Here is a 122,269-nt window from a genome sequence, read left to right as displayed (position 1 = left end):
TCTCTCTCTCTCTCTCTGAAGACATTCAACAGGTCTCAAACTGAGTGACCCCAGTGGTTGTCCTGAACTCTGTCCTCTGAGCTGCTGTAGTTGCGTCTCTGTGGCAGTAGGTGGCGTAGCAGCATCTGAATGCTCTCTGTTGTCATTGAGCGCATCCTCTACTGTTTCTATGACATCAGAACGCCATGACGACATCTGCACTTTTAGGCAAAAAAAAAAGTGCCAGATTGTTTATGCGACAATAGTTTCTAAATATTCCAGCCATCTGTTTACGCCAGTGACCTCAGTCATTTATATATTTGTGGACGAGCACAACAGACTTGTGAAGACAATAAATGAATAAAAACGAAACGTGCTCGTGTGCTTAAATAAAGAATCATATATTCTTTTTTATATCGTCTCATATATTTGATTATGCTGTTATGGGCATGTAATAAAAAACGATTAATTGTCCAAGTGTTTTCTTTATTGTTATGAGGATGTTTCTTATTGGTAATGCATTGTTTTCAGTTTCTCACAGTTTTTAAATTCTATTTTTGAATGATATAATAATAAAATGGTGTTATTAAAACATTTGAAATAGGCTATCTAAACATTTTAATATTTCTAGGTCACTAAACTAATGTAAGTTCATTTGGTTACACTTTATTTTAAGGTCATTGTTACAGTGTAATTGTATATTTAAGTACTGATTAATATTAAGTGCATGCACTTAATATAGGGTTAGGGTTTGGGGTTAGTTGTGTGTAATTATGCATAATTTACTGGTATTACTTTGGTAAGTACATGTAACATAAGTAAGAGTGACACTGTAAAATAAAGTGTTACCGCTAATTTTCTTTTGCTTCTGTTATTGTGTTATTAAAGACGTTATGCAAACCTTGTTATTAAATAATGTGCATTTGCCATGTATTTGTTCGTCACATATTTTATATTGTATATGTCATGACCTTGAGCACAATGCCCGAGTTAGAATATATAACTTTCAACCCTGTTATCAGATGGCTTATTATTTAATAATATAGGTTGAAATGGGTTGCTAATTGTTTAAAACTTATTGAAATGGAAAATGCACCCAACAAACAGTTAATAGGCTAAACTAAAAGCTGTTTCATTTTGTTGGCAAAGAAATCACGTAGGTCTCTCTCTCTCTTTCTCACTCTCTCTCTCTCTCTCTCTCTCTCTCCATCATCCTTGCTGATTGGTTTCCCGCAAAGATAATTACAGGCCAAATCTGATCCGGTGAATGACATGGACCGGAATGAGCTCTCGCCCGGTTCGGATGTTGCCATGAAGAAGAAAGCGGCCCATAAGAGCGCGCCCGCGTACCACTGCGCCGGGAACAGCACCGCCAAGAGTTGCCTGGAGTCCAACTCGGATGCCTCCGCCTCCGGGTCGAACCTAAAACCCAACCACGTCGCCACGGACGACGGGGAGGAGGAATCCAAGTTTCAGCATCCGCGGCTGAGGAGAGCAGGAGGAGGGAGCAGCGCCCAGATTAAGAGCTGCGCGCCGGGGGGAGGAGTTGGAGGAGGCGCGTCCAGGAGCTCCACTTCCACTGATGCGCGCCCGGGTGATGCTGCCGCCGCTGCTGCTGCTCCTGCGGGTCGCCACGACAGCGTTAAGGGCGGAGGAGGAGGAGGCAAAGCGTCTACCGTAGTGGCCACCGTGACGGTAGAGGCTTGTAATGCTGCCGAAGGTGACGGCAATCCCTCAGCACCGCTTTCCAGCATGAAATGCAACAAGAACGGGGAGTGCAGGCGGGACTCCGGCACCGGGAGCCTCCGGTCCATCATGTCCAAGACGGACGGGTTTAAGCGGACAGCCTGCAATTCAACGACCAGCGTGGACGGAACCAGCACGCAGGGGCAGGACGCCTCGAGCAACCCCGGGGTCCCGGAGAAGAAGGATTCCAAAGTGTCCTTTTCCAACACCCCCAGCAGGAAAGCCTCGTCCTCCATCCACGGCGCGCAGCAGCAGCCTCGGAACTCGGTGACGTTCCTCAAATCCGAGGATGGAGCTCAGGAGGACAGCGAGACCCGGGGCAGCGAGGCGAGCTTCATGCAGCGGCAGTTCAGCAGCATGTTGCAGCCCGGGGTCAATAAATTCTCCCTGCGCATGTACGGGAGCCAGAAGGCGGTGGAGAAGGAGCAGGAGCGCGTGAAATCGGCGGGGAACTGGATCATTCACCCCTACAGCGACTTCAGGTAAGAGCTGCTGCTGCTTGGGGAAACTTTGGACGTGTTGCGTTGAGTGCGCTGACGTTTTTCGTATGCATAAGAGATATAGCTACTTAATAAGGTCCCACTGGTTAATGCATGCACTAGCCATTTTTATTTACACTGTCGTTGTTACATGTAGTTGCTATGCATAATTACATGCAACTAACCCTAAACCAAACCCTATAGTAAGTGCATGTAGTTACTTAGCACTTAAATGCACAATAACAGTGTAACAAAAAGACAAAATATAGGGTGACAATAGAGTAATAACAATAATAGAGTACACTACTCGAGTAATAACAGTAAATGATGCATAATTACATGCAACTAACCCTAAACCAAACCCTATAGTAAGTGCATGTAGTTACTTAGCACTTAAATGCATAATAACAGTGTAACAAAAAGATAAAATAAAGGGTGACACTAGATTTTACAGTGTCATTGCTACACGTTACATGTAAATGATGCATAATTACATGCAACTAACCCTCAACCAAACCTTAACCCTATATATTGTTACTAAATATTACACTGTAACAATGACCTTAAAATTAAGTGTAACCCTTTATTTTAAGGTGTCCATGTTACTGTGTAATTATGCATTTAAGTACTGAGTAATATTAAGTAACTACTACATGTACTTACTCTAAGGTTAGGGTTTGGTTTGGGGTTTGTTGCATGTAATTATGCATCATTTACTGTTAATACTATGGTAAGTACATGTAATATATGTAACAAGGACACTAAAATAAAGTGTAACCAAATATTTTTTGATTAACCTTTATGTTAGTTAATATAAATGGTCATGTTTGTTTTAGTTCACATGAACTTCATTGTTAGTTCATGTTAACAAATGAAGCCTTATTGATCTTGTGTTATTAGTGACATGATCATAAGAGGTTTGTTTATGTCGGCTTCAGCACTGCTGGCATTAAAGCAACGGATGCATTCTCAAATCAATAATGATTATGTTTTTATCATAAATAGTAGTGGTCTCACTATTTCCGGAGCGCTAAACCAAACCCTCTCTTACGAACCTGTTGACCGGTAGATTTAAAGCGAAGCATGATTCGGCTGATTTATGAGCCTTTCAAATAGTGTGAAACTCTTTAACCCCAGGGGCCGGTTGCATAAACCGTTAAGACTAGTCTTACAAGTTAGACATACATTATTTTCTTTAAGACTGTTCATATTTTTTTTAAATCAGTTACATAAAAACATAGACTGGCCTAATTTGCCACTTGCCTAACTGCTAGTGGCTCATACTAGATCTTAAGACACTGTCTTAACATAATGGCTTAGTTTATGCAACTGGTTTCACAGACACGGCTTAAGATAGTCCCAGACTAAAATGCATGTTTGAGCTATTTTAACCGAAAGCAACTTGCACCGAGATATCTTAAAATATATCATTGCCAATTGTTTTGTCTCAAGATGCACACCAGTAATGCTTTTTTTCATCTTAAATGCCCCAATTGAACCCTAATCCTAGTCTGTGAAACCGGGCCTAGTCAGTTTTGAGCATATTTTGCAATGCTTGTGAACACAGTTTAGCCCTCAAAAGCAGCCCGATCCAAACACAATAATATTTTATCATCTCATAAAATTGAGTTATTACCTAACCGGGCTATTGTTATGGTTATAAAAGAAAAACAAAAAAGCAATAGCAGTGTTATGCACATTATGGCACATTTTGTCCTGTAGTTTTCATGCCGAGATCAAATTTGGTTGATGAGAAAACCATAACAACGTGAGACTAAATACATTGAAGCACATAAGCAATTTTGTCGATATCATGCTGAATTAGATTTTATGATGAGCACATTAATTCTGAGATAATCTGACATATATCTCAAGCGTTACGGATATGTTTGCAAATATCGAAGACCTCAATAAACCTCCAGTCTGCAGAGAGTTGCTCATTATTTCAGTCTCAGCGAGAGTGTGTTTTCAGCACCTCAGTAAGCGGACAGCGCCGCGTCTTTTGAGATCTACCGGAAGACTTTACATGATGTTTGCATTGCTCGGGATTACGTTTCACATTTTAGTGTTCTATCATATAAGTATTATTTATTGTATCTATTGGATGTAAATCGTTGAATGGAGATGTTGTTGCAGTGCATTTGTTTGGCATTTAGACTTTGTGTGGGTCATAATGTCTTTCGATAAATGCTGCTAATGATGCATATGATTTTGCGTGGTCTCCATAGAAAAAGCTGAAACTGGTGCATCCTTTTTTCCCGCACTCCCACTCCATTCAAATGTCATCTTGACACATCAAAGACCCTCAACAGTTCTTGGAGACGATCAGCTGTGCAAACCTGGCAAAAAGAGTCCGCCATTGTGCACGAGTTGCATCAGTCTCCGGTTATGAGTCAGCATGCACCTTAGCTCTGCTGTGACCTTGAGTCGCACACGTGTGTGAGCGAGCACCACGTGGAAACGGATCATATCCGCTCCATGAGTACTTCAGACCCTCAGGAATTGACTCACACCCGTCACAGCCGCTTGAGACGCTCAAATATCAAGGGTCGTGTGAGGTTTTTCGGCACTCTCTAGCCCAAGGTCATTACGAGCCCTCTCACACTGCTTCATCGCAATGCTAATGTTATTGATTTTTAGTGTCGTTTTCAAAACAAAACATGTTTAATGTTCCTGATGTGGGTGTCATGCAGACGAAATGTTACAGTAATGATCCTATTAATTATACCATGGATATATTAGAAATGTTCAATGTCATTAGACTCTAATTGGATTGACGGCTTCTCTATGCATTTAAATGACATAATCAGAATCCACGAAAACATTTGTGTGCTCTTCCTGCTGCTCTCATCTGGAGATGCCTGCGGAGTTTTGGACAGTAATTTCATCGACTTATTAATTCTCATGCACGTCGTCTTTCACAAAAGCTCTCAAGGCCAGCATGGACGGCGAAATGTAGGTCATGAGAATCTTACAAATGCATGTTTTTAAAAATGTTTCAGGAGCTTGGCTTTTCACAGCTGTCTGGAGCCAATATTATTACCTGTATAAATGAATGTTCGATTACTGTGGATATTGCAAACAAGTTGTTCATATGATTCAAAATTCAATGCTTTGCAATAAGGTTCCATTTGTCAACATTAGTGAACTTGAACTGACAATGAATAGACAATGAAAGTCAAAATTATCAGATGAATAGTGAAAATTATGACAGAAATTTGAAATTGAGAAGAAAAGTCAAAAAGGTTGAAATAATGACAGGAAGTTAATATTATAACAGTCATAACAAATAATTTTTTCATCAATTATGACTTATTGTTTCCTTTTTATTATTTACTGACTTATGTCACATGTCATTAATGGCATAATTATGACTTTTTCTTAGAATCTTTGTCTATTTATCTCATAATTATGACTTATTATATCATAATTTTGTCTTTTCATCTCATACATCATGAATTTCTCATACTTTTCATTTCACAATATTGACTTTTAATGCCATAATTATGATTTACCAAAGCATGACTTTTTGTGGGGACAATTGGCTTCCATAATTAAATATTACAACCTTGATATGATTTTAAATTAATTTGCAATAACGCGCATTTGTCAACATTAGTGAACTGCGTTATTTTACATGAACTACAATGAAAATACTTTTAATGAATTTATTCATCTTTGATGTTCGTTTTGACATTTGCTAATACATTATTAAAATCAAAAGTATGTTCATATAATAATCATGGATTGAGCTGACGATGAATAGTTGTATTAAAAAGTCGAAATTATGAGATAGAAAATGGAAAGTTATGACACAGAAAGTTGAAATTGAGTTCAAAATGGTGACATGAAGTCATAATTATGACAAAGTCAATATTATAACAGTCATAACAAATGATATTTTCATATATTATGACTGTTATTGTTTCACTTTTATTACTTATTGACTTATGTCACGTCATTAATGGCATAATTATCACTTTTTCTCAGAATCTTTGTCTATTTATCTCATAATTATGACTTTTTCTTAGAATCTTTGTCTATTTATCTCATAATTATGACTTAGTATATCATAATTTTGTCTTTTCATCTCATAGTTATGAATTTCTCATACTTTTTATTTCACAATATTGACTTTTAATGCCATAATTATGATTTACCAAAGCATGACTTTTTGTGGGGACAATTGGCTTCCATTATTAAATATTACAACCTTAATATGATTTTAAATTAATTTGCAGTAATGCTTTGCAATAAGCTTACATTTGTCAACATTAGTGAACTGCGTTAGTTTACATGAACTAACAATGAAATACTTTTAATGAATTTATTCATCTGTTGTTCATTTCAACAATTACTACATTATTAAAATCAAAAGTCGAATGTTAATGTAATAATCATGATTGAGCTAACATGAGCTGACGATGAATAGTTGCATTAAAGAGTCGAAATTATGGAAAGTTATGACACAGAAAGTTGAAATTGAGATCAAAATGGTGACAAACGGTCGAAATGATGACATGAAGTCATAATTATAACAGTCATAACAAATTATATTTTCATATATTATGACTGTCTGTTATTGTTTCCTTTTTATTACTTATTGACTTATGTCACATGTCATAAATGGCATATTTTTTCCTTAGAATCTTTGTCTATTTATTTCATTATTATAACTTGGTATATCATAATTTTATATCATAGTTATGAATTTCTCATACTTTTTATTTCACAATATTGACTTTTAATGCCATAATTATGATTTACCAAAGCATTACTTTTTGTGGGCACAATTGGCTCTAATCATCTAAATATGATTTTAAATTAATTTACAGTAATGCTTTGCAATAAGCTTACATTTGTCAACATTAGTGAACTGCGTTAGTTTACATGAACTAACAATGAAATATTTCTTAGGCGTTTATTAATCTTGTTAATGTTCATTTTGACACTTACTACATTATTAAAATCAAAGTCATATGTTAAAATAATAATCATGGATTGAGCTGACGATGAATAGTTGTATTAAAAATTCGAAATTATGAGATAAAAAATGGAAAGTTATGAGACCGAAAGTTGAAATTGAGATCAAAATGATGACAAACGGCCAAAATGATGACATGAAGTCATAATTATGACAAAGTAAATATTATAACAGTCATAACAAATTATATTTTCATCAATTATGACTGTTATTGTTTCCTTTTTATTATTTATTGACTTATGTCACATGTCATTAATGGCATAATTATGACTTTTTCTTAGAATCTTTGTCTATTTATCTCATAATTATGACTTTGTATATCATAATTTTGTCTTTTTATCTCATAGTTATCACTTTCATCTCATAGTTATGAATTTCTTGTGCTTTTTATTTTACAAAATAATGACTTTTAATGTCATAATTATGATTTACCAAAGCATGACTTTTTGTGGGCACAATTGGCTTCCATAATTAAATATACAATCTAAATATGATTTTAAATTAATTTACAGTAATGCTTTGCAATAAGCTTACATTTGTCAACATTAGTGAACTGCGTTAGTTTACATGAACTAACAATGAAATATTTCTTAGGCGTTTATTAATCTTGTTAATGTTAATTTCGACATTTACTACATTATTAAAATCAAAAGTAGTAGGTTAATATAATAATCATGATTGAGCTAACATGAGCTGACGATGAATAGTTGTATTAAAAAGTCAAAATTATGAGATAAATAGTGAAAATTATGACAAAGTTGAAACAGATGAAAAATCTAAATGGTGACGAAAGTTTGAAATTATGACAAAACAGTCAAAATAATGGCATAAAAGGTCGAAATAATGACATTAATTCAATATTATAACAGTCATAACAAATATTTTTTTTAATCAATTATGAGTTTATAACATTGAGTTTGTCATTAATGGCATAATTATGACTTTTTCTTAGAAATGTTGTCTATTTGTCTCATAATTAATTCTCTTATGATGTCATAATTTTGTCTTATCATCTCATAGCTATCACTTTGCCTAATAATCATGGACTTGAGCTGACAATGAATAGTTGTTTAAAAAGCTGAAATTATGAGTTGAAATTGAGTTAAAAATACATAAATTATAAGTCATAACACTTTTTTTGTGTCAATTATGACTTATTGTTTCCTTTTTATTACTTATTGACTTATGTCACATGTCATTAATGGCTTAATTATGACTTTTTCTCAGAATTTTTGTCTATTTATCTCAGAATTATGACTTGGCATGTGATAATTTTGTCTTTTTATCTCACAATTATCACTTTGCCTAAAGTGTGACCCAAATGTATCGCTCATTATTAACGTTAGTTAATGCATTACTTATTGTAAAGTCGTACCAAAAATTCAAATGTATACATTCATATGGCAGATTTCTGCAAGAGCGTCTTCCTCTCGTCATTGCAAACAGTTTATGCATTTACATGACGCATGCAATATGTGATTATGACTGATAATATATTGTACTAGTTTTGTGCAGGTAAATATACACACAAGAAACTCAAACCCAGAGTTTACAAATGTTCAGCAGTGAAATCTCAAGCTCTTCTCAGGATGAGTTGGTGCTACATAAAGCCGACGTGTTTCCTGTCCCTCTTGCAGGTTCTACTGGGACTTCACCATGCTTCTCTTCATGGTGGGCAACCTGATCATTATTCCTGTCGGCATCACCTTCTTCAAAGAAGAGACCACCACCCCGTGGATCATCTTCAACGTGATCTCCGACACCTTCTTCCTCATGGACCTGGTGCTCAACTTCCGCACGGGCATCATCATCGAGGACAACTCCGACATCATCCTGGACCCCAATACCATCAAGAAGAAGTACCTGAAGACCTGGTTCATGGTGGACTTTGTCTCTTCCATCCCGGTGGATTATATCTTCCTGATCGTGGAGAAGGGCATAGACTCAGAGGTGTACAAGACGGCGCGAGCCCTGAGGATTGTGCGTTTCACTAAAATCCTGAGCTTGCTGAGGCTGCTGCGTCTCTCCAGGCTGATCCGCTACATTCACCAGTGGGAAGAGGTACGGACACACACACACACCATCACTATCTCACATGTCCACCCATCAGATGCATGGACACAGAGCTCCATATATATCATACCTACTTCCACCACACAAGAAAATACATTCATGTTTTGGTGGATTATAATGACATAAAAAGTCATAATTATGAAATAAAAGGTTGGAATTATGACATAAATGGTTGAAATTGGGATAAAAAGGCATACTTATGTCATAAAGTCATAACTATAACAAAATTGAAGTCATAATTAGACAAAACCAAAATTATGACATCAAATGTAAAAAATTATGACATCAAAAGAAATAATGACGTATGTCTAAATTGACATAAATGTTGAAATTATGACATAAAAAGTCAAATTTATGACATTAAAAAAATAATGACATGCGTCTAAATTATGACCACAAAAAATTATGACTTAAGTCTAAATTATGACATCAGAAGAAATGATTACATAAATCAAAATTATGACATCAAAAGAAATGATGACATACGTCTAAATTATGACCTCAAAAAAATTGACATCAAAAGAAATATCATACGTCAAAATTATGACATAAATGTTGAAATTATGACATAAAAAGTCAAAGTTATGACATCAGAAGAAATGATGACATAAATCAAAATTATGACATAAATGTTGAAATTATGACATAAAAAGTCAAAATTATGACATCAAAAGAAATGATGACATAAATCAAAATTATGACATAGATGTTGAAATTATGACATCAAAAGAAATGATGACTTACGTCTAAATTATGACCTCAAAAAAATTGACATCAAAAGAAATATCATACGTCAAAATTATGACATAAATGTTGAAATTATGACATAAAAAGTCAAAGTTATGACATCAGAAGAAATGATGACATAAATCAAAATTATGACATAAATGTTGAAATTATGACATAAAAAGTCAAAATTATGACATCAAAAGAAATGATGACATAAATCAAAATTATGACATAGATGTTGAAATTATGACATCAAAAGAAATGATGACTTACGTCTAAATTATGACCTCAAAAAAATTTACATCAAAAGAAATATCATACGTCAAAATTAAGACATAAATGTTGAAATTATGACATAAAAAGTTAAAGTTATGACATCAAAAGAAATAATGACATGCGTCTTAATTATGACCTCAAAAGAAATGATAACATAAATCAAAATTATGACATAAGTATAAAATTATGACATCAAAAGAAATAATGACATAAGTCAAAATGACATAAATGTTGAAATGATGACATAAAAAGTCAAAATGATGAAAACAAAGAAATAATGACATACGTCTAAATTATGACCTCAAAAGAAATGATTACATAAATCAAAATTATATCATCAAAAGAAATTATGATATAAATGTTGAAATTATGACATCAAAAGAAATTATTACATAAATCAAAATTATAACATCAAAAGAAATTATTACATAAATCAAAATTATGACATAAATGTTGAAATTATGACATAAAAAGTGAAAATGATGACATCAAAAGAAATAATGACATACGTCTAAATTATGACTTCAAAAGAAATAATAAAGTCAAAATTATGACATCTAAAGTCTAAATTATAATATAAAAATACATTTTTTGACGAGTCAAAATTATTGTAAGTTGGTGACATAAAAGGTTGAAATGATGGCATAAAAAGCCAAAATTATGACAAAAGTCATTTTTTTGTCAATTATGACTTATTGTTTCCTTTTTATTTCACAATTTTGACGTATTTATGGCATAATTATGACTATCTTATAATTTTTATCTCTTATTTATCACTTAGTATATCATAATTTTGTCTTTTTATCTCAGTTATCAATTTCATCTCATGGTTAAGATTTTTTATTTCATAATATTGACTTGCAATGCCATAATTATGATTTACCAAAGCGTGACTTTTTTCTTATGTGGGGGAAATGAGCTTCCATAATTAAATATACAATCTTGATAAGCTTTTAAAGGGAAAGTGGAGGGTTATTGTCCTGGTCGACACAAATGGACTGCGGATGTTTAGATGTACTTAATAGAAATAGAGGAAATGAAGGGCGGATATGTGCCAATCCCAGTTGGCACAGTTGAACCACGAGTCTACCGAGCCAAAACACTCAGATGTCGCTCTTTTATAACTCAGGAGGGTTTAATTGACTTTTCAGTAAAAGGGACCTATTATGCAAAATTCATGTTTTTTGATCATAAACGTGTCGGCAGTGTATGTACACGACATCCTATAATGGTAAAAATCCACCCACTGCTTGTTTGATATCCCCCTTCTCCTGTTTTGTTGTTGCTGGCATATCTGAGGTACTGTAAAGGCTCCGCCCTCTTCTGGAAAGGGGGCGGGGAGCAGCAGCTCATTTGCATTTAAAGGTACACACACAAAAACAGCGTGTTTTTGCTTCCACCCAAAAAGAGGCATTTTTGGCATGGTATAATAACTGATCTGTGGACCTAAGACTTATATGACATAAAAAGGGGCTTAAATGGTCCCCTTTAACTTTTGTTTAAGTAGCATATTGTGACATACGTCCAAGTATAACAGATGATACATACATTTCCTTTCTGATTTGTCTGTGCTATGGGCGCAGACCCCTGCAGAGAGCAGATGGGGACTTTAACACTGATTCATTGATCTCAAACGTGTTGACTGTTGTCTTGTCAAGGTCTAGACAGACTGGAGAGCGGAGATTTAATGGCGAAGCCACACTTTTGTCTGTAATTAAAGCTCAGTGGCAAAAGCTCTGTCAGTCAGTGAGGCTCTGAAACACTGCTGATGAATTGGGCACATGACTGGACGTCACACTGTATGGAATATATGCCGATCTATGTCATTTCTGCATGATTTTGCTGACAGTATATAATTAATCAACATTTTGATCATTTGAATGCAGTACTGGAGATCACATATATGCTAATGTACTCCTAAATGTTAACAAAATAGCAGATATACAATTAATTATTCATTTTGCTCTCATAAAGTTTTGACGTATTTGAGAACAGCGGTCACTTCAGGAGTCTCATCAGTAGCAAACATTACCTTTGAGTTGGTAGGTTTGATTTATTTTAATATTTTTGGTTTGGTGAATTGATTTATGATTCAATGATTTGTTTGTGTCATCATCACTCGCAAAATAAATTAATACTTTAATTCATTAAGGATGCATTAATCAAAAGTGACAGGAAAGACATTTATCTTATATTTCACATAAAAAGCTGTTCTTTTGAGCTTTTCTATTCATCAAAGAATCCTGAAAAAACTGTATATCTACTGGTTCCCACAAAAATATTCATCAGAAAAACATTTTTCAACACCAGTAATAATCATAAATGTTTCTTGAGCAGCAAATCATCATATGATAATGATTTCTGAAGGATCATGTGACACTGAAGGCTGGAGTAAAGATGCTGAAAACTCAGCTTTGCATCACAGAAATAAATTATATTTAAAATATATTCAGATAGAAAACAGTTATTTTAAATTGTAATAATATTTCAATATTTAATATTGTAATAAAATTGTAATCAAATGAATGCAGCCTTGGTGAGCACTGGAGACTTCTTTCAAAAACATAAAAAAAATCTTACAACCCCAAATTTTGAATGGTAGTGTATGTAGAAAAATGCATTGTTATTGTGGCGTATATATAGGCCTATATATATACATACCCTAGAGTTGCTAGTTGGTATCCAGATTTCAAGCTTCCAAAGAACAAAGACATCACTTCCTTAAACAGACGAATAGCCGTTGAAATGGTCTATAATGCAGAAATAAATTATGCATAAAGTGATCAAAACATAAATAAGCATATATCCCACAATTGGTTCATGTACAATGACTTGAAAAAATATATATATATTTTTTTGTAGGTTTTTTTTAATAGTTTTTCCATTAACTTCTAAATCTAATTAATAAATAGTTTTTTCTCCAATTCGTTGTTGAAATAGAATCATTTATACACAGTGGCTATCATTTTCATGACAGATTTATCTAAACATACATTAAGTAAACAAGACATCACTAACAGGTTAAGTAGAATTAATATATATAGGCTAATATAGGTCATATATTCAGTGTAAGAGTTGATTTCTCTAGAGAACTAACAGCTGTGGACACTGAAGGACTTCTGAGGTAAATGTAGCTAATGCTATACCTGACATTGTTTACAAGCTGTTTACTTGGCGTCTTTCCGTCGTCGAAACACCGATTGAGCGATTACACCACATATGATATGTTTCAGTAAGTGTTAATGTATCCTCAACAACATACCTTCAGATATGAATTAATGTTTATTATGAAGAGATGATCGCGTTCACTCGTGCGCCGCGCCGCCGCTAGAACTGACGCGCCTATACAGATCTGTCATGTCACATTAAAGAGCGTCAAAACGACATTTATGGTGTGAATTTTGTGATAAAATGGACTGAATACTTAATATGTTCGTGTGGGAACTCGGATTGAAGTGTGTTCCGCACTTTTAAGATTGCATTCGGAAAATTATATATAATTAATTGGTTTAGCTATATCACCCAGCCATAAAAGCTGTCACTCTTACAAGGAGAGAAAATAAAAGATATCAACTCATAAATTAATTTGTCAAATAGTTAACACTGACTGCTCGGTGCCACTTAAATCCCTTAATAATTTACTTAATTAACACTTATTATGCGTTCAGTGTGATAATCAGCTACCCATTGAAAAACAAAAAGACAGTAAGGTTCTTTTTCTTTGGGGCATTTCAGATTACCACTGTGAGTTTAAACGCTCCCAGTGGTAAAGCATCTTATTTGACTTGGAAAATAGTTTGTTCATTAAACACACGCAAGGTTCTCTAATGCCTGTTGTTCATCAATAACTCTTGATCCCTCCAGATCTGACAGAATAACCTCCAGGTCTACAGCACTTAAGCAGGATAGTGATCTTTTATCAATTAAGATGCTGCGGGTGGATCAGGTGGGCCGGCGGTGCAGTCACGGGGGGCTACTTTGCATAATTATGAGGTTGTGATTGGTAATTTTGTCTGCAGTATGCAGTTAGACCAGATACCGCCTTGTTAACTTTCTGTTCAGCTCCTGTAGGAAACCGCAGTAAATGTGAGATGCAGTGTTCTCAGGACGAACGAGTGCGTTTGCATTCACGACACGCACCGAAAACTCAATCTACAAACATAAAGCGCTCTGTCCATTCCTGAAAATGACCTCCTCTGAGAAAACGAGTTATCTAGATAGTTTAGCTTTGTCTGAATGTACGAATGTTTCCCTAAATCAACACACACGGTGCTCATTACAGTAACCTTGAGTTTCATTATAGGTTCCTCGGGTCAATGTTTTGGTTTCTAGATGGTTTTCTAAAAGAATAGACGATAAAAAATAATTATTTGTATTAGAAATGAAAGGGGGTGCTATTATGCCCATTTTTACGAAATGTAATATAAGTCTCAGTCGTCTCCAGAATGTGTCTGTGAAGCTTCAGCTCAAAATACCCCACAGATCATTTATTACACCATGTTGTACATTTTTGAGTGGAATGAAAAAACACTGTTTTCATGCATGTGTCTTTAAATGCAAATGAGCTGCTGCTCCCCGCCCCCTTTCCAGAAGAGGGCGGAGCCTCTACAGCTTGTGACTTGGATACTCTGCCAAAGACTAAAACGTCTGTTTGTTTCTAATTATCCTCTCTATCGTGGCCACGCTTATCTACATGCGTTTTAAAGCCATATCAGTCTAAACTTCTGATGTATGGTTTTCTGAGCGCACACACACCCGAAGCACGCACACAGAAAGCTGATGCCAGGCGGACGTCCTGTGAGTGTTAAACTAAGTTCTCTGTCACTTCTTATTGCATTTTAACTGTCAAATTAAACACACAAACATACAAAGTTCATAAATACACAGTCGGTTATGTCTGTGAACGTAAATAGCAAGTAAAGAAATCGCATATATATATAATCCACTGCTATATCTAAGGTTAATATGAATCAAACAGCAAAAAGAAAAACAGAAAATCACTCACTGCTCTGGACTGAATAACTTTAGTAGCTTTAATAAGAGCACATTTTTCACTTGAATGCTGCTGTTTAATGCTCTGGCAAGGAGATGAACATGGCGGACTGTGTACAGCTCACTAAGGGGCGGAGTCTATGATAATAGGGCGGAGTCCATCAGGAGCCGTGGGCGGGGCCTAAGCATATGTGACATCAAAAAGCTAGAATCTGCAAACGGCTTGTTCTGAGACACTCCTTATGATTAATGGGGATTAATAAAAAAGGAGTGGGTGGATTTTACCATTATAGGGTGGTTGTTTACACACACTGCCAACACACATTTATGTTCAAACACCATGTAAAACTGGATTTTGCATAATAGGTCCCCTTTAAAAAGATTCTGCTATGGTATGAAGTTAAAGTATGTAGTGGAGTTGCAATTGGCATTTGTTTATTTTTTCTTAGTATAGTTTTTTGCCATCTCAGCTGCTTGCAAACAGACTCTTACGTGTTCATATTAGACGTCTGATTCATTGTCACGCTGCACAGCCTCTGCTGTTATTGTATTATCTTTATGATTATGTGTCCTGAACGCTGTTTTCATTCACCAGTTAATACATCGTGAATTTCGAGTCAGATAAGTTCAAACTGAAAAATTATGGCTGTTGCTTCCATAAGCATTTAGAATATATTTCTTGTTATGCCAAACCAACCAAAGACACACGGTGCTGGTGAAGAAGGGAAACAAAGACACTTAATGGCTTCATATAACAGTAGACGAATGATAAAATGAAAGAAAAGCAGCTTGATGTGTCCACTTAGACAGGAAGAGGCGACCAACCACAGTTTGTTTTGCCATTAGATGCAGGTAGATGTGAAATTGATGATACCACAATAATGGTCTGTGAAATGTTTTACAGAAACATGAGCACTTAAAAATGGCAGACAATGCGTGCAGACTCTCTGTCTGTCCCAAAGTAAATGTGCAGAACATTTCACAGACGAAAAAAAAAAAAATCTTACTGACGAAAATCAGTGAGACGAAAATCTTACTCATCTTTTTCCCGAAAGGTTTTGAGAGTCTCTTATGCTAAGCAAGGCTGCATTTATTTGGTCAAAAAAATACAGTAAAAACAGTAATATTGTAAAATATTATTACAATTTACAACAACTGTTTTATATTTTAATATATTTTATAATATAATTTATTCCTGTGATGCAAAGCTACATTTTCAACATTACTACTGACCTGGGCTTGCATGTTTTTTATAACAAAAAATGAAAAAAAAAAAATATGCATAAAATGACCAAAACATCAATAAAAAAATATATCCCACAATTTTATACAAATATATCCCACAATTGTACATGTATATAGACTGAAATAATACATAAATAAATTATATATATATAGTTAATCAGTTTTTTTTTCAGTCACAATTGTGGGATATATTTCTTTATATATATATATATATATATATATATATATATATATATATATATATATATATATATATATATATATATATATATATATATATATATATATATATATATATATATACACTCACCTAAAGGATTATTAGGAACACCTGTTCAATTTCTCATTAATGCAATTATCTAATCAACCAATCACATGGCAGTTGCTTCAATGCATTTAGGGGTGTGGTTCTGGTCAAGACAATCTCCTGAACTCCAAACTGAATGTCAGAATGGGAAAGAAAGGTGATTTAAGCAATTTTGAGCGTGGCATGGTTGTTGGTGCCAGACGGGCCGGTCTGAGTATTTCATAATCTGCTCAGTTACTGGGATTTTCACACACAACCATTTCTAGGGTTTACAAAGAATGGTGTGAAAAGGGAAAAACATCCAGTATGCGGCAGTCCTGTGGGCGAAAATGCCTTGTTGATGCTAGAGGTCAGAGGAGAATGGGCCGACTGATTCAAGCTGATAGAAGAGCAACTTTGACTGAAATAACCACTCGTTACAACCGAGGTATGCAGCAAAGCATTTGTGAAGCCACAACACACACAACCTTGAGGCGGATGGGCTACAACAGCAGAAGACCCCACCGGGTAGCACTCATCTCCACTACAAATAGGAAAAAGAGGCTACAATTTGCACGAGCTAACCAAATTTGGACAGTTGAAGACTGGAAAAATGTTGCCTGGTCTGATGAGTCTCGATTTCTGTTGAGACATTCAGATGGTAGAGTCAGAATTTGGCGAAAACAGAATGAGAACATGGATCCATCATGCCTTGTTACCACTGTGCAGGCTGGTGGTGGTGGTGTAATGGTGTGGGGGATGTTTTCTTGGCACACTTTAGGCCCCTTAGTGCTAATTGGGCATCGTTTAAATGCCACGGCCTACCTGAGCATTGTTTCTGACCATGTCCATCCCTTTATGACCACCATGTCCCCATCCTCTGATGGCTACTTCCAGCAGGATAATGCTCCATGTCACAAAGCTCGAATCATTTCAAATTGGTTTCTTGAACATGACAATGAGTTCACTGTACTAAAATGGCCCCCACAGTCACCAGATCTCAACCCAATAGAGCATCTTTGGGATGTGGTGGAACGGGAGCTTCGTGTCCTGGATGTGCATCCCACAAATCAACTGCAAGATGCTATCCTATCAATATGGGCCAACATTTCTAAAGAATGCTTTCAGCACCTTGTTGAATCAATGCCACGTAGAATTAAGGCAGTTCTAAAGGTGAAAGGGGGTCAAACACAGTATTAGTATGGTGTTCCTAATAATCCTTTAGGTGAGTGTATATATATATATACATACACAAACCGTTTTGACTTATAACAAAAAACAGAACCATGTATAAAAGCTGATTTGTGACAAGGTGTACAGCAAACAAGCTAAACAATCCAGAACGAAAAAAAACAGAAGTTTTTATAAGCTGTTGATCAAAAAACGAGCGTTTAAGGACAAAAAAGTGGATGCAGGCAATTGAGAAAGAGTACAACATGTTATATTACACCGAGAACTACGGCCACTAGAGGGGAATGTAATCAGCGACAGGAAATATAATATATAAAACTGACATTTGGATATTTTACTTGACAGTGTCAGGATCCCACAATTGACCCATTCTTCCTGCTGAAGCGTCACGTTTTACTGCCTTTATCCACTTTTGGCTCCTTAAATGCTCGTTTTTTTTGGTCGACAGCTTATAAAAACACATTTATTATAAAAACTGTGTTTTTTAGCTTGTTTGCTGTACACCTTGTCACATATCAGCTTTTAGACATTGTTCTGTTTTTTGTTATAAGTCCGAAATGACAAGGAGGCAGCCTCACGCAATGCAAAGTCAATGGAGAGCGTTGGATTGTTTCCCCCCCTGGTGTGGGCGTGGCCTAAATACGCTCTGTCTCTATGCTGTCCTCTGTAAAATGTGCAGCACAGAGAGCTATATTTGGATTATAATGTTCAGGAGGGTTCAGCATTTCGATGGCATGGAAACAACACTACTAACTCTTCCTCTTCTCAACATGGCCTTCTGTTGCATGTTCCCGGGGGCGGGGTTTATGACAATTTTAGGGTTAGTGACGTCACTAACCAACGAGACGCTCGTTGTAGTCCCTACATGCCGTTTGTTGTAGTCCTTAAAAAGCAATAGCTTTAAATGAAAATATCTAATTTTCTTTGAACTTTGAGCGTCGTAACTTTGCAGATGTTGTTTATGCTCAAACAGCAACATTACGCACTCACTAAAGTTAAAGGATTAGTTCACTTTTAAATAAACTTTTGCTGATAATTTACTCACCCCCATGTCATCCAAGATGTCCATGTCTTTCTTTCTGCAGTCGAAAAGAAATTAAGTTTTTTGATGAAAACATTCCAGGTTTTTTCTCCATATAATGGTCTTCAATGGGCTCCAAACGGTTCAAGGTCCAAATGACAGTTTCAGTGCAGCTTCAAAGGGCTTTAAACGATACCAGACGATAAATAAGGGTCTTATCTAGCCAAACCATCAGTTTCTGCGAGAAACTGAGCAGTATTTATGCTATTATTTTACCTCTTTTCAGACGAACGTGATCATCTCTGAGCTCCGCCATAACTTCCACTAAGTGAGGTGAAAATACTAGCGTGGTCATAGATGTATACGTAGATGCCTCATTAGCGCTTGCACAGATCAGTAAAATGAGGCATCTACGATCGATATATCTATGACCACGCTCGTATTGACCTCACTTAGCGGAAGTAATGGCTGAGCTCAGAGATGATCACGTTCGTCTGATAAGAGGTAAAATAATAGCATAAATACTGCTCGGTTTCTCACAGAAACTGATGGTTTGGCTAGATAAGACCCTTATTCATCATCTGATGTCGTTTAAAGCCCTCTGAAGCTGCACTGAAACTGTCATTTGGACCTTGACCTGTTTGGAGTCCATTGAAGTCCATTAAATGGAGAAAAATCCTGGAAAGTTTTCATCAAAAAACTTAATTTCTTTTCGACTGCAGAAAGATGGACATCTTGGATGACATGGGGATGAGTAAATTATCCGCAAAAGTTTATCTAAAAGTGAACTAATCCTTTAAAAAAAGTAAAATCATAATCAACCACCCATTTAAGGCACAAAGAAATAATTTTCACAGGAAAAAAACACTTAAATAAGTAATTTTGATCAAATATTAAAATGACTGACTACAGGAGGACTTCTGTAATCTGGCCCCAACATTTTGAATGGTGGTGTAACAAAGCAGAATATGGTTGTTGATGTCTAGTGTAGTCTCCAGAGGCGTTAAAGGAAGGTGGATTGCCAGGGCTGAGAACTGTATCCTGCTCTACAGGAAGTAAAGCTCCTCTGTGCTCCAGCAAATCCCAGCTGTCCTCATGGAAACCAGATACGGCATCCAAATGGGAGTGAACCTCTTAGTTAGCGCTTGCACTGGAAAACAACTCAGGAAATTTGGTTACACGGAGTGTATGAACAAATCACACTGATTAACCTGTTGTCCTTCATTTATGATATTGCTTCTTATTCAGATTCATTTCTTGTGATCATATATCTTAAAATAAGGAATCGTGTTTTGGGCAATGTGATTTATGGAGGCGTGTGTCGAGTTGAGCGGCCACATGACGCTCTCAGTGTCCGCGAGGCGTGTAGCAGTGTCCCGCTGTGCAGTTGTACACTGACTGATGGGCTGCTTCCAACAGGAACAAATGTCCACTGTCTGATGGTTATTTGATGTGGAAGTGGATGTTGGATGTGGCTCATTAATCAAGTTGGGATTTCAGGGCCTGAGTCAATGTTTCTTCAGGGAGCAGGTCAATAGAAAGGCCTTCTGAATGGATCCAGGAGCGCGTTTGTGTTGTCTGTCTGGTAGATTCTGTCAACATCAGTGTTAGGGAATGTTACTTTTGAGTAATGTGGTATATTATATTATTGTATATTATTCAATTGAAATATGTTGTGTCAGTGTGTCATGTTATGGGATGTGTGTGTTGTGTTATGTGTCATGCTATGTGCCATGTTATGTTTTATGTCATGTGTTATGTTAGGTTGTGTTGTGTATCATGTTATGGTGTGTGTGGTGTGTCATGTTATGTTTTATGTTGTGTTGTGCTGTGCTGTGTGTTGTGTTATGTGTCATGCTATGGTATGTGTGTGTTATGTTATGGTATGTTTTATGTTGTGTTGTGTTGTGTCATGCTATGGTATGTGTGTGTTATGTTATGGTATGTGTGTGTTTTGTTATGGTATGTGTGTGTCATGTTATGTTATGTTTTATGTTGTGTTTTGCTGTGTCATGTTATGGTATGTGTGTGTCATGTTATGTTTTATGTTGTGTTGTGCTGTGTGTTGTGTTATGTATGTGTGTGTGTGTGTGTTGTGTTGTGTTGTGTTGTGTTATGTGTCATGTTATGGTATGTGTGTGTTATGTTATGTGTCATGCTCTTTGCCATGTCATGTTTTATGTCATGTGTTTTGTTAGGTTGTGTCGGTATCATGTTGTGGTATGTGTGTGTCATTTTATGTTGTGTTGTGTCATGCTATGGTATGTGTGTGTTATGTTATGGTATGTGTGTGTCATGCTATGGTATGTGTGTGGTGTGTCATGTTATGTTTTATGTTGTGTTGTGCTGTGCTGTGTGTTGTGTTATGTGTCATGCTATGGTATGTGTGTGTTATGTTATGGTATGTTTTATGTTGTGTTGTGTTGTGTCATGCTATGGTATGTGTGTGTTATGTTATGGTTTGTGTGTGTTTTGTTATGGTATGTGTGTCATGTTTTGTTATGTTTTATGTTGTGTTTTTGTTGTGTCATGTTATGGTATGTGTGTGTCATGTTATGTTTTATGTTGTGTTGTGCTGTGTGTTGTGTTATGTATGTGTGTGTGTGTGTGTGTGTTGTGTTGTGTTGTGTTATGTGTCATGTTATGGTATGTGTGTGTTATGTTATGTGTCATGCTCTGTGCCATGTCATGTTTTATGTCATGTGTTTTGTTAGGTTGTGTCGGTATCATGTAATGGTATGTGTGTGTCATTTTATGTTGTGTTGTGTTGTGTCATGCTATGGTATGTGTGTGTCATGCTATGGTATGTGTGTTTTGTTTGGTGTTGTGTTATGTATGTATGTGTGTGTGTGTGTGTGTGTGTGTGTGTGTGTGTGTGTGTGTGTGTGTGTTGTGTTGTGTGTGTTATGTTATGTTATGTATCATGCTCTGTGCCATGTCATGTTTTATGTCATGTGTTTTGTTAGGTTGTGTTGTGTATCATGTTATGGTATGTGTGTGTCATGTTATGTTTTATGTTGTGTTGTGCTCTGTGCTGTGTGTTGTGTTATGTGTCATGCTATGGTATGTGTGTGTTATGTTATGGTATGTGTGTGTTTTGTTATGGTATGTGTGTGTCATGTTATGTTTTATGTTGTGTTGTGTTATGTCATGCTATGGTATGTGTGTGTTATGTTATGGTATGTGTGTGTCATGTTATTTTTTATGTCGTGTTATGGTATGTGTGTGTGTCATGTTATATGGTATGTGTGTGTGTCATGTTATGGTATGTGTGTTATTTTATGTTAAATGTTATGTTATGGTATGTTGTGTATCATGTTATAGTATGTGTGTGTCATGTTATGTTATGTTTTATGTTGTGTTGTGTTATGTGTCATGTTATGGTATGTGTGTCATGCTATGTGCCATTTTGTGTTGTGTTTTATGTTGTGTTATGTGTCATTTTATGTTATGTTTTGTTTTATGTTGTGTGTTATGTTTTGTGCCATGTAATGATTTATGTTATGTGTTACCTTATTTGTTGTGTTGTTTTGTTATGTTATGTCATGTTTTATGTTTTGTGCCATGTAATGATTTGTTATGTGTTACCTTGTGTTGTGTTGTGTCATGTTATGTTGTGTTATATGTTACCTTATGTGTTATTGTGTTGTGTTATGTTATCATGCTGTGTTGTTGTGTCATGTTTTTATGTTTTGTGTTGTTATGTGTCATGTTTTGTATTATGTTGTGTCATGTTATGTTTTATGTCAAGTAATGATTTATGTTATGTTTTACCTTATATGTTGTTGTGTTGTGTTATGTGTCATGTTATGGTGTGTGTTATGTTATGTTTATGGTGTGATTTGTTGTTATGTGTCATGTTATTTTTTATATTGTGTGTCATGTAATGGTTTATGTTGTGTTACCTTATGTGTTGTGGTTTGTGTCATGTTATGGTATCTGTCATGTTATGGTATGTTACAGAATGTTATGTTGTATGTGTGTTGTGTTGTGTTATGTCATGTACACATTGCGATCTTCTCCATCAGAACTTTCTCTAGTTTGTGGTGCTCTTACTTGTAATGGTGAACTAATTTCCAAAATAGTATTACTTGACAATTATGACCAAAGAGTACAGCAGATTTCTCTTGAAGGGACTCTGTGATGTTGAAACATGCTGTCTCTGTTTATTTGCTTTGAAATCTGTAGAGAGATGAAAGCTGAAAAATATAGATGAAAAATCTGTAATGGAAAACAGGAGGAGAGAGAGAAAGACGAGGATGAGACCGTTGGGTGCATTTGTTCACAGAGGTCTGATTAGCTCCTTGCAAAGTAGCTTACTCTTTCACTAAGTAAACTCAGGAGGATTCTGGCGTAGCTGCTGCTGGGCTTTAGACAAACCCTCAGGACAACAAAGTGCCAGAAAGAAAATCTACTGAACAAATATTATAATATATCATTTTGCACAAAGGAGAAAATGTGTACAGTAAAATTTAACCATCATTTGTGTCAAGTCAAGGCACTTTATTTACAAAGCACATTTAAAAATGTGTACCAAAGTTTTTTACATTAAAATATATAACATTTAAAGGTTATTTGTATTTAAACATTTATATTATATATCACATCACATTTATATATACAGGGCTTGACTTTAACTTTTGTGGCTAGTGGTTTTCCAAAGTTACTAGCCACTCAGCATTTTCACTGGCCACAGTTTTGACATCGATACATGGGGAAAAACTGCCATATAGATATTTATAATATTATCTGATAATTTGGCTGCAGGTTTATTAGGCTGCTGTCACTTTAAAGGGATAGTTCACCCAAAAATGAAAATTAGCCCACAACTTTAGTCGGCTGAAAGTTTACTTATAAAGTTTTAAATATGGATATTTGTCATACACAAACGCGTCGATTCGCTTCAGAAGGTCTTTATTAACACCCCAGAGCCGCGTGGAGCAGTTATTTGACGGACAGATGCACTTTTTATGGACTTCAAAAACAGAGCAACTATTAATCCAGTTCTAATGCTTGGATTAGCCTGGACTTTTGTAATATAACTCCGATTTTATTCGTCTGAAAGAAGAATGTCATATACACCTAGGACGACTTGAGGGTGAGTAAATTATGGGTTCATTTTCATTTTTTGGTGAACTATCCCTTTAAGACCTGACACACGGATCCATTGTACTGTTACACATGCGTTTTCTTTCTCAACTGTTTACGTTCGCTTAAAACAGAACTGACTGTGTTTTACGTGAATACTCACCAAGACCGACATTTGACATTATTTTGTGTGTGTTTGACTGTTTAAGCGCAATAAGCAGCGAAAGAGGTGGCTTTATGTGTGCGCACTTTGGGTGTTTGAGCACAAAATCTGCAGGAATGAGTAAAATTATGCACAATCCCACGCTGAAATTCAAGCCCTTTAACAGCAACAATATTCATCCGGAGCAAATGAAGCGAGTGAGTGAGTGGAGGCGGGTTTGTGTGTCACTCTCTGTCGGAGAGATGAGAGAGAGAAAGAGACGCTGGTATCATGTTCAGATATGTATCGAAAAATCTATATTTTTGACAACACTACATTGCGCTTAGTTTATTTATTTCAGATGCTTTTTTAAAAGTGTACAATTGAAAAATGGATGTATTATATATAAAATTCACAAATAAACATTGAAATCAGGAACATTTTACAATAAGGTTCAATTAGTTAAGGTTAGTTAATGCATCAGGTATCATGCATTAACAGCAAACTAATGTTAATAAATTGCACCTTATTGTAAAGTTCCCTATTTCTTAAAGGATCATGCCAACTTTTTGGGACTTTAGCTTATTTACCGTATCCCCCAGAGTTCGATAAGTCCAAACATACCGTTCTCATCTCTGTGCGTGCCATAACTGTGTCTGACGCACCCACCGCTAGCCTAGCTTAGCACAAAGACTGGAGGTAAACGGCTCCAGCTTGTAGAGTTATATAATGGCAAAATAAGGGACACCCATTCACCATAAAAACCCATTAAAAATAAAAGACAATTGCATAAAGGACAGAAATAAAGAAAACGTCATGAAATGATTATTCCAACATTAACAACTTGACAGCTCAACAATAAACCATAAGAAAACATGAGATCAAGTATGTGAATTTGCAACAGAACACATTTTATATTATTTTACATTTGATTATTTTATTTATTTCTAAAGAATTCTTTAGTAGCCTATTTGGTGCACTTTAAAGGGATAGTTCACCCAAAATGTAAATTCTGTCATCATTTACTCGCCCTCATGATGTTCCAAACCTGTGTGAATTTATTTGTTCTGCTGAACACAAAAGAAGATATTTTGAAGAAAGTTTGTAACCAGGCTGCTTTGGGGGCACCATTGACTTCCATAGTAATCTTCCTGTGTGTTCAACATAACAAAAAAATGTATACATGTTTGGACCAACTTGAGGGTGAGTAAATGATGATAGAATTTTCATTTTTGGGTGAACTATCCCTTTAAGCAGTCATTCTGAACCACTAATCACTTTTTTGAATTTCAAAAATGTTTTTTTATTTTAATTTATTTACTTAAATTATGACTATATTATCATGTAATATTTGTCCCATTTTTATCTAAATCTTTTTTTAAATGTCAAACTTTATATGACAGGATTATTTATTATGTATGATTAATATAGACTCGCTAAATTATAAATTAATAATAACATTTATTAGGCTATAATCTATTAATTAACCTGTCTAAAAAATAATAATTCTGTCTGCCAAGCTCTGATAATGTATGGAATATTATATTAATATATTATCCATTAAAAAAAACTATAGGCCTATACCTTTAGAAGCACGGATGTGTGTGTCAGCGCTGCTGCTTTAAAGGGTTAGTTCACCCAAAAATGAAAATTCTGTCATTAATTACTCACCCTCATGTCGTTGGACACCCGTAAGACCTCCGTTCATATTCGGAACACAAATGAAGATATTTTAGTTGAAAGCTGATGGCTGAGAAAGGCTTCACACAGGCCTCCATTGCCATTCAGTACATTGACACTTCCAAGATCCATGAAAGGCACTTAAAACGTCGTTACAAAGTCTATCTCACCACAGTGGCTCTACAATAATTATACAATGCGACGACAATAGTTTTTGTGCGCAAAAAAAAATCAAAATAACACCTTTATCCAACTTGTTCTCGACTTCCGTGTATGCCTCCACGACGCATGCGCGAGAATATGACGCAGATCCGGCGTTCGGACACATGACCCAGAAGCGATTTGTTTACGAGCAGAGGAAGACGCGCGTATCTAAGCTGTTGGATTCTACATTGATCGTGCTTTAGGTCTCGGCGTAGTGCTCAAGATGGAGCTTAAGTGTGTATTTCATCGATTCCCGAACACCGGCGCTACGTCATATTCTCGCGCATGCGTCGTGGAGGCGCACACGGAAGACAAGAACAAGTTGGATAAAGGTGTTATTTTGATTTTTTTTTGCGCACAAAAACTATTGTCGTCGCATTGTATGATTATTGTAGAGCCACTGTGGTGAGATGGACTTTGTAACGACGTTTTAAGTGCCTTTCATGGATCTTGGAAGTGTCAATGTACTGAATGCCAATGGAGGCCTGTGTGAAGCCTTTCTCAGCCATCAGCTTTCAACTAAAATATCTTCATTTGTGTTCCGAATATGAACGGAGGTCTTACGGGTGTCCAACGACATGAGGGTGAGTAATTAATGACAGAATTTTCATTTTTGGGTGAACTAACCCTTTAAGTCAGACAGTCTGAGCAACTGAAATGTTTCTCATAAAGTGTGCAGTTGGCCTGAGGTTCATCATGAGTTACTGGACAGACCCATTGATACCTTTTTGATTTTCAGCTCTATATCTGGAGATCCTCTTGCGTTCAAACGGTGCACTGACGTGCACTGTCAGGTGCTAGCCTGACGTCATCATACTCAATTCTAGTCAGAATTTGAGTCTGATACTGCTCCGTTGGGCTGTGATTATAATTTGTTACATTTATATAGCGCTTTTCTAGGCACTCAAAGCGCTTTACATAGAAGGGGGGAATCTCCTCATCCACCACCAATGTGCAGCACCACCTGGAGGATGCGACGGCAGCCATATTGTGCCAGTGCGCCCACCACACACCAGCTGATTGGTGGAGAGGAGACAGAGTGATGAAGCCAATCAGGATATATATATATTTGGGGATGATTAGGAGGCCATGATGGACAGGGGCCAATGGGCAAATTTGGCCAGGATGCCGGGGTTACACCCCTACTCTTTATCGATGGACATCCTGGGATTTTTAATGACCACAGTGAGTTAGGACCTCGGTTTAACGTCTCATCCGAAGGATGGTGCTTATTGACAGTATAGCGTCCCCATCACTATACTGGGGCATTAGGACCCACACAGACCACAGGGTGAGCGCCCCCTGCTGGCCTCACTAACACCTCTACCAGCAGAAGCCTAGTTTTCCCAGTTGGTCTCCCATCCAGGTACTGACCAGGCTCAGCCCTGCTTAGCTTCAGTGGGAAACCAGTCTTGGGCTACCGGGTGATATGGCTGCTGGTAATGGGGATTATGTGGCGTGTTTCAACCGAACCAGGAAAGACCTCAGTTGGATAGACCTACAACCAATCAGAGCAACGGAGCGACGCGTAACGTTAGTTGTCAAATGTCAACAGAACTCAACTGCACTGTGTTGTCAAGTCCGCGGGTTGAAGCGACCCCGATTATGTGATATACAGACCCAGGAATGCAAATTTTAGCAAGCAGCCCTGCAAAAATAGCATATATTTTACCCCCCAAATGCCATTTTTTTACCCCCCCCCCCCCCCCCCGTAAAGCTATTAGACTTGTTTTTGGCTTGTTTTGAGTAGCAATTGGGCGGGTTTTGTTGTAAAAACTTGGCAACCCTGTCCGCATGCTGAAATAAGTAACGTTAGAAGTAGGATTAGAAGAAATTCAACCCAAGTGCCTTTGATGATGTGGATGATTACGTTACTGTTTATCATCTGTCCATAAGTATAAGTATCTGTCCATAATCCAATAAGTGACAAAATAACGCCAACATTTTCTTAATTACATGTTGTGATGTGTATAGTTACATCGTGTACTAAGACCGAAAAAATAAAAGTTGCGATTTTCTAGTCCGATATGGCTAGGAACTATACTCTCATTCCTGCGTAATGATTAAGGAACTTTGAGCCGCACCATGAGTGCAGCGGCGCAATGATATTACACAGCGCCTGAAAATAGGCTAACTTCATAACATAACCAACGTGACAACTTGCTTACTCAGGGAGCGCTGGGGACTATTTTCAGGTGCTGTGTAATATCATTGCGCTGCTGCACTCATGGTACGGCTCAAATTTCCTTGATCATTACGCAGGAATGAGAGTATAGTTCCTAGCCATATCGGTCTAGAAAATCACAACTTTTCATTTTCCGCCAGTCTCAGTACACGATGTAACTATACACATCACAACATGTAAATAGGAAAATGTTGGCGTTATTTTGTCACTTATTGAGAAGTAGGCTAGCTGGAGCCATTTACCTCCAGTCTTTGTGCTAAGCTAGGCTAGCGGTGGGTGCGTCAGACAGAGTTATGGCACGCACAGAGATGAGAATGGTATGTATGAACTTATCTAACTCTGGGGGATACGGTAAATAAGCTAAAGTCCCAAAAAGTCACTGTGTTCCTTTAATAGTGAAGTGTGTAATTTCTGTCTCTCCAGTGGCTCCAATCGGAATTGCAAAAATACTGTTTTCAAACAGGTTTCCTGAATATGCCCACTTTTTTATTTTATAACTTTTATAGCACAACTTTAGCTAATGTTGTGTTGTGATTGTCCCCTCGCAGATCTTCCACATGACGTATGACCTGGCGAGCGCCGTGATGCGGATTATTAACCTGATAGCGATGATGCTGTTGCTGTGCCACTGGGACGGCTGCCTGCAGTTTCTGGTGCCCATGCTGCAAGACTTCCCCTCCGACTGCTGGGTCTCCCTCAACAAGATGGTGGTATGTTTTCTCAGTTATGAATTCACTTTCGCACACACATAACAAAAGACGTCTGGATGCAGGGAATGAGACTGTCTCAGCGTGTGCCACTGTCAGCACCCCGCAATGCTAATATTAAGAAAACTGGTTCACAATGCTCACAAAGCGAATATCCAAGTGGGGTAATTGAATTGAATGAAATTGACAACCAGAATCTATTTGCAGATATTACCTGATTCTCATCGAGCAGCTAAATTAAGGTTCCCAGTTGGTGTCTGTTGGATTCAGATGTTGTCTGCTACATCTAATGATGTTTATCTTTTCATGAGGAAATTCATCTACTAATGCGCAAGAAGAAAACTTGATTTCTCAGAGGTTGTTCTTTAATAGATCACTGTCAAAAGTCATGACAATACGTGTTTTCCCACTACTTTAACTCATCAAAATCATTTCAACTCAATTAAGTTATTCAAGATTCAACTAGGCGAGATTGTTTGTTTTGTTGAATTGACGTGTACAGCTAATTTGATCATATCTAAGCAGTATTTTCCCTGCACTAAGGGTAAATAGTAGTTAGATGATATTTATATTAAGGGCCAGATTTACTAACAGCTTGCACCAACGCAAACTCTCATTTGGCGTTAAAAAAACTACTGTCAGGATTTACTAAAGACGTGATTTCTCACGCAGTGAGATATTATCTCTGAAAAGGCGTGGACAGGGTTATTTGTGTGGCTGATCTTATTGCATATGCATTTGTAGGAGTTTCCCTTTCAGATGCAAAATTTATGTGAGGAGAGTATTTAAATGAATCACGCGAGGTGATTTACTAAGGTATGAGCTTGTCACTTTTACTGGTGTTTGCGCCATTATTTACCTCCCAAAAAAGCATGTCTTAAACCAGACGCTAGTTTGCGCTGCTCTTGGTAGATTGTGTTGGTCATTATGGAAATGATCCGGCTGCGTCTGTGTTCTTTAATGTGCACAGTAGATCACACACACAGACCTTTCCACTCACATCTGCACTTTTTAGGAATTGTGCTCTCATGCTAATTTGCCCTGTTTAGTAAATCTGGCCCTTAGTGCAAATAGTTGCACCTTAGTGTATTGTAGTATATTATAAGTATACTGTATGCAATAATAACAACATTTGTTTAAATCATAAATGGATGCTGCTTTATTGTGACATTACTTGTACTTGACATTACCTCCTCTACACCTACTCCCAACACTTTATTCCTACTATTAAAAACCCATTATAGACACTTTATTTAACTTTTTGAATATTTTGAGTTTGGCGGATTCAAACTTGGGTCGGTCACATCAAAAGCTAACGCCACCTGTCTTACTCTCCACGCCACTGGTTCTATTGTCAGCAGGATTTCTTTTCTAATTTTGTCTTGAGCAATCAGATAAAGGTGGGTGGAGTTAGTGTAAATGTCCTTAGTGTAAATGGCACTTGGTGTGAATAGACAGCTCAAGAGACTTAGGGTTCACACTTGTAGTTCGGTTCGTTTGGTTCGGACCAAAAAACAAAAACAAAACATATAGTCCTGGTCCGCTTAGCGTTCACACTGGCATTTTTAACAGCGAACCTAAAGTTACCGAACCAAAGGCATAGGGATACGGTCACAACCTGATTGGTCGGCTTTTATGACGTATATTTCGCAACGGAGCTGCTGAACATTAAAACAATGCTGTGTGCTGGATTAAACGCCATCATTTTATGCGTGTACATATGGTTTTCTCGCGCATGCGTCGTGGAGGCACAAGAAGACAAGAAGAGGTTGAATAAAGTCGTTATTTTGATTTGTTTTTGCGCACAAAAACTATTGTCGTCGCTTCGTAAAATTATTGTAGAGTCACTGTGGTGAGATGGACTTTGTAACGACGTTTTAAGTGCCTTTTATGGGTCTTGGGAGTGTAAATGTACTGAATGCCAATGGAGGCCTATCTGAAGCCTTTCTCAGCATCAGCTTTCAACTAAAATATCTTCATTTGTGTTCTGAAGATGAACAGAGGTCTTACGGGTGTCGAACGACATGAGGGTGAGTAATTAATGACATAATTTTCATTTTTGGGTGAACTAACCCTTTAAGTGAAGTCAAGAACTTTTTTTTTTTTTCAGGAAATATTTTTACATTTCAACTTAACATTTCAGGAGATACATTGTTGATGTTACTGTTAAAAATGCACTTCCAATAAAGTGAGTTTTGGCAAAAACGGTTGTCATTTTTATGTTGAGGCGGCAGGGGTGTTGTCGGCAGCTGCTGAATGTAACTAATAATGTAACTTGTAATCTAACTTAGTTACTTTTAAAATCAAGTGATCTGTAAAATAACTATTTTACTTTTTAAAGGAGTAATCAGTAATCAGATTACTTTTTCAAAGTAACTGTGGCAACACTGATCACAACACACTGGGCCACCTAACCAATCACAGCACATTTCATATTTCAGAAGAAGGGGCTTCATCGAAACGGCACGTTCGAGCTAGACTGGGTCGAGAGAGGTGCTGTAATAATGTAAAATATGTGAAAAATTATTATTTTGAACAATCAAGCATGAAAGCATATTCTAGTACACCCAAAACAAGTTTTCATTTTTTATTCTCAGATTTTTCTCCTAAAAGCAGAAATAAAAACAGACACAGATGTGTCAGTAGTTGTTATACAGTAAGAGTATAACTGTAAATAAACACATTTTGTAAATAAAACAAAGACGTAATGTCATATTTAATTCAATGTTACTTGCCGTTCCTTTCATATTATAAGTGAAATTTACTAGCAATTTCTGAGTGAAAATTGATCCAATTTTCCCCCAGTATAGAGCTATAAAATGAATGTGGAGCAACTTAGATCATTTGTTGAGACATGTTTGAGTTCACGTTGATGTTTGATTATAGACTTTTGTGTCTTGGCAGATCATTGTTAAGATCAGTTCTGAAACTGTAGAGGAGACGAGTGTGAGATTACTGCAGTTTTTCTGTCAGGACAGGAGAAACATCTCATTGCTGTGAGGAATTGAGTGATTTGTGTGTGTGTGTGTGTGTGTGTGTGTGTGTGTGTGTCTTTTTGTCTTCTGTCATTGAGTTTTCCCACACTACCTCTAGTTCATAAAGTGTCTGCCTATTGAAGTGTGTGATGAAACTGTGAGTAAGTGTGTGTGTTGTTGCTCGGATCTGGTCTGTTTTGTGTGGGTGAGATGAGACAGGGTGATGGCAGTGAGATAAAAGTGTGTGTGTGTAAACGTTCAGGTTTAGAGATGTGCCAAAGCAGCTGTGCCTCAAACAGACATGAAAGAACCTGTTTAGAGGGCCAGACACCACACACACACACACACACACACACACACACACACACCACTAATTAAAAAAACAAAACCAATAAAACCATTTTTATTTATTTACTCTCATGCACGTATGAGTCGATCTTAAAGGTTTCAGCTTCTTAAAGATCATGTAAGCGATGTTTGTCATCTTGTTAACTTCTGACAGACTTCCCAAAACTAGATCAACCCAATCTCTTCAACTAAAAGCCCGTTCTCCAAAATCCCATTATCCCACCCTGCAAAGGCATTGCAGCAAATATAATATCAGCAAACCTAAATGTGCAAAAATGATTGACAACATGTTCAGAAGTATTAAGTCATTTCTTAGGACACATTTCAGTTATCTGTCAAGAATGGGAGCTTGTTTCTGCAAGGGAATACATATAAAAAATACTTTTTATCTCACAATTCTGACTTTTTTCTCAGAATTGCAAGTTTATATCTCACAGTTATGACTTCATAATTTGCAATTGTGAATTTATATCTTTCAATTCTGACTTTTTTTCTCCCAATTGCGAGTTTATCTTTCAGTTCTAAGAAAATGTCAAAACTGTGAGATATAAATTCGCAATTCTGAATTTTTCTCGCAATTGCAGATTTATATTTTACTTCTAAGAAAAAGTCAGAATTGCGAAATCGCAAATCTGACTTTTTCTCGCAATTTTGAGTTTATATTTCACAGTTCTTACTTCATAACTTGCATTTGTGAATTTATCTTTCCATTGAAGCTTTCAAACATGTGAGACGTGCACTGTATCGCTGTATTCTACAGTTGCCATATGACATTTTGTCATCAGTTTTGCACTTTAGAAGGAAACTAACACTTTTAGATCTGTAATGTAGATTAAAGGTATCTGAGTGTAGATAGGAGCTGAAAATGAATTTGTTTTTTAAACATGTGGTTATCAATCATGTAATAAGTTGCAGAGCAGTTGCCAAGAATAATTAGTTTGTCGCTGGAGTTTAACCTACTATCGATTGATTGCAAGCCTTGTGGGTACACCAGGAAAATCGTGCTGGAATCTTCGGATGTCCTCTGCACAAGGATCCAAGGCTCAACGTAACACACCAAACGGGTTGGAGGGATTTTGTTTACATGACTACTGGCATAATTATTCTTGAACAAACTCCCTCCTTGAATCTCAAAAATAGGAGAGCTCAAAACAGACTATTTCCACGCTTTTAAAGCTTCCTTCGATCTCTCATTCCTCTTTACAAAAGTTAGACCCTTTCTCCTATATAAACAGAACTCTAACGAATATATAACCTTAACTTGACTATTTTCGGTTGGAGAAGTTTTGTTTACTTGAGTATTTTTATTTTATTTTTTGTCTTATGAAAACTGTGATCCAGAATATCATTGCACATGTAAGGGTTTTTTTTCTTCGACTTCGTGCTCTTTGTATGTTTGAACTTAATACTTAATTTCAGAACGTTTTGAGAGTCATTTAACGTGTGTGCACCCGAACTAAAACTTTAAATTACCTAGGTGGCCATGCTTTTTTCTGGCAATTAGGAGTTTATATTTTTTAATTCTAAGAAAAAAGTCAATATTTTGAGATATAATTTCGCAATTCTGACCCTTTTCTCGCAATTGCCAGCTTATATCTTTCACGTCAAATTAAGAAAGTCAGAATTGCGAGAAATAAATTAGCAATTTTGTCTTAAGTTTATATCTCGCAGTTCTGACTTTATAACTCACAATTGCGAGTTAAAATCTCAATTCTGAGAAGAAATAAACTGTCAGAATTATGAAATAAGTCATATTATTATGGATGCTATTCAAAAACTCTCATACAGCAGCTTTAAAGTCATCATTAAATGACTATATTGTTATATTACTTGCTTCCAAAATATGGCATGTTTCGGAATACAACAGGATATTTAATATTATCATAACTTGATGTTATGGATCACACTCAGCCAATTCAAACTACTTTATTTTTCGCTGTTGTCATCATGTCCTCCTATTTTTCAGCTCTTCCCTACAACTGCCTGTCATAGGCCTAGAGAAAATCCTTTGTCTTTGCATGAAACTTTCACAAGAGAGCTACCTTTCCCTTTTGGCATAAGGGAGTCAAGAAGTGTATATAGGCTCAGTTTTAAAGGGATAGTTCACCCAAAAATTTAAATCGTATCATTTACTCACCCTCAAGTTGTTCCAAACCTGTATGAGTTTCTTTGTTCTGCTGAACACAAAAGAAGATATTTAGAAGAATTTTTGTAACCAAACAGATAGAGCAACCATTGACTACCATAGTATTTTTTCCCCTACTATGGTAGTCAATAGTTGCTCTATCTGTTTGGTTACAAACATTCTTCAAAATATCTTCTTTTGTGTTCAGCAGAACAAAGAAACTCATACAGGTTTGGAACAACTTGAGGGTGAGTCAATGATGACAGAATTTTCATTTTTGGGTGAACTATCCCTTTAAACGCATGTTGACCTTAAGAACACATATAGTGACTTTTTATAGTGATGCGATGCTGAGTTTGTTTGCGAGGCGATCGGTTTTGCTTTAGCTCCGTCTCTGTGGATACAGAAGGTCCGTGATGATGTCACATGTGACATTAAGGTCACCGTCCCTCAGGAGATCAGAGAACAAGGGAAAGATAGAGAGAATGTGAGATGGCAGTAAGGGCAGGAAGAGAGGAGGGCGCGATTATGTAAACAGATGAAGGAGAAAAGGGAAGTTTCACATACAGTACATAGTGCTATAGTTCAGAGAGCGAGAGCTGGGTCTGTCGCAATTATTATGCAATCACCTGATTATTTCATCTAATTGCAGTTCTTTGCGATAATCACAGTCATTGCACACTTTACATTTTAATCACATATTGACCTACAAATAAGAGTCATTATTTGAAATGGGTGCAAAGATTGTATCTATTTCAAACGAATGCTGTTCTTTTGACCTTTGTGTGTATCAAAGAATTCTGAAAAAAACAGTATCACAGTCTTTACAAAATTATGAAGCAGTTTTCAACATTGATAATAATCATAAATGTTTCAAGAGAATCAAATCTTCATATTAGAATGATTTCTGAAGGGTCATGTGACACTGAAGACTGGAGTAATGATGCTGAAAATTCAGCTTTGATCACAGGAATAAATTACATTTTATCATATATTATGATAGAAATTAAATTATATTTCACAATATTGCTGTTTTTACTGCATTTATGATCAAATAAATTCAGCCTTGGTGAGCATAAGAGATTAATAAAACTCTTACTGACTTTTGATCTGTGGTGTATATGCAAAATACTTTAATAATAAAGAATAGCGGATGCTAAACACATCAACATCCTGTACTTTATCCCTGTGTTTCCATCTTTACCTCTATTAGACAACATGCACATTTTAATGAAAACCAGATAAATAAGAATAAGCAAGCATTTCGTCTTTATTTTCAATTTAATGTATTAGAAATGGCACATGCAATTTATTAACACTTAAATTACCTTTTTCAGGTTGAATGCTTAAAATAGAATAAGAAATTAGTATAAAAATCAGTTTAAAAATGGAAAAGGCACTCGTTCATGCAATGACCTTTATGAATTTAAGATATTATTCATGTCATTATGCCCAGTGTAATGTGTAAAGAAAAGTTCAGTGGATAAATGCTAAGTAAATTACTGTAACTGATATAAGCTATTTGACGCAAGCCAGCATTTTATAATTGTGACATCCCAGGCTGAATCTGTCAGGAAAAGGCGTTGCTGACGAGAAGGAGAACACAGGAAGCAAATAAAATGTAAAAAGGAAGCTGGAATGGATGCAGGGTTTGGCCTCTGGAGAGCTCTCTACTTTAAGTGCTTGACATCTCATATCATTAGTTTGCGCATAAAGAAACAGAGCATCCATCTTCAGCCGGCGTTACACTGAGCGCACCCTAAAGGACGTCGTCTGTCTTGCTGGAACCACACAAAAGCTGGATCAACACCAGAACTTCTGGGAGCGTGTGCCGTGAAGGCAGTGATGTTTTTTTGGCAGTCGTTCACAGCCGTGTTTAAATGCCGTGGAATTATGATCGATGTTCGAAGAAGAAAGAAACCACCTGAGATTTTTGGAATGGTGGGAAGTTTGTTGGTTTGATGCCGGCTAGTCTCAGTCTGAGCCTCAGGACCGTTGGCTGAACGTCTGATGCACTTTAAAGTCGTCGTCTGATTGGTTGATTGTCAGTCAGGCGGCCTCTGGGCAGTCCAGCCATATCACACTGTAGCCCAAGACTGGTTTCCCACTGAAGCTAAGCAGGGCTGAGCCTGGTCAGTACCTGGATGGGAGACCAACTGGGAAAACTAGGATGCTGCTGGTAGAGGTGTTAGTGAGGCCAGCAGGGGGCGCTCACCCTGTGGTCTGAGTGGGTCCTAACGCCCCAGAATAGTGATGGGGACACTATACTGTAACAAGCACCGTCCTTCAGACGAGACCATAGACTGTAAAAAAATATGGACGTAGTGTCCGTGATGTCACCCATAGGATTCTGATGAGCAGTTTTGAAGCGCAAAGTATGGACGAGATGGCCATTGCCATCTTGGCAGCGCGTCACTCCCGGATAACAGAAAATGGGCAAAAAGGCGGGACGTGGGCGGAGCTGAAGTGACGCGATGACTAACAGACAGCAGATAAATGGCAATCCACCTGTTACTCAAAGTGGCGACGCCCTTTATTATTCAGAACTTTAATGCTTTATATAATGTAAACGAATAAGTTATAAAAAAAACCCCTCACAGTCGTCATGAAGGGCAAAATTAGCCGTATAGACCAAAACCACAATTTGTACCAGACTGTAAACATGTTTTAATCTGCTGTAAAGTTGGGCATTTTAACATGAGCTCAATGAGATTCTGCTCCTTCTGGAGTCTGTCTCTAGTGGACAGTCAATGAATTGCAGTATATGTCACTTCCGTATTGGCTTCAAGAGAAACTGCGGGAGGTTGCCGCTTGGATGAGACGTTAAACCGAGGTCCTGACTCTCTGTGGTCATTAAAAATCCAATGGCACTTCTCGTAAAAAGAGTAGGGGTGTAACCCCGGTGTCCTGGCCAAATTCCCTCCATTGGCCCTTACCCTTACCTAATAATCCCCATCCATTAAATTGGCTCTATCACCCTCTCTCCTCTCCACCAACAACGCCGTTGTACTGTGGCTGCCGTCATATCATCCAAGTGGATGCTGGTGGTGGTTGAAGAGAGACCCCTGACATAGTTGTAAACCGCTTTGGGTGTACAGTAGCACATATAAAAGCGCTATATAAATGCCTCATTCGTTCATTCATTCATTCATTCCTTTGCCAATGAATGCTATGATGGAGTCCGTCAGCCGTCAGTCTACCGGCAAGCGGTGATGCATTGAGGTTTGATCATATTAAGAATTCACACTGCACCTCTGTTGCAACTCTGTTGGCATCTGTCGTATGTGCTTGCTTTTGCCGATTGAATGTGCTGAATCAGCACTTGTTGGGTCGGGGGATTTTGTGAGAGGTGACGTATTGTAATCTGGTAATTGTCCATGTTGGTCGGCGTCTGTCAGTGCAGTGTGAATTGGCCTTTAGGTGGTACCTGTGCACAAAATAACTGCCGCTTTACTTATAAAGAGCGATTAGAGTTCCTCAAGATTCCTTATTAGAGTTCCTAAAATTCTAAATCATTGTAAAATGTGACGTTTTGCTTGCCTGACAAGCCAGACCCACATCAAGATGTTGGGTCTGGGAACTTACCATAGACCCTTTTCACATTTCCGGGTTTCTCAGAGCGGAAGTCGTCATAGTTGGGTTAAATATTATAGCTGTGAATGAGAGAATACATGAAATATTTTTTTTGTGTGCCCATTTGCTCACATAGCAAAAGAAAAACGCCACAGTAGTGATTTCACAACTTTCAAAAAGAGGGAAAAAATAGAGTGAGATTGATAACGGCAGTGAGAAGAGCGAAATATGTAAATTTTTACCATCACTCCCATAGACGCTATTACTAAACACCCTCACAGTAGCGGTAACTTTTTTATTGTAATTTGATGCAATAGTAATAAAATACCAAGTATTAGTGTTATAAATGTACATATATATTTTTTCTAATGAAAATACAAAAAACTTTGGGTCTATTGGCAGGGCTCAATCCTAGGGGCAGGATAAACGGTTGTCTTTTAAATTCCCTCTGCACGCAATAGGATAGCGCTACAGCCAACCAGAGCAGCGAAGAAGGTGAAGCGGAGCTAGCTGATAGATTAAACTTTCACCGTATCCGGTCGGCAAAACTCTGAACACATCTTCCTTTCTTAAGAATGACTTCAGTGCCGTTCTTTGTTCTTTTCTCAAAGAAAAGCTGAACTCCAAGTCTTCCAGAGTCGCAGCCAAAGCCGATTCGAAAGACCGTTGTTCGCCAGCTTCTTTGTTTTTGAGTAGCATGCGGAACCGCCGCAACTCTGCCGTCATTATGTTAAGCCCGCCCACCGACTCAATACACGATGTGATTGGCCTGAGCAGAGTTTGGTTTTTCCAGCTCGCACGCCAACGGAGAGTTGCTAGACTACCCTGACTGCAAATTAGATTTGCTGCAGCTAGGGTGCGTCTAGATTTCTAGGCTAACGCTTTGCAGTTACATGTAGCAAATGGCTATATTCTCACAGTATGAAACAAACATTGAATTATCATCACCTGTGAGTTTTATGGTAACGGTAATAAATCAAAGCACGTTGGGGCATCTGAGCACATGCTGTGAATTTTCTGTATACTGATGCACTGCTGTGTGTGTGTGTTGCTCAGTGCTAACATAAATCAGGATAGCAGGAAGTGAAGGGCATGCAAACATCATTGGACACAGTGGAGTCCACAAGTGAAAATGTGCTCCTTTTTTGGATTTTATTTCTGTTATATAAATGCTATGCAGAAGCAGAAATAAGAAAACCTGATCTTTTGGTTCCCTGGAGTTCACATGTTCATCGTTACAAATGAGCTTACAACACCACTGACTAAGAAATCTGAGGCTTATTTCTGTTTTATTTATTTATTTTCAATTAAACTAGGAAATATTTTTATTCCAGGTTTAATTGCTGAAAAAAATCGGACTTTGTTGACTTCACTGAAGAAAATATAGCCTATTTACGTACTATATGCATACCTTTTAAACGTTTTTGGTCGGTAAGATTAAAAAAGTATATATGTATCAGTGTCACATGATCCTTCAGAAATCTTTCTGATGATTTGTTGCTCAAGAAACATTTATTATTATTGTCATCAATGTAGTTTTTGCTGTTAAACAGTCTTTGAATAGAAAAGTTCTAAAGAACAGCATTTATTTGAAATAGAAATCTTTTATAAAATTATAAATGTCTTTATTTAATGCATCCTTGCTGAATAAAAGTGTTCATTTCTTTAGAAAAATACGGACCCTAAACAGTAATATATCATATATAGCCTACACAGTATGCGTCTCAGCTGTAAGAGCCTGAGCTAATTAAATGCATGAATTAAATCAGTTTTCCTGTGATGTGACTGGGGTTTAGATGCTCTCTCTGTGTATGTGTGTCCTGGTAAACCCTACATTATGGGACAAAATGTCCCCACAAAGATGGCAATATCGGAAATCCTTGTCGTTGTTGGGACATTTTTTGGTGCCTACGAGGAAACTGTGATGTTTTTTGAAAATGTAAACATGCAGAAGGTTTTCTGTTATGGGTAGGTTAGTGTAAGGGGATAGAGTATACAGTTTGCACAGTATACCAGTCATTATATCTATGGAAAGTCCCCATAAAACATGAAAACCCAATGTGTGTGTGTGTGTGTGTGTAGACATGTAAGTGGATTAAACACAGTATGCTATTTCTCTCCCTCTGAGAAAAACCCTCCAGAGACGCAAAGATGCTCTCAATCCTCTCACCACAGGCCTTCAGCCCTCTTGGGAAAACACTGCCGTTAACATAGACCTAGAGGAATAGTGGTCACATTATGGGTTGGTTCACAGAATCCGTTTTAATCAAGGCTTACTGCTCCTTACTCCAAAATGTGTGTTCACCACCGGCATTTAACCAAAAAAAAAACATTAAAACTTAAGGACGATGGAACCAGAAGTGGCTCATTTTCAGGGTTTGGCCTTCAGTAATACATCATCCTTGCACAGCTGCTGCATCTCTCAACAGGCCAAAAGGTCAATAACCTCTTTGTGTCATACAGAACCAATCAGAAATGTAATCCTGCTTTCCTCCGTAATTTCCTCCGCATTTGAATGTATTCCTCCTGAAGAGCAGTATCATTACCCCAGGAAGCGCTTCTGCCTGACTGCTGCGTTCATTTTTGAGATGAAAAATCGCACTGGCTCAGTCAGACGCAGAGATGAATGGTTTGGTGAAGAGATGTTGAATTGTCTTGGCTGAGATTAAAAACATATATTAAACAGCATCTGGTGTCTCAGGGCCTGGGCAGCAGCGTGTGTCGGATGCAGTAGAGGATGCGAGGACCGCTGTACATTTAGATAAGCTATTGTAAATAGAGTCAGAACAGGCTGGCAGCCCGATTGCACTATTACGGGCAGAATCCAAGAGTCTGATATTCGCAGAGCTTATCGTCCGCGGGGCACACGCGTCTGTATGGTTAATGAATGTCTGCCTCTTGCCCTATCACTGTGACTGCAGACCAGGGCATGAGCGAATGAATGGGAGAGCGATCAAGAAAGTGTCTCAGATCCGATGTGGCTTATAGTTTCTCTTCCACACTGTCATAGACTTTTTTTTCTGTCCTTCATTACATCCCTGCTTGCACTTGAAATGTATTGCAATACATCCATATCCTATTTTAGTCTCAGATGGGAAGTCCTTGCAAACGATATTAGTATGTTCAGAATAGCTACCGTCATACTGGCGAAAATGTAACATCTGCTCTGTAAGTCCTTGTTTGATAAAAGCATCTGCCAAATGCATGAATGCAAATGCATGTAAATGTAGTGTTTTTGCTGTAGGCTGAGCCAGAATCTCATATCACGCTATGAGTAATCTAATAATAATAATGTCGAATGTGATAAGTGAACCATAAATGACATCGACCATGATTTCTTTCTTTACTCATGATCAGACTGCCAAATGTTATGACATTTGCAATACAAAATTGTATTTAAAATGCAAAATGACTGTATTAAATTCCCGGTTGATAAATGGACGCCACTCACTTAATTGACGCATTCTACTTTTTGAAAGATTTAGGGCCCTGTTTTAATGATCTGAGCGCATGGAGCAGGTGCACTTAAGGCGTGTCCGAATCCACTTTTGCCAGGTCGGCGAGCCACGCGCATGGTCCAAAAGGGTTGTACCTAGACTATTAAAGGGTTAGTTCATCACCCAAAAATTTAAAGGCGTGGCACTTTAAGGAGTCGTGCAATAACATGCAATAAACCAATCTGAGTCTCATCTCCCATTCCCTTTAAAAGCCAGTTGCGCTTGCACCATGGCGCGTTTGCTGGTGGGATTTGCGAGTGGAAAGACTGAATGCTTCTCCAGAGAGGAATCCTTTTATTTTTAATATTGAAAAATGTGTGTGTGCTGCTGCACGTCCCTGTGTGTGTAAAAAGCAGAGTGTACACGCATTGTGCACCTGTCTATAGGTGCATATTACTAACGCGCCCCTTAAATAACACTAAATATACTGCGCTATTGACTTTAGAGCAGGTTTTTGTTGATCAATGGCGCAGTCGTTTTCAGTTCCTCAAAATAGCAACACACCAACAATGCGCCTGAACACACCTGGTTTTCAGACCAGCACGCCCATGGTTGAACAGATGGGCACGAGTGCATTTGCTATTTATACAACGCTAGACATGAAAATGATAATTGCGTCGGGCTGAAACTAGCAAAAAACACTTGCGTCGCACCTGGCGTTGCATTGTGGCAGGTGTATGATGGGGCCCTTATTGTTACATATTGCATAGTTTTTCACATACTAATTTTACAATTCGTATGCCATTTTGGCATGCTATCAAGACGCATAATCACTTTTAGCGTGTTTATCAACGTTGTTTCATTCTATCCATAGACAGTAAAAGAAATGGACAGAGCGACTCCATAGACTTCAACGGAGGTAATTGAAGTCAGTTAGAAGCACTCACTTCCTGATGGCTGATGTACTGTTCAGCCTCGGACTGAGCTTGACAACGTAGATGTGACGTGAGCAACCTGTCTGACAGTGGCAAGTCTTCTAGTAGTTGTGCAAAGTGAAATCTGAATCACCGAATCTTGCAGAGACAGAGAGGGTGAGCAGGAGCAACTTTTGATGAATGAAGCAGGATCTGCAACATCTCTATCTGCGTTTATGCCTCCACGTCCCCCCGATTGCCTCATAGACAGTAAAAGATTGCCTACGAGCTTCTCCTCGGGTCTATACGGTAATTTTCTCAACAGCACGACACAGTTGCATGTTTATGACACAATCGTTAGCCTATATTTTACAAAAACAGCTTCAATGGGGCGATAGTGTATGATACAAGGTAATGGAGCCTTTCATACATTGTCGTGTTTGTTTAGAAATAAACAATGGACGAATGGAGTCTTTAAACGCCTCAGATGTAAAGATATTCACTGTCAAAGTGAGGCCAAAATGAATGGGAGTCAATGGTATGCTAACAGCAGGTGATGGCTTGGTTAGCAATGGCCGCGCCTATGGAAGGTAAGGTTTCCGGGGGCTGGATTACCCCCTTGATTCTATCCCCCTACACTGCCCCTACCCCTTAACCTACCCATCACACACACACACACACACACACACACACACACACACACACACACACACACACACACACACACACACACACACACACACACACACACACACACACACACACACACACACACACACAAACACACACACACTGCCCCTGCCCCTAAACCTACCCATCACAAGAAAAATTCTGCATTTTTACATTTAAAAAAAAAAAAACATAATTTAGTATGTTTATAAAACCATTTGCATTCACGCGGAATCACACTGCGTAGACATACACGCGGATAGCTCAAAATGCGTACAGATAACACGCCATTTGGCTTTAGAAAGTGGCGTGTATGTTTACGCAAAGTCATGATGTCATGTTGAATTTTAACACTCCAATATGCAGTTTGCACTAAACAGTATGCAAGTATTCCTATCCTAGTGTCGCGTAGCCAAACTTTCAGACAGAACGTCTGGACTCCATAGCAACTTTCATTGGCCAAGGACCGCCCAGTGATATGTAAAGCAACCAATCACAGTTTGTTTGTTCTGCATCACGTTTAGGCGCATGAAAATGTAACATTGATAGCCCTACATAACAGACTGGTGTGTAAAACTGTCTAACATATTTTAAAAAGTCTATGCCGCGAACGTTACATACTTCACACACTTTTAAAAATCCAGCGTTTAGTTTATCCTGATATGTAAACACGATGGCATTCTTTTTCCATGAGAGGGTTTGACTTCATGGCATCTTTGTTCCCAGGTGGCCCATATGCATCAGACTTTCAGCCAGTGGTCCATGGGCTTGACGTCTTGAGGCTGAGACTATTCCTATCCCAACATAGTCAAAGTAGTTGCAGGTTCATGTTAGTATATACTCTTGATATTATAGACTGCTGTACAATGTGTCCTCCTCTAGCCACTCTATTCCCTATGTCTTTGCAAACACTGTCTACAAGTGTGTTTGTGTGTGTGTGTCCAGTGTTTCAGTATGGACTCTCTACTACTTCTTTTCGAGGCAAAAGTTTTCGAGGCAAAGTGCTCTTGACTCATGTATAATTCAGGCCTGTTCACTCCAGTGTTCATACAGTGACCTGCTCCCTCTGACACTTTCCTCATTTCCCATTTTTTTCATTTCACAGTCCTTTTCTTCTCCCCTTCTACTGTGCATGTAACCTAATAGTCTTGGGGGAGAAAAATACTCAGGCTATGTTTGGAATGGGATACTAGTATACTACGTACATACTATGCCTTGATACTATGCACTATCTACTCAACTGTCTTGTTCAGGGGTGTCCAAAGTCGGTCCTGGAGGGTTACTGTCCTGCAGAGTTTAGCTCTTACTTGCCTTAACACCTGTCTGGAAGTTTCTAGTAAGCCTAATAAGACCTTGATTAGCTGGTTCAAGTATGTTTAATTGGAGTTGGAGCTAAACTTTGCAGGACAGTGGCCCTCCAGGATCAGGATTGGACACCCCTGGTCTAGTGTATGAAGGTTATTTTGTCATTCAGCATTGGAAATGAATAGCCCCTCCCCTTTGGCTACGCAAGAAAAGCTGCAATAACTGAGAGCATGAAGTGTCCAACTTCATTTTTTCAGTTAATTAAGTGCTTCATCATTATTTTTGGAGTTTCTAGTGTGTACACACCACTTACACTATTTATACTTCAAAATGGCATAGAATAATGCATAATAAGGCACCCTGGAACTCGAATTGGGATGCACATAGAGGCTTTATTGAAAATCTACTTACTTACACTTTTTTTACACATTTTTACAAATGTAGTATTCCATGCATACTGCAAAAATTGCACATTCGCATACTGTGCACATGCTTAAAAATAGTATGCTATTTGGCCAAAACTAAATATCTAAATTATAAAAAATCGATAATATATTTTTTAGGCTCTTGACACATATAGAGTAAACAGTCCGAACAATAATTTGGGGTCTTATAGAGTCATGATGGGATGCAGTAGATCCGGTTTTCGGTTTCCATAGGACAGCAACCGTAATTAATCTTGCCTTGGGAATTAGCCGGATGTCAGCACAAGTCAGGCAGCAGACGCATTTTTAAAAAGGGCACATTTAATGGCTTCTTGTTTGAGACTGCTGGCAGACCCCGACCACACACTGATCTCTGTCATCCCGAGACGCCTGACGGCCAGCCACACTGCAGCTAAATGCTTTATTTATAAGAGGTTAGAATGTGGCACAGTAGACATTTCGGTTATAATATGAATGGCATACAGAATATGAAACATACACCAATGAGCCAAAACATTACATGCCTAATATACTGTTGGTCCTCCACATGCTGCCAAAACAGCAACGATCCGTCGAAGCATGGCCCTACAAGCCACCCGAAGTAGGGGTGGGAATCTTAAGGCACTTAACAATTCGATCCGATTCTGGGAGTAACGATCCGATTCCCAAAACGGTTCTTAACATACATTTTTGGTAACTAATTATCCTGCTGTGCAAATACATGAACTTTACATTTTAACCAAAATTGGAGCTAAATATGTGTTTTGTTTTTAGTTAGAATATCAGTTTGACAGTATTGCCATATTAAAAATGATTATGAAGATTTCTTTCAATACTTTTATTTTATTAACAAAGTTATATTCAAGATTAACAAGCTCTGAATGAAACATGGTAAGCCATATATACAATTGCAAAGAACAATCATTAAGAATAAACAGTTCTCAATTTACAACTGTGACAATTTTTCAGTTTCTTTATAACATTTTAACAAAATGTTTTTAAAAGCAAAAAAAAGTTTACTTTGGTTAGAGCCACAAACAAGTCTTTAAAACATAGGCTAATGCAGAAGAAAAACAACTTTAGCGCTCGCTGAGAAGCCAAATTCAGAGCTGCAACAGTCATGTTAGAGACATTTAACGAATCACTCACCAAAACGAAGTCTTTGTTCAGAATTTTCCATTCGTTTGAAACATTGTGCAGTAGTTCAGTAATATTCCATAAGTCATTCCAAAAATTATGCCACAGATGTTGGTAGGTTTATGTCCCGGCCACCGCATCGGAGACATAGGAGTGTTATTAAGCATTAATGGCAAGGAAAGCGCCTTATAGCCTACTTGAGCACCACTTCGTTATTTTGCCTCAGAATTTCGTTTGTTGGAAATATTAACTTAATTTAGAAGTGCTTTTGATATTAAAAACTTTGCATTTAATAGGCAAAATACATTTTTGAAATGGGGAGGCAGCCGCAGCGAACGCAGACACAGAGCGGCCAGAGAAACGGAGGAGCGACTGCTGTAAGGCATTTGAGCAAAACTGCGGAAAAACTGCATAAAATGTGCGGGTGTTTAACCCTCTCACCGGGAAAAGTGTCCCCACGGGTGCGACGCCCCTAAGCAGGTCGTAGTTTGTCCATTTTATCTTAAACGAAGGCAATTCACCAGCATACGAACGTTTGCGCGTGTGCGCGCGCACATTGGCCGTTTTAATTGAACACAGAATCGATTCTGAATTTGTGAGAATCGATTCTGAATCGTTGGATAACGAATCGCGATGCATCGATTCATCAACCTTTTCTCCCACCCCTAACCCGAAGGTGTCCTGTGGTATCTGGCACCAAGACATTAGCAGCAGATCCTTCAAGTCCTCTAGGTTGCGAGGTAAAGCCGTCATATGGATCGAACTTGTTGAGGCAATCCTGCGTCACCTGCTTTGGAGGCGGCTCCGGTGAGATGGCAGCTAGGGAATAACTCAAGTCCAGCACATCCCACAGAGACTCAAATTGGATTGAGATCTGAAAAGCTGAAAAACAGGTTTTCAGCCAACGACCCTACTTCTGCAGTGAGTCAACAACTGGCTGATGACCTGAATGAGTTTTACTGCAGATATGAAAATCTCAAAGTCTCACACCCACACCCACTCTGATGGTCTCTCTGCACAACCAACAACACCACCAGTTCAGGAAAAAAGACAAGGAAAGCACCAGACCCAGACACTGTTTCACCAGCCTGTCTAAAAACCTGTGCTGTCCAGCTGGCCTTAATTTTCGCAGAGATCTTTAATAAATCACCGGAGCTGTGCGAAGTCCCTTCCTGCTTCAAATGCTCCACAATTATATTCAGGAACATCTGGACAAACCAGGGCAATACAAGTGAGCACTCCTCCGGACTAAATTAATCCAGCTGTCTGTTCCTAGCTTTATCTGTCAGTTGATCACCAGCTAGTGATCAAGGTGCATCCCAATTTAGGGGCAAAACAAAGTTTGAAATATATGGCCAGCCATATAATGTTAGTGGACATCTGACACCGCCCCCACACTAGTGAGAGCAATGGTTAGATGAATATGTAAATATGCTATGCTGCACGTTTTCCTCTCAATAACTAAATAAACACAACAACCTTTTTTAAAGGTCCCATGGCATGAAATTTTCATTATATGAGGTATTTCAACATTAATATGAGTTCCCCTAGCCTGAATATTGCCCCCAAGTGGATAGAAATGTTGATCGGTGTAAAACCGAGTTCTGGCTGTCTTTCTTTGCCTTTGAGAAAATGACAGGCCAGACTAGCCAATCCTGAAGTCTCCTGGTTTGACGTCCAAGCAGGAACCGTTACCTCCCTTTCCTCCGCCCAGAGAATCTGGCACGCCCATGAGTGAACGCTGGCAGTTTCTCAGTGTTTGGATGTACAAATGAAAACAGAAGTCTTTTTTCAGTTCCTTCTGATCTGTGATCAGTGATTTCTTATGTGTAGCTAATTATTTATTATTCGTGCACACACTGCGGCTTCTCTCTCTCCCGACAAAACGGTGTTTTCGTGTTTTCTATCTTGTGAGTCAGTGTTTTTGTACGTCCTCGTCGCGTCTATCTGTTCTTAAACGTGCATACAGTCATGAGTTTCTGCTCAACATCGGCAGACTCACATCTTTAGAGATAAACCTCACGTTCGCCGAAGCTCTGCCTTCAACATCCCCGACCCCCAGTACTGCATCTGGCCCACAGCGGAGGCACCAAACGCGGCGTGAGATTAAGCAGAAGGGGGGTAAGCGTGAGGGTATCTGGGCTAGGCTAGCCAGCTTTCCCCACAATAAACTGGATTACATTCGATTACTGCTGTTGTGTCTTTGTTTGCGCTGTGTAAGTTACTCAATGCGCGTCACTGACGCTTTTCATATGATTGGAACATATCTAGAAATAATGCTTTAATCAAACTTACTAACTCGTTCATCTCGCTGTAATGGTACATTGCATGTGTTACAAAGTTGGTAGAATAATGATGAAGACGGACTCGGCGTGACTGGGACTCGTGTTTATTCAGAACTCTCCATGCCATGCCATGGGACCTTTAAGAAAGCATAAGAAAAGCATCTGATCATAGCAAAGTGGATATGCTTGTTTGTACAAGCTCTACAGCACTCCAGTAAAGTCACATCACGGTTATATATTACTTTATATAATGGATTGCTTTAAATCAAGCAGCTTTTACCGTATTAAAAATGAAACACAGTGTCAGTGTCTCGTCTCATCAGAAGACAAACTTAATTTTCTACTGTGTGTTCTTGTTTTCACTCGCGGACGTTTCACCTCTACTGGAAAGATTTCCACGTGAAAAAAGGCGGAGCTTTCACGCACACCTATCTATTATGTAATCGCCACAGACCAATGGTAGTTCAAAGGTGTTTACCAGCCGGAGCAAACTTTTCCGGAAAGTTCACTTTGGCAAGCTGTTTCAAACTCCAAAAACGAACTTCGTTTCGGCCTGATTTTGTTCGAAATGACGTCACATCAGATCATTCTTCGGTTTAGCTTGAAGTACACTCACCTAAAGGATTATTAGGAACACCTGTTCAATTTCTCATTAATGCAATTATCTAATCAACCAATCACATGGCAGTTGCTTCAATGCATTTAGGGGTGTGGTCCTGGTGAAGACAATCTCCTGAACTCCAAACTGAATGTCAGAATGGGAAAGAAAGGTGATTTAAGCAAGTTTGAGCGCGGCATGATTGTTGGTGCCAGACGGGCCGGTCTGAGTATTTCACAATCTGCTCAGTTACTGGGATTTTCATGCACAACCATTTCTAGGGTTTACAAAGAATGGTGTGAAAAGGGAAAAACATCCAGTATGCGGCAGTCCTGTGGGCGAAAATGCCTTGTTGATGCTAGAGGTCAGAGGAGAATGGGCCGACTGATTCAAGCTGATAGAAGAGCAACTTTGACTGAAATAACCACTCGTTACAACCGAGGTATGCAGCAAAGCATTTGTGAAGCCACAACACGCACAACCTTGAGGCGGATGGGCTACAACAGCAGAAGACCCCACCGGGTACCACTCATCTCCACTACAAATAGGAAAAAGAGGCTATAATTTGCACGAGCTCACCAAAATTGGACAGTTGAAGACTGGAAAAATGTTGCCTGGTCTGATGAGTCTCGATTTCTGTTGAGACATTCAGATGGTAGAGTCAGAATTTGGCGAAAACAGAATGAGAACATGGATCCATCATGCCTTGTTACCACTGTGCAGGCTGGTGGTGGTGGTGTAATGGTGTGGGGGATGTTTTCTTGGCACACTTTAGGCCCCTTAGTGCTAATTGGGCATTGTTTAAATGCCACGGCCTACCTGAGCATTGTTTCTGACCATGTCCATCCCTTTATGAGCACCATGTCCCCATCCTCTGATGGCTACTTCCAGCAGGATAATGCACCATGTCACAAAGCTCGAATCATTTCAAATTGGTTTCTTGAACATGACAATGAGTTCACTGTACTAAAATGGCCCCCACAGTCACCAGATCTCAACCCAATAGAGCATCTTTGGGATGTGGTGGAATGGGAGCTTCGTGCCCTGGATGTGCATCCCACAAATCAACTGCAAGATGCTATCCTATCAATATGGGCCAACATTTCTAAAGAATGCTTTCAGCACCTTGTTGAATCAATGCCACGTAGAATTAAGGCAGTTCTGAAGGCGAAAGGGGGTCAAACACAGTATTAGTATGTGTTCCTAATAATCCTTTAGGTGAGTGTATATCCTGCATCATCTGCAGGGCACGAGCACGGAGGGGGCCCGTGATTGGCCGAGGAAATGATTGACAATCGATTGGGAGCACCTAAAGTTTTCCTGTTGGGCCTCTCGCCAAACCACACCACGCCCCGACAAATTAAGTGCTGTTATTTACGCTATTGGAGTGCTGCGAGTGCATGGGAAAATCAAAAGCCAGGTGAAGAAACTGCGCTACCTTATTAAACCGTACGCAGTGCAGATTCGCAGATTCGCAGTGCGAGAGCAGCTGGATCGTCTCATGCACAGCGCTGACAAACTCGCTCGGCGCTTTCGCCGCTCTATTGAAGTGATAACGATCGCCAGGCAGTCGCTTTATCCAGCTTAATTTGATACAAGCGCAACATCATGTGTACAGTAAAGGCTCTGTGGCGAAACTAGAACCAGACTGAAAAGCTCTGACCATGTAAACTGAAGTGTTGAGGTAAACAATAGGCTGCTACACGATGGCCGTAGCCAGCTATGAGGTCTCCAAGGTCCGGACCTCTGTATTTTTCCGAGGTGTACATAATAAATGTTGTGGAATAATTGACCAATAGAGTGCTTTATGTACACAGAAGCTGCTGCGCGAGTCGCGCGACGCTTCAGTAAACGGTGTGAGATGCAAGTAGCTAAACTAAACATTTCATATTTGACAGCTGTTTTAGGACAGAAATGTTAAACAATGAAAAGACTATAGCAGCTTTAGGAGGGGAAGAGACAGGGCAAGAGAAGCAGAGAGTGATGAAATGAGGAGAGAGCAGGTATGACAGATAATCTACTGCCCACTAACATGGTTTTGAAAGCTATTTATTATTATTATTTTTTTTAGCCTTGAAACATCTTAAAATACACATATATAGATCAGATAAATCAAAATTTTCTTTTGATGCCCCCCCCCCCCCAATACCTAAAATTTGGGACCTCACAGGTTTTAAAACTCCTTACGGCAGTTGCATGCTCAAAAGTTGTTGCTTTTCCTGGAAACCTGTTTGCTTTGACCTCATATCTGGAGTTAATGCGTTTATGCTGTTAATATGTGTCAGCCTGGAATATTTATATATAGGCCTACTTAATATTAAAATGGAAAATTCAGACATGTTCTTAATCCAGACCTGATCGTCTGGACAAACCAAGGACTTGTGTGAGGATCTTCTTTGTAGACTTCAGTTCAGCTTTCAATACCATCATCCCAGCACTCCTCCGGACTAAATTAACCCAGCTCTCTGTTCCTAGCTCTATCTGTCAATGGAGCACCAGCTTTCTGACAGGGAGGCAGCAGCTAGTGAGAATGGGGAAATGTACATCTAACACCTGCACCATCAGCACTGGCGCCCCCCAGGGATGTGTTCTCTCCCCACTACGCTTTTCCCTCTACAAGAACGAGTGCACTGCCAAAAACCCTTCTGTCAAACTCCTGAAGTTTACAGATGACACTACTGTCATCGGCCTCATGCTCAATGGCGAAGAGTCTGCATATAGGCAGGAGGTTGAGCAGCTGGCTGTCTGGTGCAGTCATAACAACCTGGAGCTGAACACGCTAAAAACAGTGGAGATGATAGTGGACTTCAGGAGGAAAACCCCCAGCACTCCCCCCACTTAGCATCATGAACGGCTTTATGGATGACACTCGCTTAATTAATCATGCAACATAATACGGTCGTGTGACAACTTTTTCCCCGCTGACATTTTCAAATATAAAGCAGTTTTTCCACTGAATGCAGATAAATTTTCAATTTGATTTTCAGTTGGTTTGCATCCATCAAATGTGGAAATAAAACAGTAAAACATTATTATATTATTTGAGCCACGCTTGAGAGGCCAAAGTAGCCTGGCTCCGCCCTCCTACGTACTTCCGCTCAATTTTCTTTTTCCTTCAGCACCCCGTCTGGGATTGTGGTATATTCTCTGGTTTTCTCTGGTCAAATTTTAACCGGTACAATCAGCGAACAGAAGGAGTGGCTGCGAACGATGACGATGATGTCGTGCGCTAGTTTGAGATGACATACGTCACGACCATAGACTGTAAAAATATATGGACGTAGTGTCCGTGATGTCACCCATAGGATTCTGATGAGCAGTTTTGAAGAATTGTAATGCTTTATATAATGTAAAAGAATGAGTTATAAAAATATTCACCCCCCCTCACAGTTGTCATGAAGGGCAAAATTTGCCGTGTAGACCAAAACCACAATTTGTACCAGACTGTAAACATGTTTTAATCTGCTGTAAAGTTGGGCATTTTAACATGAGCTCAATGAGATTCTGCTCCTTCTGGAGTCTGTCTCTAGTGGCCAGTCGATGAATTGCAGTTTAAGTCACTTCCATATTGGCTTCAAGAGAAACTAGAGGAGGTTGCCGCCTGGTCACGACCAAACGTTAGCGATTGGTTATGGCATATCCAGAGTGGCTCTGGGCATATCCAATAGTTTTAAACTTCAACAGAGTTCCTGCCTTCAAGGAAGTAATCGCTTTTCAATGGAGAGTGGCCAGACTCTCTGTCTGAAATGTACGAGAGTCTGGTAGGACCAGGCTAGTTTCAAAGATGGCCGCTGAGTGAAATGACTTGTCTTAAAGGGACTTTGTAGAATGTAAAGTAGAGTTGTTTTAACCCAGCGGTCGGGTTAAATGTTTGCTTAAAACAACCAAATCGCTGGGTTAAAACAACCCAATTGCTGGGTTTGTCCATTTTCAACCCAATTTGGGTTATTTTTAACCCAGCATTTTTTTAGAGTGTAATACTCTAATCACTGCTAGTTGACATGTAGTTGCAAAGTTACTTATAGTTAGCAGAATGTCTAAAGGGGACTGTCGCAATAAAGTTTTACCCCCTCATGTTGTTCCAAATTTGTATGACATTGCTCTGTGAACATATAGATATTTAGCAAAATGTTGATGCTGCTGTTTTCCATAGAGTAAAAGTGTATTATAGTGCAAAAGTCATATAGAATTTAGCTTTTTACTGTTATCTGTTTCAAATTCGCATTGGTGTTTATGTGCCATTTATGTTCTGTGTTTGTCTTTCTCTCTCTGCAGAATGACACGTGGAGTGAGCTGTACTCGTTTGCTGTGTTTAAAGCCATGAGTCACATGCTGTGCATTGGTTACGGTCGTCAAGCTCCGGAAAGTCTCTCTGATATCTGGCTGACGATGCTCAGCATGATTGTTGGTGCCACCTGCTATGCCGTCTTCATCGGACACGCTACGGCCCTCATCCAATCACTGGACTCCTCACGACGCCAGTACCAGGAAAAGGTAATGTAACTGTGTATGAGGTGTTAAATAACGAAGTAGAAACAATTAACTACAAAGCTAGACTAGGTGACTTTTTGCCCTCTTGCGGTTTTAGCATAAAACTTGAATGCCATTGTTGTTTTGACTTGATTATGTTACGATATTATGTTATTGATATTCATATCAGATGGAAACTATATCTTGGCACGGCTATTTATAGGCAATAGGACCAAAGCAGTAATTATTTAAGAGAACTTGCATTTTTACCAACAAGTCAATGCACATCAAATGTGATGATATGTTTATTCATGTTTTATTACGGATATTGTCGCTTTCCCTTTTTGCTTACAAACTCTTTTCGGGTTCAAGGTTCAGTTGCGGCTTCAAGCTACTTCAGCTGCATATAGTGGTAGCATGACCTTCTTTCCTTTATTTACGGATATGCCATAAACATGCATGGAGGAATGACGAAGCATTATGCAGTTTCCTTGGAAATCGTCCCAACAACTAATATATTATTGAATGCATATCATTGTAATTTGGGGTAAGGCAAAAACACGGTTTGGAAGATGGTTTTATGATATAATAGTTTATTTCAATTTTGTTCATTTCGATATAGTACTTCTACCTACTATATTGTGTACTTTGCTTTTAATGGGAATACACTAGTGTTGTCAAAAGTGCCGACCCTAATAACCAAATCGGTACTGAAAGGTAAAAAACGTGATGCTTTGAGCGCTGTTGAGCGGAATTCTAAACACCTCTGATTGCCCATTGCGCTCACACGCTCATCAAATATGTCTGTGATTGGCTACAATGACCAGCGCTTCAAAAACATGTTGTAAATATACATCAATGATGCTTTTCAGAGTGCTTACACAGATACACACGGGAGCGTTTGAATGCATGTTGAATGAAAGCTTGTGCTTTCAAACGCTCCCGTTGATCATTGTAGCCAATCACAGACACATCCGATGAGCACAATGGCCAGTCAGAGGTGTTTACGATTCCAGCTCAACAGCGCTCAAAGCGGCACATTGTTTTAATTTCAGTACCAACTTGGTATCGCGGTCAGTACTTTTGACAACACTAGAATATACATCCTTTTGAGTATGTTGGCAGAATTGGGACACTAGTGTTATAAAATTGCATGTTGATACCACAGACTCCTTTGTCACGTACTGTTTGCATTTGCATGTAAGTGGCAACGTCTGTTTAAATGTATTACAGTCCCTCCAGGATTTCGCAAGATTTTTTTGTGATTTTTGCGATCAAAATGACTGATTTTGTGGTGGTAATTTCCAGACATTTGCCTTTAAAAAAAAAAAATAATTTGGATAATACATTTACCATATTATGTATTATAATAGTCATACATGACAATAGAACAAACAAAATGCACAAATCTAGTTTATTTTGGTATCTTATATATAAAAAAAAGGCTAGTCCAGTGCTGTTCTGTCTAGTTTTAATAACATGATAACTTATAGGGTGGGGAATATGACCAAAATCTTCAAGTAATTAATACAAGTAAACAGTCAGAAATAAAATAAGGACTCATAAACAAATGACAATAGGACAAGTAAATAGTACAACATAAAGATACAGATACAAACAGTGCTTTAAGTTTGAATAGGCTACTGTTTGTTTTTCCCTTGTTGTTGTTTGATTAACATTAACGACACAGACAGGAGCGAGTATGGGCTATATTAGGTTGCTTTAACTTTAAGAACTTGCTCAAAATTGACAGACACGTTCCAAACTTGTTCACTCAAGACATAACCGCCAAGATGGGTATTTAGGCATAATTATGTGTGTATTTGATCGTAAATAGAACCCATTTCGGTGTATGCTACTTATGCGAGCGCTGACATCAAAATATTTTTTTTGCGATTTATTTTGCGGTGAAATTGTGCAGGATCGCAAAAAAATGCAATTTTTTTTTGATTTTGCGTTGTATTCAGCGATCGCGGAACCACGAAACACTGGAGGGACTGTAAAGGGTAGGCAATTGCAGAGAGGCTAATTAGCTTTGAAAGCAGAGCATCTCCAAAGCCACACCTCCTTCAAAACACATGAACACGCACAGCAGAGTCTGCAAAGCTTCACGAGAGTCACGATAAATTACCTCATGTCTCAAAGCATATAACATTACAATAATAATGAACATAAACAACTTACATCTCTTACTTGTACCACCTGACTTCTGCAGATAGGGTTGGGTACCGAACTTTTAAGGGCACTGACCGAATTATGTCAGTATTACCGAGTCACATTAAATAAATCGGTGACAAATTTCGGTACCTGAGAACGCATCTGGTGATATAGACTTGTGCCTGTGAATATTAAACCACAAAAAGACCGGAAAAAGCTGCAGATTCATTTCAGCATTTCATGTTTTGGAGATTCTTTGGAGGAACGGTGGGATCTTATGCCTTCAAAGCTAGCGAGCTATTGCTAGCCTCTCTGAAAATTGCTTACCCTACATTTAACTTATAAACTCATATACAGTTAAAACAGACGCTGTGCTAGCTTTGGCCTCATGAGCCTTGCTTTGCAAAGTCATCAGGAAACTGCCACAAAAGCATTCTCCTCTATATTGCAAGAAGTTGTGGGTAAGGCAGGGCTAAAAACTTGCATGAATGCACAACTTAAAAAAGCAGTTGTCAGTTTTTTATATATATATATATTTCTATTTAGTTTTATTTCACTTTTAGTCATTTTAGCGCTCAAACTTATTTTATTTTTCAGTTAGTTGCCAAGCCCTGTTCCTTGACCTCATGATGTTACTCCTCCATCCATTAAAACTCATTACAGTCGCTATTGTTCCATCAGCCTGCGCAGCTAATGTTTGTGCAGCTGCTGCGGTTTGTTTGTCGCTGTTGCATTGAGTCAGCAACTCTTCAGATGCTGTTGCGTTGATTGGATAATGACTGCTAATGCGACAGATAGTTGCCTTTCTGACTGTGTGTTTGTTTTCACTGCAGGCTCTATTAGCCGATGAGACCGCAGCTACAGCATCAGCTAATGTACTACCCACCGCAGTGCTGACTTGGTCGGGGCTGTCATATTTCTGTGCGTCGTGTTTGTAACAGTAGATTAGACTTGGCGTGGCTTCAGAGTTCCTGCTCGGCCAATCGTTTATCAGCTCTGTTACCATGCAGAAAGATTGGTGGAGGCAATGGAGCACTCCGATTGGTCGATTTGAATAAGAGGGATTGCCTCCCGCTCCGTTTAGCCAGTAATTTGAGTCGTGTATCCTCAAGTGGAGGACAGACAACGTATACGATTTATGTGCGTGTACGTGCGCACAATATTACAGTGTCTCTCTGGACGAGCTAAAATTGATGAGGCAGCAGATTAGTGTCCTGCCAATGTCCTCGTGAAGTTGATGTAGGTGTGTGTGTGTGTGGTGCACTGTGATTCTGTCCTTGAAGGTGTTGTAATGAACTGATGAGAACGAGGAAGGGAGGAAAATAGAAAGACAGAGAGGAAGAAATAGGGGGTTGTGAATAGACCTGTAGGGGTCAGGGACAAGTGACCTGCTACTCTGCTGCTCTCAGTTTGGAAAATGCTCCAAATGAAGAACCTCTTCAGTTTTAAAGGGACAATGTTGCGTTTTTATTGTCTCGTCATTTTGATCGTCTTGCTTTGAGCTAAGTGAAGGTGCTAAGTAATGCTGCCCCAATGCTGCATTTATATGATCAAAAATACAGTAATATTGTGAAATATTATTACAGCTTAAAATAAGTGTTTTCCATTTGGATACATTTTAAAATGTAATTTATTCCTGTGATGAAAAGCTGAATTTTCAGCATCATTACACCAGTCTGCAGTAATATGATCCTTCAGAAATCATTCTGATATGCTGATTTGCTGCTCAAAAAACATGTTGGAAACATGTTGTGGAAACCCTGATAATATATATATATTTTTTTTCAAGGATTCTTTGATGAAACGGACAGCATTTATTTGGAATAGAAATCTTTTGCAAGATTATAAATGTCTTTACTGTAACTTTTGATCTTTTTAATGCATCCTTACTGAATAAAAGGAATAATTTTACTTACTGACCCCAACATTTTTTTAACAGTGTATATTCTCGGTCTCAAAAAAGGACCAAAATGACAACAAAAAAAAACCACCATAAAAGTACTCAATTCAACTTGTGCACTATATAAGTTTTCCCAAGCCATACAGTAAAGAGGCCATTATTTAAAGGTCATGTTTAATTTTTTCTATGCGACAAGACTTTTTCTTACCCCAGTTTAATGTGCAGATACAACCTTCAGTTCAGTTAAATTCACATTTATTTGTATAATACGTACACTCACCTAAAGGATTATTAGGAATACCTGTTAAATTTCTCATTAATGCAATTATCTAATCAACCAATCACATGGCAGTTGCTTCAATGCATTTATGGGTGTGGTCCTGGTCAAGACAATCTCCTGAACTCCAAACTGAATGTCAGAATGGGAAAGAAAGGTGATTTAAGCAATTTTGAGCGTGGCATGGTTGTTGGTGCCAGACGGGCCGGTCTGAGTATTTCACAATCTGCTCAGTTACTGGGATTTTCACGCACAACCATTTCTAGGGTTTACAAAGAATGGTGTGAAAAGGGAAAAACATCCAGTATGCGGCAGTCCTGTGGGCGAAAATGCCTTGTTGATGCTAGAGGTCAGAAGAGAATGGGCCGACTGATTCAAGCTGATAGAAGAGCAACTTTGACTGAAATAACCACTCGTTACAACCGAGGTATGCAGCAAAGCATTTGTGAAGCCACAACACACACAACCTTGAGGCGGATGGGCTACAACAGCAGAAGACCCCACCGGGTACCACTCATCTCCACTACAAATAGGAAAAAAAGAGGCTACAATTTGCACGAGCTCACCAAAATTGGACAGTTGAAGACTGGAAAAATGTTGCCTGGTCTGATGAGTCTCGATTTCCGTTGAGACATTCAGATGGTAGAGTCAGAATTTGGCGTAAACAGAATGAGAACATGGATCCATCATGCCTTGTTACCACTGTGCAGGCTGGTGGTGGTGGTGTAATGGTGTGGGGGATGTTTTCTTGGCACACTTTAGGCCCCTTAGTGCCAATTGGGCATTGTTTAAATGCCACGGCCTACCTGAGCATTGTTTCTGACCATGTCCATCCCTTTATGACCACCATGTCCCCATCCTCTGATGGCTACTTCCAGCAGGATAATGCACCATGTCACAAAGCTCCAATGATTTCAAAAAGGTTTCTTGAACATGACAATGAGTTCACTGAACTAAAATGGCCCCCACAGTCACCAGATCTCAACCCAATAGAGCATCTTTGGGATGCGGTGGAACGGGAGCTTCGTGCCCTGGATGTGCATCCCACAAATCTCCATCAACTGCAAGATGCTATCCTATCAATATGGGCCAACATTTCTAAAGAATGCTTTCAGCAACTTGTTGAATCAATGCCACGTAGAATTAAGGCAGTTCTGAAGGCGAAAGGGGGTCAAACACAGTATTAGTATGGTGTTCCTAATAATCCTTTAGGTGAGTGTATATGATCAAACATACAGTAATATTGTGAAATATTATTACAGCTTAAAATAAGTGTTTTCCATTTGAATACATTTTAAAATGTAATTTATTCCTGTGATGAAAAGCTGAATTTTCAGCATCATTACGCCAGTCTTCAGTCACATGATCCTTCAGAAATCATTCTGATATGCTGATTTGCTGCTCAAAAAAACAGTTTTTGCTGTTTCATATTTTTGTGGAAACCCTGATGCATTTTTTTCAAGGATTCTTTGATGAAACGGACAGCATTTATTTGAAATAGAAATCTTTTGCAAGATTATAAATGTCTTTACTGTAACTTTTGATCTATGTAATGCATCCTTACTGAATAAAAGGAATAATTTTACTTACTGACCCCAACATTTTTTAACCGTGTATATTCTATGATTATCTGTTTATCGTCATGTCTCAAAAAAGGACCGAAATGACCACCATAAAAGTACTCAATTCAACTTATGCACTATATAAGTTTTCCCAAGCCATACAGTAAATAGGCCATTATTTAAAGGTCATGTTTAATTTTTTCTATGCTACAAGACTTTTTCTTACCCCAGCTTAATGTGCAGATACAACCTTCAGTTCAGTTCAATTCACATTTATTTGCATAATCCATATTTCACTATACATATCATTTCAAAGCAGCTTTACAGAAAATGCATGCGCCTGCATTGCAATTTAGAGAAATCAGAGGTGCAAGTAATGGATTTCAGAATTGTACTTATTCTGTACACCGATCAGGCATAACATTACGACAGGTGAAGTGAATAACACTGATTATCTCTTCATCATGGCACCTGATAGTGGCATATATTAGGCATATGTTAGAAGCAGGAAAAATGGGCAAGTGTAAAGATTTGAGTGAGTTTGACAAGGGCCAAATTGTGATGGCTAGACGACAAAAACTGCAGCTCTTGTGGGGTGTTCCCGGTCTGCTGTGGTCAGGATTAAAAGTGCTCCAAGGAAGGAACAGCGGTGAACCGGCGACAGGGTCATTGATGCAAAACAAGCTATTCTTCTATGGTGTTGAGTACAATGTTTAGCAACGTCAAGTTACATTTATTTATATTTTAATTTATTCAGAATGTTTCAAAGCAGCTTCACAGTAATAAAGAAACCAACAGTATTCATGTTGCAAAGTTCATTAGTCATGCAGTGAACTCGCAGCTCTAAAAAAGACAATAGTGTCATTACTCAGAATCAGCTCAATTTAGTTCAGCGTCGCTTCAATCTAGTTCAATAATAGTGCAAAGTTCATCAAATGAAGTACACATTTGTTAAAGTAACTCCTTTTGTGTTCCACAGGGAATAAAGCAATCTGCATGAGAGTGAGTGGGTAATAAAAACTGCATGATTTTCATTTTTAGGCTGAGCTGTATCTTAAGGTGATCATTTATTATGTTCAGACTGTCTGTGCCACTTCGCACTTGAAACTCGTACCTGAGCTGAATGCATTACGAAGATAAAATCGCAGATGACATGACTCATCAAACAGCAAAAGATTACGCTTTCAAGCTGGAAAAATGTATGCAGTCATGCAAACTAGTGCTGTTAAATGAAGTATATGAATGACTCGGGACACCTCAAGTTCAGACTTCAGCGTCTTATGAGAATTGATCAGCGGTTGATGAAAGAGCGGCGGGTTAGTTCTCTTAGAGAGACCTCCATTGATCGTCTATGTCTTTGCCTCGGGCGTGTTTTGGACACACACAGTCCTTTGAAATTTCATGCCGTGCGCTCATGCAAACGCATAACACACTCACAGTACCGGAAGAGGAAACATGTATTTAATTCATATGTCACGTACTGTATGTTACATTGAACGATGCTGTGTGCGTCATAGCCGTGAGCTACCTCACATTCAGCTCAGTGATGTGCCGACTGCTGTTTTTGCTCGCTATGTGTGTGTGTGTGTGCATTTGTGAGCATTGCTTATTTTTATCGCTGCTATAAAAGTGTGTTGACGCCGGAGTCCTAAATCTGGAAGGCCGGGAAGCGGTCTGGATGCTAAAAGAGATTGACAGAGCCGGAAAGATTGGAACAGGTAGAAGAAAGACGCTGCTCTGCTGTCTCGAAGCAATGGAGGCACAAACATGGCAATGGCTTTCTTAAAATAAGATGCTGCAATCTGATTGGCTGACTTTGTGCTGTTGCAATGGTTTTTAGATGTGCACATCCCAGAAATAAAAAGGTCATTTGACCCTGAGGGCATCTAAAGTTCTTCTTAGATACTATTTTCATGTTTTCCAATTTAAGAAAAAAAATTAAGATATTTTGTGTTCTCAAATTATTTCTTTTTCCATACACTCTGAAAAATAAAGCTTCCAAAAATGTTTAACTGCAATGCCATAGACCTAGTGAACTGTTCTTTAAAGGCCCACTGAAGTGCTTTGAAACGCGCAGCATTATTCAACGTGTTGACGTAATTTCCCCTGAAACGGCTCAAGCTGTTAGCAGCTTCTCCCCTTTTTTAAAACAGCCAATAGCGTTTCGTTAATACCACAGTTTGACTATAGCCTTTCTGTTTGGTAAAGCCAGAGTTTCCTCCTAATCTCTAACAGTTTATCATCATAATGTCCTCCATATCGCTTTGAAATACAGCATCTGTGCAGAATTTAAATGGGTCGTGTCTCTAGTCAATGGCTCTGCTCTAGACTATGTGTGTGCGCTGCGGCGGTGTGCGTGTGAGTAACGTGAAACCAGACTTAATTTGCCTCAACTGAAAGCATATTTACAGTCTGAATCGTTTCCTATCGCATATATAGTGCGCTATGTGCCATTCACCATGTAGAAAATAGTAAATGTGTGAACAGCTGACCGATTTCAGACGCAGCATCAGCGTCTGTTTATAGTGTAGGGGGCGGGGCTTCAGATTCTAGAGAGCATTTGATTGGACAGAAGATTTGATGAGAAGGTGAAGTCTGCGATGATGTCATCAAAATCTGTTATCCATTTTAACGGAAGTGAGAGACTAAGTTTTGAATGCTTATATCTCCTAAATGCAAATTTTGTCATTGTTTTGGAACACACCAACTTATTCATAACCTTAAGGCTACAATTTTGATTTCAGGGGGCCTTTAAAGAATATTTCAGTCAGGTACAATTAAGTCAAAAACACCATTGACAAACTTTTAGTCAACTAAAATATGGCTCTATTCTAAATTCCCCAGCCTTTCATGAGCAGTGTTGGGGGTAACGCATTACAAGTAACTTGAGTTACGTAATAATATTACTTTTTCCAAGTAACTAGTAAAGTAACACATTACTTTTTCAAATTTACAACAAAATATCTGAGTTACTTTTTCAAAAAAGTAACGCAAGTTACTTTTTCACATTAATTTGACTGACAGCTCTCCTGCCCCCATGTTGAGAAAAATAAGTGCAGAGGCGTTGTGTGTGAACATGATGGTTATTGTAGTTCTAGACTAAATGTGAACATTTTTTTATTTCACTTGCACAATAAAGTTTCTGTACTCCTCAAAATGAATAAAATCAGTCAAATGCAAAACCTCCAATAATCAAATGTTAAATAAAACAACTATTTTTATGCATAATCTACCTTTTATTTTTAATTTACCAATGTCTTGCTGCTGACCTTTGATGATGAAAATTACTAGATTTTTTGTTTTTTATTGGTAAAACTTTTGTCTCCTGCATCCTATTCCACCATTATCCAGAATGGCAGCACAGCAGAGCTGCGAGTCTACTGTTCATGTGTGAATTTGCAACTTTTACCTTATTATTTCAATTTTGGTATGAAGAGGTCTTTACCGTTGCACAAAAATATAACTTTTTTGTTATAAACAAAAGCAAGCCCAGCCCAGGTGAGAAAAAGTAATGCAAAAGTAACGTAACGCATTACTTAAAAAGTAACTATAACTATAAAAAGTACTATAAAAAGTAACATTACTTAAAAAGTAACTATAAAAAGTAACTAAGTAACTCAATTAGTTACTTTTTAAGGGAGTAACGCAATATTGTAATGCATTACTTTTCAAAGTAACTTTCCCCAACACTGTTCAGAGCTCCATGAAAAGTCAAGACAGGGAACAGCAGCAGCTTCTGGGGACAACCTCCCATTTTTTTAAACTGGGAGGGCAGCGTAAATCCCCCATTGAGAATAGAGCATGCCTCAATGACAACGGAATGACATTGATTCAGTTAAACGCAGTTTATGAAGGAGCTGGGGTGGAGGTGGGTTGCAAAGCAGTGTGCAGCCAAGCAGGCAGACTGAACTGAAGCTATGCTTAAGTAAGGAATTTTTCCAATCAGCTGATAGCGGAGCTTGACTATGTGGCCTGCCTGAACTAACGCAGAATGCTTTTTTTTTTTTTTTTGTGTGAAGAACATTAAAAAAAAAAAAAAAAAACTTTTCCATTGAACCAAAACCATTGAAGCCAATTAAGAGAGTTTTTTTTATCATGTTATCATGTTTTTCCATGACATTTTTATCATGCTTTCTTCTTAAAAATTAGTTCATAGATAGACAAGTATATCATGAAGATTTGTGTTAAAATATTGTAACGAATCCACAGAGTCATAGAGATCCATTTGCAGCTTTAATTAGTGACAAAGTCAGACAGACAGGGTATTGATAGGTAGACAGGAATGGTATGGGCAAGGCAAAGAATACTCAGGTAAGCTAGTGCTGATGATCGGGGCAGGCAGCAAGGTTTCAAACACGGGTAACAGTGCAGGGTCGTGGGAGCCAGAGTATGTTCAGTTAGCCAGGAAACAGTCCAAGGTCGAGGTAGCCAGAGAGTGGTCGAAGAGTTCCAAAAACAGTCCAAGATCTAAACCAGAATAAACAGAATCAGTAGACAATCGCTCAGTATGTATGCCAGGGCAAAACAAGACTTCGCACTGAATGGGTGTGAGAGAGGGATTCTTATACATGTGGAAATGAAGTGCAGGTGTGAGTGTAATCAATGAAGAGCAGGTGTGTGATCAGTCCAGGAGAGCAGCATTATGGGAAATGTAGTTTGCATGGCCATAGTCAATACTCTGGAGATGGATCCCTCTGTGAATGTGGAGGTGACACAGGAAACTCCTGTGTAACAAATATGTATTGTATTAGAGCAGGAAACCTCATGATGGTACATAATTTTATTTGGTACATAATTTTATTTGATGGTTCAGTCATTTTATAGAAAATATTTCTTAGGAATTTTTTCAGGAATTACACTTTCTTATGAACATTTATATAATGTGATAAAATATCACTTAAAGGGGACATCGGATGCAAAATTCACCTTTTCCGTATAATTAATAATAATTAATTATAACGTGTTACATTTATATAGTGCTTTTCTAGGCACTCAAAGCGCTTTACATAGAAGGGGGGAATCTCCTTATCCACCACCAATGTGCAGCACCACCTGGAGGATGCGACGGCAGCCATATTGTGCCAGTACGCCCACCACACACCAGCTGATTGGTGGAGAGGAGACAGAGTGATGAAGCCAATCAGGATATATATATATTTGGGGATGATTAGGAGGCCATGATGGACAGGGGCCAATGGGCAAATTTGGCCAGGATGCCGGGGTTACACCCCTACTCTTTATCGATGGACATCCTGGGATTTTTAATGACCACAGTGAGTTAGGACCTCGGTTTAACGTCTCATCCGAAGGACGGTGCTTATTGACAGTATAGTGTCCCCATCACTATACTGGGGCATTAGGACCCACACAGACCACAGGGTGAGCGCCCCCTGCTGGCCTCACTAACACCTCTACCAGCAGAAGCCTAGTTTTCCCAGTTGGTCTCCCATCCAGGTACTAACCAGGCTCAGCCCTGCTTAGCTTCAGTGGGAAACCAGTCTTGGGCTACAGGGAGATATGGCTGCTGACGACCACTGACGGACTGTCCCATATTATTCTAGTTTCCGCCCTCAGCCATTTGCCCTTGTACACAGTTTGCCATTTTCTCTGCGTTCGAGCAGCTGTAGCTGGTCAATACAAAGGGACAATACAAAACACAGATTTTGCTAAAAAGTTGTTACTCAAGGATGGATCAGTTCGTGATCCAGCTTATAGTCTCCGGAGCGACACTGGCCACGGCAGTAATGAAAGGGAGAGCACGCACTTTATTACAGTTCACTGGGGTTGTTTTACGGATATAAAAAGGCATACTGTCTGTATATATTTGTTAGTTGTAACGAGTGTTTTTGTGTAATTCGCGGTGTATGTTGATGGTAATGAGAACAAGTCTTGTACTGTGTTTTATTAAGCTCTTACATTGACTTTCTGGAGTGAAAACAGACGCTTCATCTTTTGTGTGATGTACAATAAACTTCATAAAACTCATCAGTAAAGTGTTGGCCATAATTCGGACGTGGTCCTCAACAACAGGCTTGTACTAATAGTGGATAAAAGCAAGATGACAACATAAGTTATAACTGAAATTAAACTAAACTTAACCTGTTTTATCTCCATGAAGGATATATTCTCTGGCTCTGTAGGCGTCATTGTTCGACTCCGGTTCAAACTGAATACTGCCACTTACAGTTTCTGACATTTTCAGTGCGTGAGATTGTCCTGTTTTGTTGCTGGTATGAAGTCTTTTAGCTCCGCCCTCTTCTTGAAAGGGGGCCGGGAGTAACAGCTTATTTGCATTTAAAGAGACACACACAAAAACACCGCTGACTGTGTCCCACAGTACTACAAATCACGCCCCTACTAATTACGTCCCTACCTCAAGTTACGCCCCCTACAATGAAACAGCCATTCAGGATGTCCTCAGAGCCCTCCCTCTGAAATTACTAGTATTGCTCTTCTTCTACTTCACTTTCCTTTCTTTTTAAGCTTTACTATCATCACCTAGTGGCATACAGATCGTATAACATAGATCACCAGGCGCCGTAGTCATCCTTTTTGTTTTTATCAGTTTTTAAAGTATTTTAATTATGAAACTCTAATTGTATTTTTTATGGAAAATGTATGTTTAAGGTAAGGTTTAGGTGTGCAGGGTAGGTTATAATTATCATGAGTATTAATTTGATAGTATAATTTATTTGATTCTTTTTCTGAAGTTATTTCATGCTTCATTTATTTTATGTTTTATGTATGAAACGTTTGTAAGAAAAGCTTAAATTGCTTTCAAATCTTATTATTTCAAACGATTGTTTTAGTCAATGACACCCACGCTTGTTTCTTTGCGGGAGGCGTAATTTGAAGGGCGTGGTTTGTAGAACTGCGGGACGCAGACAGACCCTTCTCTGTTTTTGCTCACCTCCAAAAAGTGGCAATTTTAACATGCTATAAATATGATCTGTGGGGTATTTTGAGCTGAAGCTTCACATACACACTCTGGGGACATAAAAAAAAAACAGATTTTCATGAATCCGTTCCCTGTTTGCCTTAATTGTTACAATGTTGCATTTTCTCTTTGGTTATGTTAAACATTTTTTAATAAGTCATATGTGAGCAAAACTGTTCCCAGCTCATTGGTCACCATTTATGTTCTGGGTTTTGCTCATAGCCTCATTGCCATATTTTGGTAATCACCATTGTTTCTATAGCAGTTTGAGCTGGAATCATTGCTGCGTCTGGAAAACACACATTGCACCTGTTTCGCAGAAGTGCCATAAAGGCATTTTCAGAAATGCAAACAATTTTTGTGCCCACCCACAGATCTCCAAAGATCCATTAGTTATGCTTTATCTGTCACTTATTATTTGTTAAGAGTTCAAACTACCAATCAAACACATTAAATTGATCAAAAATGACAGTAAAGGCATGAGTTACAAACGATTTTTTATTTCAAATAAATGCTGTTTTTTTTATTTTTTTTTAATTAATGAAAGAAAAATATGAATAAAATATACATATTTTCAACATTGTTTATAATTAGTACATTAGAATGATTTCTGAAGGATCATGTGACACTGAAGACTGGAGTAATGATGCTGAAAGTTCAGCTTTGATCACAGGAATAAATTACATTTTAAAATAGATTTAAATAGAACATGGTTATTTTAAATTATAATGCAAACATTTTTTGCCTCGTCGTCACATTCATTTATGAATTTCATGAATCATGATCGCATTTTTTCAATTAAAAACGGCAAAATTTCACAAAAAGTCGAGTAGTTTGCAGTCTATTACTGTCGGTAGCTGAACGTTTCTATCATAAAACAGTCTAAGACTTGCATTTTCTTACATCTTTCCATGAACTCTCGTTGCGTGTGTGACAGTGACAGTAAGACCCGCCTTCTTTGATTTGATTGGCCATCTAGATCATTTTGACATTGACGAGCGCTGTTGGTAGAGGAGCCTAAGAAAATTAATCAGCCTAAAAATGTAACTTTTAACATTTCTTGTCATTCTAAAAACAATCAGCTTTACTCATTCTACACTAAAAGGATAAGAATATATTCATATTAATATAGATAATAATATTTCACACTTTTCATATTATCACATTTTGCTTCAGAAGGCCTTTATTAACCCCCCGGAGCTGTTTGGAGCAGTTATATGATGGATAGATGCACTTTTATGGACTTCAAAAACGACATAACCATTCACTGCCATTATAAAGCTTTGAAGAGATTGACGTTTTTTTTATATAACTCAGATTCGTCTGAAAGAAGAATGTCATATACACCTAGGACGACTTGAGGGAGAGTAAATCATGGTCTAATTTTCATTTTTGGGTGAACTAACCCTTTAAAAGAATATAATAGGAGACTTATTTCAATATTAAAAACCCTTACTGACCCCAAACATTTGAATGATAGTGCATGTGATTTCACATTTAATTTTGTTTTGTACACTTGTTGTATTGTGTATCACAAAATCAAAAATTTGTTTTCTATACAGTCAGTCACGGACCAAAACTGTTGTGTGAAAGCTTGAATGAGTGCTTTCCTGGCCAGGCTGTTTTTGTGGTGCAAGCTTTCAGATAAAGCCTAAATGCAGGTGAAAACAAAACAAACTGTATTTGTCGTCTTTGTATGTCAGTCAGACGGTCTGTTCCTGTCCAACTGGTTGGTTGTTAGCCAGAATAAGCTGCAGTGTGCATTAGACGTTTGGTGATAATTAAGAGTCTGGTTATGCGACTCTAGGTTGTAGATCCCCGCAGTGAAGCCACTCTGGTGCTCGTGGGGGGTCTGGAATATTTTTCAGGAAATAATTAGAGACGGATTTCTTCTGCTATTGTCATTCATTGTGCTCTTTGATTGGGCGTTGAGCAGAAACACAGGCTCTCTCTCTCTCTCTCTCTCTCCTGCAGTCACTGCCGCAGACTGACACCACAGCGGATCTCTCGGGTTTCACTGAGCTTTCCTTACCGCCCGCTGCTGCTCAGAACAGCCTGAGGAAACAGGCATGACAAATATCACCAGATCTCCGTCTTCTCTTTCTCTCTCTCTCCTCTTTGTAGCGCTAACCTTCTAGAATCATTTGTCTTCTCCGTGCAAAGCCTCCTGATATCTGTGATTCTTTCTGTACATCCATTAGCAATCTCGAAATACACCAGAGTCTCCGCCTGTCTCTCCCCAAAGAGCGTCGTCCTTGCATATGGGTGGGTAAACATTGAGACTCTTTAATTAATGCAGTACTTCATCAATTCTGTTCTCCCAGAGGATCTCTGGCCTTCAGGATGAAGGAGTTCTTGAACAGACGCATCCGGTTCTTGAGGGATTTTTCACTTTGGTATAAAGCTGTATACCAAAGTTGTAAACTTAGTTGAGTAAATTATATTATATTATTATAGATAATTCAAACTAATACCACATTAAAACAGAAACTAAGAAATAAGACCTTTTTTAGACTTTGTGATCACAATATGCCTTGACTATATCATAGATACAAAGTATGCAATTTTGTTCAACTGCTATATGTGCAAGACTTTGAGCATCTACTTTGTTGGCATACGTAACAAACTACGATGCTCTGTGTATTCTGACGCCTTTCTATCAGAACCAGCATTAACTTCTTGAGCAGTTTGAGCTCCAGTAGCTCGTCTGTTTGATCGGACCACACACGTGCATCAATGAGCCTTGGCCGCCCATGACCCTGTGGCCGGTTCTCCACTGTTCCTTCCTTAGAGCACTTTTGATAGACACTGACCACTGCAGACCGGGAACACCCCACAAGAGCTGCAGTTTTGGAGATGCTCTGACCCAGTCGTCTAGCCATCACAATTTGGCCCTTGTCAAGTTCGCTCAAATCCTTACGCTTGCCCATTTATCCTGCTTCTAACGCATCAACTTTGAGGACAAAATGATCACTTGCTGCCTAATATATATGGGATGATTTTAGACTCAAAATGATTAATGAATGCACACACACTTATCCATGAGCTTGATAAATGTTGCAGACATGTTTTACTATCCACAAACAAATGCCTTTTAACTTGTGTGTGCAAAATACAGAATTACATGAATGTGCAGCGATTTGTACAAATAGAGACATAGTTGTCTTCGATTTTGAAAACTTCGATTTTGAATACAAAAACTTTGATTTTTGCATTTTGCATAAAATGTGCATTTGTGGATCCGGTGACGCGCATTCTTACATTGACTCGTTTGTGAGTCGATCCTATTTGATTCAGTTGGATTTTGAGACATTAATTTCGCCGGTTTGGCCTTGCACGATCCACACACACAGCGTTATTCTGCCTATAAGACGCTTTATGTGTCCTTGTTATAAAGACGAGGAAAACACTTAACAGTAGGCTAATGTTAAAAAGGTATTAATAACGCATTGGCTACTTTGTATAGGCAAGCAGATTAAATCTGGTTATGAACACAACATTGTTCATCACAACATTTTTCTCCCATAGAAAACCATTATAAAATGCTTAATATGTAATATAGGACATGTTCAATAAAGGGTATAGCCTACTTTTAATATCACAAAGTTAATATATCAAAGTAGCCTATGCGTTATTAATACCTTTTTAACATTAGCCTACTGTTAAGCGTTTTCCGCGTCTTTATAACAAGGACACATCAAGCGTATTATAGGCAGAATAACGCTCGCGGTACCATCTGTTTTGGCAGATACTGCCATCTAGTGGCAGCAGGTTTTCTTAGACAGCTGTGTGTGTGGATCGTGAAAGGCCAAACCGGCGAAATAAAAGTCTCAAAATCCAAATGAATCAAATAGGATTGACTCACAAATGAGTCAATGAATAAATGCGCTTCACCGGATCCACAAATGCACATCTTACTCGTTGCACGCACAAATTCTGGCTTACATTAATACAAAATCGAAGTTTTGTATTCACAACTATGTCTCTATTGTAATATGTAATTCTGTATTTAGCACACACAAGTTAAAAGGCATTTGTTTGTGGATAGTAAAACATGTCTGCAACATTTATCAAGTTCATGGATAAGTGTGTGTGAATTTATTAATCATTTTGAGTCTAAAATCATCCCATAAATATATCCCACCCACTAACAGGTGCCGTGATGAAGAGATAATCAGTGAGCATGTTTACATGCACACCAGTAAGCTGATAACTCACAAATATCAGCTTATTGAAATTTCCCAGTTTACATGCAAACCAGTAAACTGACAACGCAAGTAAACCGCGTTTACATGACTTTATTAATAAATCAGATGATTTCTTTATAGTGATGTCAAAAATAATAATTTCCGTATCTGACTCTGAGTATTCCATATGTTATGTCAGTTGTGATGTTAAATAAAACTTACAACATGTCAGCGGGAAACCTACGGCTCATATATTGCTCTCTCATGCAGTTACAGATGCAGCGTTTTGACAGAACCAGTTCTACTGCACGAGAGATGAGAACGCATTTTTACAATTTTCTGGGTCTTAAAAGAGTCTTCTTTTGTTATTATAGTTCCTTCTTTCTTTCATGCAAAACGCTCACTTTGTCTAGATGTGTTTAAATCTGCTCTAAGTATGCGTTTCTGTCACCTATCACGTATGTGCACTTCAAAAAGCAGACAGAAAGCAGGTTAATGGTCAGGATAAGGATAAGCGGCAAAAAACTACCTGTTCCGACCAGTTTATGCTTATGCCGTTTACGACCTTACTCCGATAAAAGAAAACAGGTTACCGCGTTTACATGACCATGTTCGTTGTCGGCTTATTAAGCATAATCGGCTTAAGAACGTGCATGTAAACGCACTCAGTGTTATTCACTTCACCTGTAATAATGTTAGGCCTGATCAATATACAGTGAGGAAAACAAGCATTTGATACACTGCCGATTTTGCAGGTTTGCCCACTTACAAAGCATGTAGAGGTCTGTAATTTTTATCATAGGTACTCTTCAACTGTGAGTGACGGAATCTAAAACAAAAATCCAGAAAATCACATTATGATTTTTAAGTAATTCGTTTTATTGCATGACATAAGAATTTGATACATCAGAAAAGCAGAACTTAATATTTGGTACAGAAACCTTTGTTTGCAATTAAAGAGATCATACGTTTCCTGTAGTTCTTGACCAGGTTTGCACACACTGCAGCAGGGATTTTGGCCCACTCCTCCATACAGACCTTCTCCAGATCCTTCAGGTTTCGGGGCTGTCGTTGGGCAATACGGACTTTCATCTCCCTCCAAAGATTCTCCATTGGGTTCAGGTCTGGAGACTGGCTAGACCCAGCCACGACCCATCTTCAATGCTCTTACTGAGGGAAGGAGGTTTTTGGCCAAGATCTTGCAATACATGGCCCCATCCATCCTCCCTCAATACGGATCAGTCGTCCTGTCCCCTTTGCAGAAAAGCATCCCCAAAGAATGATATTTCCACCTCCGTGCTTCACAGTAGGGATGGTGTTCTTGGGGTTGTACTCGTCCTTCTTCTTCCTCCAAACACGGCGAGTGGAGTTCAGACCAAAAAGCTCTATTTTTGTCTCATCAGACCACATGACCTTCTCCCATTCCTCCTCTGGATCATCCAGATGGTCATTGGCAAACGTCAGACGGGCCTAGACATGCGCTGGCTTGAGCAGGGGGACCTTGCGTGCGCTGCAGGATTTTAAAGCTGCAGTAGCGAGTTTTAGAAAACGTTGACTTAGCCTGAAAATTTGATCAAGCACAACTCACAGGTCACTCCCCCTTGCTCTCTGCTGCGCTACAGCCCTCCCTCCGTAGCAGGGCCACCGGTGACGGCGGATAAACAGTTATGGCACATTCACTGGTACGGACGAAACATCAACAATATGATTTACATTGACTATTGCCTGCCTATACTTTGACTACAAACTTGGTCCTCAAAACATTACGTATTTTGCAATACATGCAATGTAACTATAGGACGTTGCACTATTTCTATAAGAAATAAATAGCTAGTAAGATAATATAACGATAACTAATGTTACAGTATGCAAGTAATTATTCAATCGATATGTAATGCCAAATAAGGTTTGCTAGTACATTATTTCAGCAACATGACAAGCCAGTGAATTAGTAGGTTTCAATAGTTGCTTTGCACAGTGCGTGACATTTTATCTGTATGTTATGCGGCTAGAGTTTTGACACAGAGTCAATGGGCTCCGACGAGGAATTCACACCCACAGTGACTTCGAGGAGTCAACGGGTGGGGAGAAGAGGAAGCCGGGATAGGCTACTTACTTGTCAAGCAGAAATGTGGCTAACTCTGCATCGGTTTTTAATCCTTTCAGGACACGTAGCTCCCTCCACCTCGGAAAAGCCGCTCCGATGTTTATCCTCGTTTTATTTCGGGCTCTATCTAATTCTTTCTTTTTGTCTTTTTTTATCATCGTCATCTGTCTTTTTCTGTTTACCCGTCTTTATTTTATGAGCAGGTGCCACTCGAGGAATTGGCGGTTTGGATTGTTTGTCCGCCATAAGCAAAGCTGCGGCACAGCGGTAATCTTGAATTTGAACGCCTGTACGCGCTGTGCATGAGAGGGGTGTGATCAGCGCGCACACGAGCTTGATTGACACTGCTAAAACACTCCTCCTGGCTCTGATTGGTTGTTTCTGACCGGGAGCGGTGTATTTCTGCAAATGGCAGTAGGACCACTGGTACCCCTTTTCCACCAAGGCAGTGCTAGAGCTAATTCAGAGCCAGAGCTGGTCCCAGTTCATAGTTGGTTCGACTGAGGAGCCTAATAAGAACCGTTTGCTTTTCCACATGCTGAGAGCCACAACAGAGCCAGGTGATGCGGCAATGTTGCCATGTCCGTAGTTTTGGCGCGGGCGGTTTTTTTCATGTCCGCGGGATGAAGCGACCCCAATTATGTGATATTTAGCCCCGGGAATGCGAATTTTAGTAGGCAACCATGCCAAAAAACACATATTTTACCCCCAAATGTGATTTTTACTGGGGAATCCCCCCTGAAACGCGATTGGGCTTGTTTTGAGTAGCAATTGGGTGGGTTTTGTTGTGTAAACCTGACAACCCTGGGCAGCGGGAAACACAAACACACCAGGCTTGTTCGAGATGCATCGGCACTGCGCAGACCGATCCACGTATGATATAAAAAAAAAACGCATGAGTGAATCAAAAGCATAAGGAGTCATATGCTCTCGCTGGACTCGTTATCATACGGCGATTGGTCTGCACAGCACCGCTGCGAACAAGCCTTCCATCAACAATGCAAACGTTGCGTCACTATTGATTCACATGGCTTTACGATCCTACATCGGCATCAAAACACAGCGAATCCAACGCATTCATTCAGTTCGCCGTAATTTGTATATACGGAGATTACAAATGAGCAGCAGCTGTTAGCTCTTTAGCTGCTATTTCAACAATGGCGGATCTCAAGTTTGTGTTGGTCTTGTTGACCCCGCCCCCAGCGCCTGACGTAATCGGTTCTTACTTCTAGCCCGGTTTTAGCCCAGCAATGTTTTGGTGCTACTTAAGAACCACTTTTCCAGGCTCGGAGCTGGGGCTTTGGGTGTGGAAACACAAAGAACCGATTTGAAACTAGGCTCTGGCTCCAATCTCTAGCTCTGCCTTGGTGGAAAAGGGGTATGGGAGGAGCCAGAGGAGCTTGATTTTTTTCACAGATTATCTGTCTCATATTCTACTGTCAGGACATAATGACAGGTTTAACAAATATGTAAAAAATACATTTTTACAAAAGTGACCAACTGCAGCTTTAATCCATGACGGCGTAGCGTGTTACTAATGGTTTTCTTTGAGACTGTGGTCCCAGCTCTCTCTTCAGGTCATTGACCAGGTCCTGCCGTGTAGTTCTGGGCTGATCCCTCACCTTCCTCACGATCATTAATGCCCCACGAGGTGAGATCTTGGATGGTGCCCCAGACCGAGGGAGATTGACCGTCATCTTGAACTTTTTTCTAATAATTGCGCCAACAGTTGTTGCCTTCTCACCAAGCTGCTTGCCTATTGTCCTGTAGCCCATCCCAGCCTTGTGCAGGTCTACAATTTTATCCCGGATGTCCTTACACAGCTCTCTGGTTTTGGCCATTGTGGAGAGGTTGGAGTCTGTTTGATTGAGTGTGTGGACAGGTGTCTTTTATACAGGTAACGAGTTCAAACAGGTGCAGTTAATACAGGTAATAGTGGAGAACAGGAGGGGCTTCTTAAAGAGAAACTAACAGGTCTGGGAGAGCCGGAATTCTTACTGGTTGGTAGGTGATCAAATACTTATATCATGCAATAAAATGCTAATTAATTATTTAAAAATCATACAATGTGATTTTCTGGATTTCCTGGAGCTTTGTAAGTGGGCTAACCTGCAAAATCGGCAGTGTATCAAATACTTGTTCTCCCCACTGTATGTATTTCTATGCTTTTTAATTATACTTTTTAATTGGGCTTCTTACTTCCTACATTAACTTCACCACTACACATGAACCATTTAGCAGATTGGTTTTACTTTTATGCTTTTAATCTTTAGATTTTGCTCTTTTGTTAGCATGTTTGATTTTAGGATTTTAATCTGTATTTTGATTGTGGGTTCATAGGTCCTTCTCACAGTATGTTCTTGCACAAGAAACCACAGTTTTTGTTTAGTTGTTGAATAGGCCCACTGTTGGCAGGACATGACCATCAATTATTCAATTACTTCCTTGAAGTGGCCATTGCGTGTTCCCTTCACTAGCAGACCCATGGAAGGAACCTTTGTGAAAGGATTTAGTTGTTCACTTTCATTTGGAACGCCCCTACAATCCCCTTCCCGAAGTGCCTCCAAGGGTGCAAAAATGCTGTTTCAAATTCGTTTGTATTCACAGCAAAAAGCACTTTACTTTTTAGTAAGGCCTTGTGATCAGGCTCTTGTGTGTACTGTACCTGTGACTTTATGTACATTGGGTAACTGATTACACGTCTCATAGATGACTGACAGATATCTGTCAAAGATATCTATGACAGATGTGACCGAAATGAGGTCTTAAAACCCATATATTGAAAGACGGCTTAGGTTCCTTAAAACTTAAAGGGGGGGTGAAATGCTGTTTCATGCATACTGATCTTTTTGCACTGTTAAAGACTTGGATTCCCATGCTAAACATGGACACAGTTTCAAAAGCTAAGGTGGACGTTTGATGGGAGTATTTCTTTGCCAAAATTAGTACTTCCTGTTAGTCATAAGTTTCGGAAAGTTTTTTTCGATCATGGGTCCGCTTGACGTCAACAGGGCGGAATTTCCTTGTATGGGCCGTACGGACAATTCTACCGGAAGAGAGCGCGCGAGAGAGAGAGAGAGAGAGAGCGTGAAAGCAATAGGCTACGCCCATCAAAGCGCTGGCTTGTACAGATGGAATTTGCTTTTCCGGATCAGCAACTGAGTTGCGCAAATATTTATGTCTGTTCCCTGCATTTCGGTGCCGATTGTTTTATAAACAAGGCCCAGTTCGACGACGGATTTTCAGATCGCCTAATACTGAAGGATGGAGCGGTCCCAACGATAAAGGTCCCAACGTTGGAACCGCAGGTTTGACTGCTTCAAATGTCTGTTTTTGCCTATGCCCATCAAGTAGCCCAAACATGATCTCGTATTGATCAATGGAGCATGCGATGTATAGTGTGTGTACATTTGTTTAGCTGGCCACTATATGTGTATGTTTGTGTATTGTAAAAGCACTCCAAACAACAATACACAAAGAGTGGGGAAATATGTTGAACTAAATAAGCGCGCTTCTTCATTCAAATGCGCTACTATTCCATGTCTTTCTATGTAAACACTAGCCTGACGCGCAAAACCAGTCCGCTTACTACAAATCATATCTACACAAACCACGCGTAAACACACACACACACACACACACACACACACATGTTTGTTTTTGTGAAATGTGAGGACATTCCATAGGCGTAATGGTTTTTATACAGTACAAACCGTATTTTCTATCCCCTTACACTGACCCTGCCCCTAAACCTAGCCCTCACAGGAGACTGTGCAGTTCACTTTCTGTGAAAAAAAAACTTGTTCTGTGTGATTTATAAGCATTTTGAAAAGTGAGGTCATGGGGAACGTCCTCATATTTCACCCTCTTTTTGTAATACCTGTGTCATACCCATGTCATTATACACATTTGTGTCCTGATATTTCACGAAAACATGCCCACACACACACACACACACACACACACACACACACACACACACACACACACACACACACACACACACACACACACACACACACACACACACACACACACACACACACACACACACACACACACACACACACACACACACACACACACACACACACACACACACACACACACACACACATTGTAACACTCGCGCTTGACATGGTGTTCTAAATAACACAAGCCGCTAAACATATTATATAGTTAGTGTAACTTCTACCACATAGTCGACGTCCTGCTCTAGTCGTTTTTGCTGCTGCTCCTGTTCAACTTCAGCCTCTGGGTCTGATTCCGGATCATAGATGTATGGCTGTATCTGATTAAAAGCCATTTTTTTATGTTGAATAAAGTTTTCCCCCGCTTTTAGGGATGACGCAGCTTTCAGACGCACTCAACACAGTAACAGCGGCGCGCGCTCGACATTCTTTAGCTCCGCCCACACGATACGCCCCCAGCCGCACGGCTTTTTTCGGAAAGACTCGGAACAGCGCATCTTTCTTTTATAATTATAATAAAAATAAAGACTTTTCGGAGATATGCAGGATGCAATGCTACTCTATAGGTACTCAAGATTGACATGAGACTGACTGAAACTGAGTGTCCCCGCCCCCCCCCCCCCCCCTTTAATGACTTTTTTCGCTGAATAACAGTGACACAGGCTTCTCTGTGCGAGTTGAGGCTCGAGGGCAGGCTAGCTTTGGCTCGGCTCAATGTACCCGCAGGTAGAAATGTGCTTAGTACCGTAATGAGGTGATTTATTCTAGAATCAGTGTGGTGAATAATACATCTCTGATCCAAACCTGAAATTAGACTACTTCATCCTTATTTTCAGCAAGAGAGCACATGGACTTCACAACATGAGACACAGACACACACAGAGAGAGAGAGAGAGAGAGAGAGAGAGGAGGAGATCAAATGTTCTAATTTGTTACACTGTTAATTTAAGTTTAAGTTATGTTGTAATATTTTCCTCTATTATATTGATGTTTATTATCATCATTAATATTATTATTAATGTTCACGTATAATTATTTATGTTCATATATGTATTATTATTTATGTTCATATATTCCTAGCTTTGGCAATATTGTACAATTTACATTCATGCCAATAAAGCAATTTTGAATTTGAATTTGAATTTGAGAGAGAGAGAGAGAGAGAGAGAGAGAGAGAGAGAGAGAGAGAGAGAGAGAGCTCTGATTTCCATTTATCTAAGATGCAGCGATTGAGGGTCCAGGGTTCTGTTTGCTTTTACCCAGACTGGAAAATCTTTAGACAGGAATCAATATGGTGTCCCAGTGCTCTAATACTGTTTTAAAACACAGAGGTTGAGAATGTGTGTGTGTGGAATATAATAAGTAACATTTCTTATATATCAGTGTTGAAAACAGCTGTGCTGCCTCATTTTTTAGGACAGGATTTTCAGGATTTTTTGATGAATAGAAAGTTCAAAAGAACAGTGTTTATTTTCAATAGAAATCTTGTAACATTTTAAACGTCTTTCCTGTAGCTTTTGATTTGTTTAATGCATCCTTGCTGAATGAGATTCATTTCTTTAAAAAAAATTACAAAATATTGCAGATCTCAAACTTTTGAACTAATAAAATGTGCACCTGTAAATGTAAGTCATCTGCAAAAAAATAAATGTAGGCATTCAGATTTAAATTGAAGTTAATGTGTGTGTATCTAACAGAAAGGAAATGGTTAGAAAATTGTCTAACATCTGAAATTTGAGAGCAGAATTCCTTATTTCATTAGTTCCGTATAACAGTCTGAAGATCATTGTTTTCTTTTTTTTTACTGTTGAAGTTCTTTACTCAGTTTTAAAGAAAACTTTCCTTTTCTCCTCTCCTCTTATCTCCTCTCCTCCTCTCCTCTCTCCTTTCATCTCCTCGTCTCCTCTCCTTTTGTCTCCTCTCCTCCTCTCTTCTCTTCTCCTCCTCTCCTCCTCTCTCCTTTCATCTCCTCTCCTCTCTTCTTCTCCTCTCTCCTCTCCTTTCATCCCCTCCTCTCTTCTCTTCTCCTCTCCTCCTCTCTCCTTTCATCTCCTCCTCTCTCCTTTCATCTCCTCCTCTCCTCTCTTCTCTTCTCCTCCTCTCTCCTTTCATCCCCTCCTCTCTTCTCTTCTCTTCTCCTCCTCTCTCCTTTCATCTCCTCCTCTCTTCTCTTCTCCTCTTCTCCTCTCTCCTTTCATCTCCTCCTCTCCTCCTCTCTCCTTTCATCTCCTCCTCTCCTCTCTTCTCTTCTCTTCTCTTATCCTCTCTCCTTTCATCCCCTCCTCTCTTCTCTTCTCTTCTCCTCCTCTCTCCTTTCATCTCCTCCTCTCTTCTCTTCTCCTCTTCTCCTCTCTCCTTCCATCTCCTCCTCTTCTCCTCTCTCCTTTCATCTCCTCCTCTCCTCTCTTCTCTTCTCCTCCTCTCTCCTTTCATCTCCTCCTCTCTTCTCTTCTCCTCTTCTCCTCTCTCCTTTCATCTCCTCGTCTCCTCTCCTCCTCTCTTCTCCTCTCTCCTCTCCTTTCGTCTCCTCTCTTCTCCTCTCTCCTCTCCTCTCCTCTCCTCTCCTCCTTTCGTCTACTCTCCTCTCTTCTCCTCTCCTCTCCTCTCCTCCTCTCTCCTTTCATCTCCTCGTCTCCTCTCCTCTCCTTTCGTCTCCTCTCCTTCTCTCTCCGTTCGTCTCCTCTCCTTCTCTCTCCTTTCATCTCCTCCTCTCCTCTCTTCTCTTGTCCTCTCCTCTCCTCCTCTCTTCTTTCATCTCCTCGTCTCGTCTCCTCTCCTCTCCTTTTGTCTCCTCTCCTCCTTTCTTATCTTCTCCTCTCTCCTCTCCTTTTGTCTCCTCTCCTCCTTTCTTATCTTCTCCTCTCCTCCTCTCTCCTTTCATCTCCTCATCTCTTCTCTTCTCTTCTCCTCCTCTCTCCTTTCATCTCCTCCTCTCCTCTCTTCTCTTCTCCTCCTCTCTCCTTTCATCTCCTCCTCTCTTCTCTTCTCTTCTCTTCTCCTCTTCTCCTCCTCTCCTCTCCTCTCCTCTCCTCTCCTCTCCTCTCCTCTCCTCTCCTCTCCTCTCCTCTCCTCTCCTCTCCTCTCCTCTCCTCTCCTCTCCTCTCCTCTCCTCTCCTCTCCTCTCTTCTCCTCCTCTCCTCTCCTCTCCTCTCCTCTCCTCTCCTCTCCTCTCCTCTCCTCTCCTCTCCTCTCCTCTCCTCTCCTCTCCTCTCCTCTCCTCTCCTCTCCTCTCCTCTCCTCTCCTCTCGTATGTGTCTCTCTGTGCAGTGCGTGCATTTATAAACAGGCTTTCTGTTAGACACGCTCTAAATCTGCAGCGGCTCACTGAGTGTGTGTGACTGCTGCTGTTCCTCTGCAGGGACAGGACGGGGACCATCCTCTCTCAGACAGAAATAGCACACAGATCACACACACGGCTCAGGTTACTCAAGAGAACTTGGGAAGCATTCGAGAACAGCTCCAACCCCCTTACAAAAAAGACCATAGAAATATTTTATATATTTTAAAATATACCACTGAAATCCATCATTACACCATATTTTTTTGGTCAATATCATGAAGGTAATACCATTGTATTGTTTGAAGGCTTTTGCTATGCCTTGTCAATCCATGGTATATGAATATGATAAAAGTGTTGTTTTGAGGTATTAAAATGGATTCTAAAAACCCTCAAATGTACGGTAATGTTTGTAATAAATAACATCCCCATTCATATACTAACCAATGAGAACAGCTGCATGTCTTGACCTGTCCTTGTCCATATCCTCTCACACTGATTGGTAAATGGCTCCATCAACGGCGACTCAGTTTTTATTCAATTTGGCTGTAAATGAGGCAAGAGAGAGGATGTAGTTTGACGTCACAGAGGTCTATCATTCCATCTCTATCGTATTGCTTTCTTCTGACTAGGACATTAAACACAATTGTCTTTATCGGTCCATCAGTGATCCACTTAGATCAACACTGCTGGTTCTTCAAACGAGTAAAGTGAGTGACATCTTCACCACGAAGCATCTGGATCAATGAACTGAGGGTATAGATCCACTGGAGGAAAATAGAAATAGTCCAAATGGTGGACTGAGGATAATCTTTGTACACTATATTGCCAAAAGTTTTGGGACGCCTGCCTTTACATGCACATGAACTTTAATGACATCCCATTCTTAATCCGTAGGGTTTAATATGTAGTTGTCCCACCATTTGCAGCTTTAACAGCTTCAGCTCTTCTGGGAAGGCTTTCCTCAAGGTTTAGGAGTGTGTTTATGGGAATTTTGACCATTCTTCTAGAAGTGCATTTGTGAGGTCAGGCACTGATGTTGGACGAGAAGGTCTGGCTCTCAGTCTCCACTCTAATTCATCCCAAAGGTGATCTATCGGGTTGAGGGCAGGACTCTGTGCAGGCCAGTCAAGTTCCTCCACACCAAACTCGCTCATCCATGCCTTTATGGGCCGACGCTTTTACAGGAAGGGGCCGTCCCCAAACTGTTCCCACAAAGTTGGGAGCATGAAATTGTCCAAAATGTCTTGGTGTGCTGAAGCATTAAGAGTTCCTTTCACTGGAACTAAAGGGCCAAGCCCAGCCCCTTAAAAACAACCCCCACACCATAATCCCCCCTCCACCAAACTTCACACTTGGCACAATGCAGTCAGGCAAGTCCCGTTCTCCTGTCAACCGCCAAACCCAGACTCGTCCAGGGGATTGCCAGACAGAGAAGCCTGATTGGTCACTCCAGAGAACACGTCTCACTGTTCTAGAGTCCAGTGGCGGCGCGCTTTACCCCACTGCATCCCACGCTTTGTATTGCACTTGGTGATGTAAGGCTTGGATGAGCTGCTCGGCCGTGGAAACCCATTCCATGAAGCTACACACTGTTCTTGAGCTCATCTGAAGGCCACATGAAGTCTGGAGGTCTGTAGCTGTTGACTCTGCAGACTTCTGTGCACTGTGACCCTCAGCATGCGCTGACCCCGCTCTGCGATTTTACGTGGCCTAACACTTCGTGGCTGAGTTACTGCTGTTCCCAATTGCTTCCACTTTGTTATAACACCACTAACAGTTGAGCATTGAATATTTACTTGTGAGGAAATTTCCCGAATGGACTTATTGCACAGGTGGCAACCGATCACGGCCCCACGCTGGAGTTCTCTGAGCTCCTGAGAGCGACACATTCTCTCACTAATGTGTGTAAAAGCGTCTGCAGGCCTAGTGCTTGATTTATACACCTGTGGATATGAAGGGGTGTCCCAATACTTTTGCCAATGTAGTGTATATGACACTCGACAGTACAATCAGAACAAAATGCGACTGGAACCCCTGTTTTTGCTACTGTACCTTTAAGAGTTCTTTTAAATGACATCTGTTGTGATTGATGCTTTGATCTCTGGAAGTTCTAAAATTCTAAAATCCAGCACTTTGAACTCTTTTAAAAGATCAATGGAAATGAGATTTTTTGTTCATGTGACCTCCGTTTAAAAACAATCTTTGAACACCGTTGACCCAGCGCTGATGCTGAGAGATGCAGCCCACTTTCATGTTCATATGTAGTTCTGCAACGAGAGCATCATCAACACACAGGCAATTATTCTCACAAGTGGTTCAGGGACCTTTACAGGTGCTACCGAAGGCCTGCGTCAGCGAGATACTGCCGTGCAACAGGGAACACACACGACTGCAGTGCTAATGCCTCCGGTCTGACCTGCTTTCTTTGTTTAGCGTAGATCACTCCATCATTACTGTTCTCTTTCTGTCTCCATAAATAACGCAGTTGGAGGGATGTTTGGTGTGTCAGTGTTAACTAATGATCTGAGGGTGGGATTCGGGGTCGTACATGGCCTGAAGAACAAATACTGACACTGGATCTGAGCAATGTGAGAAAACAAGAAAGAGTTTTAATGCTGACTGTGGTGTTTCTGCATCAACCTGATCGGGCCTTATAGAAAATCAACTTGTTTAAAACACTCTTCTAACAATGGACATACATCTCAGGATGCTTTATTTTACAGGACCATCATGCTTTTTGGAACAACCATCATTTTTTGGAATACATTTTGGATCAAATTATATTTATTTATAGATGTTTCATATTTTATCTCAAGCTTTTCTCTGACAGTTGTCTGCTTGGTAACTGCTATTTTAGTATCATTGATGAAATATAAAATAATTTAAATAAATACAATATAATATAATATAGTATAATAAATATAATATAATATAATATAACATAACATAATATAAATATATTATAAATACAATACAATATACTATAATATAATATAATATAACATAATATAAATATATTATACATACAATATAATATATTATAGTATAATATAACAATATAAATATATTATAAATATAATACAAAATAATATAATATAACATAATATAAATATATTATAAATACAATATAATATAGTATAATATAACATAATATAAATATATAATACAATATAATATAATTATAACATAATATAATATAATATAATATAACATAACATAATATAAATATATTATAAATACAATATAATATAGTATAATATAACATAATATAGTATAATATAATACAATAAATATAATATAACATATTATAAATACAATATAATGTAATATAGTATAATATAATAAATATAATATAATATAGTATAATATAATACAACATAATATAAATATATTATAAATATAATATAATATAGTATAATATAATATAACATAATAAATATAGTATAATATAATATAATATAATGTAATATAATATAATATAATATAATATAATATAATATAATATAATATAATATAATATAATATAATATAATATAATATAATATAATATAATATAATAATATAATATAATATAATATAACATAATATAACATGACATAATATAATATAATATAATATAATATAATACATATAAAATAATATATAGCATAATATATAATAATATAATATAATATAATATAATATAATATAATATAATATAATATAATATAATATAATATAATATAATATAATATAATACATATAATATAATATTATATAATATAGTATAATATAATATAATACATATAATATAATATAATAAATATAATATAGTATAATATAATTTAATATTATATAACATATCATATAATATAGTATATAATATAGTATATAATATAATAAATATAATATAGTATAATATAATATAATACATATAATACATATAGTATAATATATAATATAATAAATATAATATAACATAATATAGTTATAATATAATATGATATAATAATGAAATATAACCTAATATAATAATAATTATAATATAGTAATTTTGTTGTGTTTTTGACATTTTTATAAAATATGAATTTTTTATTAAAACATTTTTTAGTTTTAGTTAGCTATAATATCCCTGCTTTATAAGAAGCAACAACTATAAGGGACAGTTGAGATTTGTGTAAAAATGGCTATCATTCATTCACACACAATACATATCGAAATAATTTGTGTCTATTTCACTATTTTACAATTGACATCATCCTGATATATTCAATATTAACATATTCAGTCATTTCAAATGATAATTCATAGCCAAAGATCTGTTTTCCTGGGAGTAGCTTATCTCGTGTAGTACCCAGTTGGCATTTATGCATTTGGTCGATGCTTTAACCATTCAAGATATATATATAGTGTTATTCATGCTTGTATGTTATTTTTGACCACTACAGTGATCTGGACTTGGCAAAACATACAATAGAGCAGAATTAATAAAGAAGTGATGCTCTTTGTTATTTGTCCTGTGATTTTCTTTGCCTCTGTTCTCTCTGTCCTCATTTTTCTTGAATATGAAGCGTCTGTTGAATAGCATAGCCTTGGCATGGCTTGTGTCTGTAAATGTTCTGTGCTCCACAGGATATGATGACTCTTCAGATGTTTACTCCGTTTGCTTGTGTTGAATCCTGTGAACGTGTGCCTTCCCTTTGAAATGCCCGTCTCACAATTGGCAGTCGTGCTTTTTGTTTCTCTGATTGCTGACGTGATGCTACAGTGCATTAGTATAGCGAGAAGTATTGATGCATCTTTTGGTTTTAATAAAAGGCAACCCCTGGGATTTATGTCTTTTTTTCTCTCTCTGCAGTACAAACAAGTGGAGCAGTACATGTCCTTCCACAAACTTCCGGCAGATTTCCGACAGAAAATCCACGATTACTATGAGCACCGTTACCAGGGCAAGATGTTCGATGAAGAAAGCATCCTAGAGGAGCTGAACGAGCCGCTCAGAGAGGTGAGCTTGTGTTTGGTTATCTGTGTGTTTGCAAAGGTCTGTCTATGTCTGCAAACATCAGTGGGAAAAAACTCCCAGAAGGCCCTGCAGTTGTCTCTGAGCTTTCCGAAACAATAAAACCACGCTGAACCGGGAACAGCTTCCAAACTAATTTATGTCACTGTAAACAGCTAAATCCCCCCTGTGAATGGCTTCCAGCTTTCACTATAATGTGCTTTAAGAGAGCGTAATGCTCCTAACATACACTGTGCCATTTGTGTATAGATGTTTATGTTTAGATATGATCCATAATGGCTGAATCACACCGAGAAATGTCAAATCGAATCTCTTTTATATAAGTTTATATATATATATATATATATATATATATATATATATATATATATATATATATATATATATATATATATATATATATATATATATATATATATATATATATATATATATATATATATATATATATATATATATATATATATATATACTCTGTATGTATACTTTTATATACATTTAGTATTATGTAAATATAAATTTTATATAAATGTAATATTTCCAATATAATGAAGAATACAAAATGTAAATACAATAACATAATATATATATATATATATATATATATATATATATATATATATATATATATATATATATATATATATATATATATATATATATATATATATATATATATATATATATATATATATATATATATATATATATATATATATATATATATATGTATGTATATATATATATATATATATATGTATGTATATATATAAATTCTAATATTGGCATAAATTAAATTTAGGCAATAATATACTATATATAAATTTTCTCAATGCTTATTATTATTATTATTATTATTATTATTATTATTAATAAATAAATATATACTGTATTCCTTTTCTAAAACTTTAAATGTAATATTTTAAGTAACAGAATTTTTTTACAAAATATGATAACTATTTTTTCTGATATTAGCATAAATTAAACAGTAAAACAAATACTAAAAAAATTATTAACATATAAATTCTCTACCATTTTAAATGTGATACTTTAAGTATGCTGGATAAAAATATAATAACTAATTGTTTTTGATATTAGCGTAAATTAAATTCAGTAAAACAAATACTAGGCAATAATATTCTATATACTGTATTATTTTTTCAATGCATATTATATATACGTATATATCAGTGTTAATTTTGACAGCAAATTTTGATTTAGTTTTATAGTTTTAGTTTTCATAGTCTTTTGACTAAAATGCCATTTAGTTTTAGTCATATTTTAGTCGCCTGAATTGTTTTTAGTTTTAGTCTAGTTTTAGTCTCCTAAAATCTAATGAGTTTAGTTCAATTGTAATACATTAAGCATTTAAGCATTACATAACCGACTGTCACTTGAACTAACATTTGGACATCATTTTGTTTTTGACATAAAAAATACACGAAAGAGAACTCAATTCACTTTTTTTTTTTTTTTTTTTTAAAACATCTATATAGTTTTTATAACTTTGTATGTTTTTAAGTTAATATACAAATACTGGTCTTTCCTCCTGACTATGAATTAAAGGGGTGGTAAAACACATTCTTTTGAAGGCTTGACTGTGTTTGTGGGGTGCACTGTAACATGTGTTCATGCTTCGTTGTAAAAAAAATTTCCTTATTTTTCATATATTTGACCTTTATTCTACACTGCTCTGTCCCTCCTTGTAAAACGGTCTGATGCTTTCCGGGTAGTATGAAGCCAGTCCCTCAAAAATACGCGATGGGCTCTGATTGGTTAGCTGGCCCAGTGTGTTGTGATTCGCTTACCGCCTAGTTCACGTTTGTCGGAAACATCATGCCCCTTACCTTTACCGGAGGCTGTGCTTTGGTCAGTATTAGAAACAACGGCGTCAATAAAACCATATGAGCCCGAATCAGACCCAGAACATTTGAGTGAAGATGATCGAGCAGAACCTGTTCAGTCCTCAAGAGTAAAGACTGCGGATCTATAATGATCGCTACTGAATGGCACTTTAACTTTTGTATTTTTAGAACGATTATAGCCAAATATCTGTCGCAAGAACTAACGTTAACCCAAAACGAACACTAAGCACTGGCTTTAACTAGTAAGTTAGCCAAATCACACACAGAAGCATGTTTAGCAAGCCTGTAGATAAACAATACATAAAAGCTCTAATCAAAGAATCATTTACACTAATGCCAGGTTCGCTGTTGAGATTTTAACGTTAGTGTTTGTAACGTTAGGTGTTCGTCGGATAACGTTAAGTATGAATGAGCATTTAACAGACTGGTTTGCAGAACAGTGCTGTCATCTGTTTACTTCCTTGCTACAACGTACAACCTATTACAGGAAAACACATCGATGAAAAATAAATCAGACTTACAGGTTGTGGCCCGTAAACAGCTTCTGTTTGTAAATCCAGCTTTCAGGACAAGCCGTTGTGCATATCCTGAATTGAACTCGCGAAGTTTGTGGAAGTTTGTGTTGTCCTCCGTGAAATGTGCAGCGTGCGCGTCGTGCATCCACGCACCGGCAGTGTTTTTTTCACGCAGCTGACGTTGTGCAAATCCGGCATTGAAATCGCGAAGACGGTGGATGTTTCCCTCCGTGAGATGTGCTGCAGGGAGCCCTGCGCGCGCCTGATTCCCCGCTGACTCATACACACGTGCATATAACATGCTGTATGTTAAACGCTCTGCAACGCACCCCCGTCCCAAGGAAGGCTGAACAGAGCAAGTACCCCAGACCTGCAATCCGGATGAAAATAACAGCGTTTCCTTGGCATCGCGGCAACAAAACTCCAGCCTAACTATACCACAACAGCGCCGCGATACAAAATGGCCTCACCCCCCCTTATTTAATATTCTCGGAGGAGGGGTTTATGTAAATATTAAGGCTGGTGATGTCACCAACCCTGGAGGAATGTCTGTAGTCCCTACCGGCCGTTTGCTGTAGTCCTTAGAAACTGATTTCTTTAAAAGCAAATATCTCCCTTTGCTTTAAACTTTGAACGTTGTAACTTTGCAGATGTTGTTTATGCTCAAGCAGCAACATTACACGCTAGCTAAAGTTAGAATAATGAAATCGTGATTTACCACCCCTTTAAATGGGAATTAAATTAAATAAAGTTTATTGTGTAACGAAAAACGAATATATAATTATATACGACTTTTAATTATAAACAAGTTCGAAATACACCGGGACTCTTATTTTGAAATGTTTGCTCCTTACTATTGCAGTTGCAGGAGCTCATTCAAGTTCAGGAGATAAAATATGCATTATTACAAACGTCTAAAACATATTACTATATAAACATTGTAAAGTAAACATTGTCATTATTCATCAGCATTAGTTCATAAACAATTGTCTGGCATAAATGTGTGTTATTGATTGATTGTGAGCCGCTCTGGAGCGCTGGATTGGGGATGCGTGAGCCGTGTTTTCCAGCGGTTAGATCAGTTCAAATAAAATGTGCGCATCTGTTACACAGGACATCAGTTCTGACTGGATCTCTTCCCTAATCGTCCCTCCCTAACATTTTTGTCTCGTTTTTATTTGTGGACTAAAATGACAGTTGATTTTTTAGTTATCGTCTCGTTTTCGTCAGTGAAAAAAGGTTGTTGACGAAAATTATGACGAAAATTATTCGTCAACTAAGTTAACACTGATATATATATATAAATTAGGGCTGTCAAAAGATTAATCGCGATTAATTGCATCCAAAATAAAAGTTTGTGTTTACATAATATATGTGTGTGTACTCTGTTAATTATTATTTATATATAAATACACACACAAGCATGTATATATTTAAGAAAAAAATATTATTTTTATATATAAAACATTTATATATATTATAGATTATATAAATGTATATACCGTATATACATGCAAATATTTCTTAAATATATACATGAATGTGTGTGTATTTATATATAAATAATAATTAACAGAGTACACACACATATATTATGTAAACACAAACTTTTATTTTGGATGCGATTAATCACGATTAATCTTTTGACAGCCCTAATATATATATATATATAAATATATATATACACACACACACACACATATACGTGTGTGTGTGTGTGTGTGTGTGTGTGTGTGTCTCAATGCATATTAATATATATATATATATATATATATATATATATACACACACATATACGTGTGTGTGTGTGTGTGTGTGTGTCTCAATGCATATTAATATATATATATATATATATATATATATATATGCATTCAGAAAATTTATATATAGTATATTATTACCTAGTATTTGTTTTACTGGATTTAATTTAAGCTAATATCAGAAAAAAAAACATCTACATTTTTCAGTATACTTAAAAAATTTAAATTTTTGACAAATTTAAAATGTCAAAAAGTAATACAGTAATGAGAATTTGTAAGATAATGTAATATAATGTGAAATATATTTATATTAGGGCTGACAAAAGATTAATCGCAGCCAAAATAAAAGTTTGTGTTTACATAATATATGTGTGTGTACTCCGTTAATTATTATTTATATATAAATACACACACATTCATGTATATATTTAAGAAATATTTGCATGTATATACATTTATATAATCTATAATATATATAAATATAAATGTTTTATATATAAAAATAATATTTTTTCTTAAATATATACATGCTTGTGTGTGTATTTATATATAAATAATAATTAACAGAGTACACACACATATATTATGTAAACACAAACTTTTATTTTGGATGCGATATATATATGTGTGTATATATATATGTGTGTATATATATATATATATATATATATACACACACACACACTCATTACCCTACAAATTAATGTTTCAAGTATTCTGAAAAATATTATTTTATTATATTATATGTAAATATAATAACTTTAAATTGTATTTTCTTATTTTTGCATAAATTAAATTCGGTCCAACAAATACTAGGCTGTTCCCTCTTATGTTTGATGTAAATGCTGTGTATGTGAGACGTGTGTTTATGTATTTCTCTCACCCTGCGGTCTTTCCATCTGCTGTCAGGAAATCGTGAACTTCAACTGCCGTAAGCTGGTGGCCTCTATGCCCCTGTTCGCCAACGCAGAACCCAACTTTGTGACAGCCATGCTGACGAAGCTCCGTTTCGAGGTCTTCCAACCGGCCGATTACATCATCCGCGAGGGAACCATCGGCAAGAAGATGTACTTCATTCAACACGGCGTCGTGAACGTGATAACCAAAGGAACTGTTGGGCTCAAACTTTCTGACGGCTCCTACTTCGGAGGTACAATCCCACTCATATTCCGATGGGAATTAAACCATCACTTTACTTCATTAAACCGCTCAAATCCTTATTGAACCCTGTAACATTTGAAATAATTTAAGCCAGATATGGCGTGACCTCTTCCGTTTTAGTTCTTTAAATATCATAATTATATGATGGTGAATTAATTGAACTGTAAAGGCAATTAAAATGTTCTGCTCTGACCCGACATTAATATTTAGATGTCACTGTAATTTAAGCACTTGTTATTCTCCAGACACTTCTTCCATCTGCAACCATTTCTCAAAATCTAGAATAGTTTTAAAAAAAAGAAATGTTTGTTGATGACGTGTGTTATTTCTGCACTACCAGATGGAATTGCAAAATAATAATTTACAACAGTATTTCTTTTTTTCAATCACATCCCCACCTGCTATTGGTCAGACAAACAGGAAGCTCCGCCCCTAAATCTGCTCAAATAAACAAAGCAATGTTTTGAAACCACTACAGAACCAACCTATGAGACGTGTGCATTTATGTGCTTTAAAGCCCTACTGAAGTGCCTTGAAACGCTCAGCATTATTCAATGTGTTGACGTAATTGCCACTGAAACTGGAAGACAGGGCGGGGCATATCGAACAGCTCCTCCCTTTTTTTTAAATGTCCAATAGCGTTTGGTTTATATCACAGCTCATCCAGAGCCGTTGAGCTCGGTAAAGTCACATTTTCCAACGGCATGGTATTTTTTTTGCTAGTTTTTTTTGTTGCATAGTTATTATTTTCATGTCCAGCTCCAGGTTGTTTAAATAGCAAATGCACTCACGCCCATCTGTTCAGGCGCATTGTTGGTGTGTTGCTATTTTGAGGAACTGAAAACGACTGCTCCATTGACCAACACAAACCTGGTCTAAAGTCAGTAGTGCAGTATTTTTTGTGTTATTTAAAGGGCACACACACACACACACACACACACACACACACACACACACACACACACACACACACACACACACACACACACACACACACAGGGATGCACAGCACATGACAAATATTAAAAATAAAAGGATTCCTCTCTGGAGAAGCGTTCAGTCTTTCTGCTCGCAAATTCTGCCGTGAAAATATGAATCTGCCATGGTGCGCAACAGGTTTTTAAAGGAAATGGGAGATGAGACTGATTGGTTTATTGCACGTTATGCCCAAAACACACCCATGACTCATTAAAGGGTTAGTTCACCCAAAAATGAAAATTCTGTCATTAATTACTCACCCTCATGTCGTTCGACACCCGTAAGACCTCCGTTCATCTTCGGAACACAAATGAAGATATTTTAGTTGAAAGCTGATGGCTGAGAAAGGCTTCAGATAGGCCTCCATTGGCATTCAGTACATTTACACTCCCAAGACCCATAAAAGGCACTTAAAATGTCGTTACAAAGTCCATCTCACCACAGTGGCTCTACAATAATTTTACGACGCAACGACAATAGTTTTTGTGTGCAAAAAAAAAAATCAAAATAACACCTTTATCCAACTTGTTCTTGTCTTCCATGTGTGCCTCCACGACGCATGCACGAGAATATGACGTAGCGCCAGCGTTCGGGAATCCATGAAATGCACACTTTAGCCCCATTTTGAGCACTACGCCGAGACCTAAAGCACGATCAATGTAGAATTCAACAGCTTAGACACGCGCGTCTTCCTCTGCTTGTAAACAAATCGCTTCTGGCTCATGTGTCCGAACGCCGGATCTGCATCATATTCTCGCGCAAGCGTCGTGGAGGCACACACGGAAGACAAGAACAAGTTGGATAAAGGTGTTATTTTGATTTTTTTTTGCGCACAAAAACTATTGTCGTCGCATCGTAAAATTATTGTAGAGTCACTGTGGTGAGATGGACTTTGTAACGACGTTTTAAGTGCCTTTTATGGGTCTTGTGAGTGTAAGTGTACTGAATGCCAATGGAGGCCTATCTGAAGCCTTTCTCAGCCATCAGCTTTCAACAAAAATATCTTCATTTGTGTTCCGAATATGAACGGAGGTCTTACGGGTGTCGAACGACATGAGGGTGAGTAATAAATGACATAATTTTCATTTTTGGGTGAACTAACCCTTTAAGAGACTAGGTACAATCCTTTTGAACCATGCGCCGGACGCACCGACTGTTTTTTCTGTCATTAAACTAGCAAAAGTGGATTCGGAGTGCACCTGCGCCATGCGCTTCAGACCATATGCTCAGATCGGTAAAATAGGGCTATTTGTGTTTTGTTACTTTGCAGACTTTTTTATGCCCAGACAGCAAGATTATAGAAAGCTGAACATGTAAAAAAGCATAATAGGTCCTGTTGAAGTTCCAAGAGCCTCTGAATCCTCTGTAAAAACAGAACTGCGGCAGAAGTCAATTGAATTGTCATGGTTCTGAGCTGGCGGAGCACTCCAGACCCTTAGAAGTGTGTGTGTTGGGATGTGATGTGCTCTGCTGAGGAGAGGAACACGATCCTTCTGCAGCCTTAAATCCGGATGAGTCAGCCGTTTTTAGCTGCAGAGGGCAGGAGGGTTTGGAAGAGGCTCTCGGCGCGTGACCTTGGAAAGGTCAAAGACAAACCGATGTCTTGTGTAGCCCGAGATAAAGAAAGAAAAGAGAGAGGCCGTGGGCATTGTGTATAGGATCAGTCTCAGTTTTACCCGGAGGAAAACCGTATTGCTCTTTTCATAGCTCAGACTTAATGGAGATCTCATGCATGCAAACAATAAGCTTTCGTGACACACGCAGCACAGCAACGTCACATGAGCGCAACCGCGATAGAGATGATCTCAACTGGTTGATGAATTTCTACTGGTTAATTGTGTGTACCGTCCAGCCCTAGTGGCTTTTGTGTATGTGTGAGTGGATTTTAAATGAGCAATATTACTCAAGTAGCCGTGTGGAATGGCTGTATATCAGCACGGCTGTGATTCGGCCGCAGGTAATCACTGATATACAGCCATATCGCACGGCTATGAGTGTGATAATGCGTTTATACAACAGTTCGAATGGCACAAGTGAGATAAGAAACAACAATGGAGCCTCTTTTGTGCAGAACTACTTCCTTCCACCATGGATTCAGATCTCAAGTTGACAGTTTGACAGTCAACACTGCAGCCGAAATTGAATACTTCTCTACTATAGCCTATAGTATGCGAAAAACAGTATGCCAACAGAGCAGTATGTCTGAATTCATAGTATTTGAAAAACAGTAGGCGGAAAGTACCCGGATGGCCTACTACTTCTGGTGAGATTCTGAAGTGTGCATACACTTTACTATCCCATTAGGCCACAGGAGACGATTTATGAATGGAGGTGAAGGGATGCAACTGACGCTGCTAGGTCACATGATAACAACAACATGGCGGATGTAGTACGTCCGGATTACATTCATACTACATTAATTCATTCTATATAGAACAGGGGTCTCCAAACGGTCCTGGATGGCCACTGTCCTGCAGAGTTTAGCTCCAACCCCAATTAAAAACACCTGAACCAGCTAATCAGTGTCTAACTAGCGCCTTGTAAGCATAGATATCCATAATAAAGGCTAGATGTCTCGTTCGCGCTGCTGGCCAATGGAGGTCGACGTCCGCACCTGGCGGCCATCTTGTCACAGCTCGCTCACTTGTAACATTGTGTTTTAATGGTGCATGTACTTTTTAAATAACCATAACTTGCTCAATTTTCAAACCGTTTGGTTTGTTATAAACGTTAGAGATGTAGTTATGACACTGCATACTTATGAATAATTATTCATAATTTGTTCAAGCATCCAGAATCATAGCCATGTTAATAACGTTTGTAAGAAACCGAACTATTTGTAAATCCGTCAAGATTTCAGCGAGATAAGAGTATTTGTGTTCGTGCAGATCACTCGCCTTACATCAGTTACCACAGAGCCCGCCAGAAAGCTTGCCTGTGACAAGATGGCCGCCGGTGATGACGTTAGAGACTCCGTCGTAAGACATCTAGCCTTTATTATGTATATCTGTCAGGGCTCGACATTAAGCATGTTCACATGCTTGTGCTTCGGACAAGTAAATCTGTCATCCACTTGTCAGAGCTTGTCCGGAAAAAAAAATATTTTTTTGTGTGTGTGTTGTAAATAAAATGTATTCTGAAGCAATTTTCTCACCAGTGTTCAATCAGCTTTGACATATGCATATTTGTGATATTTTTACCTTTTATAAAGGGCATTTTCCCCTAATCTTATTAAATATAGGCTATGATTCAGATTTCCTTTTATATTCTTAAATTGGATCAATAAATTAAATTAGAAGACGAGACGTCAAATTAAATAATTTACACTGAAAAATTACAACTGCATTAAATAATGTTATGAGATTGTTTTAAATATTTTTTGAATATACAAATAAGAAATGTTGGAAAGATGAAACTAAACCTCAGATGAAACTCAGACCGTCTGAATGAGTGAGTCATTGAGTCGATTCGTTCAAACGCTGATTCATCAAGAATGAGGCGGTCGTTTACGAATAGTTCATTGAATCTATGATTCTATCGATACATTCAAAACGCTGAATCATTCACTAACACGTTGTTGCTGTGACACGCGTTCTGCTGTGATCTTTTGGAACTATTTTCGCTGCTGAAATAGAACAAAAACACTCAATATTGCATCAAAATGTAAGTGACGTAATGTTAATAATTGTTTATGGAGCTGTCATTTGAAATCAGTGTCCTTTTCAGTCGTGATGTTATTCGGGAAAACAGCACTTGATAATGTGACATTGCAACTGTATCATGTTATAAATATAAATAAACTCCACATTTTTACGGCAGTGTGTTAACTGAGTTTCTCTGTGTGAGCGGTGCACATATGCGCGAGCGTAAACAGTGCGTTAGTTACCGTCAGTTCATTATACATTATCCACTATCGATCGCCACTTACACTAATAAATGCAGAATCATTCTTGCATTTTGGTGATTCCCTAGTTATTTTTGTTAATGACGTTTTATCAGGCTACTTGTCCGTCGGGCAAGTAAAATTCTCTTTCACTTGCCCCTTCAAAAAATCCACTTGTCCCGGACAAGCGGACAAGTGTTAATGTCGAGCCCTGTCTATGCTTGTAAGACACTGATCAACGTTACCTGGTTCAGGTGTGTTTATTTGGGGTTGGAGCTAAACTCTGCAGGACAGTGGCCCTCCAGGACCAAGTTTGGAGACCCCTGATATAGAACATACTTTTGAGAGAGAGATCCACTAAACGAGTGTCTTACCTGCATCTGATATAGCATTCATTCTTCAGATCATAATATTATATCCAAAATATAAAATCAGTTTGAATGTCCGCTGAGGAAAGCAATATCTTTGTCCTATTAAAATATTTCCAAAGACAGCGCTAAAGCAACTTCAACTCATAAAAGAAGTCTTTGCTGCCATATAGTGGTGTAATAATGTAACTGTCACTGAAGTCAAAATTACAATCACTAACAGACCCTTTCTCAATACCAAATACGGCATATTATTTATTTAAAATAATATTTATTGAACAATAATATTTAAATTAACAACAAAAGCCATTATAAAAGTAAAGGGATAGTTCACCCAAAAATGAAAATGTGATGTTTATCTGCTTACCCCCAGGGCATCCAAGATATAGGTGACTTTGTTTCTTCAGGAGAACACAAATGAAGATTTTGAACTCCAACCGTTGCAGTCTGTCAGTCGTATAATGCATGTGAATAGTAACAAAGATCTATGAGAGTAAAAAAACATGCACAGACAAATCCAAATTAAACCCGGTGGCTTGTGACGTTGATGAAACTGAACCGTATTTATATAATTTTTTACCTCAAATACCCCACTATGTCCAACAGCCTTGAGCGTGCGATCACTTCCGGTAAGTGAGGTCTGTACACGATCTGGTGTGGTTTATGCAAGCGGTGGAAGTGATATCTTGCGCGTATCTCTGCGCCATATCGTGTACATTGACCTCACTTGCCGGAAGTGATCGCGTGCTCAAGGCTGTTAGACATAGTGGGGTATTTGAGGTAAAAAATTATATAAATAATGTTCGGTTTCTCGCACAAACCGATCGTTTCGAAAAAGGCAGATAAACATAACATTTTCATTTTTGGGTGAACTATCCCTTTAACCCAAATCGGTTCGCTCTGGAACAAGTAATAGATGAATAAGACCAAAGATTGCCCCAAATGAATTATATCTCATGTTTAACCACTATCTACATACAGCTGCAAATTCCCGAAGGACTGTCCGAAATGAAGCGATTGTTGGCCTGATGGCCTGATGGACTGATGGCCTGGAGCTCACATCTGTGAAAGCTTTTAAATGAATTGTAAAACAGGCGCTATGTTTATATATGAGTCACATATTTGAGGTCTAAATAACTATTGTTAGAGTGCTAGAAAAATATATCGCACAGCTCTCAGCCAATCAGATTCGAGAACCAGAAAGAACTGTTGTATAAAGGTGTATAATCAAATGAAGGAACAAATTAGATGCAAATGGGGTTTTGTGTCCACAAGAGTGTTTGTGTCTGCACCGGCGCCGGCACGTGTGTGTTTGTTCACCTTTATGTATGTACCTGTGATTGTAGCTTTAATTTACTGCCTTTTGGTTTGATGAATGACCCGGGCTCTGGATGAACGCCGCTGGAATGAAAAAAATTCTCTAAAGTGAGCCAAGGCTTCCAAGGTTGTGTATTGGATTTTCTGGATTGATTGGGAGAGAAGACAGGGAAATGGACCGAACACACAGAGAGGGTCCTGATGGATGGGTCAGGATTTAATACACAGAATGACGCACAACATGTACGATGAGTGATGTTTATTATCTTTTGAGGCTTATTGGTTATTTCTCTCCCATCCTAAGAAACTAGTTGTGTTCCAATATCGCACAAGCTAAATTTAATCCCAGAGAACGTGCGTGTGTGTAAGTGTGTGTGTGTGTGTGTGTGATCTTCTAAATATAGGCTCACAATAACCTTGAACATTCACCATGAAACAGTAAAAATATGATAATTGGAGCTCGATGTGTGACATTTACATCTGTGGGACATTTATTTATAATTTTTTTTTACTATGAAAGTCATTGGAGGTCATGTTTTTTGAACCATAATTGTCCACCGGAAGTCAAACAGGTTTGCAGTGACATAACGATTTAGTAAATTATGACAGAATTTCCCTTTAAAATTGGATATGGGATTTTTTTTCGCATTGAAATAATTACACACTTGATTTATAAGACAGGCGAGCGAGCTCAATAAAGCAAGGATATATTCACATTTGGTAATAAGCATTCAAATCAAATACTTTTGAATGAAGTCTGATAAAGTTTAATTACTTTCTGCAGGCATATGTTTAAATTCATTCCCTGTTCAATGAAGGACTCTTCAGGGTTTCGGTTTTCGAGCTATTTAAAAACACTTGCCATCTTGAAAAGGTCACAGATTTCCTTTCCCCTGATGAACGGCACTATCAAGATGTTTATTTATTTTTTTCAATTATTCTGATGCTCATGTCCTTCAGTCTGCAATGTGTGTGAGTTTGACCGTGTTCCTCTCTGTCAGAGATCTGCCTGCTGACGCGCGGGCGTCGTACGGCGAGCGTGCGAGCGGAGACCTACTGTCGCCTGTATTCTCTCTCCGTGGACAACTTTAATGAGGTATTGGAGGAGTATCCCATGATGAGGAGGGCCTTTGAGACCGTGGCCATCGACCGACTGGACCGCTTGGGTAAGCGAAACCAAAACCACCTTCTGAAGTTTCACAAAGAACAATCATGTGAACATTTTAATGCCTTAAAGGATTATTCAGGGTTTAATGCAGCTTAAGCTTTATGGGCAGCATCTGTGTCGATTAGGACTAAATATTGACTTGTCAATAATGGAGGGCTTGTAAAAAAAAGAACTGAAAACCTGTTAGCAGTAATGCACTTGTCTCATTGACTTCTAATGTAAATGTTTGAGGGTTTGAAAAAGAGTATATTTAAAGGATTAGTTTACTTTCAAATGAAAATTTTCTGATAATTTACTCACCCCCATCTCATCCATGTCTTTCTTCAGTCGAAAAGAAATTACGTTTTTTGAGGAAAACATTCCAGGATTTTTCTCCATATAATGGACTTCAATGGCAACCGAAATGTTGAAGGTCCAAATTAATGCAGTTTCAAAGGAAGGGCTTCAGAGGCTCTGCACGATCTCAGACAAGTAATAGGGTCTGATCTAGCCAAACCATCGGTCATTTTCAAGAACCTAAATTGCCTAAATTGCTCATCTTGCGCTGCTCAGCTAGCCTGACGTCGTCATACTCAGTTCTAGTCTGAATTCGAGTCTGATTCTGCTCCGTTGGGCTGTGATTATGGGGTGTGTTTCAACCGAACCAGGAAAGACCTCAATTGGATAGACCTACAACCAATCCGAGCAATGGAGCGACGCATAACGTTGGTTGTCAAATGTCAACAGAACTCAACTGCACTGTGTTGCCAAGTCCGCGGGTTGTTTTCCATGTCCGCGGATTGAAGCGAACACAATTATGTGATATACAGACCCAGGAATGCGAATTTTAGCAGGCAGCCCTGCCAAAATAACATATATTTCACTCCCCAAATGCCATTTATTTTCCGGAGAACCCCCCCGTAAAGCTATTGGGCTTGTTTTTGGCTAGTTTTGAGTAGCAATTGGGCGGGTTTTGTTGTAAAAACTTGGCAACCCTGTCTGCACGCACGCTGGAATAAGTAACGTTAGAAGAAAAAGATGAGTGTAAACGATCTTTGCCGGTGTTGTACTTACCAACACAATCATCATTTCTGAGAGAAATAGTAAAGGTGAATACATAGACGAACAAGTTCTCCGTTTAGGATTAGAACAAATTTAACCCAAGCGCCTTTGATGACGTGGATGATTACGTTACTGTTGATCATCTGTCCGTCATCGTCTAAAGCCCGCCCTCACAATTTCATTGGTCCGAACAGTTTCTGTTCAGGCATAATTACTCCTCTACGGATCAAGTCCAGACCGAACTGCCCGAGCTCATATGTTGTGGGCAGGGCTAAGTTCGGCTGGCATCCAGGCTACTTCTCAGCGCCACGGATTGCGCAATCACGTCTGAAAGGTCGCGCTAGACGTAAGCGGAAGTAACGCCTCAAGAGAATGTGCGAAGACTAAAACAAACGGCCATTACAAAAAACACTCCATCTCCAACTTCAAAATCATTCCGACATCGTTGTTTTACCTTTTTTTGTTAAAGGACGTTTGTATTAGTCTTCGCACAAGCGCTTTGTAAACACGGGGGCGGTACGTCCTCCTACGTCTAGTGTGACCTTTCAGACGTCATTACGCATTCCGTGGTGTGTCACAGCGTAAGATGAGCAATTTAGGTTTAAAAGTATATACATTTTAAATGTTTTTAGAAAATAACCAATGGTTTGTCTAGATCAGACCCTATTCCTCATCTGGGATCGCGCAGAGCCTCTAAAGCCCTTCCTTTGAAACTGCATTGATTTGGACCTTCAACATTTTGGTTGCCATTGAAGTCCGTTTAATGGAGAAAAATCCTCAAAAAACGTAATTTATTTTACACTGAAAAAAGAAAGACATGAATATTTTGGATGGCATGGGGGTGAGTAGATTATCAGGAAATATTAATTTTGAAGTGAACTAATCCTTTAAAACTCACACGGACTGCATGTTTCCTCTTGCGTAATATTAACCGTCTCCGTCCCTTTCTCGCAACCAATAATACCGCAGTTCTTATTCATGCATTAGTCATTTCACGTATAGACTACTGTAATGCTCTTCTCACAGGTGTTCCCTCTAAATTGCTACATAAGCTTCTGTTGGTTCAGAATTCTGCAGCGCGTGTTCTTTCTAGATCACCTTCTACTGAGCACATTTCTCAGGCTTCTAGTAAAGTATCGAGTTGAATTCAAGATCCTGCTACTTACTTACTTACAAGGCACTTCATAATCTTCCACCCCAATACCTTACTCAACTTCATGATTACACTTCTTCACATGCTCTCAGAACCTCATCTTCAAGTTCTCTTGTGGTACCTCGGATTTGACTAACTACCATGGGTGCCAGATCTTTTAGTTATGCTTCCCCCCGCCTATGGAGTCTTTACTGCACTTTATCTGTATATGCGGAGTGTTCGTTGTGTGTTTTGTCTTGTGTAGTGACCTGTATTTTTGCTTGTGAGGTGGCCTTGGGTGTTATGAAAGGCCCCATTAAATAAAATGCTTTATTAAGTGTGAATTGAATATGTTTTTCTGACACAATCTGGTTTAAGACGTGCTTTTTTTCGTGCTGTAAATAATGGCGCAAACACCAGTAAACTGATGAGCACAAACCTAAGTAAATCTCCTCACATGATTCATTTAAATACTCTCCTCATACATTTTGCGTCTGAAAGGGAAACTCCTACAAATGCATATGCAATAATTTCAGCCACAAAAATAACCTTGTCCTCGCGTTTTCAGAGATAATTTCTCACTGCGCGTCTTTAGTAAATCCTGAAGGCAGTTTTTTAACGCCAAAAGAGGTTTGTGCTGGTGCAAGCTGTTAGTAAATCTGGCCCTTAATTGCATGCTATTTACAATTAAACCTAAATATATTATAATTTAAATGTATATTAAATGCATTGAGTTGAACTAACCCATTTAATTAGGACTTAATTTCTTCTATTGTCTTTTGAAACACTGCCAAGCTTATATGGGAAACTTAAACATTTTAACGTCATGTCTATTGAATGTCATGCATTTAAATATTTTTTAATAACACATTTGTAATGGTGAAGTTGCAGTTTAGTACATTTAAAGTAATAAAGTAAACATTTTTTTTTTTTACAATCGCTAGGACACATTTCTCAATACCTAGGTCACTTTTTCAAAACTCTTCCCACATTGAGCACAACATCAGTCTCTGTGGCCTAAATTGTGAAGCATTTATCATTTCTCTGGCACAAAATGCATTCAGTGACCACATCTTTCAAATCACATGGATTCATTTCTCACTTAGTCTCACTAAACTCCAAACACAGCCAAATCTCTGTACCTACAGGCCAATTTGCATCTTTACCTACTTTTTGTTACAAAATGTAACATAATACAAAATTGAATAAGACAGTAATTTGCTAAATTTCTGAGTGATTCTATAATTGGAGATACATTTTGCATTTCAAAAAGTAAAGGAAAACTTTTACAGTATCTTTTTGAAAACATATTCAATTTTAATAATTCAGTGCTTGCCAAACACAAGTTACTTCCTTTTTTTTATTTATTTTTTTTTTTTTATGAAAAAGTAATGTCTTTATAGTATTATTTGTCAACTCTGTTACAGACAAATTAGGCAATGTGTAGAAATTACACTGGTAACAGAGTTTGACGGGAACAGGATTGACAATTTTAAACATTTTAGCCAATAAACTCCACTTGCAAGCATAAATGCTAAGAGCACATGGCCCTAATGAAATCTTAAACAAATCACTGTGTGATCAGTGATAAATTCTGTTTTACTTTTGATATTGTGGTAACAATTTTGACGTTTTAAAAAAATAACTCTTTAGATTCTTTAGATAACTTTTTAGATTCAAATGTTTTCTCAAAGAGAGCACACACACCTTTCAGTGCTTCAGATCTTATCAGTGAGGGGAAGTGACATCATTTCCTGTATTTTACTTAGTTTGGGAGATAATTGCACCAATTTAAAGGCAAATTATGGTACGGTAACAGAATTGACGCAAGAGTTATAGACACATTTTTGTAAGATAAAAGTTATTTTTAAACAATTTAATGTTGTAGAATTAGGAAAATTACTATTTAGGACTTTTATAAATAAAATAAATTCAATATTACCAAAAGAAAAGTAAAATAAAAACTTGATTACATAATGATGGAAATAAATATACTAGTTCGGACAGCAAGAAATTTTATAGATTATATTGTAATGGCCTGTAACATTGTGTGATCCAGTAACAAGTTGTTAAAATAATAAAAAATATAACCATTTGTAAAAAGCTGGAAAAAATAATGACTCCAAATGTACCCTTCTATAGCAATACTGACATTCAAATCTATCATACTATCAAAACAATTACATGTAGCTGAACAATATATGATTTTCAAAATACAATACAATAATACAAAATGTCATCTCTCATTACAGGAAAAAAGAATTCCATCCTAATGAACAAAGTGCAGCACGACTTAAACTCCGGAATCCTTAACAACCGTGACAACGAGATGATTCAAGAGATTGTGAAGTACGACCGAGAGATGGTGAAGCTGATCGATCACCAGCGCCCGCGTGCCATGTCCATGACGCCCTCCATCCCTGGCGGGATGTTTGCTCCTGGCCAATCGCAGGGCAGCTCTGCCATCGCTACTCTACAGCAAGCTGTAGCGATGAGCTTCTGTCCGCAGTTCGGTGGCCCTATGGTGGGTCCGAGCACCTTGCAGTCGCCCAGGATGGTCCGACGGTTCCAGGTGGTGCAAAGCCTTGCCAGCCCGGTTTCGGTTTCTCCTCAGCAGTCTCTGCCACCGCTTGGCGCGTTCGCCGCCGTCGCTATGGCCAGTCCGCCGGTGCAAAGTCCGCTAGCAGCGGCAGGTGGACGAACTTTCCAGTACGGGAGTGGCGTGATGGGTGCACGCTCTGGATCTCAATTGTCCCTCATCCAACAGCATGCTCCCAGTCCCACACGGCCCAAGGGATCCCATCCGTTGCACCAAACGGGCTGCTTGACCCAGGACGACAGAGCCCTGTCGGCTTCCCAACCCTCCCTACCACAAGATGGCGCCCCGCCCGTCGTGCCCAGCCCACCACCATCGACCCGCGTTTCCTCAACATCAATCGGCCCACCCCATCCTGCCATCCCGGGGCCTTCCGGTGTCCGGAGCGCATTGCCTCAGAGGATGGCACTGCCACACCAGGCGGCCGCAGCCGCGGCTGGGAATTACCCGTCCACACCGCCCACTACAGGCACTCCGCCTGGCGTAACGGGACCGGACTCGGCTATACGCAAGAAAGATTCCATAGTCAGCCTTCCCGAGACGGACTTCACAGCCAGATCCCGGCTCTCGTCCAACCTCTGACGAGAACTCTGAGACTCTTTGCAATACTTTTTGTGAGTCAAAGTTCGTTCATTTTGCTCGGGCGCCGCGCTCGTAGGATGGCTTTTCATAGGAACCAAAGGGAGGGCGATCAGACAGACTTAAGGTGCGGTCACATTTCCCATTGCTCTGTGAAATTTCAAGAGCTAAATTTACATTTACATTCATGCATTTTAACAGATGCTTTTATCCAAAGCGACTTACAAAAGAGCAATTTGTCAACAGTGTTGGGGGTTACGCATTACAAGTAACTTGAGTTATGTAATCAGATTACTTTTTTCAAGTAACTAGTAAAGTAACGCATTACTTTTAAATTTGCAACAAAATATCTGTGTTACTTTTTCAAATAAGTAACGCAAGTTACTTTGTTTTCCCATTTATTGACTGACAGCTCTATTGTCCTCATGTTAAGTGAAATTGTGAGTAAATATGATGGTTGTTGTAGTTCTAGACTAAATGTGAACATGCATTTACTCATCTCACTTGCACAAAAAAAACATCCAGTATTCCTTAAAATGAATAAAATCAGTGAAATGCAAAATCAGAATACTACGCAATCCTCAAATAATTTATATGTTAAATAAATGCAATGCATTTAATCTCACTTTACGGAACAATGTACTTGCTACTGACCTTTGATGATTCGGTTAAACCATAAGCAAAATTGTTTTGTTTTTATTGGTGAAGTGTGATGGCAGCGCAGCTGAAAGGTTTGTTTGAGCAGCGCCCTCTACTGTCCACGCGTCAATTTATTAACCTCTACTGATTATTCAGTATAAAAAAACGTATATATCTATTAACTTACTGATCCTTTAACCTCTACTGTTTCACGCCTTGTTTAAATTTTGACATGAAATATACTTTACATTTGCCCCCCAAAAAACAAGCCCAGCCCAGGTGAGCAAAAGTAATGTTATGCATGACTTTTCTTAAAAAGTAACTTTTTACAATAACGCAATATTGTAATGCATTACTTTTCAATGTAACTTTCCCCAACACTGTTTGTCAATGTTCATGTTTATTTGACAGCTAGATTAGGAAGCAAGCTAGAGAAGAGAAGTGCATTGGTTCGAGGATGTGGGTGTGTCTTAAACTGCTTGTTGAAAGATGCGATGGCCCTAGCAGCTCATTCCACCGGAGAGGAACAGAGAGGGTGAAGGTTTTGGAAAGAGCGAAGCGTCACTCATTTAATGACCTTAGCTGGTTAAAATCGACTCATTCCAATAGGAATCCACATGCAGATGTTGGCCACTTGAATTCATCATGCTGACCAACAGAAAACTGCTTGGTTTGGAAGCGAGTTCTGTGTGAGCCCATGAAATTTCACTGAAATATCACTAATGTGACCGCACCTTTACCGCTACTAGATTTAGCGTCTCCGCTACAAATAGATTCACAAGGTCAGATGCCTCGACTCCACCCGCTAGTGTAGCTAGTGCCGCCCCTGTACAGCTTCTGATGCCTCTTAATATATTTGTCTTTATCGTCCCGAGTGAAAGGGAGAAATCCTGTCGTGTGTTACATGGTGTTTTCCGTAGAGTTCATACAATGCAATCGGGCGACTAGAAAATCAGGGACTTGCAAGAGATGACAATGATGAAATCTGACGCTTTGTGAACGTGTTTTCATTATTTCTGTATAAGCTCTACTTGTAGCAATCTAATTAACTGTCTTTCACTTTGTTGTAAAATATCAATGAAAAAAAAAAAAGTATTATGGACCGCTGGTCGATCTTATATCTTAATGTAAATAAGGAGGTAAAAAAGGGAAAAAAAGAGAAGTTATAATAGAAAACACACAAATTGTATTTACTCGAAAACCAAAGTTGAGCGTGAACACAAGTTTTGGTTGTGTCTGTGTCAACTGAGAAAAACAAGTCAAACGAAAACGTCCTCTATTTAACTGCCTTGATTCCGAGTTTAGAAGCCATATACATGGTCTGTGTGTGCGTGCGTGTGTATTTGTGCACATATGCTTATTGTGTTTTATCGAACGGGAGTGTAATGCTTCTTTTTTTTTTACGACGTTTCGTCAGGCGTGTCGATAAAGGCAATACTTCACTGCATTGGGGGTTGCACTGAGAGTTGAGACTTGAATGCAATGGGTCTTTTGCAGAACTCGTTTAAATTAGCAGGCAAACCAAAAGAATCATGCTGTTTTCTGTGATCCATGTCGATCTGTACATGCAATATAATTCTGCAATATCCCTGCCCTGCCTTTTATATGAAAGCTTCATATCGCGGCGTAAGCAATTTGATCTGCGTCATTCAGAGGAACCTCATCGTTTTAAGGCACTGGATAAGGTTGTGCAGCTTTCGCAATATGTTCTAAAATATTTGTCTTTGTTTTCTAAAGTTTAGCAGTATTTGCCACTTTATGTTTGGAAGGGCGCAGTGTCTCGTTTCAGTGATGAAAACGGGTTTTGTAATGTTTTATGGTTCTTTGTTTATTTATTTTTGTATTGCTGGGAAGAACTACAGTCACAATAAAATAAAAAATCACAATTTTGAAAGTCAGTGGTCAGAAAGGTTGGGTTGTTCAGGTGTAGACCTTAAAAAATTGTAATATTTACTTAAATCATTTTAAAAAACAATATTATCTATATAATGTAATATTATCGTAAAACAAAAAAAAACTTCTATATCTATTAACAGTGGCATTTTTATAACGTTGCGTGTTCTCCCATTGATTCTGATTTGCACAAATGACTGAGTATCTAAAACATGCTGCATATTAATGGCCTGTAAACGTAATACAAAGTTTGTGCGTGGGCTCCGTTTTGTGCGTGGGCTCCGTGAGCACTGGCTGAATTGTTGATTTGTCGATTGCTTGCGAACTGACTATTGGGTTGATTTACGAACTTGTCTCTTTACAAGAATGTAGTTCGTCTGTGTTCGTTTCATTGTCAACTGCTGCAGATTTTTCTCACTTGAACTTTGAAATTGTAAATATGACGCTGTACATTATTTTATGTGCAAACCCGGGCAGTAACCTAGGGGGAAAAAAAAGGATTTTAGAAAAACAAAAATGAGATTGGTGCATTATGGGTTTTGAATGTATGCCAGACGGCATTAATGATGTGACCTGAATATTAACAACTGCCATGTAAATAGATCAGTAACAACTCATGCAAAATGGAAATTGTGTGTATTTGCTGATTGTTTGTAGCGATCGCGTCCTAATTACTTTAATCAGATACGTCTAGAACGCTTTTATTTTTCTAAGTCTTGTTTCTCTGACGGTGGTCCATATGTGGATTATCGTAACTCAAAGCACACTGTGTCCCATTATCGCCCTCTATAGGACAGGTATCACCACATTCCCGGGATGCACTAAATGATCTGAAACAGGCAGCTTAATCTATTAAAACAAAACAAGATTCCCTGAAACAACAGTCAGTTGGGTCATTTTGACTTTTGCAAGCCTGCATTTACACTGCTTACCCGTTCTGATTTTGTCTCACTGATATGCACAGATCAGATCATGTTGCATACATGTTTGTGCAAGAACACAAAGTGAACAGATCGTATTTTATGCATCGGGCTTTTGTCGCTTTCAAATGTGGTTCTGGATCTATTATATATCTGATGCATTTGGTCATCTGGTTGAAATCGAAACTCTTGCGTGTCCAGTGGTCTGAAATCATCACTTTGTTGCTTGGCTGAGGTTAGTGAGTGCACTGGGATTTCTACAACGCCTTTTGTGTATTAAAGGGATAGTTCGCCCTAAGTTCATCCTCATGTCCCGTAAGACTTTCGTTCGACTTCAGAACACAAATGAAGAGAGATTTCTGTCCCTCCATTCAAAAAGTATGTTTAATTCAAGTCTTCTGAAGAGACATGATCGCTTTATAAGATTAATAGATTTAAAGGGGTCATGAACTGCATTGTTTTATTGCTTTATAATGTTTCATGATGTGCACTTATAATGTTAGTATGATTTTTTACATCAAAATGGTCATAATTAAGAAATAAAAGGCATTTTTTCGACCCTGATTTTAGCCTCTGATTTGAACGCTCTGTTTGAAGGGGCATGTCTACTGTGAGACTTCAGTGTAAACGCCCACTGCTGTGATTGGCTGCTGTGAGACTACAGTGTAAACGCCCACTGCTGTGATTGGCTGCTGTGAGACTACAGTGTAAACGCCCACTGCTGTGATTGGCTGACATCCTGTATATGAAATAGCTAGTATTACATGTGGAACCCTCTCGAAAACTTTTAGCATGTTTTTACTATTACAGCTCTCAAGGTTAACTCAAAGTAAAAAGTGTTGATTATAACATTATATTTAAATCTAATGCATTATATTCAGATCGTGATCATGAAAGGTTGCAGTAATGAGCATTGTAGCCGATCACAGATGTTGAATGCCGTGATCTCGTCATTGTAACTGGATTTCTACACACTAACCAATGCGTTCATCATAATTAACAGTGCAAACACAATGTAAATAAAAGATGCGTTGATTATAACGGGAGTTTTGGCACGAGTCCAGAACTCAGTCACTGATAAACTCGCACTGTTTGATTTACAGCTCCAGGGATTGCAAAGGGAGCATTCTTTGATCGCTTTCTATATATGATATTATATGGCTGTTTAGTCACTGGTTTGATTTACTGACACATAGACAGCGACATCTGACTGTACATGAATCATATCAGAAATCACTAGTCCCAGATCAGGCATTAGAATTAACACGGTTACTTACTGTACATGTTGTGGCATTACTGTCCATATCGTTAAAGTCTGTTTGCAAAATTTACCAAATAATCCACTGTGAATTTACACTGGCATGCGCGATTCAGTGGGCGGGGCTAAATGGGCAGTGATGTAGAAGCCGGCGTTGTTCTTCTTCTGTGGAGGCGGTGTTTAGCCACACTATTACGTAATAAAGTGACACATTCCACATCCTGTCGTTATGGCAGTTTGGCTTCAATATCCTAAGCTGTTTTTAGACTAACAAGAAAGTTTTGAGTTCTGAAACTTATGGGATGTTTTTATAGTACAATGACCTCTTATATGTCAAAATATCAAGAGGATTTTGATTTCTCAGTTCATGACCCCTTTAATTTAGGCTTTTATACACATATAACATCACATATTTTGAAGCATCAAAGTGTTGGGTGAATAGACTTGCAATGGAAAGGCAGAAATCTTCATTTGTGTTCCAAAGATGAATGAAAGTATTGGAACGACATGAGGGTGAAATATTCACATATGTAAACATTTTGGATCTGTGCATTAGGCTTTGCAGTGTAAATGCAGTATAACATCGTGTCTACACTGGAAATGCATGCATATATATATGATTTAAATGAGATGACCAGATAACAGAAATATCACAAACTGGCTTTAATGTAATTGTCAAACAATTAAATACATAAATGGACTTTTTTCAAAGCGGCTTACAGTTCATGTATTCATTAGGAGTTGAACCCATGACTGTAAAAAAAGTTGTTTCAACTTAAAAAAGTGTGTTTGTGCTGCCTTAAAATGTTAAGTTTAGTCAACTCAAATATCCAAGTTGTCACATTTCAAGTTGGCTGAACTTAAAATTTTAAGACAGCACAAACGCTTACTTTTGTAAGATGGAGCAACAGGAAATTAACTCTTTCCCTGCCAGGTTTTTTTTTTCTTTTTTTTCTAGCCGCCAGCATTTTTTTATAATTTTCACAAAACTTTCATGTACCCCAGAATATTTTCTTGTATCTGAACACGCAATATATCAAAAGGAAGAAAAAATCCTCTTTAAAAAAACAAAAAACAAAAAAACATTTTGTTGTAATGTGGGTAATAAAAAAAGCAACATTTTGAGCAAAAAGCGTGTTTTTGTCATAGACTACATCCGGATCGGATTCAGAATGATAGATGCAGTCCATCAACACCCCCAAAAGCATCACAGTCCTATAGTTCGTCATTCAGTAACATTAGACAATTTTGATTTAGGGAGAGCGGGGCACAACCTAACACTTCTTGACTTTTGTGTAAATCCACTTGGGGTTCAGAGTATTTATTTTCCCCCACATTAATTTCCCACGTCTAATACAATTATGTGGTTTTTTGATATAACCCGAAAGAATGGAAGTGAAATGTCACATGACCAAATGACAGCTTAAAGTGTTATCTGATCTAATCGAAAAAATATACAAACTTAAATATTTTGTCACTAAAATTATCAACATTTTCATATAAAATGATGGCATTTTTTAATAATTCAAAATAAACAAAATTTGAGTTCGACAATAAACACTGCAAAACACGGCTATACAGCACAGTTCAAAACATAATTTCTGAACCTTTTTATCATGGTTTCTCAATAGAATTTATAAAAGTATAGAATATAATAGCGCAGTTCTAATAGCTGACAACACACCCTGCCTGCATAACTGGGATTTAATCCCGGCTCGTGTCTTCTGCTGGTTAGATCAGCATTAAAGAACGATCTCAACGGTTACATAACAGATATAAGATTACAATAATATCAGATTTGTCAAATTTTTATTAAACACAAAAAAACAGACATTTACTTCAGTAAGAAATGTACTTTTGCTATGGTTAAATACATGTTCAGTGATATCTTCAGAAGATTTTTGAAATAATGTTGATATGGCAACTAGTAAATACACTAAGTTCCGTCATGTGTGTTACAACTAACCCCGGGTTAGGTTGTGCCCCCATTGTAGTTCTAGACATAAGCATAAGCAATACTTCTATCGCTTGTTTCTGCTTCTTCATCACCTTTTTTCGATCCGGAGATTCATACTCTTTCAGAAGATGCGTAATAGCGCCCCCTACCGTACAACAGTGAAAACATGGTTTGCCAGAAAACTCCATCAATGGCGGGGAAAGAGTTGAATTCATCAAAAACATTCCCCTGGTTTCACAGACAAGGTTTATGCTAGTCCCAGACGAAAATGCATGTTTGAGCTGTTTTAACGGAAAGCAACTTGCACTGACATTTTATCTCAAGATGCACTCCAGTAATGATTTTTCTAGGGCACGTTTATAAAAGTTACTTAAAGGCCCTAATTGAACTAAGGCCTAATCCTGGCTTAATCTAAGCCCTGTCTGTGAAACCGGTGTTGTGCCGATCTTCAACCCCCTGCCAAATGATTTCCCCCCTCGTTAAAGTCGCCAATCCTAACCCCACCCCTAATCCCAACCCCTCGCCCACACCTACCATACTAGGGTGGTAATATTATGGCAGGGGGTCAGAATTCAGCACAACACCGACCCATTATTTCAGACAGAGGGGGAAAATAAATAGTCTGTGCAGCATGCTAGAAATAGAAAACGGGCGCCCGTCAGATGAAGGCATTGTAAACAGCTCTGTTGATTATAATGGCAGTGGCTTGGTGTTGAAATTTAGCGGCGCGGCGCTCGCATCTGGTGTAGACACGGTGTGAAGGTATAATTTCAATCAGACCTAAAAAGCCCCAATAAAGCCAGCTAACTGAACCTCCACACACACCTCCTCTCCTGTAACATAAGAGTGTGATGATATTCATCTGAAAAAGGAAGCTATAGGAAGTGACAGTCCGTCGACCTGAAGGCTCAATGAAACTTTACCACAGGTTTGCAATGCAATCCCTCTTATTTGGTTTCCCGGTAAAGGCACATTTAGTGCTCAAATAAACCTTTCAGTTCTGCTAGGGCTTTATGTTCCCTCGCCCAAGGACACATACGGTGTTTTTATTTGTCTCAAATCCACACCCGTTGGTTCGATAACGATTGGTATGGCAGTGAATGTATGCGAATAACGTTTTATTTACATATGTACACACGTTTGCATATGTAATGGTTTTAGCCCTAATTAAGCTGCTGTCTGATTGTTTGAACGGAGATCGCAGCCAAATGTGAGTGTTTTAGCGTCGCTCTACAGCAGACTCATATAGTACCCGTTGACGCTCACCGCAGGCCTCGTCTGCCACTGCTGTTAAGTCATCTGTGTGGAAAATGTGACAGTTTTATTCTGCTTTTCCAGCTCGGAAAGGCTGGCAGATGCGAGCGAGGCAATCTTCCCTGCAAGCGCTTGAAGGACAGGCGGACAGATTGACTGAACATTCCTCCATAATTCCCGGCATCAAATGTAAATCAGGGTACTTTATGTTTCTGTTATGAGAAGTGTTTTTTTTTCTTCTGTCTGTCTGTTTCTTTTCTGTTTTGACAATGTGCCCCAATGCACAATGTACTGTAAATACCTAGTGCCTAGTATATCTAGTTTCCAAATAGTCTATTTTTAGTCGTATGTGGCTCTACGAAAGACAAAATGCAAAGTTATGTGTCTTTTCTTTTTTTTGTTTTATAAAGGCAATGTTCACCCAAAAATGATGCGTCTTCACGCAGCTCGTTTCTGTACAAAGTTCATCATGACCAAGTGTATCAAACTCCAAATAAAAAAAACAACAACAAAAATATTGCAAAAAAATATATTCTGTCTTGTTTTCCAGTGCAAATATCTGCACAATAAATCAATATGTTAACTTGAGAAGCAAAGTGACTTAAAATATTAAGTAAAAAAAGAAAAGAAAATTAAATGAGGTTATGCTTAAAACAAGAAAGATTATCTGCCACACTGTAAAAAAATTATTTTCGTGATTTGTTATCAAAACATTTTCTTTTGTCAAATCAAATCAATTTAGATAATTTATGTGGTTCAGACAACGTAATATTTTTCTGTTGAGTTTCTGTTGATTAAACCAATGTCCATGTGTAGCAACTGAACGTAATGTAATAACGGCACATAATGTAATGAGTATTACATTATTATTGTAAAATAAAATGTTCATAATGTAATAATTTTCTCAAAACATAATAAAATCTCTAGCTTATAATGTAATAACATTTACATCATGAGAAATATATTACATAATAAACTCACCAAAACATTGTCATATTTTCATAATTGTAATAGCTTTTAGGGCATAACAAATATTAGTATTCCATTACAGTACATTTTTAAAAATCTAAATCCAGTCTTAAACTACCTGCAAAATGCAACAGATTTAAATATTCTTGCAATTATTATTATTATATTTTTATTAAACATAAAGAATTGGTATTCCTTTATATATATTTTAAAAAGACAGATAAAGTACCCATACTGCTATTATTATTAACAATACTTTAAAGGTAAGGTACCAACGCTTTATATTTAATACAAATATTATAATAATAACTGCATGAATATTTAAATATTGCATTTTGCAGGTAGCTTAAGACTGGATTTAGATTTGTAAAAATGTACTGTAAGGGAATACTAATATTTTTTATTTTTTAAAAGCTATTACAATTATGACAATATGTTTTTATAATGTTTATAATGTAATACGTATCTCATAATGTAGAAGTTATTACATTTATAAGCTCATTTTATACATTATAACATACATTATAATATTGTATTGCATTTTGAGAAAATTGTTACATTATGAACATTTATTACAATAATAATGTAATACTTCTTACATTACGTGCAGTTATTGCATTAGGAGTTGCTACACCATTGTATTAACTCAAATTTTTAATTTCAATGAACTCAGAATTTTAAAGCAACCAGATTACTTTTTTTTTTTAAGTTAAACCAACAATATTGTTAGCGCAATACACTGAAAAGTTGCTGCCTTAATTTTTTTAAGTACAATGAACTTGGATATTTAAGTCATTTCAACTTCAATTACGTTAAACTGACTTAAAACAATCTTGCATAACTCGTGTAAAAACAAGACTTTGCTTCTCAAGTAAAAATAATTTTTTGATATTTGTAATGGAGAACAAGACAAATTACGTAAGAAAATAATTTTGTGCCGTGTATGATTTCATATCTTCTCAAGTCATACAGATTTATATTTAGGCTGTTGTTTATGAGTGAATGAACTACTTTTTGGTCTATTTTTGAAGCTTTAATCAGACATTGATCTATGAACTGCCGCTGTATGAATAAGCTCAGTGAAGATCTTCAAAATTTCTCCTTTTGTGCCCCATGGAAAAAAAACAACACTATACAGATTTGGAATGCCATAAGGGAGACTAAATGGCATTTTTATTTTTGGGTGAATTAATCCTTTTAACCTCGCAATATATGTACAGTAGCTGCTAATTAGTGTTAGTGAATACGAATAACCCAGCATAACCTCCTCGTGTGGGGAAACACGACTTGCACATTTCTGTTTGTCTGGAACCCTGAGCTGCATGTCTGTGTACGGGACACTGAGTGAGAACGTTGTTTTGGATCTATACCAAAAGCCAGACTTTACTTGAGCACAGCTCTGGTAAGAGGTTCTGAGGGGGTTTGCTGTTGCAGATCATAGACATCACAGCAGATTCAAGGATGATGAGACTTTTTAGCACACATAACGAGATTTTCAGGTCGTCTTATTAGTGATTTCGAGCACAATTGCACATATTAACAGCAAATGCAATATCACAATTGTCAGGATATAACATTTCTGCAATCCTGGTTGCTCTTTGTTTTACACTTGCATGTACTTACAGTGTACTTACCTAAGAAAGTAGTGGGCAATACAAGGTAACTAACTACATGGGTTAAGGTTAGGGGTAATTAGTTAGTATAATTACTATAATAAGCATAGTATGTACATGCAGAACAGGACTACCAAAAAAGTTTACTTAAAGCCTTTATGTAATACATTAATTATGCCATGTAATGCACCTCATAATGCATTGTATGCTCTCATCAATAATAATGCAATATAGTGCATAAAAACACACGACGAACAACCAATTTCAGAATCTGCTAATATTACAATGCATTCTAACTTTGGTTACAATTATTTATAATTGTATATAATGCATTATAACGTACATTATGAATACCTTTATAATGCATTACACATAAGGGCTTTAAGTAATAGCATAGTATTATCTATTAAAAATCATCGAAATTCACAGGGAAAACAAGATTATTTTTCTTTCGAAAGATTGTTTTGAACATAAACACACTTTAATAAATTTCTCATTTTGCTTTATGCTTTGTAACATGAGAATGTTTTGTAGAGGACCGAGTAAGAAAATCATATCACAGTGTTGGGTTACTAATTTATTAATGTTTTATTGTAACAGTTTGAGGTAAACATGAAATTGCATCAGCAATGGATTTTACCTCCATAATGTGACGTATGAGTGCAACAGGATATTGGGAATTGCTTGGGATGGTGAAAAATTCGGTCGATACTAGATATGAAAAGTGAGTTTGGAGTTGATTTTTATGAACTCTCTTTTGAAAACATAAAGACTGAAGGTCAAGACGTATTTTAATGGTGACGCTTTTTACTTTCAGATCTATTGCTGTAACTTTCCATATATCATATGGATATATTCCCTGCAACAGTTGCCTAAAACAACAGCTATTTGGCTATTAGTGAACATTAATCAATAGCCATTTTGATGCAAAATTTTGCACCGTTTTTACTTGGAACAACGTGCACCGCAGGAAAGTGTGTATTAGGAAAGTAAAAAGAGTCAATTTCATATTATGCATTATGTTTGATTAAAATGGACAAGTTGCATAAATGTTGGCACTTTAGACTATTTGAAAGGTCTGAATTGCTCTTATTAAAGTGCTGTCAGATGGGAGAACAGCAGCAAGGCCTTGTAAATGCACTGCTTGTTTTGTGGACAGCCGTGATTTTATATGCAAAGCCAGACGACTGTTTTTGTGTTAATATTCATGTGGGAGCTTCCAGCTTTGTCTAAGTGTTTAACGCAGCATCAAACCGCGTTTTAAGAAGAACAAATTGACTTTGATAGCGCATATACATCCGCAGTACCATGACTTATCAAAGCTGTCTCAGTGCCGCGTGTCTCTCTTTCCATCCGCTGTCGTTTCCAATGCAAGCCATCCAATTAAATGTGGTTCAATGAAACGTCAGATTAAGCTGGTGTGGACTGAATGGATCCGGATTTGTGTCTATTTCTGCTGACCCGAACCCCGTGAAAGCTCTGATGGGGCTAATGCGGCTGCGTCCTCTGCCTGTTATTCATTTCGGGGAAAATGGCTGTATGGATAATGAAGGGATGTTTGTTTGTCGCTCTATGGCGGTATCTTCAGGAGTGGCGTGTAACAAAGTCACTCCTAGCCAGTTTGGCTATTTTATATTTAATATATACATTTTTCAATTATAGTATTTTAAATAATAAAGGCATCTGAAATAATAAACAAAGTGCAATTTAGTCGATTTTTCGATACATATCGATACTGAAATATCTGAAACACTTCCACAGATTTTCCACAGATACACAATACCAGCATCTCTTTCTCTCTCTCTCTCTCATCGCTCCGAGTGAGTGACACACAAACCCGCCTCCACTCACTCGCTCGCTTCATTTGCTCCAGATGAATATTGTTTCTGTTACAGGGCTTGAATTTCGCTGTTGGATTGCGCGTATTGAGCATCATTGTATTAATTCCTGCAGATTTTGTGCTCAAACACCCAAAGTGCGAGCACATAAAGCCGTCTCTCAGTGCTAAATTGAGCTCTTATTCGCTGCTTTTTGCGCTTAAACAGTCAAATACACACTAGGCTTGCTGCGATAGACATGTTACCGTTGTTCAGGCAAAACACCGGTAACATTACTAAAAATCATTTAGTTCAGTTAGAGAACAGACACTACAATTAAAAACTGAACGCGTCTGCTCAATACAGCGTGAGCCGAACGAGAGTCGCAGCACAAACGCAGCAGGAGTCAGATTTCACTCATCACGAGAGCGAAGAGCTGACAGACAAGATGATCGCAGAAGATTTTGATTTCAAAGCGAAATGTAAAAGCGACCATTTAAGTGAATTTGTCATTGCACTGTTTTGTTGTTGTGTTTTCCATTAAAGGGATAGTTCACTCTGAAATGAAAATAAAGCCATCTTTTACTCACCCTGCTGTTGTTCCAGTGCCCTATGTCCTTCTATCTTTTTCTGACCTCAAAAGCAGAAATTTAAAAAATAGTCCTGCGCGCGCTCCTTCCTATAATGGCAGTGAATAGCGACCAGGCTAAAACATTACAAAAATTATACAAAAGTATCACGCAATGATAAAAAATAATAATAATAATCTGTTCTGTGCTAGATTAACTGAGACTTGTTACAGCACTTGCCTATTGTTGATATTGTTGCCATTGACTGCTCTAGCTGCTTCTATTGCCCTCAATTGGATAAAAGCGTCTGCTAAATGACTAAATGTAAATGTAAATGATACAGTGAGACGCGCGCCATATATGGAAAGTGTACAGGATGAATACTATAAGGTTTTGCGAGAAAGAACCCAGTCAAATTCAGTCAAAACACTGAGCTCGGACGTTACTCTGGCGCGTTCCTGTGAGTATGTGCAAGCCGTCAGCAGCCACTCACGCAATGTTGTCATGACAACCGGTACACAATATTCACTTCGGGAGGTTTTATTATTAGTATTATTGTATTATTTCTTATCACATACCTTATAGAAAAGACGAGAGTCGCGTTTATTTCTATTGAGCCTGATTTCTCAAAATGGTGCGTGTGTGTGCTTATCCTGGGTGCCATGACAACAGTGCGAGTTATAGTAAGCATGGGCGACTGCTGACGGCTCGCACACACTCACAGGAACGTCCCCAGAGTAACGGCCGAGCTCAGTGTTTTGACTGAATAATACGGTTTCTTTCTCGCAAAACCTTATAGTATTCCTCCTGAACACTTTCCATAAATGGCGCGCGTCTCACTGTATCATTGCATGATGCTTTTGTATAATTTTTGTAATGTTTTAGCCTGGTCGCTATTCACTCCCATTATATGGAAGGAGCGCGTGCAGGACTATTTTTAACAGATCTGCTTTTGAGGTCCGAAAAAGATGGACATAGGGGCACTGGAACAACAGCAGGATGAGTAAAAGATAGCTTTATTTTCATTTCAGGGTGAACTATCCCTTTAAGAATAATAGGCTAATGAACCCACCATTCAAGCAACTGCCGCCCCTGAATTGGTGCTAATTCCGAAAGTATATGCGCACGGCCACACTGTTTTCAGTTCATGCTTATGGAAGCTTAACTTCCATAGGAATTCATTGAAAACACTCGCTTTGCTCCGTTCCATTATGAATGCCCGAGCGGCCGTGCGCGTTTTACTTTCGGTTTAGAATTAGCAATTTAAAGGCCCTCACCGGTGATAGCGGTATTATCGGTGTTGTCACATGTCGATTAACCAGTGGGAAAATTTCCTCTCCGTCACATCCCTAATCCACACAAATTAATGTCAAAATGCCGCTCCTGGTGAGTATTCGTGTAAACACAGTCACAGTCAATTCTTTTTTAAGTGAACGTCAACAGTTGAGAAAGAAAACGCATGTGTAACAGTATAATGGATCCGCGCGTCAGCTCTTAAAGTGACAGCAGCCTAATAAACCTGCTTCCAAATTATCAGATAATGTTATAAATCTCTACATGGCAGTTTTTCCCCATGTATCGATTGTCAAAATTGTGGCCAGTGAAAATGCTGAGTGGCTAGTAACTTTGGAAAACCACTAGCCACAGTGACTGAGCAAAAATGTTCAAGCTCTGTATACATGCATACACATATATAACACAAACTTTTACAGTATGTTAGATACACACATATATATATTATAAATCAAGGATGCATCAAATTGATAATATTTAACATATTTATGTACTTAAATCACAGTCCATATTGCAATTTGAATTGTATTTTGATTCATAATTAATTGTGGAGTTTAAACTTCATAAAAAAGCTCGGTATTGGTATCAATTTTTGTGTGTTTATTTTTATGGTTAAACCATGATACTGTTTTGTGATAGCGATGAGTCTGGCTTTGCTGCTGTGCTCCTACTGATAATGTGCTGTATTTTTGAGCAACAATATGTTCTCTGCAAGAGCCCTGAGCTTTAGTCACTGTTTGCACGGTGTTTGTGTGTGATCCCCTCCTCTGAATGCACTCTCACTCACTCCATAGTGCAGATATTAGTCAGCCGTCCCCTTTGAAGGTCACACGAGGTGCACTGGGCTAGAGCGGTTTTGGTCCAATTGGCAGCTTGATGAGTCCCTGGCACCCTCTCCGTCACTATGTGCGCCAGAATCGTTCCTGCTGCAGACTCATCCCTCTTAGTATTAAACTATAATGGTTCCAGCGTAAAACGCTGCCCACGCCATCCAGCGTCAGCCTTGTTCTGATAACTTCCTGAGTTCCAGCCTGTTTCAACCTGTTTTCTTAACAGGACTAGTTGGAGAAAACAAAATAGCAGCTCATGAGACCTCCCACAGAAGCGCAACATCATAATCTGCTTGTCGTTTATGACCTGTGGTGGTGTCGTGCCAAATCCCAACTTTCATCTAAATCCAGCCCCTGTTGAACCGCTAAAGGCAGCTGTTTGTATCTGATCATGTAAATACAGTCGTTTTAAATACCCCACACGGCAAAAATATGTGTCTTTCTGTCCGAAATGAATTTTGAATAGATGCTAGATATATGTTGGAGACGGCAGGGCCTAATGAAGTCTATTTTTCAATTGTTTAAACATTCAAATGCCAAAATATATGAAAAATGTACAGCTCAAAAATATGTTTTTCCAGTCCAAAATATATGCTAAATATATGTTGGAGACAGTGCAGCTTAATGAAATATTACTTTGATTTTCAATTGCATAAATATTCAATTGCAAAAAAAAATTAAAAAATGCTTAAAATAATAGCAAGTGTATTTACGTCGTTACATGATTTCCAGATGAGAAACAGATCTTGGAGGTGTGCATACTGAGATTTAAAAGACATAAATTTGTGCATTTTAATGGTTAAGACAACAACAGTCTATATTTTAGGCTTTTATTTGTTTCAAATTAGGCTCCAAATAGTAAACCCAAAGGAATCATTTAGGGGTCCAGGGAGGTAGAATCTGGCCAAAACAAGTTTGCTTGTGTTGATTTATTGGCATCTTTCAGAGAAGGACATGTGTTTAGACGTCTGCCAGCTGATGTCTATGACTGCGATACGCAAAGTCTCCTGTTAATGAATATTACCCTTTTTCAGTAATCTGATACATCAGTCACGATGTTGTTGAAGCGTTCCTTACAAATATTGACTTGTTGTGCAATAAAAGATAACATTGGCATACAAAATGACATTGTTTTTATTGTTTTCGTTTGCGTCCTGTCATGTTTTTTCCCTGTATAGTAATATTTTGATATTGTTGCATGTGTAAACTTTTGCATCCAATTTGGGTCACTTTCTCATATGGCTCTAAATAAGATTTGTGTCTGATATTTGGTGTAATGACCTACATTTAAACACTCTTGATATGTACATACTGTATATATTTTTCCATATGTTAAACTATTTTTATTTATTACTTATGAGCAAATTATATATATAATATAATGTGTATACAGGTGCTGGTCATATAATTAGAATATCATCAAAAAGTTGATTTATTTCACTAATTTCATTCAAAAAGTGAAACGTGTATATTCTATTCATTCATTACACAGACAGACTGATATATTTCAAATGTTTATTTCTTTGAATTTTGATGATTTTAACTGACAACTAAGGAAAACCCCAAATTCAGTATCTCAGAAAATTTGAATATTACTTAAGACCAATACAAAGAAAGGATTTTTAGAAATCTTGGCCAACTGAAAAGTATGAGCATGTACAGCACTCAATACTTAGTTGGGGCTCCTTTTGCCTGAATTACTGCAGCAATGCGGCATGGCATGAGGAGATCAGTCTGTGGCACTGCCCAGGTTGCTCTGATAGTGGCCTTCAGCTCTTCTGCATTGTTGGGTCTGGCATATCGCATCTTCTTCTTCACGATACCCTATAGATGGGGTTAAGGTAAGGCGAGTTTGCTGGCCAATTAAGAACAGGGATACCATGGTCCTTAAACCGGGTACTGGTTGCTTTGGCACTGTGTGCAGGTGCTAAGTCCTGTTGGAAAATGAAATCTGCATCTCCATAAAGCAGGAAGCATGAAGTGCTCTAAAACTTCCTGGTATACGGCTGTGTTGACTTTGGACCTCAGAAAACACAGCGGACCAACACCAGCAGATGACATGGCACCCCAAACCATCACTGACTGTGGAAACTTTACACTGGACCTCAAGCAATGTGGATTGTATGCCTCTCCTCTCTTCCTCCAGACTCTGGGACCCTGATTTCCAAAGGAAATGCAAAATTAACTTTCATTAGAGAACATAACTTTGGACCACCCAGCAGCAGTCCTGTCCTTTTTGTCTTTAGCCCAGGCGAGACGCTTCTGACGCTGTCTTTTGTTCAAGAGGGTCTTGACACAAGGAATGCGACAGCTGAAACCCATGTCTTGCATACGTCTGTGCGTAGTGGTTCTTGAAGCACTGACTCCAGCTGCAGTCCACTCTTTGTGAATCTCCCCCACATTTTTGAATGGGTTTTGTTTCACAATCCTCTCCAGGGTGCGGTTATCCCTATTGCTTGTACACTTTTTTCTACCACATCTTTTCCTTCCCTTCGCCTCTCTATTAATGTGCTTGGACACAGAGCTCTGTGAACAGCCAGCCTCTTTTGCAATGACCTTTTGTGTCTTGCCCTCCGTTTGCAAGGTGTCAATGGTCGTCTTTTGGAGAACTGTCAAGTCAGCAGTCTTCCCCATGATTGTGTAGCGGCAGCTTACAGAACTAGACTGAGAGACCATTAAAGGCCTTTGCAGGTGTTTTGAGTTAATTCGCTGATTACAGTGTGGTAGCAGCCGTCTTCAATATTGAACCTTTTCACAATATTCTAATTTTCTGAGATGCTGAATTGGGGATTTTCCTTAGTTGTCAGTTATAATCATCAAAATTAAAAGAAATAAACATTTGAAATATATCAGTCTGTGTGTAATGAATGAATATAATATACAAGCTTCACTTTTTGAATGGAATTAGTGAAATAAATCAACTTTTTGATGATATTCTAATTATATGACCAGCACCTGTATATATGTATACAGTTTTGAGGATAATTGATCTAATTATGCGTTTCTGGAAAATAGTGTTCTATGACACTGAATTATGTTGAATATCAAAGTATTTTTTTGTGTCTGTTTGTAAATGAGGGATTTGTGGACACATTAGTGTTTTTAGATTTGTGGAGGAAAATGTATAGTGAAGTAAAAGCATAAAATTATGCCATTGGGGTAAGATGGTCCAGAAATAACACAGAAGGCCCCAAGTGGCATGTTTTTACTAGTATTGTAATTAATGGGGTTATTATAGTATTTCCATGAATTAGATGTACATTTCAGTAATATCTTCGCTTTCATTAAAACCTATAGGTTAGTTGAGTGAAATAATTGAATTTGCATTCATAGTGTTGCTATTATTTGCATATCTTCAATTCAAATATGGGCAGTTATATTTTTTAATATTCAATGTACATAATTTTACCTTTCAGATGAATCTGTTTTACTGGGATTCTGCTTCGTCTGTCATTGGTTATTCAATTACTATCAACTAAATTGTCAAAATAAAATGATACAATTTTAAATTATAAAATACAATAGTTTATTTTGTATTTTACATTAATGACTATATATATATATATATATATATATATATATATATATATATATATATATATATATATATATATATATATATATATATATATATATATAGTGCTGGGCAATCGATTATTAATGTTGTGTGTTAAATATATATGTGGGTGCTAGATGCGATTAATCGATTTGACAGCACTAATTTAGATACGAGAGTAGCATGTGTTGGATTATAATGGATCATCCCAGAAATAAATAGAAACATTTGCTAATTTAGTTGTTATTAGCACAAAATGTCAAATATTAAGCATAACTTTAACAGTGTGTATAAATAAATATATATATAATAGTGCTGGGCCATCGATTAATCGTGATTAATCGCATCCAAAATAAAAGTTTGTTTACATAATATATGTGTGTGTACTGTGTATAATTATTATGTACATAGAAATACACACACATGCATGTATATATTTAAGAAATATGTTATATTTATATATAAAATATTTATATATAAGAAATTATATAAATACATGTACAGTATATATATATGCAAATATTCTTTACATATATACATGGAGTGTATATTTATATAAACATAATAATTATACACAGTACACACACATATTATGTAAACAAACTTTTATTTTGGATGTGATTAATCGTGATTAATCGATTGCCCAGCACTTATATATATATAGTTATTTATACACACTGTTAAAGTTTTGCT

The 122,269-nt window shown here is 38.1% G+C and overlaps 1 protein-coding gene across 1 annotated transcript; it reads left to right on the top strand.

Moving 5' to 3' along the window:
• Window positions 1-1,251: 1,251 nt before the first annotated feature.
• On the top strand, window positions 1,252-104,788 carry LOC307128106 (potassium/sodium hyperpolarization-activated cyclic nucleotide-gated channel 2; the record flags this gene model as incomplete). Its single annotated transcript, XM_079819704.1, has 8 exons — window positions 1,252-2,207; window positions 8,826-9,249; window positions 28,849-29,010; window positions 53,074-53,292; window positions 84,484-84,630; window positions 89,695-89,935; window positions 97,494-97,658; window positions 102,086-104,788. 8 exons carry the CDS (start codon window positions 1,252-1,254, stop codon window positions 103,009-103,011), a joined length of 3,240 nt encoding a protein of 1,079 aa, XP_079675830.1. The 3' UTR covers window positions 103,012-104,788.
• Window positions 104,789-122,269: the final 17,481 nt, after the last annotated feature.

The sequence above is a fragment of the Gobio gobio genome (assembly GCF_949357685.1).
Source record: "Gobio gobio genome assembly, chromosome: 6".
NCBI classification, from domain to species: Eukaryota; Metazoa; Chordata; class Actinopteri; order Cypriniformes; family Gobionidae; genus Gobio; species Gobio gobio.
This window is presented reverse-complemented; position numbering and strand designations above follow the sequence as displayed.